The 144,179-nt window shown below is 33.6% G+C and overlaps 1 long non-coding RNA gene across 16 annotated transcripts; it reads right to left on the reverse strand.

Moving 5' to 3' along the window:
- Nucleotides 1-9,622: 9,622 nt before the first annotated feature.
- On the reverse strand, nucleotides 9,623-111,818 carry LOC140686459 (uncharacterized). Of its 16 annotated transcripts, none has more exons than XR_012060317.1 (10): nucleotides 111,664-111,818; nucleotides 59,692-59,755; nucleotides 57,658-57,820; nucleotides 43,284-43,341; nucleotides 42,613-42,654; nucleotides 42,322-42,494; nucleotides 37,053-37,190; nucleotides 30,944-31,133; nucleotides 22,418-22,562; nucleotides 9,623-9,783 (listed from the first exon to the last, which is right to left on the reverse strand). It is a non-coding gene; the product is annotated as an uncharacterized lncRNA (long non-coding RNA). The 16 variants fall into 16 exon arrangements; XR_012060312.1 differs by lacking the exon at nucleotides 9,623-9,783 and adding an exon at nucleotides 16,226-16,792; XR_012060305.1 differs by lacking the exons at nucleotides 9,623-9,783; nucleotides 22,418-22,562; nucleotides 30,944-31,133 and adding exons at nucleotides 33,657-33,831; nucleotides 65,242-65,360; nucleotides 66,973-67,073.
- Between the last annotated feature and the right edge of the window lie 32,361 nt (nucleotides 111,819-144,179).

Here is a 144,179-nt window from a genome sequence, read left to right on the forward strand (position 1 = left end):
AGCAAATGAATGAAAGGTTAAACCCCCTTTAGCTCCCTCACTGGCAGTTTGATTGCTCACCTCTGTAGCTGCCATATATCATTGATTAGGAGGGATCAAACTCATTGCTAACTCTGGAATATCAAAGTGGAGAGATTAGTCAAACTCTACAAACCCACAAAGATTGTCAGAAGACCAATGATTTTTTTCCTGGACTGTTAGGGATAGACTTACTTTGAATGAATTAAATTGATGAGTTTAGAGAGAAGTAGGATGCTATTAAATACATTCCTTGTGATTTTACTGAAGTCTCAATAAGAATCAACAGCTCTGTCAAAGCTGAAACATTTTAGCTTTCAAATGTCTAAGTCGGCTGGCTCATGACCATCCTTACTTATCATAGATCAGTTATTTCAATAGCCTACTCAATTAGCACTGACAATTATGGCAGAGCAAAGCCTGCAGTTATGGATTAGTGTCACACACTATTGCAGCAAAAGGGAAATTATAACTTACACTCTTAAAAAGTAATAGTAATAAATGGTTCTTATGTTACATTTTAAAAGTTTTGCTTTTGCTTTTTGATAAACCTATTAACAAATAATTTAATGAGTGCGTTTAGGACTTGGAACAGCATCAATATTTTTCAGATGCACAAATTTAGTAGCTTTTACATGAGGACATGCTTTTTTATTTCTAGAAATATACTAATAGTTTATAATGTTATTTTAAACAAAAATACTTTATAAATCAACATATGTTCTCACATATATTACATAAACACATGCATTTAGGAAAAAAGTATGTCTGTATATACGTATAGTGGGTACTATTTTTGTGTTTGAATATATGGATATAATTTAGCCATTGGTACTTTTGATAACTCAGTAAATTCTTGGTTTGTCTTCCCATAGCACAAAAACAGCTTTTTATATTTTTTTTAAATTAAAAATTCATTCTTTTATTTTAGAAACTAAGGCTCTTTTACCTGTTATAATTTGTTTATTCTTTTCTAAAGTTATTAGAAATCCTTTTCTCAGATACCACTTTTTACTCCCTGATTAAAAAAAAAATCAAAGAACATAATTTTAATAGGCAAAAGACACATTCTTTATTACATACTTGCATTTTCTCCCATATGTTATTTTCCTCTAAGATTCTTGTAAAGAAATCCTAATGGAAAATGGAAGAGAAATATCAAACGGAATATCTTGATCTCACCTGGCTTTGGCGAACTTTAAAAAACCATAGGTCAAAGTATGTTTTGCTCTCACTTTAGCTTTACACTTGAGTCATTTTATTCCATGTTCGTATAACCTTTTGCTTAACAAATGCTCCGTCAGACCCATAGGCTGCTCTTTATGATAACAATACATATGCTTAGTTCTGAAAAGAATTTAAGTGGATAATGAGGTTACAGATGTAACGCTACTATAATCCAGGCATTTAAAGAAAGTGTTATATTATTTGAGGGAGGACCTAAATGAAAGGAAGAAAATACATCTAGTCAATTTTGAGATTATAGGCTTTCATGGAGTAATGGAAATTTATCATCAGAAGTAGAAACTTATCAAATCATACCTGCAGAAAGTTTTGAAATTCTTAACCCATTCATTCCCTACATAGTTATTGGATATTTACTATTCATTAGACCCTGTTCTAAGCTTGAGAAGTATAATGGTGACTTTACAAGACTGTTGTTTCCCTGGTCGAGTTTATAGTGTGTTTGATGTAGAAAAATAAACAGATGAGTATAATACAGTTTTAGAAAGGCCAGAGCCTTTCTTTATAATAATAATAATAGTCACTGAACCACAATATGAGTGGTCATATGACAAGTTGAAGCAATCAGATTTCTTCACCAAGATATTTCTAATTGGAGTTACTCTGGGGGAAATTCTTTTTTGCTTCTCTGGTCATGCAGCTCAAATGTTTGTCCCAGAACTGTCAGTGACCATGTTCATCACATGAAACAATAAAAAAGGCATCCAGAAAGATCACAAGGTTGCTAGAGCATCTCTGATTCTGTTTTTTTTTTATTTAAAGCCTTTAAATAAATCATTCCTTGCCATCAAGCTTATTTACATCTTTCCAGGGTCAGTATGACTAATGACTATGACTATGATTAGTCAATATGACTAATGTGCCTACATAGTTACTCTCATAGCAGTGTTAGTATTATGCAATGAGATGACTTTTCTCCAGAAACGCTTATATAGATGTTTAGATGACAAAGATTTCGATTAATCTCATATTGGAATTTTGGCAGGTGGGGATGAGAGTGAAAGAAAATAATAAAATCCATTTAAAGCTATTAACAAAACAGTGAGAGACTATGGTAAATCCCACATTTATCAATGATTCTTCTGTACTGAAATATACACCTCCCGCTCTCATATCTCCAACTGAACCACTAGGCTATTCAGAACTTCTGCAATAGGGTTAACAAACTGTCTTTTTTTCCCCACCTCAAGCGTGTTTCTTAATGTTTCCAGTATTTCCTTGCCTCAAGGAAAACCTGGTCTGTCTCCAGGATGCACCTTCCTCTAAAGCCTTTTCATGTAGGTGTTGATCATCCTCTAAAAAGAAAAGAGGGTACTCCATCTATTACTCTTATAACCACGTATAGATTAAAATTAGCATGACTAGAACCATAAATAGGTCATTTTAATGGAGTGTTTCATTCAAACTAGGCACTGTTCTAAATTCATTTCTTGTATCATCTCATTTAATACTAAAAGTATTCCATGAAGTAGGCTGTAGTTTAATTTGCATTTGATAAGTGATGAAAACTGGGCCCTTCGTGGTTATTTAACTTCATCAAAGTGACACACCTAGAACAAATTTTTACAAAGCATTGATTTTTGGGTGTGTGTGTGTGTGGCATCAAGAATTCCTGTGAATATAGTTTAAAATGTTGATTTACGAGAACCCATGCCTGATCTGCCCTCCAAGACTCTAGAGTTGTGTGGGACTTGGCAACCTAAATCAGAAAGGTAAATTGAGGCCAGCTCAAATTACTAGAAATTGAGTTTATTCAAAAGCAGCAGAGAAATTGCAGTTTGAGAAGCACGTGCTGTAACCAGGTACTGGCAAGTTCCTTGAGGGTTTGGGGCAGGCTGTATTTATGGACAAGGAGAACAAAGGGAGGGGAGGTCCCTCCAGCATTCAAGGAATAAGTTCATTACCTTGAGGATGGGGAGAGATTCTTGGCAGATGTTCATTGGTCAGGAGATGTCTTTCCCCCACGCCTCAGTTTTACTGAGATATAATTGGCATATAGCACTGTATAAGTTTAAGGTGTAAAGCATAATGATTTGAATTACATATATCATGAAATGGTTATCACAATAAGTTTAGTGAACATCCATCATCTCATATACATATAAAAATTTTTTAAATGTCCTTGTGATGAGGCTTACTCTCAACAACTGTCATATATAACATACAGCAGTGTTAGTTATATTTATCATATTGTACATTATATCCCTAGTACTTATTTATCTTACTACTGGAATTTGGTACCTTTTGACTGCCTTCATCTAATTTCCCCTCCCCATCCTCCTCTTCTGGTAACCACAAATCTGACTTCTTTTTCTATGAGTTTGTTTTCTAAAATGTATTTGACCTTTTAGTTCCTGTTATACAACATAGTGATTCAACGTTTCTATATATTTCAGTATGATCACCACAATGACTCTGATTACAAATGTCACTATACAAATACATTACATATTTGTTGGCTATATTCCCCACACAGTTTATTTCACTCCTTTATTTTGCAAGTGGAAGTTTGTACCTCTCAATCTCCCTCACCTGTTTCTTTCTTCCACTCCCCCTCCCTCCCCCTGACAACCATCTGTTTCTTTTCTGTATCCATAATGGTTTCTTTTTTGGTATGTTTGTTCATTTGTTTTATTTTTTTAAGTTTACACATATAAATTAAATCATATAGTATTTGTCTTCCTCTGTTTAACTTATTTAGCATAATGTCCTCTAGATTCATCCGTATTGTCCATGTTGCCACAAATGGCAAGATTTCATTCTTTTTATGGCTGAGTAATATTCCATGGTATGTATACACACACACATACACATACCATGGAATATTACTCATACACCACATCTTTGCTATCCATTCATTGATAGTTTGCGTCTATAAATTGGGTGTTGTAAATAATGCTGCAGTGAACTTAGAGGTGCATATATCTTTGCAGATAAATGTTTTTGTTTTCTTTGGATAAATACCCAGGAGTGGAAGTGCTGAATCATATGGTAGATAAATTTTTAATATTTTGGATTATTGTGTTTTCAGGTATATTTTTATTTCTTTCAGCTTATTCAGCAGTTTATTAGTTGTTCAGTAACATATGGTTTAGCCTGTATGTGTTGATGTTTTTTGAAGTTTTTTTTTTTCCTTATAGCTGATTTCTAGTCTTGGGGTGCTGTGGTCGAAAGAGATACTTGATATCATTTCAGTGTTCTTAAATTTACTGAGACTTGTTCTGTGGCCTAGCATATGATCTATCCTGGAGAGTGTTTCATGTGCACTTGAAAATGTTGTGTGTTCTGCTGCTTTTTGTTAGAATGTTCAACATATTATCTGTTGAGGTCATTTGGTCTAATGTGTCACTTAAGTTCATGTTTCTTTATTGATTTCCTGTCTGGATGATCTGTCCATTGATTTAAATGGGTGTTAAAGTCCCCTATTATTGTGTTATTGTCAATTTCTCCCTTTATATCTGTTAATTACCTATGTATCTAGATGCTCCTATATTGGGTACATGTATGTTTACAACTGTTAAATCTTCTTGGATTGATCCCTTAATCATTATCTAATGTTCTTCTTTGTCCTTTGTTAGTTTGTTTTAAAGTCTATTTTGTCTGATACAAATATGGCTACCTCTACCTTTTTAAAATTTCTATTTGCGTGGAATGGATTTTTCCATTCCCTCACTTTCAGTCTATTGTGTGTCTTTAGATCAGACGTAAATATCTTGTATCCAGCATATATATATTATATATAATATATATATATATATATATAAAAGATTTGTTTCTCTCTTTTTTGATTAATTAATTTGTTGGGGGGGTAGTTAGGTTATTATTTATTTTTCATGCAGGTACTGGGGATTGAACCCAGGACCTTGTGCATGGTAGGCACCCACACTACCACTGAGACATACCTCCCCCAGGATTTGTTTCTTTTTATGCATTCAGCCACTCCATCATACTCCATCCTTTTGATTGAGCATTTAGCCCATTTATATAGTTATTGACAGGTATGTACTTATTGCTATTTTGTTCATTGTTTTTGTGTTGTTTTGTCATTCTTTTTTGATCCTTCTTTTGCTTCTTTGTGGTTTGATGACTATCTTTAGTGTTGTTTGATTATTTAAAATTTTTGGTATCTTAAGTTTATACACATTTTAACTACCCTACTTTTTACTCCTTCCCCTTGTTTACTGTTTCTAATGTATTTTACATATTTTTGTTTTTTGTATCTTTTAACTACTTATTTTTGATATAGATAATTTTACTACTTTTGTCTGTCTTTTAACCTTCCCATTAGTTTATACATTGTTGGTCGACTGTGTTTCCTCTATATTTGCCTTTATTAATGAGATTTTTTCCCTTCATAATTTTCATATTTCTAGTTGTGGCCTTTTTTTTTTTTAATTTAGCATTTTGTTTAACATTTCTTGTAAAGCTGGTTTGGTGGTGCTAAACTTTTTTAGGTTTTACTTCTCTGTAAAACTTTTGATCTTTCTGTGAAATCTGAATGAAAGCCTTGCCAGGTAGAGTATTATTGGTTGTAGGTTTTCCCTTTTGTCACTTTAAATATATCATGCCACACCCTCTCACCTGCAGAGTTTCTCCTGAAAAATCAGCTTATAGCCTGTGGGAGTTCCCTTGTATGTAACGTGTTGTTTTTCCTTTGCTGTTTTTAATATTTTCCCTTTATCTTTAATTTTTGCCTTTTTAATTACAATGTATCTTGGTGTGTTCCTCTTGGGGTTGATCCTGTTTGGGACTCTCTGTGCTTCTTGGATGTGGGTGTCTGTAGGCAAAGGAAGTTTTCAGCTATTGTGGCTTCTAATATGTTCTCTGTCCCTTTCTCTCTTCTCCTTTGGGACCTCTATCATGCAAATATTAGTATGCTTGGTATTGTCCTAGAGGTCTCTTAAACTGTCCTCATTTCTTTTTACTTGTTATTTTTTCTGTTCAGCTTCAGTGATTTTCAATATTCTTTCTTCCAGCTCACAGATCTGCTCCTCTGTATCATCTACTCTTTTGTTGATTCCTTGTAGTATACTTTTCATTGTGTTTATTGTATTCTTCACCTATGTTTGGTTGTTCTATTTTCTATTTTTTGTTAAAAACTTCTAATTTGTCAGTCTGTTTATCCAATTTTCTCTTGAATTTTTTGAGCATCTTTATGATCATTATCTTGAACTCTTTATTAGACTGATTGCTTATCTCCACTTTTAGTTCTCCACCTGAGGTTTTACCTTTTTCTGTCGTTTGTTCCATCGTTTGTAACACGATCCTCTGTCACCTAACTTTGCCTGATTTGCTGGTCTTATTTCCATATATTTGGTAGGTAGTTTATGTTTCCTGGCTTTGGAGAAGTGTCCTTTTGTAAGAGACATTGTATGAGTCCAGCAGTGCACCACCCTTTAGAGCTGTGTGCTCTAGGGCTGCCCCCTGTGTGAGCTGCATGAGTCCTTCTGCTGTGGTAATCTGACAACTCTGGGTGGTTTGGTAGGCATGGCTGGACCCCTGTCTGGTTGGTTTCCAGGCTCAGACTTTTTGGGAAACTATGGCCTACTGGTGGTTGGGACAAAGTATTGAGGAGGCTGGCTGCAGAGTCCTGGGAGTCCCAGGGCTGTTGCTGACCCACTGGTGGGTGGTTACAGTAGGTGGATACAGGGCCCAGGGTCCAAGATCTAGTGTCATCTTGCTGGTGGGTGGGGCTGGTTTTACACACTGTTGGCTACAGGGTCTGGGGTCAAAGCTTTAGTCTATTGGTTGAGGGGAGGTCTATGTCCCAGTATCTCTGGCTGCAGGGAACTGGGATCCTAAGTTAGTGTGCCAGCCTGCTGATGGGCAGGCCTGGAGGCCTGGTGGTCCAGAGGCTGGTGCCTGCCCATTGCGCTGTATGACCTGTTCCTATGGGTGGTGCTGGCTCACTGGTGACTGGGGCTCTGTCCTGGAGTCTCTGGCTGCAGGATTCTGGGAGTCTCATAGTTGCTGTTGGGCTGCTGGTTGTCATGGCAGGGTCCCAATAGCTGTCTGTAGGGCCCCAAGCGATCCTGGGGCTAGTGCCAGCACACTGTTGCACAGGGATTAGTCCTGAGCCCTCTGGTGGGCAGACCCAGGTCAAAGGGTGGCCGTGGGCCCGGGGGCCTTAAGGCAGCAGGCCTTCCGTGGTTTGGATCTTTGTCCACCCAGCTAGTTGCTTGGCCTGAGGTGTCCCAGTACTGGTGTGTGGGGCCAGATCTCAGCATTAATAAGCTAGAACAAGGATTCGAGAATGTTATTTGTCAGTATCAGTGACCTCCTGGTAGAACTAACTCCCTAAAATGGCTGCTAATAGTGTCCGTGTCCCCAGGGTGAGCTCCAGTTACCTCCTGCCTCTCTGGGAGGCGCTCTAGAATCAGCAGTGCGTACCCTTTAATAGTGGCGTCTCTACACCCTACGGCCCTCTGGCCCTCCTGAAAATAAGCCCTGCAGGCCTTCAGGGGCAAATGTTGGGGGTCTGTCGTCTTGAAGTAGGACCCCTGGGCAACCAGCTCAAAGTGAGTTTCATACCCCTCCCTCCTTGGGGGAACCTCTCAGACTGTAGTCTTCCTCCTGTTTGTGGCTCACCGACTCAGAGGATGGGTCTTGATTATACCGGGATTCCACACCTCCTACCTGTCTCATTCTGGTTCCTTCTTTCTGTCTTTAGTTACAGAAGATCTTTTCTTCCAGTCTTTCTCATCTATAGCTCTTCTTTAAATAGTTGTAGTCTTGGTGTTCCTTTGTAAACTTAGTCTTTCTACTCTGCCGTCTTGGCCACTCCCTGAGAAGATTAGTCTTAATGTTTTAATAATCAGGCATTTACAGAAAGTCAGTCTCTCAGCTCTAAAGTTCCCTTCTTCTGAGGGAGCATGCATGAGATTCTCAATTTTATAACATTTGGTTCCAACTCAGATTGAAGTCTTCACAGAGCCAATAATATGGGTTTCTGGAAACTTCTCTGGGTGATATTAGTGCATCCTAAAGTCTGAGAACCAGTGAGCTTAGTATGTGCAAAAGATAGACGGTTTTAACCCAGGTACTCAAGAAATCTGAAATCAGGCATCCTTACCACTATTATAGTACAAAATAGTATTTTTAAATTTGAGAGTCATGGGGTTTGAGTGAGTGGGTCTCAAGGGACTTAATTCAACTCTTGTGTGATGTTTGTTGGTCTTTTATATGTTAAAGATAGTCGAACTAGCCAAAAATATTATGATGTGTGTAATTTTTTAATTTGTTTTACTTACAAAATTAGTATTAGATTCCTGGTCTGTATGAAAAATAGTCTCTTAACAATATTTAATGGCAGACTTTCTTGAACATAATTATTATAACATTTTCAGATATTTTACTTAATTTTAATAAGTTGAACATAATATTGACTCTATGCATAGAGGTGACTTCTTATTGAAGTATTTAAATTGATGTATACTTTCAATAGTGTCCTCAGTGTCTCATTTGACCGCACAGTAGATGAATTTTGAATGTTCACAAGATTTTTTAAATGTTAATGCTTACTATTTGGATGTTAAATTAATATTTCACAGTTGTATATGGTTCAGTTTAGTTTATAGAAATCACACTTGGCTATTCTTAATTTTGCCCCAAAATTATTTTTGTGAATTTTTCATATAACGTGAGCTTATAAATTTAAACATAACTTCTTTTCAACCATACTGATAAAAACGTATTTTAAAATGAAGGGTTTTTTTTTATCTTTCTGATTCACATTTTGACAAGCATCAGCAGTTACTTTGAGCTATGTGACATTATAATTTCCTAGAGCTACTGCATTGAGCAGGACTAAAGCAATGTCCCATCTAATTTGTACCTTTTACACTCTCATAGAAACAGTAACCAGAAAACCAATTTTTTTGTGTGTCTAAAATAACAGTTAAAAAAGGAAAAAGATCAGAGCAAGAACTTCTGTAAATTATGTTAATGAATCCAGAATGAACAGTTGCTTAGAGACCGCTAATATATATATATATATATATATATTTTTTTTTTTTTTGATATGTTAGTCTGCTTTTTTTGTTCTCAATTCTTGGCTATATTTAGTAGATGGGATAGTAAATTGGTTAAATGTAAGAATAATAACAAAGCATTTGCAAGTTTAAAAATGAAGCCCTTGCTTTTAAAGATGAGAACATGCTTGGAGAGCGTCATTTATTATAAATTCATGATTCACTCCATTTCTTCTTTAGCCTCCAACCAGCATAGGCATCTGTTTCATCCTTTCTTTAATGCTGAAACAAGAGAATTGAAATATCATACACCAGCCATTCCTCATGGGCTTAAAGTCTTTTATTCCTTATTCTCTAGTGAGTGCTGATGACAAACTATCAAAGCTCTAGGGAAATTATCCCAGGTGGTGGCTGTGGCAAGAGAAAGGAACATTGCTCCTAAATGGTGGATTGCTTCTGAATGAATGCCTTGTGTTAGATGATCCCCGGTCTCAGCAGGATTTTCAAAAGAGATTATTGACTTGCTGCCCTAATGTCTCAGGCCAACAACCTGTAAATCATATGACAGAGACGACAGAAAGTTTATTTCTTTGGACAGAAAGAAAAAGAATTCAGATTCCCTTAAAGAAGATTGAAACTCCAATTATTGATTTTTGAGAGAGACAAAATTAATAGAGGTTTCTTGCCTTCCATCCAGGCAAATCTCAACTTCAGCTGGCTGAAAATTTTTGTACCTTTAACATCTAGACTGTAGCACAAAATCTGTTGCTAGTTTTCACCCTCCCTGCAAAAATGGAACCTGGATTCATTTTTATTAATTTGTTTTTGATCACTGTTACTTGTTATATTTAAAATACAACAGTTTTTACTTGTGGATATAGTGAGGGACATTTTGCTAGTATTTTCCTGAAGTCAATCTTATTAAAACTTATTTTTATTGGATTCAGTACTCTAGGTGTTTTCTGGGATGGTATTTTGCCATTTATAACTGAAAGATTTGTACATATTATGCTGTGTTACTGGGTAATTTCAGATTCTGTTGGCTAATTTTGAATTGTTTGTGGCAGGTAAATACAATTAGAAATATGACAAATGCTCATCTGTTTCACAGCTGCCTGTGTCTCCCAACTTGAGAGTTGACCAGTCACAATCCTCTTATTATTCTATGTACCTTGCTCCCCATTTGCTACCATTAATACCCAAATAGCAATAAGCTGGGACCCATTAACAAACAAGTCTCCTGCTGTCATAGAGTGTAAAGAGATCAGTTACAAACACAGCAAAATATTATGGTAAATCCTTTTGCCATTTGCACATGTGAAAAAGAAAAGGAAATCCCAAAGTAGAATTTGGAAGGTTTCGTGTACTCACAAAGCAAATGACTCCTCGGGCTTCCACAATGTGCATGCCCTATCAGTGGCCTCGCCACAGTATTTTTCTTATTTCCTCCTCTTCCTCCTCCCCACTTCTTAAATCTTCTAATCCTTTACCTGAACTATCAATATAGGGTTTAAATGTATATTTTAATTGATGCTCTTTAATATCATCTGACATACGTAAAAATTGGAAATAGATTTAATTTTATTAAAGTTTATATTGGCCACATCAAACATATATTGTTTGAGTGGTCTTTTACTTATTTTGGCAAAATACAAACAAGAACAATAAGCAACCTTTTCCCTAAACTTTATTATTTTATATACCTCTGTTACTCCTGTATTTCTTTCCTAAAGAAAAAAGTGGTATTGAAACACTGATAATAAACAAAAGCAGTTAAATTTATGATCTACTGAACTCATAATGCCTAATGCATTCCATTTTATAACATGTTTACAAAAAAACCCTATTCATTTTTTCTATTGCTTTATAGAATCCAAAGCAGATTATATCGTTCTGTACCCACACATACACGCTTCATATTCAAATATTGGGTTCAACTGTACAAAATGCTATTATCAGAACTCCCAGTACAATTTTAGACTGAGTTAATTGCTAACATTTAAAACAATTATTTTTACACAAAACTTGTATTTCGTCCTGTCTCAAAACATAAGAAAATCGAGGTCTTCTAGGCTCACATTTTGGCATGGCCTTAGCTTCCTTGTGCTGAATGTCAACTGCTCTCTGGTTTACAACTGTTACTTTCTGATGAAGCAGATTCATTCCTATTACCTTCCTGATCTGTAAGCATTTCCATTTTAGACCCAGGTTTATCTATCTTCTCATTCTTTCAGAATTCCTTCTTAGTCTATCCAAGAAAAATTTCACTGAAAATAATTCATTTTCTAATAAAGCTCTTTCTTTCATTGTTTGATGATTTTTAATTAGAGGTATGACTTTCATTAAACTCACACCCTGTCTGAATAAGAAAAAACTTAGCTGTACGCTAGCAAGTGTCAAACATGTGAAAGAGTATCATGGAATAAAGACTAATTTCTTGTGGGGTTCCAGAATTGAGAACACAGACTGATAGTTACAAAGAATTTCTAAATATAAGAAGGTATTTATTAATCTATTTTAGTTAGGTTTTGCTATATAACAGAGTACCCCCAAATTTAGTGGCTTAAAGCAACCACCCTTCATTCAGCTCATTGTTGGTGAATTGGCTGCATAGTTCATCTGACCTGAGGCCACCCAGGGATCTCTGCTGGGATCAGACATGCAGTCTCAGTCACTTAACAGGTGATTTAGTAGGCTATTGGCAGAGTGTCAGGGCTGACTTTGTTTCTGTCTTTCCTCATTCAACAGGCCTCTCCACATGCTAGTTGCAGGGTTCCAAAAGATGAGAAGCTGCAACATCTCTTCAGGCCTGGGCTTGAAATTTGGTACAGTGTCACAAAACAATTTCTAAGACCAGCCAAGATTCAAGAGATAGGAAAATAAGATCCCATCCCTCAGTGGGAAGTTTATTGAGGAAGTTGAAGATTATTGAGGTTATTTTTTGTAATCTACCAAGTAGCCATGAAATAGTTCCTTATTTACCAAGGAAAGAGTTTCTTGATAATAAATGCAAAGCCTTTTTCTCAGATTCACCTATGCATGTAAGGTTAGCAACTTCTACTTTGCTTGGTAGCAAAAAACTTTCCATTTTCATAACTGTCTCATAGAATTTTAAACAATTCTCCAATCGTTGTTTTTACATTGAAAAGCGTTCTATCAAGTTTACTCTTCCTGGTAATATAATGCAAATACGTAGGATCTATCTGCCTTAGTTGAGCACAGCCAGCCTTTTCTGCCTTTTCTTCTTTTTCTTATTTAACTCAAGTATTTATAACAAAATATTTTTAAAATTTTTTGATACTGTTATCCATTGCATGAAGCATTTCAAGTTGCTTACAAGTTGGCGGGGAAAACACCACACACAAGCCACCCATCCCTCACTAAAATTTGCCAGGGACACATAAACTTAACAAGCTAGGGTGTGCACAGAACAGGAACAGATGATACACGTTAACACGTGTCCTTTTCTTGGCCCCTTAATATTAAAAAGTGTATATAATCTACTGGATACAGTCTAAGTAGGAATCATTCTGACAAATTTGAGAAAATACACTATTGCAAGCTAGTATCTTTATATTCAGGCTTATATCAAATTTCCAGAAACTTTTAAATCTATGCCCTTTCTTTAAAGGAAATGACTCTGAAGCTCTTGCACCTCTATTACTGTAGAACCACATGCCCAAGTCACTGCATAGCGTTTCCACATAACTACCCTATTCATGCAGTATTAACTAATTGATTTTCCCTGCAACTTTCTTCTTGTATTATTTTCCACAAGTTGTTCTTTTACCACCATGTCCCTAATCACCGACGTACGAAACTTGACTTCTCTTTTCCATTATGGTTTCATATCCAAGTAACTTCTGAATTCTTTTATTCCAGCCTTCAGATCTGCCTCTGCATCCTGTGCCTATTTCCTCTCCCAATATGCTACCCGCCTGGTGTCTAAACTCAGCTTCTGGCAGATTCCACCAAGTCCGAATAAAATATGTACACCCTTAACTATACTGATTTTATCAAAGCAAAATTCTGATATGTCTATTCTTCTACTTTAAAAAGGGAAAAATAAGGGCCAGATTTATGAGACAAATGTGAAAAATTCTTATAGCTAAAATTTAATTTGACTTGCCTAATATTTCCCACTATGCAGTTTGACACATGCATGGTGCATCCCCCAATTCCTTTTGTTTGCTTTTTCTGTTTCCTTTCCTAGAATTTCTTCCCCTCACTGTAATAGTCAAATCATAGGCATTCTTCATGGTCCACTTCCAAATGCTGTCTTCTGCGTGAACTTTCCTATTCTTTCCTTCAGTGCACTCATCTGTTTCATCTATGATTCACCATTACTGATCACTTTTAATGTGATAATTCACTTGCGCATAGGACTCATTTCCCACATTACCTGTCTGGTTCAAGTTGCCTTCTACATGATGGGAAGTGTGCCTCGTAGGCAGTCCACTGTAGATTTGTTCAGTGAGTGAGTGTTAGAATTCAGTCCGGATCCCACATTAGCCTGATTACTTTCCCTTATATCCAGTCTGTGGTGTACTCTCTTTAAAGGCAAAAACTGTGTTTTTTATTCATTTATTTTGTGTGTGTGTGACATCTACTATATAGCATATTGTCTGCTTTCTGGTAGATGCTAAGTTCATATTTGTGTAATTACTGAAATATTCCAGTCTCTGAACTGTCATCTTATAATGAAATACAGCAAGCTGAACCCCCCATTTTGATAAGTTTTTGCTAGCATTAGATCATGTAAGATGAGTATTTCTCTATACTGAAAATATATTTCTGTTGATTAGGATAAGATTTTATTAGAATTTTGGTTGCCATATACATTATAATTAAATTACAGACATGTAAAGTAGATGTCTGCGTGTGTGAGCCTGTGTGTGTGTGTGTGTGTGTGTGTGTCTGTGAAAATAGCTTTTAGGGAAGATGGTATCCTTTTTCAAAGCATTACTGTTTTCAAACTAGGAATGGAATTCCACAGGTACCCCAGTTTAATTTTAGTTCTTATCCCATCCCCTTTAGAATTTTGTGATTCAGATTTTTCCACAACTGTTTTAGTTCATTTTATAATTAGATTTAAAAAGCATACTTTTTTGAAAAATTTTCATTCAAGAGAAAAAGAACAGGACATATTCTATGACAGTTACTAGATAAAATAAGCCAGGCTGACGTAGACATATGAATACTATTTGAATGTATTGAGTGTATTAAATGTATTTGAACTCATTAAATCCAGTTTGCTTAATTATACTAAGAGATCTAAAAGTTATCACTCTCTTGACTTACCCAGTGTTACAATAATCACCAAAAAGTCTGGCAAGCCAAACATCAGGCACTTCTTTGAAAATTCCTAACTTGTACCTTTGTATGCTAATATGTCTGTGACTTTATCAATTAAATTAACTACTATAGAAAGCAGATTAGGCATTTCATATACATGGTACCTATACCCAAATATTTTCAGTACCATTATTTAGTATACTTTCTCCTTTTTTAAATCAACATACACATACATTTTATCACAAGATGGCCAAGAAGAGACGATAGAAAAAATATTAATAGTAAATATCTCTTAAACAACTATACACATCTTATAAAATTTATTTAGGTGAATATTGTTTGAAAGAAAGGGAAAAACTGAGTTTAATTTTTCTTGTCTTGACATAAATGACCATGTCTGGATGTTATATTTAACTTAGTATCACTAACATGCAAAGTTATATGGATTTTTTTTTCTGGAATTAAATCAGTGAAGGTTATTTTTAAAAGGAACACAAAAGTGTAGATGAAAAACTACTTTTTAAATGAAATGTATTTCATTTATCATCTCAGCCCTAAAGGAAGATTCTACTTTTTAGATGTTCATTTGTTATTGCAAGGAAATGAGACAGTATAAAGTCGTGAAGATACATTTGTGCTTTAAACAATCTTACACTTTTTTTCTTTGGATGACAATGAAACACTTCAACGTCTTTTAATAGTATAATCTAAACTGCTGAATTAGAAGAACTCTAAGTATTGCTTTCCCACTTGTATGCCTCATTAATGTGCTCACATGCTTTTTTCTTGATATGAGACTCTGCAAAAGAAAGACTGAGCAAAAAATAAGTTCACCATTTTCATACAACTAAATTAATGGAAGGATTTCTAAAACCTTTTAACAAAACATCATCTAGATCATCAATAATAATAGAGTTTCTCTTAGGAAGTGATTTCTTCACAAGAAATGAATACAGACTGTACTTTGAAAATACAGTTTTCTAAAGTTTCTAAAAAGTTTTCTAATGTTCCATATATAATTTGAATTTCAGAGGGAGGGAAGAAGAGGGGGAAAGAACAAAAAACATATTCTAGGACCAGGATTTGCATTTTTAATACAAATGTCAAGAAACCATTGCTTACTAGAAAACTTACACTTTCTGAAATTAACATTTTCATATGAAACTTCAGACAAAACTCCTATATGAAGGGTCAGCAAAAGTGATTTTTTTAAAACTAGATCACCTTTACTTGGAGAAAATAATATTCCAAAACAGCCACATGATTTGTGAATATATTCAATCAAGAATTGATCATATATGCTAAAATCATGCCTTCCAGTGTCTAGTACATTCAATTTTTGAAGCACTGACATAATTTAGGTTTCATTTTTCTCTTTTTCTGCTTGCTTTCTTATTCTTCAATAACTTTCTATTTATCTCTTCATTCACTGTCTTTAGTTATGGTTTGTTTTTGTTTTTCACTTGTAGCATTATGGCTGTCATTTGTGTGTGTGTGTGTTTAGTAAAGGTACAGACGCATAATGTCTTTCTTTTTCTGATATTTTTGGATACACTGATGATAAGTAGAATTTAGTGGTATTCATACAATTTTTGAAAACATCAGATTTCTGAATAATAAAAGTATTATTGCCTGTGTTTACTGAGCAAAGATTTGAAAGGGAAAACGGCATGTTTTTAAATGTCACTCAATGGTAATCAATTAGAAAAATTTTTTTATTAATAATGTCACTTTATGTATTTTGACAATATGTGTTGCAATAACTGTGGTGATTATTATATCTTACCAGGGAATTAAACATTTTTTCTTTAAGCAATGATGAATTTACTTCGTACGATTAGACAATGAAAGATATTTTCTCTTGGAATATTAAGGATATAATTCCATTCATTTTTGTGCTGTGTTGTTCCCATTCTCTTGTAGGTGATCTGTGTCCTTTTTTTCCCTCTTGGTTCGGCTCTATTATGTCCTTTTGTGTTTGGGCATATATATTTCCTCTAGATACATTTAGGTTTTAAACCTCTTAATATAATTTTTGCTTCAGATTTCTTAGAATTCTTGAATCTTAATATTGGGGTCCTGAAAATTTTTCAGTCATTATTTCTTTTATTATTGACACTGATTTTCTCACTTATCTTCTGGATCCCTGATTTGAGTAGTTGATATTCCGACTCCATTTTTCAAATCTCTTCTCTTTTTTCCCTCTATTTTTGCCTCTCTAGACTACATTTTAGATGTTGAAGACAGAAACACCTCTTGAATATCTGAAACAGATAATTAAATTTATTATTTAATTTAGAGAGAGTTACACTGGACAAGCAAATATAATTGAGGAGAATAAAGTGTTTAGGTTTTGGGAAACATTTGGGGGAAGTTATGTTGGTTACAGAGATGGGAATAGATTATTATCAGTTTAGAAGCATGCTCACTGGATTGAGCGCCCCTTGGAGATTTGCTGACCCTTAAAGTATGTGGCTGTCACTGACTGGTTAACTTTCAGAAGCATGATCACTGAAACAAATTGGCATTGATTGAGAGGTTGAAAATCAATTCTGGAATTTACTTGATACTATGACTATAAACAATCAGTCTTTTTCTGGGAGCATGAGGACATGAAAACAATCATAGATAATTGTTTCTGACATATCTCCTATGGTTCACTAATCCTCTCTTCAACTATGTCTAATTGACTGGTTGATTTATATATTGACTTTATAATTACTACAACTATATTTTTCATATCTATAAGTTATATTGGCTTCTTTTTTCACATTTTACCTGCCCATCTTTAACATTTAATTTTGTTCTTTACTCACATTATATGCAGGCATTTCTGTTCTACATGAAAGAATTCTATTATCTGAATCTTTCACAAGTTTTTTTACTTTCTGATTTTTGTTAAGCTTCTTGTTTTCCTTGGAATTTTGTCTTGAGATAATACTTTGAAGCATATTTTGAAGTAAAGTTCTGCCAAGGAGTTTTATGTATCTTTCAGAAGTACCTTGAAGATGACCCTAACTAAAATTATTTTAAATTCAGTTTCTTACCTGAGATTTATTTTTTAACTACGTGAGAAACATCAATTAAGAATGCAAATGTGACAGTGGAAAGTTGTGGCTAGAAATTCTCAGGAGACTTGTGTTCATCGCCTTAATGCAGTTACAGGTTTTAGATAAATTTACTTGTCCTCCTGGGAACAGTGGGGCTTATTTCTTATACCCCCAAGGGTAGCTAGGTAAATTTCTCAATTCTCATCATTATGTGGGGGTCCTATAACATTCCCCAGCTTTAGTAGACCTTAGTTTTATTTAGTGCTTCACTTGTCTAATGCAGCTGCCCAGATTTGAGCAGAAACTCAGTGTTTAGGTTGGTTTTGATACTTTCTACCAGCCAGGAGTCACAGTTTCATTTATTTTAGATTCTTGGTAGATTCTTTTCACTTACAGCAGCCTAACAGAGGGTAAAATTGTATCAGTAACTTTTTCTATATAAATACTTATATTTAAAATTCTACCTTAATTTTAGTTGTTAATATATCTTCCTTGTATTTTAATACTTACTAATACTATAGTACCTGACATTTTAGTAACTGCCTAATATGTTCTAACTTGATGCTAAGCATTTAAAGCATTATCTCATTCAGTACTCAAAGCGATTCTTTGAAAAGGATGCAGTTATAATCTTTATTTTTATACAAAGGAACTAAAGTTTTAGGAGGTTGAAAAATCAAAGATCCCATATCATGTAATTTTCAAAACTAAAAGTTAAACTCAGTGCATTACTTGCCAAAGCTCTAACAATTAGGCATGATATGTTTTAATTTTTAATAATCTTCCATTTTAATAATTAGATCAGTAAAACATTTTCATACAGCTGATATAAGAAATAAGGACCATGTTTTAGTATGTAATTTAGAATGAATCTCCCACAGTGGTTCTAACTGTAAATGAGGAAGCCAATATGTGTACATTCTTCATGGGAAAATTGGAGATTTATTTGTTAATTGGCTTTGAGATCCTAGGATTAAAGGTTTAAGTACTATCTTTATTAAGGATAAAAACTAATTAAAATTTTAATCTCAAATAATCTTAGGATTAAAGGATATCTCTTAAATTTCTAGAATGGTTAATTGAGATAAACTACTCCTTTATAGTCATACACACCTCTTCTCTCACCTTTTCCCATCTATGATTTTAATTCTGATTACTGTCTTTGGTCAGTGGCAAAAACTTCTTTTTCTTTTGCTTGAAAATCACAAAGTTGCCAATATTTAGATCAAGAATGCCTGCAGTCTGGTTTCAATAGTGACTATTCCCCTACGTCATAAGGATTACCCAAGCAAGATTCAAAAATCCTAGTCTATGAGTAGTCAAGTTTTGAAGAAGAAAGCATTTGCACAATTCATTAAAATGATTTCTAAACACATCTAGGAAATTATCATTAATATAAGGAAATTAAAACAGTTTGCAGCATGGTTCCAGTTATTCTCTTGTCTCTCATTACACTGCTGTTTATTCCATATGAGTTTGGATGGTGACACAGGTTTGGGACTGGCCTTGGTTTACATGAAGAAATTAATATTTTCTACAGACTAGGCTTTTCCCTTTTCTCAAAGAAACCCAACCGACCATGGGAAAACACCCATTTTCTACACAGGGACTATTTTACTTAATGTACTCCACTTGCAGAGTCTAAATGATGTATGTTTAATGTACTTTTATTAAATAATTAGTAAAGAATGTATTATAAATATTACCAGAAAAGGAATACCAACTATATATACATGTATGCATATTTATCCTAGTTTCATTATAGCAAAAAAGAGCAATTAAGCAATCAATTTTGTTTCCATGATTCTGATAAAAATATTCTGAAATCAAAACATAATAAACATTTATGAAAGGCTAACGATGACCAAGTATCTGTATTTTATATTGTAGATCCAAAAAAAAAAAAAAGCCCCTGCTTCCAGTGTTTTATCATTTAATTTGGGAAAGTATGAAATAAATATATTATTGACTCTTATACAAAATATTTTTTAAAGTAAATAATAACAAAGCTGGAGGCTTGGAGCTTGAAGAACAGAAACATTTCACTCTGTTCTACAAATACTATCTATAGGAAGAGAGAATTAGAGCTTGAGATTTTAAGAATGGGTAGGATTTGAGATACTGTTGTCATCTAGTTCTGAATGAAAGGCTCTTAGAAATGAATTTCTCCAGTGGGTTGCTAGGACTTCTGTCAGTGTGGCCTGTGTTACAGGCCACTCAGTTCCAGTGGGTGTTCCTCTTCCTATGTTGTGCCTTTAATATGTATGTTTTCTAGATACGTGGTTTTCACCAATCTTTTCATATTTCATTTGCAGGCTTTCTCTGAATGAGCTTTTGTGGTGTTATGTAGTGTAATGTTCTATTCCTGGAAGTCAGTGCCTTCAAATTCTCATTTATACTCTGAATACAAGATGTTTGAGTCTAATTGGCTATTGGATCTACCTACTTGACTATTCAAACAAATCAAATTCAGTATATATAATAACATACACTGGTATAGTTTTGATTCCAAATAATGATTATACTTAAAGACTGGAAAAACACACTGTAAATGAGAAATAATGATGAAGAACGTCTAATTAATATGGAAGGTGAAGAAGGTCTAAGAAAGGATTATTCATGCTGAAACATAAAGATAAATTACCCAGATGAAAGAGCAAGTTTGGGGGAGAGGGATGGCAGTACAAAGAACAGATGGTATTCTGAGATGTTAAAAAAACAAAGTTTAGAATATCTATGGAATTGCCAGAAGTTCAATGAAAGTAGAGTGTTGAAAGATATGGGGTGGGCAGCGTTAGATGTAGCTAGGAGGGTAGGCAGGAGTCAGTGATGCGTGGCCCCAGATCATAAGCCTTGACACAAGCTATACAACTTGCTTCTTCACATACTTTTTTCTCAAAACTACACATCACTGAAACATTCTCTGTTTAGAAATTCTGTGACTCAATATGTTACACATAAGTTATGTGTATAAACTGCTATGACTTCTGGCCAACATGGTAGCAGATGGAGAATGGGGCAGGGATAAGGGAGTAAAGTAAATAAGTGTGAACTACAGTTCCATGATGGATGCGCTACTATAGCCCACAGAAACACAGGGAGAAGGAGGGAGTGGTATCTTGGGTCTTTCAGTCTTCTTAAGCCTTATCCCCAATCAGATATTTAGAAATATGCATATGTAAACATTTGCACATATGTTTTTAATTTTCATCTATTTGAAACGCATTTACTGGAACTGTAGTCTTCCCTTTAAACCTAGGCATTAAACCTAAGGATTCTTTAAGCTCATATTTTTCTAAATCTGGGACAAATCCTCCTCAGTTGGAATAGTGTCTGAACCTTGCCCACATCCCCAAAACAATAAAATTAATTAAAAATTCTTACAATGTTTCTAGACTAATTCACTCAATTCATAGAAGAGGAAATTGATACCTCAAAGTAATCACATCTCTAAGTGCCTTGGAAAACAAATATCAGATTAAATACAGATTTCCAATTTTTACAAAGAATAAAATTTTCTGAGAGTACAAGAAATAAAAATAAAATGAAAAGCAAAGATATACGGTGATAAAACTCTGAAGTCCTAACAGTTGTTTCTTTCCATTCTACGATAAGTTGTAGGATAAAGTCTTGTTTTCTGTTGGGCTAGACTGAAGACTTTATCTTGAGTTTGGAGAGGTTTTTATTCTTTTTGTTTTTTAAGATTTTATTATATACACCTTGATTGAGCTCCTAAGTCATAATCCCTTTTTCCTTCTGATTACCAATAAATTTGATTTTTAAAATTTTTCTGGATTACAGAGATCTTGTTTAATAGTTACATTTATTATGTAGCTGGAATTTACCTAGTGAGTTAAATAGGATGATAATGTGACCACTCATTAAGAGAAACTGTTAATAAACTGACATTTTTACTGCTGATCGCTAGAAACAATTGCTAGAAACTATCAAAAGTTTCTTACATCTCTTAGATGATTTTCTCTGCATCCAGTTATAACTATTTACAATCAAATGCTGAACATCTCAAACTAATGGTGCCGTTTATTACAGAAAGTTATTTAATGAGTAGATGTTAACTGTATCCCTGACACAAAAGACTTCACAAGAAAGAATTCTTCATCTGTTCTTAATCACTGAAATAATTGTTGTTCAAGTAAATAACATGACCCTATCTAAATTAAGGTGCCTAACTGAAATTTATTTTTGCTGATGAGTAAAATTTTTACATTACTTAATATGTAAAACCCTATACATGCATTGCCTTATAGCAATGTTTTGTGGTATTCTATTTCTCTCACTTACACCAATGTGTTTATTACAATGGCTTTTGAATGAATATGCAAAAGCGTTTTACACATGGTGTGCCAAAGAAGGAGTGGTCATTATTTAAAGCACTATGGCAATGAACATTATAATTTTAAATGTTCTAGATTTGTTTGAAAGTGTAGAACTACAGATACACATGCATATAAAGTATGATTTCCTTAAGTAAGCTGCAATGAAGTGTCATTGAGAATTTAAACATCATGGTACAGCAAAAGACTGTATATAAACCCAGCCTCAATGCGTGTACTTTTGACTGTGTTTCAGTGTTTAGTCCACATAGATACCTGTTTTTAGAAGTTGCTGTGATAATACACGTGTTACTGAAACATAATAAATACACTGTATTATATGAATAAATTATGTTTTCCAAAAAAACTCAACACTAATGTTTTGGCTTACATGGTAAAATGTAAAGATAGATAGAATGAGAGAAAGAAAGAGAGAGAGAGAAAAAGTAAGAAAAGAAGAAAGGAAGGAAGGAAGAAAGAATCCTAGACTCCTAGGAAAACTCACCAAGAGATTGCTTTGTTCAGATCTCCAATAGTTAAAATGATCTTCTGGATTCCATATTTGACTGTTTACCATGGTATCTCTATTATTTCTCTGTTATCTGCTGACTTCTGTAAGGGAGCCACATTGCCCCGTATTCCTTGCCTACCTGAATTGGAAGAGACCATCTTATTAACCCAGTTTCTGTAGAGAAAATCTTGTGCTGTAACTTCTCAAAGTCTAGGCTTTAAGTGTAAACTTAATTGTTACATAAAAACCTTTAGCTACATTTTTTTTTATGAGGTACCAAAAATTGGTGTCTGGTTGTGATCATAGGAAGTTCCCCTCTCCTCAGTGTTCACAACACCAAGAGTTACTTCCTTTCTTCTTTGGGGTGAAATCTGTATTGTGATGTTAGTGGAGATGTTTTCATTAGGGAATGACTGTAAGATTCAGTTTCTATAATATGGAATAGATTTCCTAAGGTTGAAGTGACTTCTGACTTCACACTATCCAACATTCTTCTTTTAGATTCCAGACTGGGCGTTTATTTGTTTACTATTGTAGGTGGAAATGAACCAAAAATAGAACATCTGCATCTTTAGTAGATTAAGCCAGATGCCTGAGAGCACTGACTGGTATTCTGCTACTCTTTTTTTCCCCCTTTTATTCCAATTAAGCATAAAGTAGAATATTCAGCCCTCTTTTGTCTTCTCTCCAACAGATTAATTATCTCTATAAATATCTTAGTGAGTGTTTTTCTCTAAGATTTAGGGCCTCGACATTCCAGAATGTTGAACTTCTAGGATGGCTAATGACACCTTCTTTAGAAGATGTACGCAGAAAAGTATTGTTTTCTATAGCTGGACTGTAATAAAATAAATGATAGTAATTTCTGGGCTATGACAGCAGATGCCAAATTGAGTTCCTTGACCATTATAATACCTCTTCTATCAGTTTGAAACTTTAATATACACATTAAAGAGTTACTGCTTCTGTCATAGCTTCATCCTGCTCAGAAGTACTGCAGATCCTCATTGCTTGCCAAGGGTATTTACAAGTCCTTCATTTATCAGCCAAGTTACCTCCAGCAGTGCAAACTTAGTGAATGTTAGATCGTGTCAAAATCATGCTACCTTCACAGAAGCATGTTTGTGTCTAATGATATGAACCAATTGAGTACTACCGGCTGAAACATTGAAAAAGAGAGTTTAATGAGCTTCTGTGACAGAGTCAAGACTTCTAGGGAGGAAATAATTGAAACATAAGTAAACTGGAGTGATAAGAGAGGTCGGGACAAAGAGATTAACTAGAAAGTTAGAATAAAGTCCAAAGACTGAAGCTAAAACTGAGAATGGCCTGAAGTTTCAATAGGAAAGAGAGAGATGCATGAGGATAAAAAGATTCTGTGGTCAGAGAAGACAGTTCAGAAGGTGATGATTTCAACCTGTCATTTCCTAAAGGAGACCGAATACATGGTACAACTCTGAGTGGCTAAATGGAAGTGGAGATAAAGCTTGTCTGAGTTTGAATTGTCAAATAACTGTGAGGTGAAGATGTTGTAATGATCCTCAAAGAAAATATAGATGCTACTAATTTGAAGAGCTGTGGTTCAGATTTAATGTGTTAAGTGAGAATAATGGGAATGAAACCCTAGGTGCTAAATTCATAGAAGGAATGAGGTAGAAGTGACAAATAAGAGCTCTGTACCATCTAATTTTGACTTCTCATCTGAATGTCCCATTTTGTTGGTCATAGGTCAGATCTCAATCAACACTTAAGTTGTACTTAATCAAATATGAAAACATTGGAAATCATACACTTCAATTTTCATCATTTTTTAAATGAAATCACAAAAAGCCAATTGCAGCTTGATTTTAATCTCTCCATGGATCCTTTTTGAAATAAATTGCTGTAGTTGTGACTGTTTCTCTGGGAAGTTATTGAATATATACTAATCTTCAGGTTCCTATCTGAAAAGTGACAAGCATGACTACAATCCCTGAAATTGAAGAGTTAACAAAGGATGTGCTGTATGTTTATATGTATGTCTTAGAAGAGTGAAAACCAGGTTGAATCTAAGTAGAAGATTAGAGTGAGAAAATAGCAATTTAGTAACCTACTCTATGCATTCACACACAATTACAACTTGTTCAAGAAAATTATATTTATAAATTCCAGAACAGGAACAGTAGTATTCCTTCTAAACATTATGGACGGTTGTAGATGAATATTTCTCTATTTTGCCAGAGAAAAAACAAAAAGAAAATAAATTGGCATAAAGAAGTAAAATACAGAAAAAGTCAAGCATCGATTTTTGCAGCATTTCTGTAGGCATTATTTTGTGGCCAACAATTCAGGTAAAAGATGCTTGACATAGGACTGACCATTACTTCTTACCAGTGTTCTAAGCCCCTTGCTTAATGGGGAGTTTCTTTCTCTAGAGTCCTTGAACATCTCTGGGTGATACTAGCATACCTATGAAGTTGGATGAGAAAAATACATCTGAGTTTGTACTGTCCTTGTACTAAAATTTAGCATTTCCATCAATTATGTATGTGAACAATAATATAATATACCTGGAGTATAACATAGCAATGCCTGAAATTTTGCCAACAATAGATTTTAATATCTTTTCCTGAACGTATTATAGTCATTGATGATACTTTGAAATAAATTTAGGCTCATCATTATTTAAAAATTCAAGTAGTTATTAGATACCTTCCTAGATAATTTTTTGAACAAGTTAATAGCACAACAGGTTATTAATTGTTAAAGATGGGTTAATGTGTCAGATTGGGTTTTCCTGGAGGCAGATATCGAAATAGAATTATAAATACAAAAATTATTGAGGGAAATGTCTTTACAGGGTAAGGAGCAGAGGGAGGAAGAATAGGCAGTGTTAGACTGCAGTGCTGATGTGAAACCTGTGAAAAGAGACAAGGAAGGAAGAAGGGATGCAAGGAAGGGCCTCAGACTGCAGGGCACCTCTAAGAAAGAATGGGCCACAGGATCCACGAGAAAGTCATAGTGCAAGGACCGTTGTTAGAGGAATCCCATGTTGGGTGGGATTTTCCCAAACTATTAACTCTGCTGGGCTCGGTCATCGTGTGAGAGGAGCGCAGTGGGTTCTGATGGTCAGGCGAATGGACACTGTGAGCCCGTTGTGCTTCCTGCAGCAGGTTCTCTCCTGAGTGGAGAGGTCTGAGTGGTGCACCATGGTGGCTTCCACAATAAATATATCATTATTTCCCCCATATTTTGATAACAGTATTTACATATGTGTTTCCCTTATGGTCCCTTTGTGTTGCTTTTAGTACATTTAGAAACAGCATTATGAACAGGTACCAAAGGGTCCATGGTTGAAGAAAGGTTATGCATCCTTCACCTAAGAGAGACATAGGGAAGGACAGCAAGCCAGCTTTTGTACTGGGTATCAACTTTCCTGAAACATTAACTCGTGTATCAGTCTGCTAAACAACTCAGCAGAATGAATTGAATGATTTTCTTGAATTGTTTGACTTGAGCTCGCATGAAATTCTGTCTGCTTGTAACTATAGCCTGGATGTCAATGCTTTGTCAATACACAATGCTTTCTGTAAGGTTCCAAGAAATTCTGTATTAGGGCTCCAGAGAAACATATTTGAAATATGGACTTTTGAAAAGCTATTTCCACTCTTTCAACTCTTCTCTCAGTCCGGTAGCAGAAACAAAAAAAAAAAGAAAAGAAAAGAAAAAATAAAGAAAAAAAGATGTTTCAGAACCATAGGAGGAAGGAATCTGATTTATAACTAAATCACATTATTGATTGTATGAGGGAAACATATATTATTTATATATTTTGCTTGCTCTCTGAAGTTTCAGTTTAGCATTTAATTCAATGCATGCTTCACTGAGATGATTAAGATCTTACGTCTAACCAGGAAAACTGGAAAATCAGTTAAATCTGAGATTAAAAAAAACCTTCCTTTCTGTGGCCAGTGAAAAATAAAACTTGTCAGAGTCAGCCCTAGTTTTTTCTTATTTAAAGGTCTTTATCCTTTCCCTCCTATATGTCTAATTTACATTTGTCAAATTTGTCTAATTTGAATAATTTCTGATCCCAATATCCTCATGTTTATATTCCAAATAATTAGTTTACACCAGGATATGCTTTTGTAGAAACCCCGTCTTTGCTGCGTATCTCTATAAATTGTCTATCAACATAAATTATGGCTTATCACATTCAGTAGGTCACTCTGCACAAATCCACTTTTTCAGATCCTTTTTGTGATGATTAGTTTTATGTGTTAACTTGACTGGGCCCCAGGGTCCCCAGGTATGTAGTTAAACATTATGCTGTGTGTGTCTGTGAAGTTGTTTCTGGATGAGATTAACATTTGAATTGGTAGACTGAGTAGAGTAAATTGCCCTCCCCAGTGTGTGTGGGCCTCAACCAATTTGTTGAAATCCTAAATAGAGCAAAAAGGTAGAGGAAGGGAGAATTTGCTCTCTGGCCTACTGTCTTTGAGCTAGGACATCCATCTTCTTGTACATTATTGACTTGGACTTGGACTGGAACTCAACCAGCAGCTCTCCTGCTTCTCAAACTTTCAGACTCAGACTCAAAACCTGTGTGCCATTGGCTCTCCTGGGACTCCTGCTTCCTCATGGCAGATTCAGGGACTGCTCAGCCAACACAATCATGTGAACCAATTTCTTATAATAAATCTCTTCATCTCTCCATGTATAAATGGTTGTAGGAGAATATATATAGCCTTCCTCTATGTATGCATGGGTATCTCTATCTTTATATATACACTGTAGAGAGAGAGATCTGTATCTGTCTATATAGCTAGCTATTTGGGGAGAGAAAGAGTGACTGTTGGTTCTGTTTTTCTGGAGAGCCCTGACTTTCTTTCAGTCAGTGAGTAATAACATTTGGTGGAAAATTCTCCTTTTAGACTTAGTAAAGAGTTCATTAAATGATAGATTTGATAAAAAGCTAAGAGGGGATAATGGTATCAAAAGTGAGGAAAGAAGTCAGATTTCTCATCAACTCTGATTCACACATTTTGGCCTGAGGAGTTAAAAGGACTAAAAGAACTCAAACCTTGATCTTTGTTTAAAACAGATCAGTGTTTTCTGATTTACTGACCCAATTTCCCATAGATTCCAGCAACATTTATTTTGCCACTGTGGAAGAAAAAAGGTTCCAGTGCTGAGAAGTTTAACACCAAGGAAGTGATGAATGGAGTATTCAAAGGCTAGCTCTGTCACCAGCAAAACAGATTTTTCTACAAACTGTGATACTCGGGATTTGGGCTTTCTTAGGGGAAAATTTGATGAGTAGAAATTCTCATTTTCAGCATCTATATGGTTTCAGACAGAACGTACAAAACACTTCACGGAAGTAGGAGAGGAATCATTGACATACTATGAGGTTAAAGTCTGAACCAAAGAAAACACAAAGATAAAACCATAACCTGTAAGTTCTGTTTCATATGAATATCTTTGAGATCTTTCTTTTCTTATGATGTTTAAAGGCATATAAGAAGGAAGGATATTGAATGAGCAAGATTTTGCTAGTGATGCCTGGAAATGCCTGGACAGTCATTAGTCGTTAGAATAAGACCTAGACTCTTGATCTTAGTCACATGACTCTGGAAGCCAGCATGCTTGTTGGTCTATGTCATAACCTTGGAATAGAGTGCATGAGTAATCTGTGTTAGTTTGAAAGAGTCTCAATGCAAGCATTTTTGGAGAGCATTCTGGGGAAGAATATTGCACATGGATATAATCTATTATTATCTGCTTATTAATTTATTCATCACTGTTCTAGTCTCTGGAGATATGGAGAAACAAGTACCTTGCCATTGTAGAACTTACATAGTTTAGGAACACAGACTAAAAATAAATAGTCACATAAAGAAGGAAAATAGAGGCAGAGTTAACTGCTATGAAGGAAATGAACGGGTAATGAAACATAATAAATTAGGTTGTAAATTTGTAGTTTGGGTAGTCAAGAATGGCTTAAATGATAAAATTTTAGAAGAAATGTGAAGGATAAAAAGTGGCCACTGTTGGAAAAAAAAAAAAAGACCTGGGACAAATTATTCCAGGTAAATAAAATATCATGGGTAATTGGCCTGTTTTGAGAAACAGAAAAGGAGGCATTTGATGCTAGAGCACACTGAGTGAAGAGAAGAATAGTAACATGTTGGAGAGATTTGCAGACGTCAGAAAATTTAGGGGGTTATATAAGATTGTGAAAATTTTAGATGTTTCTCTAAAAGGAATGGGTAAACCATGGGAAGCCACTGGGGGGTTTTGGGTTGTGAAGTAACTAGAACCAGTTACTTTTAAAAGATTACTCTGATTCTGCATGGAATCAAGTGGATTAGCACGAAATATGGTATTTAACACTGTTAAGAGGTGCAATATATGTTTATTGAATGAACAAATTTGTTCATAAACAAATGAATTGACATAATGGTAAAGGATTGATAAAAGACATTGAGTTTTCCCAGAAGCAGTGTCCTCACCACATTGTGATCATAGGATTTGGTCAGTAGGCCTCAAGCACTTTCTATTTACCCTACATTGAAAATTCCACAGTAAATTCAAGACAGATGCAGGGGAAGAAGAGAAACAGTCACCTGGTTACAAAATACTTCCAATAAGTTTTATTATTCTGCTGTATTGCTATTGAAAACCATTCCAAAAGTGGGCAAATCAGAACGTTCACCTCTTAACTTTTGAAACAGTAAGAGGAACAGTCTCTATGTTTCTGCCCAACCTGATGTCCATTTTCATCTCCCATCACAGTCTTGTAGTGCACTGATACAACAAACACATGTGTATACAGAAGCATCGAAAATAAGTTGGAAAAACACAAGTGAAGCAGTTGGATTTGGAAAAATAAAAGCAGAATAAAAATGTGGGCTGAGAAGAACAGAATCAATTCTACTTGCAGAAACTCAGGGTTTTCATCATTTTTCCTGTGAGAAAGAATTAAAAAAATATATCAGGCCTTCACTCCTTATATCATGTCAATGTCAACTGTATAGGAAAACTGAGTAATGAGTATTTTTTATCTCATGTCATAATTTGAATTTGTCAATTTCAACAATTATTATAAATTTCCAAATTAAAGAATCCAAACCATTCATGCTCTCATTGCTTCACTCATTTATTAAGCATTATAGAGTGTAAATACATGCCAAGCAGTGCTAGGACATGGGGTAAAGTAGTGAATAATTGTAGATGCTTCTTCTGCCGTCAACAGACTTCACAGTCTAAGGGTTTATACACTGTGCAGTTTCAATATAATATGATCAATACATCATGAAATAGATGTAGAGAGTTGCCCCTTTGTAGGGAAGTGTTTTATGCCAAACATGTAGGATCAAATTATTCCTCCCAGTGGAACTGATAGCTAAGCTAAACCTTAAAATTTGAGGATTTAGTCAAATGAAGTCAGCATTATTAACATAAATAACCTGGAGAAAACCATACTATGAACAAATTACTTGGGAAAAATAGAAAACCAGTGTCTCACAACAATGGATAATTATGTCTGGATGGAAAATAGTATGTAATGTGTGGTGTCTCATGGTGGTAGAGGGGGTTGGGTGGGTAGAACTAAAGGATAATCCAAGTAAAGAGGAAAGAAGCTTGGATAATAAGAAAAGTCCTAGTTTTCCAGGGCTTGTAAACTACATTAGCATGTTTGTCCTTTGCCTTAGTGCTTCGTAAAGCCACGGAAAGGTTTTAATCAGAAGTACCACATAATCAAGTATAATTTTAAAAATACTACTTTGGCTGCAATGTGGAGAATTTATTGAAGAATGATAAATGAGGAAAGAGTATAGATTTTAGGATTCGGTAATCTCTATTTTGACTACTCCAGTGGAAAGTATCCTACTGAGAGGAAACATTCAAATAAATGGTGCAGCACCTATTTTAAAAAACATTACTTGAACAAAGGGTATTTCTGGTGGGGCTTCTTTTTATGTATATGCAACATAAAAAGTTTGCATCAGTTTTGAATCACTAAATGCTATTCGAGACTGGATAATACAAATAATTAAATGAAATGAAGGGCAATTTGAATATTCAGAAAGCATCTTTTCATGCTGAATGTGTAAGTTTATCATATATAATTGCCGTACACAGATACTCTCTTTTCAAAATGTAGGTTCCTTTTGAATTCTTTTCAACAAGCGGAATTATTCTTCTATACAATCAGAAGGGAATTCACATTACAATAGCATTTACCAAGACGCAACAGAAAAGTTTAAAATAATACTTGGGGGGGAAAAAAAAGAAGAAAATCACAGGCACTCAAATCGCTGTAAAGAGCCAAGAAATGACTCCATGCATATTTGTAGTGATGTGTGTAAATGCCAAGGGAAGCTTTATGAAGATGGCTCAAGACCTCAAAATTGTGTCAAATGGAATCATTCTCCTGTCTTTGCTATCCTAATGGCAGTGTCCATGGTTCTCCTGTGCTTATGCACGTGTGAGACGGACTGAAAATAACCACTGACTTTCCCTTTGTGTCATTACCTTTATCTGGCCCCTGAATCTCATCCACAGTATTTTAGAAAACATTGCACTATGCTTTTTCTTTGGAGCTCATATCATTTTGATTTCAAAGTACCATAAATAGCAATGTATTTAGAAAGCAACTTTTCCTTATGTATTGGGTCTTTGTGGTAGCTCTACACTTGATCCAGTATTTCTGTTTCTAGGAGATCTAAAAGAAAGAAAAAAATATTTTATCAGTGTATGAGATGTTTGATGCAAATATATTAATAAAAGACTAGGGAAATGAAATACATATTCCACAGTAAGGAATCATTAAATAAATCAGCATATACCTATATGATTGACTATAAGGAAGTTTTGAAAAGTAAAGATTTAAAATAATTTTAATGAAATTAAATTATGATTATGATATTAAATTATACTTATGATATTAAGTATAAGCGAAACAAAAACTATGTATGTATTTGATCTTATAAATGTGTATGCTATTTTAAAAATCCTGTATACACACATTTGTATATAAAAATAACTCACACATTCAAACACCTACATTCAGTGAATTCGGATCCTAATCTACGAAACATCTTAATGATTTCTGAGCTCTACAGATTAAGCCAGAGCTGCTCTCAGTCTCCTTATGAGTGTTAGTCCCACATATAGTTTAAGATATAATACCTAGAAACTTACTGTAGGCATGTCATGCTTTACTCATGTATTGATTTATTTTGAAAAAGTATAAAGATATCTTTATTCTACTTTCCATGCCTACGTAAGTCAATATTCATTAAAACTTTATATTACTCAGTTTTATATTTTTCCTTTTTGCTCTATGCATGACTTTTCTCTCCCTTTGAATACCTATCCCTTCTTCGGTTTTCTCAAGCCATTTTTTGGTCTACTATTATTCATACTCTCCCAGTATATTCATTTTTAAAATAAACATTATGGACTAGAATTATTGTCAGATCCAGAAATCCCATCTATCCAAGCAATATAAGACAAAAGTATAAGAAGAATCATTATATTACATTATTGTTAGTGACATATAAATTGATAACATTTGAATTGAAACTATTCTACTGATATTATAGGCACGTTATCTCACTCTATGAATTTGTTGTCTTCTTGACTTCTGAGTTCTATTGAATATAGGGAGAAACATTACTCATCTACAAAGAAACATTACGAGAAAGATTTTTTGAAGCAGACTACCAATATTGCTGGAGAATATAGGTTCTTGTCTCACGCAGGAAGGAATTCAAGAGCAAGTAATGTAAAGTGAATGCAAGGTTATTTAGAGAGATACACACTCCATAGACAGAGTGCAGTCTGTCTTAGAAGAGATAGCAACTTAGCAGATACACACCCCATAGGCAGAATGCAGGCCAGAGGGAGAGAAGCCGAGAGGTGCAGTGGTGTTTAGTTTAAAGTATAAGTGGGTACACAGTCCATAGATGGAGTACAGGTTATCTTGGAAGGCAAGAGAGAGCGTGACTACGAGGCGTAGGGGTTGTCAGTTTTTATGGGCTTGGTAATTTCATATGCTAGAGTGGGAAGATATTCCAACTATTTTCGGGAAGGGGCAGGGATTTCCAGGAACTGGGCCCCCACCCACTTTTTGGACCTTTTATGGTCTGCCTAGGAACTGTCCTGGCACCTGTGGGTGTGCCCTGAGGCTCAGGGTCTACTGCAAGTGAGATCTCCCACCATCTAGGTTCTAACCAGTTGGTCCTGTTCTCAGCTGCTGTGTCACTCCTCCAATGCTTGTGCCCTGCCACCTTCCCTCCTATCTCACCAATATCTAACCAAATTTTTCCTATCAACAAATTCTCATCATATGAAACAACTCAGGCACAACATTCTGACATACTTACACCCAAAGTTTATCTTCACTTTTATGTAAGAGACTGGAAAACTAGATAAAACTGGAAGCATGCTCCTGAAACCTAAAACTTTTATTACCTCTGAACTCTTTGACTTAAAAAGACATTTAATTATCTATTCTATAATATAGTTGAATTTCTAAATCACTCTATGAACTTTGTTCTAGGCACTTAAAATATAAAAATATTTGTAAGTTATAGATAATGCAATCAAGAAACCAATGTCTAGTTGGGACAACTTAGTCTCTGTTTTTGTGTGTATTCCCAGTTGTAGTCCATGTCCTAAGTTAATATGAGCTAAATTCGCTAAGTTTTCAAATTGTTGGATAATTTGCATAGATAGGTATACATGAGAACATGTGAGAGAAAGCCTCCATGCATTTTTAAAAAGAACATTGTGCATATTGAAGTTAATTTTATGTATGCAAGCACACACATGAAGTAGTCGTGCCTAATTATCTGCATGCCCCTCATACATCTCTAGAAGTAAAGGTGTTAATACTGCCTTATTGCCTTTTTTACATTTTCTCTAAGTGATAAGAAACTTGGAAATATTTTATGTCTGCTCCATCTTTGAAAACTTAATTGTACCTTGTGTATTTTTTTTCTTCAATGATTTCTCTTTCTTATCCTGGTGTTCTGATTATGTAAAGCTTACAACTTTTGATACTGTCCCAGATTTCCTGGATATGTTGTTCCATATTTTTAAAATGTTTTTTTTCTTCTTTGTGTTTTTATTTGGGACATATGTATTGACCTATATTAAAATTCATTGATTTTTTTTTCCCTCATTTGAGTCAGGTCTACAGATGAGCCTGTCAGATATTCTTAATCTCTCTTACCTTTTTTTTTTTTTTTTTTTTACTACCAGCCGTTCTTTTTGAATGTTTCCTGTAGTTTTCATCTCTATGCTGATGTTACCCATCTGATTTTGCATGTTGTCCATTTTATTCCATTAAAGCCTGTGGCGGGATCCCTAAGATCACCTCAGATTTGATGATTCACTAGAAGGACTCACAGAACCTAGAAAAATTCATATGTGAGTGGTCACTATTTATCCTAGTGAAAGAATACAGATTACTATCAGCAAAGGGAAAGGGAGACGTCCAGGAGGAACCGAGCACAGGATTCCCAGTGGGGCTGCACGGATGTGCTTTGTTCTAACTCAGTGAAAGGTGACACACACACAGCACTGCCAGCCAGAGAGCCCAGTTGGTGGTGTGCAATCACCTAGACGTGTAGCACCTGTGTGGCTGACCTCAGTTACTCAGACTCTAGCCTTTGTGAACAAAAACAGGCATTAACTGTATTAACTATCTGATCAAACTTACACAGCTTGGTCCAAGGCCTCAGCCATCCAAAACTGCTCTTATTGGGCAGAATAGTCCAAGGACTCAGAGCTCATCTCCAAGGAGCCAAAGGCCACTTCCAAACAGGCTTTTCTTGGGACTGTGCAGGTGACAACTGATGAGTTAATATTTTCCTACAGAGTCTTTAACACATTATTTATAGACATTTTAAATTATGTGCCTTATAATTCCAACACCTGGGTCATATCTAACTCTGGTTCTATGGACTGCTTTGTATTTTCAGTCTGTGTTTTTCTTGTCTTTTGCAATGCCTTGTAATTTTTGTATCTCTTTGGTTGGTTATGTCTGTCTATCCAGATTTTGGGGGTATCAGTTTGCCCTAAAACGTCAGTTCTCTGGTGTGTTCAAAAATGTCATTGATATTCAGTTACTATATATTTTTCTTATTTTAAGGACATGAGTAACAATTCCCAAGATCTTTACGTGTCATAAGTAAAACCAGAAGTCTGTTCATTTATTTCTTACAGACTCAATTACAGTATCAGTCCCAGAAACACATGAGGTAGTTTATTTAGTTCTAAGTAGAAAGTAGTGTTGAAAGGAGAATTATAAATGTGGATAGTATCAGCATTGATAGTAGTCATGCAACATCAAAAATAGAATAATTCTTCTTTTATAGTAATTTTTAAAGATTGGCTGATTCTGTTAAAAGAAAGCCCAATCAACAAAATAGATTCAAAATAGAAAACTGCAGCCTACATAATTTCAATGTTTAGAGCAGATTAAGGATTACTACTATTCAGCTTTTAAGTCCTTCAGAAACCCACTGACTATGATATTTGTGTAAAGTATAAACATGTGAACATCTATTTTTAAAAGTTAAATTTTGACCCATTTTATTTTTACTCGTATACATTTTTTTCTTGAAGTATAGTCAGTTTGCCATGTTGTATCAATTTCTGTACACATTCTACATTTTAACATTTTTGTGCTAAATTGACTTAAAAGCATGACTTGAGGAGGAAGGAAAGTTTCATTTACTTATCTGTACCCACCAGTGTTGAGTAACAGAGGTGATGGTATTGTGATGTGGGCGGGAAAAGTGCTGTCATTTTTTTTTAAACTCTTCATAGGACTAGAGAGGTTTTTTTTTTTTTATATATTTTCTATTTGTTTTGTGGTTCCAGAAACATCCATGTGTGTACTGGGAAGTACATTGAGTTTTCTGGCATCTGTGGCTTCCTAGCCAAGATTAAGAATCACTACAAAGCTCTTTCTTTCCTGAGCAACTTTGTTTTGAGCACTCCTGAGAATGGTTAATGCCTGGCTTTTTCATAAAGGAACAGTATTTATTCATATGAAATTAAATGTTAGAATTGAAACTAGTTGAGAGATAACAAATATATCTTCAATTTACCCAGACTGTTATTAATTGGATTGTTTACCATATTGACTGGTGATGGTTGATGATGAGTATAATCATGAATATACTCAGCCCCCTAAATATTTAAAATATGTTCTATTACATTATTACTAATAATTTTATCTACATAAAAAGATTACCAGGAACTTAAATGCAGCTAATAAGCCTCTAATATGCACATATGAGCAAGAAGGACGAAGCAGGGAAACACGTCTTTGTTACTTTGCTGATAGCTTGGTGGAGGGCTGGTAGACACAGTCATTATATAGCTGACCTTCACTTAGGTGAGAGTGAGCATATTCCAGAAGATTGCGGAGCGCACTGCTTTAGCAGTGTGACTGAAGAGAATCTAGGAAGCTTGACAGGTGTGAATGTGTGTATGAGCGTGTGTGTGCAGATGTGCAAAAGGCCTCTGGGGGATTATGTTATTAACAAGTAAGATTTAAAATGAAGTAAGATTTAATTAGTCTTTGCATTTTAAAGAAGGGTGACAGTATGTGATCCCCTATTTAGTGGTGTTCTGTAACTGGTTTTAAATGACTCACTGTATCTGACTGTACATTTTCGGTAATTTTCAGGCAGTTCTTAAATTACTGATAGCTTGGAATTGGCTATGATGGGAGGATCCACCCCACAGAAATCAGCATACACTGTAAATCAGAACTCTCCCAGCTTCCCCTCCCGAGAGATGGCATACCAGTACACTGCTTCCCATTCTCATCCTTTGCTCCTTTGGTTGACCCACAACCGGTGGCTACTGAGAAAGCCTCTGTGCCCCTTACTAAAGCTGAAGAGAAGAGCTCCGTAAGGAATTGTTCAGTGGTCACAGTGCAACTCCCACATAGACCCACGGTACCCTTCAAGTCTCTGGGCAGTATTTTTGGATAAAACATGAGCAAGTGAATTATGCAAAGAATCCAGGCTTTTCACACTTTTCTTTCAAGTATAATTTGTATCCTCCTAACAATGTACAGAATTGGCATTTTAAAAATGTCAGATAACTGGGAACTTTTATATCCACAAGCCACAGTAGTCACTGTGTAACATGTAATATGAAGGGTATTAGCTTAAAAGTAAAATAAAAATATATAAGTGTAGTTAAGCAGATAAATCTCAAAGAACTAATTTATAAGATATCACTAGAAATTAGACAGGAGTAAACTCAATCAATAGCATATCCTTCCTACATATATAGAAAGCATTAGGAAAAAGTTGTCATTTTGCATGTATGAATTTAAAGTCATAACTAAAGGTAAAGCTTAGGCTTCTAGACAATGGCTAGAATTTTAAAATTCTGACATTTGCATGTCAATCTATAAACTTCAGCTTATAAAATTTTTCTCTGTAATTGTAATTTTGAACATGTATAGTGAGTGTCCCAAAACATTTTTATCATGTTCCATGTTGTTAAATGCACATGAACAATTTTAAAATTTCTCCAGAAGGCATTTTTTCAGGAATTGCCAAATTGTTTTGATTCATGGAATCAAATATTGTAAACTGTTAATTACCTATTGGAAACTGCAGTGGCAAAGCCCTTTTTCCTTCTTTTCTTCTTTCTTTGTCTCTCTGTTCATTAAGTTGGACTACAGAATGATCCATTTTAGATAATCAGAAATGAGTGCTGTGTGTCAAAACTTGATTGGGTCCTGCAGGTGAGGGAAAGGAAAAAATCAGTGATAAGCTTCCAAAGTTATTACCTTAGAAAATCAATCATCTACTGTGAGGTAACAACAATGAACAGCTTTCTGGAAAGATGAGAGAAAAAAGCAGTGAGAGAGGATTAATGGAGCAGTTAGCATGTATTGATTAGACCTCAAACTAGCAAATATAAGTCTGGATCTCACCAAGAAGGAGCAAAAGTCAATTTGCCCAAATAATTGTTTAATAAGTATTGATGAGAAAAACTTTGAGACATTGCAGCGTGTTATGTGGTATAGAACCAAATCAGACACACAGGACATACACACACACAACAACAAAGAATATAAATAAGAGACCTTCCAATGGTTTCATAATTTTTATTTTTCAAATTTTTGCAATATGCAAATTATCAGGTAAAACATTAACAAGTCAAATATTTACTTTTAAGAGCTTAAACAAGGCAACAGGGACAAATGGATTCTTGTACAAACTATAAAGTAGTGAGATTTTGAGACCTATGCTAGAAAATATATTTCCATGGGAATAAAGAAAATGATGAACTTAAAAAACAGAAAATTTGATTTAACTGAACATTTTACTCTACTTAAAAAAATTTCCGACAGTCCTCCTACATTTGGGGGAATTACATATACTTAGGGTTTAAATGCGTTCTCATTAATCATATCATCAAGAATGATTCTATTCACTAAATAAAACCCTGATTATTTTGATACTTATGAAAGTCCCTAAAATTCTAAAACTAAAAGCAAATGATTAAAAGAAATTAATGTGCATGTATTTGTCAGTGTGTTTGTAGCAGTGTTATTTGAAATGTATGTGGTAGATAAGAATCACATAAGGAACATAAAATCCTTTGAATAAATAAAATATATACACATACACATTACTCAAGAAACTATCTTGGACAAATTTATCGAGGGGGACAAAGGTTTACGTTTTGATATACTTTTAGGAACAGCTTGAAACTTTTAAATCTTATGTTTCCCATTTTAATTTTTATAAGTTATAAGGATAAAATGTAAATTAGGATTTCAGTCCATTTTGGTTTTCATATGTATACACGTAATGGTTTTCAAAGTTAAAATTTTTTTTGTTTTATTCCACACTTAAAAGAATCTACGAATCCATTTTCTTTTAAAATTTTTTTATTTATTTTTATTCTTTTGTTTGAGGCGCCCTTGATGTTTTACTGATTTTTATTTCTAATGTAGGTACTGGAGATTGAACCCAGGACCTCATGCATGCTAAGCATGTGCCCTGCCACCAAGCTATACCCACCTCCCACCTGTTTTCTTTTTAAACTTAATGTTCCTTTCTTCAAACTTCACTTATAAAATAATACTCCCACGACTTCAGCATAGGAATGAACCAACAAAAAATAATTGTCAAGTCTGACTGAAGGCAAATAGTTGCACTTCACATTACACTAATGCAGTGGCTGAATGGATATAGTATTTATTTAAAAATAATATACTACTACTGATAGTTATGTGTCAGTTTGATAAATGAGTTGTATAGGACATCTCATGCCTTCTGGCCTTCTACTTTGACTTGTTTTATTTTGGGATTTCTTTGCCAATCAATTTTCACTGTAGCATCTTAGTTTACACATAATCAAATAAAACAACTAAAGCCTTCTGGATAGACAGACTGCAAGGAGTTAGTGTTATAGTCACGTTCATGACTGTAGAACTTAGAGGCAAATTCCTCTTTAACAACTGAATGTGACCTCTTCATGGATAAAGTGGTAAAGCTTTACATAAGCTAGGACTCTGATAAATAGTTACATCACAAACTTCAGCTGTTTAGCGGTTGTTCTTCACATAAACCATCTGGCTACATGCTCTACAAGTGTCCTAAGAGAAGAAAATATGTTTATATAGTAACAAATCAAGAAATGAATAAAGAGTTATAAGAATATATTTCATGTGCTTATAAATATCTGCATAATTAGAGTTTTAGCTAGAAATTTTCCATTTTGTCTCAGCATTAAATTGATATGATCAAAGATCATATTTAAAAATTCTTAAATTATTATCGAGAAGGATAAAAATCAAGAAAGTTTATTGGCAGTTTTTATATTAAGCAAATAAATGTGTTCAAATGAATAAGTGAATCAGCTTGTCGCACACTTAATTCAGTTGCTTAATAAATATTGATTTGTACTGTTCTTTGGTCATGTTTGACCACTAATATACAGTAGAATTAATTCCCTGTGCTTGATGTATTTAACTTAAAAGTTTATTTAGTGTCAAGGTGGTTTGAACAGATGAGTGAAGTACAGAATGTAAGAAAAAAATAATGATAAAATAATTTTCAGCATAAGGTGTTGGCCACTCAGTTTTTAAAAGGACTAAAATCAAGAATAGAATAAATGCCTAATGAAATTACAGAGCAACTCAACAGGTGAGAATACTATCAGAATAACACAATTCAGACTTTTTAACTGTCTGCAACCCAGGACCATTATCTTTTCAATGTGATTGCCGAGTTTTAAAAATTATTTTCAGTAATGCTCAAGGTTTCAATGACAAGCTGAATTCTGCTTTGTTTTATCTTGTTTTCCTATTTTATGTGTGTTGATTTATTCAACAACCATGTATTGAGCAGAGCCTGAAATAGAGTCTTAACTTTTTATTGTATGTGTACATTTTTTAGAGAAAAAGAAACGCTGCCTCATCACCAAAGTTTATAATCTCAATACGAATTTTAGGCACCAGAAATGAAACACCATTCTTTTAGTAGTGTTCATTTAGGAGATAACCAAAAGAGAATACAAAAAATAATTTTGAATCATGTCTCCCAGTCTTAAAACATATTAATGTATTAAATAGAAGAATGAATTTAAAAGTAATACATTTGGATAGAGAGGGCGTGATATAAAATAAAATTCAAACATAATGAGTTCAAGGTGATGGTAAAACAATCAAATATGAATAGTATGAAAGAGCTGAAATGAAACTTTTTTTTTAAATGACATATCTCTTAAGGAGCATTTCCTTTTTGAAAACTGAGTGCTATATGTTATCTAAGCAAATATTTGGGGCGGACTGAACATTTACTTTAGAACTGGAAATACCCTTTTCAATTGAATATATCTGTAATTATGTTTCTATCAATCAGATACAGACCAAAACTATTCTTGTTAATGGAGGTTTGGGCCTGTATCCCCATGTACTTAGTTTTATCACTCATTCATGCAGTTGCATCTGGGTATATGTAAAAGAGGGCTAAATGTATTATTTTAAGAAAGATGGCTGGCCAAGATAACCAAATGAGTTTCCTGTATTTGCAGTGATTTCTCCATGTCAGCAACAATATGACTGCATAGAAAAGATTTGCTTCCTATTAGGTTTCTCCTAGTTTTTACTAAGTGCAATGTTTAAGAAAAGAATAAGAGTTAAACCTGATTTACTTCAGTGGAAAATTATATTTTCTTCTCAAAAGAAACAATCTAGAGTAGCAATCAAATTTGACAAATATTCATGTGTTAAATTATACACGGACCCTCTCAGAAGCCTTATCAGTGGAGCATCTATTAACACCATCCTTTCTGCATTTTGAGAGCATGAAAAAAAAATAAACAAATACTATGCATTTAGTGTTTTATAAAGTGTCAAAATGCAGGTTCATAGTTATATGTCATCTGAGAGTACCACAAACTGCTAACTTTCAGGATTTTAATTAGAAATGCAAAGCAGACATACCTTTCGTTATTTCATAGCAACCACTAGTATATCTGGAATTGGGAAAAGTCCCAAGAAGCTATAAATTAAGTTGAATGACAGACAAATATATATTTAAAAAGGTAAGAGTGGATGACAAATAATGCATTTCTATAGCACGTTTATACCTCAAACCCCATCACACAAATGAGTCCCAAGAACAATAATCCCACAAATTAAAAAATAACTTTAGCAACCAAATGCTGATTAGTGCCTTTTAAAATATTGAACAATTTCAATAAACATTAGTAAAATAAAATTGAATTCTTCTCTTTCTGAAATGTTAGAACTTTGTATTCGAAAGCGTAAATTAAAAAAATACTTTAAAATTATTTTTCTTTAAGTATGTTTGTATTCAGCCAAAACAAAGAAAGGGGCTATTAATTATTCATACTATAAACTTTTTAATACTAATGCTCATGATTCACTTTCTCATGGAAGCGCAACATGTCCTCTTAGACGACTCCAGGAACTATTTGATCAAACAAATTCAAAGCTGTATTATTACTTGAGTCTAGATATTTTGTGAATAATTGCTTGGTCACAACATGCATGTGATTTCAGTGACATGAGAAGATAAGTGGATGTTATTAAATTAACAGCTAAGAAATGAAGTAGGCTTTCTCTGATAATTTTTAAATTTGTAAAAATAAAACAGACAAAAATCTGGCACCATGGAAGGGAAGAAAGCATTTGACATGGGACTTTGCCCAAGTAAGTTGACAGCTGGAATATTTAAGTGTTGGTGACGAGAGGTCTACTTGGGAGTAGTACTCCTAAGAGCTGCGTGATGGTATTTTGCCGAGCGTGCTTATGTTCATGTGAAGGGAGATGCCAAGGAGGCAAACGGAAGACTAGGCATGAGGGAACTGGAATTGCAGAGGGCAAAGTATGAACCAAGGGAAAAAGCAAGCTGCTCTCAGGCATGAAGTGAAGTATGCATCAAGAAGGTATAAAGTCAATTATTTCAGGAAGTAACAGAGAAAAGCTCCATTTGAAGGAAAGTGAATCAGTACAGTAAACCACCACATCTCTTGTTAAAATGTCTGCATATCACCCGGTTTTGCCTCAGCAGTCACTTGGCACAGTATCTCCTCGTTGCTTTGCTATACTGTTCGAGGAAACGCCTCATCCCTTTACTTACGTACACATTAGTCATGGGCCACACGCGTACCTGTGGTGGAACTGTGTCTCTCAAAGTCTAAGAGTTCCTTAGGTAGGCCTGTAATTTGGCCAGAGAGCCTCATCCTTAGGAAGTAAAAACATTATTACGTGGTTATAGTTTTTTAAGTGCTGAACATTGAAGTATAAATGGGCGTGTAGTTTTATAATCTCAGTGGAAGAAATCAGTGGTTTATATAATAGTGACCATGTAGACAGTTGGACTCACTTGAAATTGCTGAGTAAGGGATTTGATCCAGTTTATGGTAGGGTTATAGTGGGATTCTTTGGTTTTGTTTTATTATTTCTTTTAATTCCTTCGGAAGGAGAGATTTTGGTGAGTTGGGAATTTGTGCTTCTAAGACAGAACTTCACCCTGCTTGTTCTGAAGCCCAGGATGCACTAGTAACAATAGAAAGGGAAAACAAAGACTGTATTACCTACATTTTTCTAAATGTGTACACTACTGTACACACTCCAGTAGTCTCTCGGGGAGTGGAGTTTAATACCTAGAACATACCGTATTCCTGATGATAACGTTGAAATCATTTGTGATCAATTTCTGTAAGAATAAATACAAAAAAGAGGATGAACAGATTTAGGCTAAGTGGGGATGAGATTCCCCAGTGCTGTCATGAAGTGTATTGGTTTTATGTGCTGGATGTTGGGGTAGACTGTAGATGGCGACAATGACCAAACACTGCTTGGCTTCATGAAAAGTTATTCCCCTGAGGGTAGGGTGTGAGGAATGGACTTTATTTAGTAATGTAAGAAGAGAATAAGCAAGACCTGTTGGAAATGTAAACTCCCGCTGAAATAACACATTTCTGGAATTTTTTTAGGTTGAGTACGTACATTTCTCTTTAAATTTGGGGTAACATGAAATATCACGACACATAAAAAGGAGGCAAGTACCAAATCATCCCTGGCTAGGTTTACATTTTGGAGAAATTTAGACATAAAGTTGTCAGGGGTATGGTAAGAGCAAGTGCATTTAACTTTATATCCTGACCCATGTTCTGGTTTAGATGAAATTACCTACTGTTGTCTCAGATTTTCAATCCTAAATTTTATAGGAAATTAAAAGTCAGATCCCTACACCTTTGAAATATGGTGGGCTACTGTGAGTCTAAAGGAATATGAAAAATACAATGTTTTTATAGCTTCTAAGATATGCAACTTCTCACTTACCTTCTTAACAGCTCAGAAATCCACAGTGTCCACATATAATTTATTACCAGGGAATTCTCTGGAAGATGTAGTACAGATATTAAGTATTAGCATAGTTGACCCTGACAGTAATGAGAGATCTGTTGGTCACTAATGACCTGGCATATTCCATTTATCTATTTGTTTATTCTGTGTGTATACAAATACACATTTATTTTCAAGTTTTCAAAGGCTTTTTTTTTCTCTTCTGTATTGACATATAATTGGCATTCAATATTGTGTTAGTTTCAGTGATATAACTTAGTGATTTGGTATTTGTATATATTTTGAAATGATCACTAAATCTAACATACGTCAAGTTAACATGTCATAATACCTAGTTACAGAGTTTTTTTTTTTACTGCGATAACTTAAGATCTACTTTCATAGCAACTTTCAAATATGCAATACAACATTACTATTTTTAACTGTTAACCATGCTATATGCTACCTCTCCATGATTTATTTTATAACTGGAAGTTTGTATCTACTGACTCTATTTATCCATTTCACCCACAAGCCACTCCCCACCTCTTCTGGCAACCACCAGTCTGTTCTCTGTAACTATGAGCTTGGTTTATTTATTTTTTTAATTCTACATGTAAATCACAGTATATACTATTTCTCTTTCTCTGACTTACTACACATAGCACAGTGTCCTCAAGGTTCATCCATGTTGTAGCAAATGGCAAGATTTCATTTCATTTTATGACTAATATACCTCTGTGTGTGTGTGTATGTGTGTATACATACTATGTTTTCTTTTTTAATATCTTGGCTATTGTAAATAATGCTGCAAAGAACATGAGAGTGCATATATATCCTTTCAAGCTAGCAGTGACATTTTCTTCAGATAAATACCCAGAAGTGAGATTGCTGGATCATATCATAGTTCTGTTTTTCATAGTTTTAGGAAACTGCATACTGTTGTCCAAATTTAGATATAAAATTTGATTGCTCTTTATAGTATTATATATATCAGATATTTCAGGGGCTTTGAGAAGAAATGAAAATGCTGAGAAAACATAGACTCCTAGATTTTGTTTTAAGTTTCCAGTAAAAAGTAAATGTAAATCTTTTTATTTGTATCTCTTAATACTAGGCAAAGGATCAAAAAAAAAAAACTGTCACCACCAAATCTGAGCAAACTGCTGAGGACGAAAACATTTAGCACATCCTTCCCCCTCATTCATCTCATCCATAAATGCCAAATATTCACAAGGAATTCACTGGCCTTTCTGTAGTTTCCGCAGCAGGGCCCCACTCTCAACCACCTTTACTAAAAGCTATGATATATTGTTCCCAGGATCCTCTACCCTGATCGGAAATTACTGTTCTATGCACAAGGTCCTTTTCAGCTAAATGTTACAAGAGAAGGTGTGACTTCTTGATAAGAGCCTAGTTTATTCCTTCTCCAAGAGTATTTGTGTTTTGACCATGAAAAAAAAAACTATCTAGATGAGTGAATAACTAATGGTGAGAATAAAGAAACAGGTAAAATCAGGAAGAAAAATTATTTTCAGCATTTTGCAAGCCATGTCTTGTAAGTTACTATCTATTCCTCCATTTCCTACGTTATTGAAGACAGTAAGAAGGCAAGAAAAAAAATTCCTTTTCTACTGAAATGCTCAACGTACAAAGAATTGACAAATCTTAATTGCTCTGGCCAATAATAGCAATATAAAGCAAAAATAAAATTGAGAAAGAGGGGAAATAAAGGAAATGGGATTATTTATATGAAATACGTAGTGTTTTGCAATGGTGATTTGGTGTTTTGTGGACAAAGTTGGGTTCAGAGGATAAAGAAGGGTCACAGAACTATGAAGGGTCTGGATTACAGTGTGTCTCCAAGTACTTACCGCAGAAAAACAAAGTTATATCTAAAGGTTGTGGAGAAAGATATTTTAAAGTCTTTATAAATGTGCATATATTTGGGGAAAAAAGTGAGTATTCCTGATTTAGAGAAGAAGCTATAAGCTTTTCACCATTGAGTATGATGTCAGCTGCGGGCTTGTCATATATGGCCTTTATTATGTTAAGGTACAGCCCTTCTATAACAACTTTTTATCATAAATCAACTGTTGAATTTCGTCAAATGCGTTTCTATAATCTATTGACATTATTGTATGATTTTTATTCTTCATCTTGTTAACGTGGTATATTTGTGGATGTTGAACCACCTTTGTACCCAGGAATAAATCCCACTTAATCATGGTGTATGATCCTTTGAATGTATGATTGAATTTTGTTTGCTAATATTTTATTGAAGAGTTTTGCATCTATGATCATCAGGAATGTTGGTCTATAATTCCCGTGTGGCATCACTGTCTGGTTTTGGTATCAGGGTAATACTGGCTTCATGAAATGTGTTTGGAAGTGTTCCCTCCTTGTTTGTTTTTGGAACAGTTTGAGAAGGACTGGTTCTCTTGTGTGGTCCTGGACATTTGTTGGGAGGGTTTTGATTACTGCTTCAGTCCCCTTACTGTTAATCAGTTAGGTCAGATATTCTATTTCTTCAAGGTCCTATCTTGTAGATTGTATGTTTCTAGGATTTCACACATTTCTTCTAGATTCTCAAATTTATTGACATATAATTACTCATAGTAGTCTTTTATGTTCTTTGTGACTCTGTGGTAACAGTTGTAATTAATTTCTAATTTTAATTATGTGAGTCCCCTCTCTTTTTTCTCATGGTCTAGTTAAAGTGTTGCCAATTTTATCTTTTCAAAGAACCAGCTCTCATTTCATTTATCTTTCCGTTGTCTTTTTAGCCTCTATTTCATTTATTTCCACTCTGAACATTCTTACCTTCTGCTCACTTTGGGCTCTGTTGTTCTTTTTCTAGTTCCTTGATTTAAAGTTAGGTTGTTTATTTGAAATTTTTCTATTTTTTGATGGAGTCATTTTTCACTGTCACCTGCCCTCTTAGAACCACTTTTGCTGCACCCTATAAGTTTTGGTATATTGTATTTCCATTTTCATTTGTCTCAAGGTATTTCTTTAATTTCTTTTGATTTCTTCATTGATCCATTGATTATTCAGTAGCATAGTATTTAATCTCAAGGTATTTATGAATTTTCTTCTTATAATTGATTTCTAGTTGCATATCATTGTGGTTGGAAAAGATGCTTGATATGTTTTCAATCTTAAGTGTATCAAGACTTGTTCTGTGGCCTGATCTGTCCTGCTCAATGTTCCATGTACACTTTATTCTTCTGCTTTTGAGTGGATGTCCTATATACCATTGAACCTTGGACTACACAAGGTTGAACAGGGCCGGTACATTTGTTTTTCAATAAATACTATAGCACTACATGCTTTACAGTTGGTTGAGTCTGCAGATGTACAACGGCAGAAATGGAGGGATGGCTGTAAACTTTGTACACAGATTTTCTACTGTTGCAGGGGTTGGCATCCCTAACCGCCATGTTGTTTTAGGGTTGACTCTCTTAAGTTCATCTGTTCTAACGTGTTGTTTATGACCGATGTTTCCTTACTGATTTTGTCTGTATGATCTATCCATTGATGTTTGTGAGGTAATGTTCTTGTATTGCTGTCTATTTCTCCCTTTCTGTATGTTAATATTTGATTTATATATTTAGACGCTCCTATGTTGAATGCATAAATATTTATAAATGTTATATCCTCTTGTTAGATTGACCCGTTTATCATTATGTAATGACCTTTGTTTTTTATTAGAGTCATTTTTTAAAGTCTGTTTTGTCTGATATAAATATAGCTACTCCAGCTTTCTTTTGGTTTCCATTTCCATAGAACATCTTTTCTTCATCCCTCACTTTTCAGTCCATCTTTCCTTTTATCTGAGGTAATTCTCTTGAAGGCAGCATAGATGTGACTTGTTATTTTGAAATTCAAAATTGCCTTTTATTTTTTTTTAATTGACTTTTTTTTTTTTAGCAGTTTTAGGTTGAGTGGAAAGTACAGAGTTCCCATATGCCTCTTCAGCCCTCCCCAGATTCTCCTGTTACTAACATCTTGCATTAGTATGGTTAGATGTGCCTTGTTTTTCAATCCATTTGGCCACTCTGTCTTTTGATTGGAAAATTTAATCTATTTACATTTAAAGTAATTACTGCTAGGTATGTACTTATTGCCAATTTAAAAAGTTGATTTCTGGCTATTTTATATTTTAATTTCATCTCCCAGCCTTGAAAGTGGGAGATGAAATTTATTGTTGAATCCTCTCAGTTTCTTTCCTCTTCACTTGCCCTCTTCCTTTGAGGTTTGAAGACTTTTAGTGCTTAGATTCCTTTCTCATTATCTTTTGTGTGTCAACTATAGGTCTTTGTTCTTTGGTTACCATGTGGCTTATATATAACAACCTATATTTATAATAGTCTAATTTAAATTGATAACAACTAATGTTTGAACACAGCCTAGCACTGTATATTTTACTCTATCCCCCATATTTTATGTTCTGATGTCACATTTTATTTCTTTTTATCTTGTGAATCCCTTAATTATTTTTGTCTTTTAACATTCATACTAGCTTTTTAAGTGATTTAACCACTACTTTTGTAATATATTAAACTTTCCTAGTGAGATTTATGTTTTTATGTTTTCTTGATCCCAGTTAGTGACCTTTCTTTTCAGTTTAGAGAAGTCTCTAACATTTCTTAAGAAGCTGGTTTAGTGGTGATGGATATCTTTATCTTTTGCTTGCCTATAAAACTCTATCTCTCATTCAATTCTGAATGATAACTTTGCCAGGTAGAGTATTTTTGGTTAGAAGTTTTTTTTTTCTTTTAATATCTTGTTTGTTTGTTTTTGCTACTTCCTTCTGGCCTGCAGTTTCTGCTGAAGAAAGTCTGCTGATAGCCTTTTTGGGGTTCCCTTGTTCATAACAAGTTGTCCCTTGCTGCTATTAAGGTTATCTCCTTGTCCTTAACTTTTGTGAATTTAATTAAAATGTGTCTTGTTTGGGTCTCTTCGGGTTCATCTTGTTTAGACTCTCTAGAATTCCTGGATCTGGATGTCTGTTTCTTTCCCCAGGTTTGGGAAATTTTTAGCATTATTTCTTCAGATAAGATTTATGTCCCTTTCTCTCTCTTCTCCTTCTGGGAACCCTGTGATGTGAATGTTAGTCTGCTTGATGTTGTCCCATTGTTCCTTAAGCTATCTTTACTTTTTTTCATTTCTTTTTCTTCTTCTGCTCTGATTAGGTGAATTCCAGTGCCCTGTTTTTGAGTTAGTTTTTCTTCTATTTCAACTAGTCTGCCGTTGAACCCCTGGAGTGTTTTTTAATTCAGTTACTGTATTCTTCAGTTTGGTGACTTCTGTCTGGTACTTTCTTGCATTATGAGTCTCTCTATTCTATTGTGTTCATCTATTTTCCCAAATTCAGGGAGAATCTTTATGACCATTACTTAGAACTCTTTATCGTTGAATTACTTTTCTCCATTTCACTAAGGTTTTTATTTTTTTCCTGATACTTTATTTTGGAGATCTGTTGGGAACATATTCCTGTTTCTTCATTTTGCTTGACTTTCTGTGTTGGTTTTTATGCATTAGATAAAAGTCAACTCTCCCAGCCTTGAAAGTGGGAGATGAAATTTATTGTTGAATCCTGTCATAGCTCTTGGTTGTTTCAAACTTGTGTGGCTGTCAACACAGCCCATTTTATTTGTAATGGCTTCCTTAGTTGAGGGTGTGCCAGGACCCATCAATGTCCCAGGGGGGAGGACCTCACTCAGCTCCTAGATTCAGGCTGACTGGAAGCCAGACCCTCAGGCAGCTGCCTTTATAGTATGTAACTATATACAGTCCTATGAGACTGCAAGTATAAGCCCTGCTGGCCACCAGGGCCAGGTGATCTAAAGGTGCACCTGTGTGAAGTAGCAAAAATCAGGGCTCTGGATGAGTATGTAAGCTCCTTTCTAGGCGATACCACTGAGTGCTAGTGAGGAAGAGGGAAGAGCAAAGATGGGGTGTATGGCTTACCTTCCTTTAGGGCACATCTGTAGGCCACTAGATGTGTGCCAGTCCTGAAGTCTGCCCCTCAGGCTGAAGCTCCAAGACAGTCAAAAGGCCTCTTTAATAGAGTTGGAGGTATGTTTCAGTCTTCTGTGCAGTGCCTTAGCGACACAGGCTGCCAAGAACACTCTGTTAGTCTTGCAACCCAGGAAATCAAGCTCCCCTGGCCACAGCCAGGCAATCAAGTGTCATTCCCTGGGTAGCAGTCATAGAGACTGGGATACCAAAAGTAACATCTGTGTGTAAAATTTATAGCCAGCCCTATAACCCTCCATTTCTGCAATTCCACATCTGAGGATTCAACCAACTGCAGATCATGTAATACCACAGTATTTGTTGGAAAAAAACCGGCATATAAGTATACCTGCCCAGTTCAAACTTGTATAATACAAGGGTCAACTGTATATAGAATGTTCATCTGAAAGCAGAGCTCCCTGATACTGGTGCTTTGGAGTGTGGCGGAGGGAGAATGCAAAGACAGCATCTGATGAGGACAAGGAAATAGGGGGAAAAATGGTGTTCACTAGCTTCAGCAATGCAGAAGAGTGCAAAAATGGACGGCACTTCTGTCCCTGGAGAGTATCCCAGCAGTCCCCTGACCCTCCAGTCGATGCTTTAAGATTAGCAAATGAATCTTTCACGTGAAGTCTGGGTGCTTTTTAAACGGCTGCTTCTGTGCTGGGCCTTGGGTTATATCTGCATGTAAGCCCTTTAAGAGAGATTTCCTAGTTTGCTGCAACCCTTTGGGTCTTGGTAATGTGAGTTCCATTGGATTTCAAAGCCCAATGTTTTGGGGGCTCATTTCTCAGGTGCAGTTCTTAAAAGTTGGTGTTTCTGATGTAGAGTACAAACCTTTTGCTCCTCATGGAGAAGTCCCGGGTTTGTGGGTTCCCTCCCAAAGTGGTTTACCACACTAGGGGTTGGGTTGATGGTGAGAGCACATCTCTGCCTCTCCAGTCTGCCTTTATTGTGGCCCTTTTCACATTTCCCAATTTGAAGGAGCTGCTCAGCTAGTTTTCAGGGCTTTTTCAAAGGTAATTTCATGGGAGGAGGTGAATTGCGTATTTATTTGTATTTGATACATTGCCATACCACTAAACTCATGTTCTATATTTAAAACTGTCATATATTTTCTGTTTTTAATGATTTGTTTGTTTAAATATAAAAAATATGACTCCTCTCAAATCTTCTGTTAGACACACAAGGCTATTTTGCAGGCACATAAAGTGATTCAGTAATTGACAATTCATTAACAGGAGATCAAGTCCTATCTATCATGCTGGATACTGTTTCTACTTAAGCGGGATGCAGTTTTCGGCACTCATGAAAAAGGGATGTGTTCTTCAATTCATCTGCTTCTTCAAGCTTCTCTGCATTAGGGATCACATTGAGATCACTAGTGCAGAAATTATTCTTTTTGTGAATTTACCATATAAATACTCATTAATTGTATAAATTATAATATAGACATTAAAAAGTAAGAGATAATGACATGGATATTGTAGCCATATTGATTTGTATAACAATCCTAGCTTGGCTGCCTATTTGTCCAGTGATTAATTTTTCTCATATTTAAAATTAACATAATCTCAATTATTAAGACTTATAAAAAACTGACTATATAATAAAGCATATACAACTTCTAATTTAGTGCCTATTCAATAATATGCAGTCAGTAAATAGTATATATGTATATTTAGCTTCATTAGAATTGGAGTAGTAAGCTGGACTTCTAACATAAGCTTCAGACAACTACTCTAGGAGAGGTAAAATAAAACTTTTTATTCTATACTTGATAATTTATTGGAACTTGATTATTGATTGGTATAGCCAGAGTTGAGCTTCATCCTTGATAGTTACACAAACTCTATCACTCAATGTCAGATTAATTTTGCCCTTTGAAATTCTAAATAGACAAATGTGTATGTCAGTCACATTTATGGAAGTATTTTGTGTGGCCAGTTATGAAGTGATCACGTAAAGTATATCCTATTAATCAGTGTACTCTCAGTACTATGAAGAACATTTTATTAGGATTATAGTAATTATTTTAATATTAAATTTAAAACATTTATATTCCAGATATAACTTGCATTAAAAAAATTCCTTTATATACTTTGCATATTCAAATTATATCATCAGCTTTTATATACATGTATAAATATATATATGTATATATTGGATATAAGTAATTGTTAAAATTCCTCATCTTATACATAATCCAACATAGGAATTTCAAATATTTTAAAAATAGATGATAAAATTATTAAAGCAGTGTTACTAACCACATATATCTATAAAAAAAATGAGTTCATAAATTTTTGGTTTTTAACTATTAATACCAGGCAAGATAACAATGATTATCATATAGTATAACTCTAATTTTGTATAATTGTTTGGGATACTAGCATTCATAACATCAAAATAACTCTTAAAAACAGATTCTTAAATTACATGTTTCCATGTAAGCTATAAGTATTTTGGGAAATATCCTGTTTGGAAACTCTTCACATCTTAAAAAAATGTTAACTTTCCCAACATATTCATGAATTGAAAATATACATCTACAATATCAATCACACAGATATGAAAATTACCATAATGTGTGAGAAGAAAATGTCCTCCAAAACACATTTAATTCTCACTAACTAAACAAAAAACTTTTAAAATGTTTATTTGTAATTTTGAGATCTTAGAAGCTCAAAATTTAAAAAAAAAAAATCAAGTAGTTTGTTAGAAACTGCCAAACATTTTCAACAGCTAAAAAATAAAAACTCAATATTTGCCAATGTTATGTAGCCCCTAAGAAAGTTCCTTTTAAAAAAAACTTGTTACTAGAACATTTCCTTTAATTAGATGTTGCTGTTTCCCAAAGGTTACTGAAATTGTTACATATCTTACTTTTTGCTTTTAAGTTTGACAGCATGTTGAGTCATTTCTTTCATTTTACTTGCTTTTCATGAGATATCTGGGCATAACACAGCACAATTATGGTGTGAATCTGTTCGAATAAATATGTATAGGAAGGGAAACCAGTGAAGATAATGTTCATGCAAGTGTCAACAGCAAAGGAACAACCATGGTAGTAGTTTAAAATGAATTAAGGAATCATAAGAATACTTTTTTGTTAACACACTTCAATGAATATTCAGGATGGAATTAGCACAGGGTAATATAATGGAATTCTTGGCTGTATGCAAAAGTAGTGGGCCACTTTCATCATTTTTCTTCAACTATTTTGGAAGTTCCTTACCAAGCACATTTATAGGTTATTTTTAAAAGATGGAGGAGCAACTAATAAATGTATAAAAAGGATGCTTGAATCAAAGAATGTCTTTATGGTATAAAGTGAGGCAATCAGTACTAAATAGCACTATTTTACCAATAGTTAATTCTCTAAATTATTAATGACTACCAACTTTTTTCAGTAGTTAAAAGAGGGACTTTTAAGATTAAATCAAATAATTTGTCTGCCAGAAACTCTTGAGGTAGTTGAAGTGCTGCGCCTTGAAAGTAAAAATAATTCTTACTTGCTTCCTACTATAAAAAATCCCCTTTCATTCTCCTATTGGAAGTTGATGCAGATAAAAATTGAGAGATTATTATCATTTTCAATATTAATTACACTGCTCCATTGCCACATTTCTGGATCCAAGGTTTAACATCATAATTCTTAAGTGATTATTTAAAGAAAAGAGTATGTGCAAAAATATGGAAATCTTGGTCTGCTTCAGAAAGTCAAATTTGTATTCTTTTTTATAATTCTTCATTTTGTGGATTAAATAAATTTGAATATCATCACCATTGTCCTTATCAAATCTTAAAGTCCAGGGATTTAAAAATAGCCTTATTTTGGCTTTTACTAGAGAAGATAAATATGATAATTTGTTGCCAGAATCCTTTCAACAGTATCTTTTACATGATAAAATGAGCCAAATTATGCCTTGCTCTTTTACCAACAGCAAATGAACACTAACAAATGTTTATAGCATAAATGTGCAATAAAATGACCACTGAATCAAGCAGATTCCTGTGCTGAAAACTACTGTTCATGTACAACTAGTTCAAAGTTTTAAAAACTTGTCTACCCAAGCTTTAGTAATAAAATTATAATTATCTCAAATTAAATTTTAGATTTATTTTAGTATCCTAATTTAATATACATGGTTGATATAAAGACAATGATAGGTAATTGGCTTTAACCCTTAAACATGTAGAATCTTGCCAAAATACATCACCAGTGTGACATTTTATTAAAACCTCTACTCTTCATTTCCTAAAGTACTTAAATCTCACTTCTGTTGATACATAAAATCCATATAATTTTGGCTATCAGGCTGATTTATTCATAAAGGGAAAGTGGAAATGACCAAACATGAAAATATATACAAAAGCCAGGATCCTTTTGTGCTTAGTGAGAAAAGACTACACTATACCCAGAACTCACAAAGGAAAGATAGGAGTGTCCTCTCAAATCTTAAAGGTGAAGCAAAGCATGCACTGGCAACCTGACTGCTTTCAAAGGTGCCAAAGACTTAAGAATATGCATAATTGTTTTACCATTTAGCTAGAAATTATGAGGCTTACACCAGGTGACCTTGAAAAACACCTTGGATTGTTTTGATCAAAGTAATTGTTCATAAATAAAACAGAACAATTCAAGTTAGATGTTTGTTTTAGGTTTTACCTTTCTCACTAATATTCAGAAAGAGTAATTATAAAATTCATTAATAATTAACATTGCTGATCTGCTCTATATACAAATATCTGTATTCAGTGTTGGATAAAAGTTGTCATCTTGAATTTGGTAAGCCCAAAGAATATATAATAGAGGGGTTACTCATACTTTTCATCCATCTGTAAACTGAATGGTACTTATCAGATGTCTTCATATGGAAAAGGTTTTGTGGCTTATTATATAATTCACAGTGATGAATTAAATTATAATAACCTCAATATTTACTAGGAATGAAGAATGTTCTTCCTGGGAAAGAAAAATTTACTATTAAAATAATTTTATCAGCAGAAAAAACACTAATAAAATTAGCAAATATTTTTATTTACAAATAGATTTTACTCAAGCTTATTTCATGTTTAGTATGAGCCTAGTAAAATGATTTTCTGACTTGTCATCTATTTAGACAACCTTTGCTTCTTTGCAGTGTGTTGTTTGCATTGTCTTTAGTGACTTAGTGATCATACACACATACACAATAAGTCTCACCTTCAGAGGATTTTTTAAAAACACAAACCATCCCTTTAAGACATTTTTATTCTTATTATAGCAGTAGATGCATTATTCCAAACAAAGGTAGGAAGAATCAGAAGTTAGAAGGAACTGAAAAGAGAAGAAAGATTGATTTTATGATAGGGGTAGGATATAGTTTTCATTTTATGTATTTTTAATAATGCAACTTTGAATATAGAAGCATATATAAAGAACACCAAGGTCTTGGAATCTCAATCTTATCCTTGCTAACAGCAAAGATTTGAGACTTAGGTGGGAAAAGGAGACAAGTCTTGAAAGATGCATTAAGATCAAAGAAAGGATTTACATATTTGATGTATATAGGTTTTGCTTATGCAGTCCATTGTGTCCTAAAATAGAGTTACTTGGGTGATTCTGGTGATGGAACTGCGCTTCTCTACTATTAATTATCAGGAAAAATATTAATTCTTGTGCATATGTGAAAGTGGAAAGGGTGATTCTAACAGTATCCTACCAATGGAATTAAGTTGTTGATGCTTAGTCTTTAATAGCCACATTATTTTGCATCTATGGAAATAGAACTATATGAATTGGAGATGATAATACTAAAAAAGTCCACCATAGGTTTCAAAAAATTACAAGATTATATGAATATATACCCATACTTCACTTTTGAATTGTTTTCCTTGCAAAGGAGAATAGAGTATTTTAAGTTTGATATTGACATTCTTAATTAGAAATATCCTTCTATTCTCCATTATGAGATATTTCATCTTGTTTTAAATATACTAGTTAAATTTTTACTCCTTAGATGAAAACCTTTTAGTCCACAATCTACATATTAACTGCTTCTTTTCTCTAATTCACTCATCTCAGAAATTTGCACCACTATTTAACCAGTTGGTCAAGTAAAAGAATATATTGAGTCATTTTCTGACTCTCAAATTAAAGTCTCCAAGTCTGACCTTTACTCTGAACTGTAAACCAGTGCTGTTCAATTGAAACTTCTGCAAAGGCAAACATGTTCTATGTCTGTACTATCCAATATGGTAGCTAACTGCTCCTCGTTCCTATTTAGCTCTTGAGATGCAACTAGTGTAAATGAGGAATTGAATTAATTTTATTTAATTAAAGTTAATTTAAATTTAAATATCCACATGTGGCTAATAGTGACCATATTGGATGTTATAGCTTGAGACATATATAACCAATTACCTAATGTATATTTTCTCTTGGATATGCTGTAAGAATCTCAAATTTAATAGCCACTGGATTCAGGGCTCTGATTTCTCTGGCCCACTTACTGCCTTGGGTTTTCTCACTTCCCTATTCATCTTTTTATTTATACTACTAAAATTTGATGACACTATCACTCTATTATTTTATCCTCTATTCAGTGGATTATGTATTTTTCTTCTCTGTTTTCTTGATTATAATGTAAGAAATGTGAAGAAAGGATTTTTACCCATCTTTATCACCAATCTATCCAAGAATCTAGAATAGTGTCATCATATAGTAATCATTCATTATCTCATGAATAAATGAATGAATAACATATTTTTAAAGGAAGAATCACAATATTAGAGTCACAGACCAAGAGTTCCTGAGATTAAAAAGCAAGATGTTTATAGCTAGACATTAATTGTACTAGATCTTCCTTTTATGAATACTCTATCCTCAGAGAAAAGACTGATTTAGCCTAAGTTCCCTCTTATGTATAGGTAGATTGTAAGAATACCTATTTATTTTTTATTTATTTTTTTTACAGTTCTTTGGTAGGGAGGTAATTAGCTTTTATTCATTCGATTTGTTTTTAATGGAGGTAGTGGGGATTGGACCCAGAACCTCGTGCATACTAAGCACACACCCTACCACTGAACTATACCCTCCCTGCTAAGAATACCTAATTTATACAGTTATCTCAGTATCAGAATGATACAAAACTTGTGTATGGAATGTCATCAGTAAGTGTTGGCCATAATGACAACAGTAATAATTGTTCTTTTGGTTTTAACTTTGACATGAAAGCTATCCTTAGCCAAGTTTCTTACATTTTGGGGGATCTATTTATTCATCTGCTCCATGAAGCTGTTGAATGTTTTGATGTTTTTAAAAATAGCAAACCTAAACAATTCTGAATATGAATTCATTCTCTAGTGCATATTTCAAAGGAACTAAAATTGTGCTAAATATGAACATATGATAAAACATATATTTTTCTTCCCTCTATTCAGTATCTTTGATCAGTATTTTAGGAAACTGACATTGGTCTACCTCCTCAGTTTAAAATGCCTCAAGAAATCACAATACTGACTACTTAAAATAACCAATTACTACATATGTTCACTTTGCTGAGTTCAGACTTCAGGCTATTGGCATTATACAGTTTTCCTTAAGACAAATTTTCAAAAGGCAAAATATAATCAAATCTTAATAGATTTAACTTACAAATGAAAAAGACCAGAAGACATAATGATATCTGGGTTCAATTGGAAAGAGATTTTGTCATTTAATGATTCTATTTGGCATCTTTAGAAGTAGCACAATGATGTCAACAGATCAAAAGTAAAATGACTTGAAATTCTGAGGCACAATATGTGTTACGTTCAGAAAGCAATGAGAGAGAAGTGCACTTGGAGGAAAAAGATAGTGGATTCACTTTGGACTGAGCAGTGGAAACCGTAACTGCCGCACCTGTCCATTAATCATCAAGTTACAGTAGCAGGGCCTGGCAGTTGGGTACAATGGACTATTTGCATTAAAAACCTGTCAATTTAAAATGCAATAAAAACAAAAAAATCAATAATACATTTAAATTCAAACAGTCATCACAGCCCTGCAATAGCAATCAGTCATATTTACCAAGGGCTCGTATGTAATAATCCTCCTGATCCCTATATAATTACTAGCTTTGACTCTTGAATTATCAACAGCTCTCATGGTTTATTGCTTCATACTTGCTTAATAAGCATCTGCAATCAATAATCTTGCCACAGAGTAAGAGGCAACCAACCAGCCAGGCCCAGGGTGTAAACACTCCAAGGGTGATCATTACATCGGTGTGAATGACAAGGAGGTGGCTGTGTTAATGGGAGAGGCATACAGTAAAGAGGTAATTTAGAAAATCTGCTTACTGGAATGTGTGAATCTTACCAGGCTGGTGGTGTCTCAACTATGGGGAACAGTCACTTTTGAAAACACATCTTCAAATTCTTCCCAAGAGGTGCTTTCATGGTGATCATCAACTCCAGCAGCTTTTTCTATATCTTGCTATCAATGTAATACATTCAGTTTGCCTGAAATGCTTTTTATCTAGCTGGAAAAGCAAACAGTTATTTTCTTCATTCATATAGCATATGATGGAGAACAGAAATTTATATGCAAATTTGAGTATTAGTGACATTTTGATGACAAGAGTTTAAGGACCAATTGTAGCTGTCAAAAATGTTTGGAAACCCCTATTAATGTCATTCACATGAAAAAATAAAATTGAAGATCCCAATGGAGAAAGTGTTGTAAGGATAACAGCAGCATATTGCTTGTTTTACGCAGTCTGCTGAATTCTAAATATTCCCAAGTTTTTCCAAAAGAAACAACTGACAGCACCATCAGACAATATCATTTAATGTTTAACCTTGTAAATATTAACTATGCTCATTGTTGCTATTATTTACAATTCACCATTTATCCATAACTTAGGAGACTTTACAGAGTACATTAAAAAAAAAAACCCAAAAACTGTGCTTTTGCTCCCATAGCACTTGCATTAAGTAGATAATACAGGAAACTGATTACTTAAAAAATAAGGCTCAGAAGTGCTTAAATTCTTAGTTAGAAGTGGAATTACAGATCCACTCAGTTACATTTTAAATAAACGTTAGCATAGTTCAGTGTTGTTACATGTTGCCTAGTACATTATTAGAAGATGCCCCCAGGTATTGGGTGCGGTTTGTTTCAGGGCTTAGTACCCATCTGAGAGGAATGGTGTCTTACTGGCTTGCTCTAAAGAGCTGCTTGAGATCCTACTGGAGCCTTACCAAGGAAGGGCTGAATGTGATAACCTTTTCAGGTGGCAGGGAATTGGAAGGGTGGAGGAAGTTTGCCATTAGAACATTTCATGAGAACTTTGATTCACTCAGACCCATTGTTTTTCAAACGTATCAGGTACATTTCCTGCCTTTAAGTCTGTACTCACTGATCACTCTCTTGACTCGAATTTTCCTTTGTTTTCAGCTTAACTGACTTTACCTGACTATCTGTCTCAAGAAACAGAGTTTCTCTCCACTCCCGACTTATCCCAATACATACTTTTGGAAAGGTTGTAACTTAACACATTTTAATTTACCTACTCATATATAAACATATCACATATCACTCATGTATAGATAATATATCATATATAATCACATTTCATTGAATATATTTTTTCTGGATTCCCCCCAAATCTCTAAGTTCCTTGATGATGACAGCAGAGCACAATGCCTTGTAAATAGAGGGTACAACATAAATATTTTTAGTGCACATAGAAGAAATCTTATTAGTGGGCTAGTGCATTTCAAATATCTAATTTAGCAATATATTTATGACCATTTAAAGGGGGAGGTACATTTTGGGGCCTGTAAGGGTAAAACTTCAAAGCAAGGCCTCATTTTCTTTATATCCTTACATAACATTACTCAGTCCCTACACAGTGAAGGCTCTATTCTTCATCAAGGATTACTATATATACATGGCCTTTCTTTTACTTAGCATAATGTTTTCAAAGCTCATCCATATTGCAGCATATATTAGTATTTGGTTACTTTTTATGGTTGAATGACAAATATCTCACTGGGTATACTAAATTTCATTTATCCATTTATCATCTGATGGACATTTGGGTTATCTCCACTTTTAGATATTATGAATAATTCTGCTGTGAACATTTGCGCAGAAGTTTTTTGCATGGACATATGTTTTAAATCTCTTGCACGCATAATTTAAGAGCAGAATTGTTGGATTACATAACTGTTTAAATTTCTGAGGAGAGGCTAAAGAGCTCCCAATTGCTGCTCCATCTTCCTTTTCAGTAAGCAATTATGAGTATTCCATTTACCTACATCCTAGCCAATATTATTGCCTATGTTTTTTTTTATTATAGCCATTCTAGCGGGTATAAAGTGGTATCTTTTTATGGCTTTGACTTACATTTCTCTAATAACCATGGTGTTCAGCATCTTTTCACCTGCTTACTGGTCCTCTGTATATCAACCTTGGAGAAATGAAGAAATGCATTATGTATTTTTAATTAGGTTATTTGTCTTTTGATTGCTGAGTTATAAAAATTCTTTAAATATTCTGGATACCAGGCCCTTATTAGATATATAATTTGCAAAATTATCTCCAATTTTGTGGATTGTCTTTTCATTTTCTTGATAGTGTCCTTTGAAGCACAAAAGTCATATTTATCTATTTTTCTTTGTTTGCTTATACCTTTTTTGTAATGTCTGAGAAACCATTGCTTAATCAAAAGTTACAAAGATTTACACCTATTTTTTTCTTCTTCTAAGAATTTTATAATTTTAGCTCTTGTATTTAGGGCTTTCATCTGCATTGAGTTAAATTTGTATATGGTATAAAGCAGGCATTTAAATTACCTCTTTTGAATGTGGACATTGAGTTCTCCCATTATACACAGCTGGATTCATTAATGTGCCCATACCAGCTAGTTTTTGTTAAGTCACTATGGTAAAGTTAGCTTGCTAAAGCAAAATGAAACTGTCGATGCAGGTATTAACCAAACTGATAAACTTTTTTCCTGTAAGATTGCATCTATCATTGAGAATCTAACATAACAATTATTTACTTGAGAATGTATATATGCACACATTCAAATCAATACTCCTATATATTATATTCATATTCTTTGGGTAAATAGCAAATTACCAGAGTGGCATAAAATAGTTATTGTCTCATAGTGCCTGTGGGTCAAGATTCTGAGAATGAATTATCTGTGTCCTCTGCTAAGGGTATGACCAGTCTGAGATCAGAATATTGGCTGAGGGTATAATTTCATCTCAAATTTGAGATCCTTTTCCAAACTTTCTGAGTGTTGGCAGAGTTTTGTTTTTTGTAGTTTTGGTATCAACGGCCCTATTTTCTTGGGAGATGTTAGCAAAGCACCACTCTTTTTGCCACCTACCCCTTCCCATAAGTCCTCTCATATTATAGCTTATATCTTCAAGCCCAGCAAGATGATTCCTTCTAACTCTGCTATAATAATCTTTTAAATGTCTATCCCATTACCTTTGTCAAATAATGTAATCTAATCGAGAGTGAATGTACCTATAATTCACAGGGCCACCCAAACTCAAGGCAAGTGGTTATACAGAGCATATACACCAGGAGACAGGAACCTTGAGGGAGTATCTTAGACTTCCACCTACCACATCTGTATTTTTATCTCTCAGAAGTTGTAATTTTATAGATGAGTTTAGGTCATTCCTTACTATTACCACAGTTGTCATGATGTCTGACAATATGGATGGCCCCCACACTACTCCTCTTGCTTGAGCTAAAGCTATTCTTTATTCCTTGATTTATTCAAAGCTTCTTCATCTGGTTAGAATGACAAACGCAACTAGACCTACATGCTGAAGCCATCATCTAAACTGGTAGAAACTACAAGAGGCTTTCAGTTGTATCTTAACAGGAGCATTTGAAGTACTACCCCAAATATGTACATTCAGACTGTCAGGTTCTCCCAGGGCAAAACAAAGACAGGAGAGTTAGGAGGAATAGTGTGAGAATTTTAATGTTACTTTCTACCTTCTCCCTACTAATGTAAATTTTAAAATTTTAATGAAGTAAAACAAATATGTCTAAGTACATAGACCAAAAGCATGGGACTAAATCAGTCTTCACAAGGTGAAAGCACAAATATAACCACCAACTCCGTCAAGAAATAGAATCCAGAATATGTACCTCAGAAACTTTTGAGACCCATCCTATTACTACATTATCCAGAGAAACAATATGTATTTCCTTCCTCTTTGTATTGCTGTAGAAAGAGGTGATCAGGTTTTTGTAACCACAACCATGCCCAAAAATGGTTCTTAGCAGATACTTCCACTTATTAAATCTAGCAGTCAATGTTCAATCCTAATCTTGCTTGAAATATAAACTGCACTGAACATGGTTTAATACTCTCTTCTGAAAACATACTCTGCACATGGCTTCCAGGACTCTAGTTTTGCATTTCTTCTGGTTGTGTTTTTCTCAGTTTCCTTTGCAGAGTCACTTCCATGTATACATTTTTTTTTTTCACATTGGAGTTCCCTAGCCTTCTACTCTTGACATTTTAATCTTTATATCTATACTAATTCCCTAAAATGTGTGTCATCTAATAGCATGCCCTTACATGCATCTATGTGCTGATTACTTAAATTTATATCTCTAGGCCAGGCATCTGTCTTGGAATTTCTAGAGTTACAAATGCAGCTGACCACTTAAAATTTTCACCTGAGTGTCTAGTAGGCTTCTAAAACTTCCTTTTCCAATATAGTTATCTCATCCATCATCAATCCCCAACAACTCTATCCTCACATTCTTTCTCATGGCAATTTCTTCATTCAGTGCGAAAAAAAAAATATTTGACTTTCCTTTTTCACTTTGACAAATATTATCCTTCAGATAATGCTGTTGGATTTATATTCATAATATACCCACTTTGCACCATCTCTATTGCTGCCTGTTTCAACCCATCAGTATCTCATGATTTTTTCCGTAGGCTCCTAATTGTCTCCCTGCTTTCATCTTCATGCTTCGTTAGTCTGGTGTCGAAACAGCAGTCAAATTGATCTTATTAAAAAGTAAGTTAGATCATATTACTTCCTTGCTTACAGCTCTTTAGTTGCTGACTTTCTTATTCATGGAAAATTCAAATTTCTTTCGTCCTCTAAGGCTCTACTTGACTTGGTTCCATTGTTTCTCCGAGCTTGTCTCCTACTACTCTATCCTTTCACACTATTTCATCCACACTTGCCTCCTCTCAACTTCTAGACGCATGCATGCTTCTTCTTAAGTCTTTGTACTCGCTATTCCAGATATCCATAGGGCATCCCTCACTTCCTTAAATTTAACTCAAAGATCATTTTCTCAAAGAGATCTTCCATAGGTATCCTAGCAAAAATTTAAACCTCTCCTTGGAGACATCACATATCCCCATACAAAACCTCATGTTTTTCTCCTTGCTATTTGCCATTCTCAAGCTATATTTTTTCTACTTATGTAATATACCTTCCCATCATTAAAATGTAGGCTATGAGTATAGAGATTTTTGTCTGCCCAGTTTACTGCTGCTTCTCAAGCACAAAAAACAGTGGCTGCTGTTTTTAATGGGAGCCCCAAAAACATTTTTATATGAATTTATACATTTTACTCAGTGACCCAACATAGCATTTCAATACTTCATAATTAAGGTCTCCCTTACAACTATAATGAATGTCTTTTCAGCATAGTAGTTCACGCATGGTTGAGGGTTTTCTGTCCTCTTTGTATTGCCATTGAAAGTGTGATCGAGTGTGCTTTCGAACACAGTGTAAGCTAACAGTGACACATTCTGCTCCTTGCAAAGAACAGGATTGATGTTTGGAGTGACCATTTTAATTTGGAGTGAGTTATTAGGAAGTTCATGGTGGCCATAAATGTAGGTAAGCAAGCCCTAGACCCTCATTCATCCATACAGCAGTAGTAAAACTCTTACTTTTATGGGTACCAGTGTGACACCTTTGTCTAGCTCTTAACCGATTTTGCATTTAGAATAGGAAGATGGATGGGTGCTTAATAGTGAACCCTAAGAAATAAAACCCATTGAGAAGTAGATATTGACTGGAATTCCTTGTGTAAAGTACCATATACCACATCACCAAGTAGATGGCTTTAATTTTTAGTACTTTTATAAATCTGAATCTTGTAGTTTTATCTCAATGGTTTGTTAGCTATTCATAATGAGACAGGATTTTTAACTACTATACATCAAATGTGTGGGCCTAAAAAGTAAAGTACAGGTAGGCTTCTCTAGCTTAATCTAAATCATTATTTAGGTTTTTTAAATAAGCAGTTATGGTTGAGGCAAAGATTATGTTAAGGGGAAAAAAATAACATTTTATTACTTATAAAAACTCACATCCAAGACTGTCTCGGATGGGCATATGAGGTTTCTAGGAAGTAATGAAATAGGGCTTTTTTTTTTTTTTTTTTGCTTGTTTACACTTAATTCCCAGATCTCCAGTCTGGATTTTAGCCCACAGAGCATTCTGTTGTGTTTTGTGCCAGGCAAAGGTAAGCAGTGTTAGACAAACTGTTTGAATATCTATCTATATGATACTTTAATATGTAATGAGGAAGGAAATGGTGGAAGAATAAATTATGGAGTTATGGGTTTGTCCTTAGCTCACTAAACCCTACTTGTGACCACTACTACATCAGAGAGACTGAGTGGCTTCCCCAGTAGAAAAGACATTAACTTTATTAATTCAAACAAATGATGTATCATATTATAAAGAGAATGTTCTGTCATTAAGGGTCAAGATTGAAAAAAGATACAAATTCTCTAAACCCTGAAATTTATGTCAAGCCCTTTAATGCTCTTTTCTGAAAAATAATTTTTGCTCTGAAAATCAATTACATTGGTTTTTTAATATCAAAATAGCAGTAATGAATATCTCATTTGTTCTTCTCAAAAGAGTATTTTATTGCCTCTCAGATTTTATCACTAATAAATACACCTTCTGTGGAGCCTTGTAGATGGACAGTTATGTGTGTTAAAGGAAAGACACGTTACAGATAATCTTTTATTTCTATACTACCCTGTCTAGCTGAACATTCCCAAGCTTGATCGATTGTAATATAAACAAATCCAAAGGATCCAGGATAGTTAGATTTCTCTTCAGTCTCCAAGTTGGAGGACTTTACCCTTTTCTGATACCTTCTGATAAGATGTAAGTTATCTGCAACCTTAGTCAGCTCTGATATGCTATCCAATGTTTAGAAAAGCAACCACACTGCAGCAGGAAGAAGTTTCATGGCTCACAGATACTGGCTTACTGGAATGTCAGTATCTAATTTTACAAACCTTCAAAACTGTTCCTTAAAAAAAGCTTCAAGTTTGGAAAAAAGTTCATGTTTTCCAACAAACAGATTTGGTTTAAGCTCTTCATCAGGTTATCTGAGATTTGATGAACCAGAACTCATGACAATGCAGTAGTGGCAGATAAGGAAAGTCTGGAAAAAGTTCAGGATAACCAACCAAAAAGCCCTTGATTAATTACATCAGAATTCCTGCTCTACTTACTCTCCAAAGTAATTGCTGAAGCTAGTAAATGTCCTCTCATTTTAGGTACAGTGAGGCTACTTTCTGTTCAAGTAATCTTAATAGTCAAGTAGCTGATGCATCCCTTGGGAAAATAGAATTTAAGAGACTAAGTCACCATCCTGTTGTGAAAATGTCCCAGAAGCATTTGTCACATAAGCTTTCTAAATGTAGACTACATTACTTCATATCTCCTTTCAGCCCTTAAAACTTCTGTTCCAACCACAACCATTATTCCAACCACAACCATTATTCCAACCACAGCAATTCTATCATTAACATACAATTAAGGGGCCACCTTGTGTAAAGTAGCTCAGTCTACAGAATCATTTGACCTCCCCCCTCATTACAAAAAAAAAAAAAAGTTGCATTTTAAAATAACTCACGTGTCTTTCAACTTTCTTTCATTTCCAGGCAGTTCTACATCACAATATCTCTCCTTAGAACTTGGAATTCCTTTCCTGTTACCTCTTCCTGCTTTGACAGTTTCTCATGTATTAGAGCTCTGTGGAGATGCTTCATATTTTATTCTAGCTTCTGTCATTTGCTTGACACAGCATTTCTAAATCAAAAGTATACTGCATATTCATGTTTCTCATAGAGTTTTGGGCATTTTGGTTACAATTCTTCTTTATGTAGGGATGCCCCTTTTATTATTATAAAAGGGTTACTGTCTTGAACCTACCCACAAGATTTTATTGCCTTTACCTACAAGTGCAACATCCAAAAATGCTTCCATTCTTTCTCAGATGTCGTTTACAAGAGTGATGCCCTCCAAGCTTGACAAACACTACATCTAAACATAAACTAAATCACAAGCCAACATCTAGTCTTACAATGAAGCAGTACATCCTCCAAAATTCATATTTTGCTAGTTAACAGGCCCTGGAGACACTGTTTCTACTAACATGTCATAAAAAAAGCCCGTTTGCAACAAATAGATGTAATGTCAAATTGGATTCTGACTCCACTGACTTCCCCAAATTGAAAAATGTTGCTTCACATGTACAACTTAAAATAGTAGCTAAACACTTAAGATTGCTTTCCCTTGAGGATACTGGTTCATGGAAATAATGTCACCAAAATTAAGAGACAACTAAAGGTATATTAACCAGTAAATCTGACAAATTTAACTTTCAGATAGATTTCAATTTTTTAATTTGAACACAAAATCATAAAGGTTGAGGACAGAAAGGCTACTGTGAAATGCAGTTTGGTTGGTTTTATCTATTTAGCAAAAAAAAAAATCTGACAATTTGGATTTCTTCTGCCTTTTCTTTCTTTAAAATTTCTGGGTAATTTGAAAGATTACTGTTTTTTAAGTATATCCTCATTTCACTTTATACTACTAAAGTTTTTGCAAATCAGTTTTGGTCACTGACAAACTGAAGAGGAAATGGAATTACTGATGAAACCAGTTTCTTCAAAAATTCTGAAGAATTTCTCATTATAAATAGAAATCTTACTTGTAAATGTAAAACAGAATACAGAGCAGTAGAGGAACAGGCACCTTGACTGTACCATAAACATGACATTAGCTTGTATCCAAATGTGTTTCTGAGTGAGGAGAAAGACTACAGGCTTAAGTTCAAGAGAATGCTGGGTTTGTATTTTGCTAGCTCTGTGGGGTTATATTTTTATATCTCCAGGAGAATAGCCTTATCATTCTATAAGTATTTACATAAATACTTACGGTGTTAAAATGTTTTAGAAGCTATCTAAATTATCAAAAAGAATATAAAGAGCAACTTCATAATTATGTCTACAATTTGCTGAATACCATTATGTCCCAGGCATTATCTACTTTACTATATATTTATTTCCATTTCTATCACACATCTAAATACTTCTCATTTAATCCTTATTACAACAACTGAAGGTATCTCTTAGGTCTTCATTGAACAAAAGAATCAAGGCTTAGAAAAATTAACTTTTCAAGTATCACTCAAAGAGTAAGCTTCAGAGCCCAATATTTGTTTGTAGATCTGTGCATTTCTAAGTAATTTCTTTTAAACTGTATACTATTAAAGTTAGAAATATAATAAACCCTTAATTGTACCAACAAATTTGAGGAGATACAGGGTTCTAGAAAACAGAGAACAGCATTAGTTACTTGCCTGGCAGTTACGTTGATAATTATGAAAATGTTTGCTTCTAGGCCTGCTTGCTTCTCTGTGGTCTCCTTGTTTAAACATCAGAATTTCCTATATCATTGAAACTGAAGAAAAGAGAGGGCCTATTCTTATGTAAGAAATTAATTTCTAATGTTTTTTATTACAATTTATGTGCTTATTTTGAGTAACATGGAAAAGACAGATTTTAAAAAGTAGATAGATGTAAGGAATAAAAATTTAAGATTAAAATCACATAATGCCATTTAGCTATAATCCCTGTTGCTATGCAGACTTCTGGATAGAGCTAGGTCACAGAATCTGGCACCTTTGACAGAGTATATAGCACTGCCTTTTATTTTTTGATAAAATATTTTCACAGCATTAAAGAATTATGGTGTTTGACATTATATTCACATCACAGTGAACTATACTAAACATCTTGTGGTTTTAAGGCATGTGGGTAAAAAGTTTTGAGGTTGACCTTTTGTAAAAATCTGTACAGCTTTGGATCATTTAAAAGACTCATTAAAACTCATGCTAGGATCTAATTCAACTACAGTGTTTATGTTGTATAGTTTTATTTATTTTCAGACACTCCCAAGTATGTATGATAAATTAAAAATTATGTCTCAATAGCAAACTATAGAGATTCTAAATTAAAGAATGCCTGTATCACTTGTAGTGAAAACCATTTTAAGCACTTTGAAATTTCAACAGATATTATAGAAACTCTTGAATTTTTTAGAGTTAAAAATATTATACAAAAATATCTTGATAAACATTTATTCCAGCTTATATTCCCAATTATGAGTAGCATCTTAAAATTCTTTGTTCCCTTTTTTCTTTACAAGTGTTTAACAACTTTTCTAATAACCTTGTGGTACGCTTAGTGTATTTCATTAGTTCTCACTTAATCTAATGGAAATGAATTTAAGAATAAACAACATAATTATAAAAATTATTTTCTTTTGGAATAAATTTGTACCTACCTTTATTCAATATTAAAGAAGCTTTATAAGTACAAATGTGTATAACTGAATTACTTTAAGCCTGTAACAATTTTGCCTATGTCAACCTCCAAATTAATTATATACATCAAATAACTCTAGGCTATTTGTCATCCAACTTAAATTTTCCTTCTACAAAAGGCATTTTAACATAGTCAAAGGTTACTGAATATAAAGGCTATATTAGAAAAATAAATATCATTGTTTTACTGAAGATAGATTCATTAAAGCCTCCATGGGGAGAGACGGAGAAGATGGCGGAGTAGAAGGACGCTCTTAAGTCACCCTCTCCCACAAATACACCAAGACCCACATCTACAGACCCACTCAGCCAACCAGAGCACCTGCGGAACTCCGACAGAACATCGCCCTCTTCAAAAGATAAAGACGCCAAAAATCTGGTAGGAGAAAAGGAAAAAAGAAAGAACAAAAGGCAAAGCAGCGCGGGACGGGTCCCGCGGGGAGGGAGCGGCAAAGGAGGACTGGCGCTCGCTCGCTGGGTCTCCTCTCTCCAACTGAGGCCAGCGTGACGGAGGGGGAGCCTCCGAGGCTCAGATCTGTGCAGAGCAGCCCTTGTCTGACAGAACTAAGTTAAACGGGCACAGAGGGTCCCCCCGACAGCCAGCCTGAGACGCGGGCCGGCAGCGGCGGGCAGGGCCAGGCTGCACAAGCCGGGCGGAGGACGGGGGCGGCTGCACGGAGGCAGCTCTGGGGGACTGCAAGGGGCTGGGCGCCGTGGCTGTGGGTGTACAGGACAGAACAACCTGGGCCCTCCATAAAACAGCAAGGTTGATGTGCTCTCGGGGGAAGGGTGCATACCCCCATCTCTGAAAACCCGCGGAAACTTTTCGGGGGAACAGAGGCGGGGCTCAGGCACAGCCGCCATATCCTCCAGCACTGAGCACCCAGGCGGGGGCGGGGGCGAAACCTGCATCCACACCGAAGGGCTTAGCAGCCTCAAAGGCCAGACCGAGACGGGCCTACAGCCCTGGGCAGATAGGATCCTTCCATCCTGGTCCCTTAGAGAACTTGCTCCACAAAGACAAACAAGGAGCTGGGTTTTGGCTCGGAGCAGGGACAAGGCTGTCCCTCGGTCTTCCCCGAGCCCACCTGCGGAGCGCCGACCAGGGCGGAGCGCGCAGTGGAGCTACCGGCAGCACAGGTAGAGGGAGAGCGGCCCCCCCGCCTTTCGGGCAGGAACACAGCCCTCCTGCCTGGCCAGTCTGCAACATCTGACTGCAGCATCCGGAGGGGCAGTGACCCGCCCGCCCACAGCAGAGGAGAGCTGCACCTGACCCCCTGTTAGGAGGAGGCGCGATCTGCTTGCGGACAGGTGCTGGGAGTAGCACAGAAGAGGGTGCCAACGGAGGGCCTCTGAAAACAGCAAGCTGAGCTTCCAAAACAGGACGAAGACAGAAGGACTTCACATTAAAAGCACACAGACTCCAGGAGAACACCGACAACCTCCCCCCCCCTTTTTTTTAAATCTGTTTTTACCTGTTCTATTTTCTATTACTCTCTTAATTTTTACTTCTTAATTCATTTCTATTTCTCTTGGGTTTTGATGTCCTGTTACTGATTAGACACAGGTTTCGAATACATCTATTCATCACCCCCCCTTTTTTTTTTTAAAAGGTTTTAAAAGGACGTCTCAACCTGATTAATACTCTGCTTCAACTTGCTCTTCTATTATTCATTATACACTGTTTTCAAACCCTTTCTCCCCTCTTTTAAAATTCTTCCTCTCTCTTATTTTTTTCCCTAAGTTCTATTCCTAAATAGGCATTAGATAGATAAAATCCTTGAGATACAAAATAGACAACTGATACTCCATAAGCCACAGTGCCAGAGAGGTATGAGCAAGATGAAGAAGCAGAGAAACCTTTCCCAATTAAAAGAACAAGAGGAATCCCCTGAAAGATCAATGAAATAGACATCGATAGCCTACTAGATCAAGATTTCAAAAAAGGAGTGATCAAATTGCTGAAGTAATTAAAAGAGATAGTGTTTACAGATATAAAATATGTCAAAAATGAAATTGAAGCTATAAAGAAGAGCCAAGTAGAATGGGTAAACTCATTGACAGAGATGAGGAATGATCTAATAGATGTGCAAAGCCGACTAGACAATGCAGAGGAACGAATTAGTGATCTAGAAGACAGAGCAATAGAAAGCACCCATTCAGAAGAACTACAAGATAAGCAAATAAAAAATAATGAAAATAGCATAAGGGACCTATGGATAATATAAAGCATCCCAATCTTCGCATAATAGGGGTCCCAGAAGGGGAAGAAGGATCAAAGGGGATTGAAAAGGTTTTTGAAGAAATCATGACTGAAAACTTCCCAAACTTAAAGAAGGAATCAGATATCCAAGTACAGGAAGCTCAGAGGGTCCCAAACAGGAAGAACCCAAATAGACCCACACCAAGACATATCATGATCAAGATGGCCAGAGTCAAGGATAAAGAAATGGTTCTAAAGGCAGCAAGAGAAAAGCAAAGAGTGAATTAGAAGGGAACCCCCATAAGGCTCTCAGCTGATTTCTCTACACAAACACTACAGGCCAGAAGGGAGTGGCAAGATATATTCAAAGCCCTGAATGAAAAAAAGATGCAGCCTAGGATACTTTATCCAGCAAGGCTATCCTTTAGGATAGAAGGAGAAATAAAGAGTTTCACAGACAAAAAAAAGCTGCAGGAGTTTAGCAACACTAAACCCATGCTAAAAGAAATATTGAAAGGGCTATTCTAAATAGAAAAGCAGCAGGATGCTACAGAAACGAGAAATGTACAACTGGAAAGGTGATAACTCATGAATTTCAAATAAAGAAAACACGAAATTATAAAAGAAGACATACAAATCACTGAGAGTGGGAGAGGGAGGCAGGGAAATGTAGAATATTTTTTTCTTTCTTTTTAAAATTTTTTTAACAGTAGGATGGGTTTGAGATCATGTTACTATCAGTTTAATAAAAACAGTTATAGTAATGGGTTAATAGATTTACAAAAAAAGGGTAACCACAAGTCAAAAATTTACAAGGGAGTCACAAAAATTAAATAAAATCCATGATAATACAAAGGAAAATTACCAAGCCACAAAAGGAAGAAGAAAGGAACAAAGAGGATATACCAATTCAACTGCAAAAATAAGTTCAAAATGGCAATAAACACACATCTATCATTAATTACTGTAAATGTTAATGGGCTAAATGCTCCAGTCAAAAGACATAGAGTGGCAGACTGGATAATAAAGCAAGAACCTTCAATATGCTGCATACAAGAGACCCACTTTAGGGAGAAGGACACATATAGATTGAGAGTGAAAGGATGGAAAAGGATATTCCATGCAAATGGAAAAGCCAAAAAAGCAGGTGTTGCAGTACTGATTTCAGACAAAATAGACTTTAAAACAAAGGCCATAAAGAAAGATAAAGAAGGACATTTTATAATGATTAAAGGAGTGATACAAGATGAAGATATTACACTCGTTAATATATATGCACCCAATATAGGAGCACCTAAGTACATACAAAAATTACTAACAGAGATAAAGGGGGATATTGATGGGAATACAATCATAGTCGGAGATTTTAACACTGCATTAACATCACTAGACAGATCTTCCAGACAGAAAATAAACAAGGCAACAGAGAATTAAATACTACAATAGAAAAACTAGATTTGGTGGATATTTTCAGAGCATTACACCCCCAATAAATAGGATATAAATTCTTTTCAAGTGCACATGGAACATTTTCCAGGATCGATCATGTACTTGGGCACAAAAGAAACTTCAACAATTTTAAGAAGATAGAAATTATCTCAAGCATCTTTACTGACCACAATGCCATGAAACTGGAAATCAACAACAGTGAAACAAAGAAGAAAAAAAGGAAAGCATGGAGATTAAACAATATTATTGAAAAAACAATGGATCAATGAGGAAATCAAGGCTGAAATTAAAAAATACCTTGAGACAAATGATAATGAAAGCACAACCACTCAAAACCTATGGGACACAGCAAAGGCAGTGCTAAGAGGGAAGTTTATAGCGATACAGGCCTTCCTCAAAAAAGAAGAACAATCTCAAATAAACAAGTTAACCCACCACCTGAATCAATTAGAAAAAGAAGAACAAAAAGCCCCAAAAAGCAGCAGAAGGAAGGAAATAGTAAAGATCAGAGAGGAATTAAATACAATAGAGATTAACAAAACCATAGAAAAAATCAACCAAACCAAAAGCTGGTTTTTTGAAAAAAGTAAATAAAATCGACAAACCTCTGGCCAAACTCACAAAGAAGAAAAAAAAGAGCACAAATTAGCAAAATAAGAAAGGAAAATGGAGAAATTACAACAAACAAAATAGAAATACAGAATATCATACGAGAATATTATGAAAAACTATATGGAACCAAACTGGATAACCTAGAGGACATGGACAAGTTTCTGGAAACATACTGTCCACCAAAACTGAATCAAGAAGAAACTGAACACTTGAACAATCCGATCACTAGAAAGGAAATAGAAATAGCAATTAAAAACCTCCCTACAAATTAAAGTCCAGGACCGGACGGCTTCACCGGGGAATTCTACCAAACATACAAAGAAGAACTCATACCAGTCCTTCTCAAACTCTTCCAGACGATTGAAAAGGAGAGAATACTCCCAAACTCATTCTATGAAGCCACCATCACCCTGATACCAAAACCAGGCAAAGACACTACAAAAAAAAAAGAATTATAGGTCAGTATCACTGATGAACATAGACGCCAAAATCCTCACCAAAATTTTAGCAAATAGAATCTAACAACACATAAAAAAGATTATACATCATGACCAAGTGGGGTTCATCTCAGGGACACAAGGCTGGTTCAACATACGCAAATCAGTCAATGTAATACATCACATCAACAAGAGAAAGGACAAAAAACACATGATCATCTCAATTGATGCAGAAAAAGCATTTGATAAAATTCAACATCCATTTATGATACAAACTCTCGCCAAAGTGGGTATAGAGGGAACATATCTCAACATAATAAAAGCTATATATGACAAACCTACAGCCAGCATAGTACTCAACGGTGAAAAACTCAAAAGCTTCCCACTAAAATCTGGGACAAGACAAGGATGCCCACTATCACCACTCCTATTCAACATAGTCCTGGAAGTCCTAGCCACAGCAGTCAGGCAAGAGAAAGAAATAAAAGGGATCCAAATTGGAAAAGAAGAGTTAAAGTGTCATTATATGCTGATGACATGTTACTATATATAGAAAACCCTAAAAGGTCCACACAAAAGCTACTAGAGCTGATTGAAGAATTCAGCTAGGTAGCAGGTTACAAAATTAACGTTCAAAAATCAGTTGCATTTCTTTACACTAACGATAAATCAACAGAAAAAGAAAGTAAAGAAATAATCCCCTTTAAAATAGCACCCAAAGTAATAAAATATCTAGGAATAAATCTAACCGAGGAGGTGAAAGAATTATACACAGAAAACTATAAACCATTGATGAAGGAAATTAAAGAAGACTTTAAAAAATGGAAAGATATTCCATGCTCTTGGATTGGAAGAATCAATATTGTTAAAATGGTCACACTGCCCAAGGCAATCTACAGATTTAATGCGATCCCTATCCAATTACCCAGGACATATTTCACAGAACTAGAACAAATCACAATAAAATTTATATGGAACCATCAAAGACCTAGAATTGCCAAAGCATTACTGAAGAGAAAGAAAGAGGCTGGAGGAATAACTCTCCCAGACTTCAGACAATACTACAGAGCTACAGTCATCAAGACAGCATGGTGTTGGTACCAAAACAGACATACAGACCAATGGAACAGAATAGAGAGCCCAGAAATGAACCCACAAACTTTTGGTCAACTAATCTTCGACAAAGGAGGTAAGAATATACAATGGAGTAAAGACAGTCTCTTCAGCAAATGGTGTTGGGAAAACTGGACAGCAGCATGTAAAACAATGAAGCTAGAACACACCCTTACACCATATACAAAAATCAACTCAAAATGGATTAAAGACTTAAACATAAGACAAGATACAATAAACCTCCTAGAGGAAAACATAGGCAAAACATTATCTGACATACATTTCAAAAATTTTCTCCTAGAAGAAATAAAAGCAAGAATAAACAAATGGGACCTAGTGAAACTTACAAGCTTCTGCAGAGCAAAGGAAACCAGAAGTAAAACAAGAAGAAAACCTACGGAATGGGAGAAAATTTTTGCAGGTGAAACCGACAGAGGCTTGATCTCCAGACTATATAAGCAGCTCATACGACTCAATAAGAAAAAAATAAACAACCCAATCCAAAAATGGGCAGAAGACCTAAACAAGCAATTCTCCAAGGAAGACATACAAATGATCAAAAAGCACATGAAAAAATGTTCAATATCACTAATTATCAGAGAAATGCAAATCAAAACTACAATGAGGTATCACCTCACACCAGTCAGAATGGCCGTCATTCAAAAATCCAAAAATGACAATTGCTGGAGAGGCTGTGGAGAAAGGGGAACCCTCCTACACTGCTGGTGGGAATGCAGTTTGGTGCAGCCACTGTAGAAAACAGTGTGGAGATTCCTCAAAAGACTAGGAATAGACTTACCATATGACCCAGGAATCCCACTCCTGGGCTTGTATCCAGAAGGAAATCTACTTCAGGATGACACCTGCACCCCAATGTTCATAGCAGCACTATTTACAATAGCCAAAACATGGAAACAGCCTAAATGTCCATCAACAGGTGACTGGATAAAGAAGATGTGGTATATTTATACAATGGAATTCTATTCAGCCATAAAAACTGACAACATAATGCCATTTGCAGCAACATGGATGTTCCTGGAGAATGTCATTCTAAGTGAAGTAAGCCAGAAAGAGAAAGAAAAATACCATATGAGATCGCTCTTATGTGGAATCTAAAAAACAAAAACAAAAACAAACAAAAACAAAGCATAAATACAGGACAGAAATAGACTCACAGACAGAGAATACAGACTTGTGGTTACCAGTGGGGTGGAGGGTGGGAAGGGATAGACTGGGATTTCAAAATTGTAGAATAGATAAACAAGACTACACTGTGTAGCACAGGGAAATATACACAAAATGTTATGATAACTCACAGAGAAAAAAATGTGACAATGAGTGTGTATATGTCCATGAATGACTGAAAAGTTGTGCTGAACACTGGAATTTGACACAACATTGTAAAATGATTATAAATCAATAAAAAATGTTAAAAAAAAATAAAATAAAACAAAGCCTCCATGATGGAATGACATGATAGATCACAATATATATAAATTTTATATACAAAAATTATATACATAGCATGCATGTTATATATAAAACATACGGTACTATTAATATTATAAAATTCTTTACAACATAACAGTTGATCTTTAGTATCTGATTTTTAAGTTTTTTATAGGAATGACGTATTTGCTTATGCATCCAAATATTTTTTTTCAGATTATTTGTGACATACATGGTTGTCAGATTGGTTCTTTAGAATGATGAAAAATAAGAAATTTGTATTTATTAAATTTGAAATAATATGGCATCACTTAGAAAGTTTTACTTAATAAAGCAGATTTTTAAACTACGTCACTTCTCCTAGTTAGTAGGATTTAAATATTAGAGAATAAAATTCTCATCAGAAATATTTGCTGTCATCAGTAAGATTAAATTTAAAAATAGTTTTGCTAACTCTAATTATGAAAGTTTGAAAGCGATTGCTAGTGCCCATACAAATTAACATACAATGCAGTAGTACAGCTTCACATTTTCTTCCTGAAGCTCACAACTCTGTCTATCAAAATCAAACAAAGGGTGGATGGTTGGGGAAGGGGCTGAGGAGCTGCAGGGTACCCATGTCTTCCATGGCTGACCTCAAACTTGGGCTCCCCCCAAAACTTTAAAAAGAAAAAAAAACCCCCAAAAACATATAAAACAGCATTCCCTTTCATTGATTCCTCAAAACTAGATACTTTGGGAAAATAGATTAAATTTGAAAGGAGATAGGATATTTGAAAATTGTATGTTGTCAACAAAAAATTCTGATTTTTACCATTTAACTGTGGTCATAATATTTGTACAAAATAAATGCTCACTGAAATTTAGGATAAATTAACACAGTATTGTAATCTTAATCTCAAATTATTAAAAGGAAGGAGTTTGATGAAGCAAGCAACTGAAAAAATGCAAAGAATTTTTGAATCTGGAAAAAGGGTGTAAAGTAGTTTACTATTGTAGTGTTCTTGCACTTATTCTTTGTTTGAAATACTGACCAAAAAAAAGTTTAAAAAATCTAGTTACAGATGAAGAAAGACACATAGCCTACTAACCTAGGCATACACTGCCTGCAGTTTCAAGTACTCCTTTAGCCATCAAAAATATTTTTATCTTACTTTAACAGTAACAAGGCTCTCTTTCTTTATTGCAGTTTATTGCAGATATAGCAATCACAAATTTATTAGCAAGAAACAGCTGGAGGCTTTTGAAGAAGGGTTAACCAAATAATATTTTAGAGGCCAATTTTAATAGATGATACTATAAAGGTAGGATTATACCACCAACTTTGGTTTACAATACGATGTGCTAAACAGTATATTATAATTTGCTGTCTAAAAACATAAATTGTTGAATTAAACTCCTTATGGTCTAATTCATTTTGGGGCTCTTACAAGCTCTGTGCCTATAGGTAAATGTCTTAAGTCTTCTTTTAGTTCCCAAAGCTAGAAAATGGGTACAATAACAAACAAGTGAAATAAAACTAGCCCTTTGGTTATTATAAGGATTAATTATATGTAAATAAATATGTATGAAATATTTATAAGATAGGTACAGTAGGGGCCATGCATTAGAGCAGTTACTCTTAAACCTGTATAACTTGACTTTGTTTATTTTAGACAGCTCATCTACGGTCTGCACCACATCAAGTGTTTCTCTGCTATTCTGTAGCATTCTCTGCCTAAGAAAATATTTGTACTTCAGTCAGATCATCATTGTTCAATAAATGAATGGGTAGCTGAGTGAATAAATAATCTAGTATTTGGTCTGTCTTGGAGAGAAAATCCACACATAGAAATAAGTAAAACAGAAGATATTATGCAAAAATTCTTGTGTTTCAGCAAAGAAAATTTAAGGATGTTGGGTGAGAGGTTTGGGAAGGGTTGATAGAGAATACCCAACACTGAGGATATTTAAGGTGTGGTTTGATAGGTAGGGGTTTCATACATTGAGATGGGATAGAAAAGCAGTTTAGAAAGAGCTAGCCAGGTGAGAACACGCTGAACCGATTGTCAAAACCACAGCAGCGATAAAACACTTTTAAAACAATTTTATCTTTAAGCTATAGTTGATACCATCTTTATTTCACAGTCTCCTCAAAATGTTCTGCTGCTCTTTAGTTCTGCTTTGGTTTTCATTGAGAGTATTGAACTTAAAAAAAAAAAAAAAGATCTGAGGATTAATTTAGTCAGTCAGTGTGGGAACTCATTCGTGGTGGAGATGGGGGAGACCACAAGATCAGTGAAAAGGTGATGCCAGTTAGGAGATACAATCATCCAGCAGTAAAGATCCCCACAGTAATAGAACAATAGAAAAGAGTTTGGCTACAGGAACCATAAAATGCTATATAATAGATTAAGCAAGGAACATGACCAAGAAACATGACCTCTATAAAGAATGCTATAAAAGTTTAAGTGATGTAAATGAAAATTTGACTAAATGGAGAGAGATCTTTTGGGAGGAAGACTGCATCATGCAAAGATGGCTGACTCCTAGGTTTAGTGGAGTTTAATCCAAATCCCATAGGATTTTCTAAGAGTATCCAAAGTTAAGTTCATCTAAAAAAGAAGATAGAACTATTTAAGTTGAACAAATAAATTTGTTTTTTGAGCATTTCTATCATATATAAATATTTATATTCAACAAAAATTAAAATATGGCATTAAGAAGAATAAACAGATAACCAAGGAAATGAATACTATTATTTCTGTGAATTTAGGAAAGCATAAACAAACTCTAATAATATCAGGACACTAAGGGACTAAGTGTAACAACTTCAAAAATGATTAAGCAGACACCTTCTCACACTATATATACATATTCTTTAGAGAATGGACCATGAACAAAATTAGAAAATAAATTGCCTAATTGTATGTATAGAGGTAGTAGTCTAAGATAAAAAATATAATTGCACAGAAACTATTCATAATTCTAATTACATGATTCTACCTTAGTATATCAAAAGTATACAGGTGACTGAGAAAATATAAATTCATGAAAGTAAACCAACAAATGAGATATATCATTCTATTGCCTGCTAGATTAACCACAGTGAAAATTTGGAATAACCAGTGTTGAAAATTTATCGAAACTTACTTTCACACATGTTGGTGCTGTAAGGTGAAAATATATCATAACCTTTTAGCCTACCCTTCTCACTTTGGGGAACCTATTAAATTAGCAGAACTTATTAAAGATGTACTACTTAAATGTAATACAAACAGTATTTTGATGATAATCATTCTAATATATATAACATCCTCAAATCATAAAGAATATTTATAGTCTCACCATAAAAAATAAGATTTGGTCCTTTGATGAAAATGTATAGTCTGTCAAAAATGAGTTACAAAACCAGTGAGGAAATAGCAATGTTTGTGAAAGTAACTTTGTGTTTATGTATGCATGTGGGAGGGACGGTACTTACAGATAATCTCCAAAAATGTGATAACATTATTTTCTTTCTTTCAACTGTAGTGTCTTTGCCTATTCAAAGACCTAGCAAGATTTCTGTGACCACAAAGAAAAAAAAAAGTTTGACAGTGGAGTACCATCATACGTGTAAAAGCACATATAAAGCACACGGCAAGGAGCCTACACCTGATTTACTTTTACTTTTCTTTACCTGCCCTTTTCCTTAGCAATCTTAGACCCTATACTTTTACACAACACTTTGGATTCAAATAGGAGTAATACTTTAAACATTTTTTATAACTTGAATAAAGCACATACTGGTAAATTTACATATGTATACGTCACTTGAATCAACCAAGAAAGTACAGCTCCTTAACTTTTAGATAACTGATCACAGCTTTCTCATCTGTAGTGTAACAAAAAATTAAACTTGCCAGTAAACAGTCTATCAGTCTTTCCAGGTTGAGCTGCCCCTGTTGCATTTTAAAAAGTGTTTTCAGTAGGTAGACAAAATAGTGTCTCACTGTAATAAACTAGCATTGAACCAGGAAGATAATTATCTAATAAGCTGTGTACATACAGTACTTACTGTATTTATTTTTAAAATAGTAAGAGGTGATCAAATGTGCCTCAGTTCAGGGAAAGAAGTTACAAGACCATCATATATCTTTTTTCTGGATTTCTTGCTCATTAAGCAACCTTCTGACAAAATTTTGATTTTCCAAGTACCTAAATACTGAGAAAGGATTATGATATAGGATGTAAGTGCGTATTTAAAATATTGAAAATTAATGAAATCTTTTCATAAATGTGTTCACTTCCATTTTAAGTTTTTAATCAGAATCATGTAATTCTGAGTAACATGAATCAATTCTTAAAGCATGATAGAGTTGAGTGTTCAAGACTAAAAATTTGAGAACTGCAGCCTGGTCTCAATGTCAGTACCATGTGAGTAAGTGAGGGGGTTGGAGGGAAGGACACTTCAGCCCTCCACCAAACACCAATTATTAGTATAGGCAAAATGATGTTTTCTGACATTTGGGGGGGGAACTATGTAAAGGAGCTTGAAGTTACCTGCCTCCACTTTCCAGTATCTACAAATCTACATTTGAGGAAAACCCTGAATTTTGCAGACCAGTCAGTGTTCCATCTCTCTCACCTTCTAGGCTGAGAGAGGACATATTTTTGACATGTACAAATTTTGCCTAATTCCTGGGAACTGATGGAAAAAGCTAGTTTCTCCACAAACTCTTCCTCAGACTTTGTCTTTAGAACCAAAAAACTCAGATGAAAACAAAGTTATTACGACTGCTCTGGAGAGACTTGTTTCATTACAGAGAGTTATTAACAATTAAAATTCTATCTACTTAATGCATGTACTGATGGCTGCTCTACTTAAGCTATGTTCCAACAATATAAACCAGAAATGGATATAGACAGGCCCACCATCAGTCCCAGGTCTTGGTGTCCACACTGAATTATAGTAAATCAAATGCAAAGATTTGCTTTGTGTGTATCACTTCCTTCCCTGTTAAAATGTTATTACTGTGTAGCAGGATAGTTATTTCCACTTTGCTGACCAACTCTTCTTTCCTTCAACCATTACTATTTGTGGTTAATTTATATACAGGTCTATTCATATTAGATCCCACAGATTGTACAAAGTTATATGTATTTCAAATATATAAAGAGAAATAACCTAAGATTAAGTGTTTCAGAAGCTGAAGCAATTACTACAGTAGATTTCAGGTAAAAGAAAAATAGCTTCAGAAATTCTATTTGGGGAAAATAAAAGAGGAAACTATCTTAAGTTCATGAAAATAAACTAAACTGAATGTTCTCAATAACTGACCAAAATTTTGAGAGATTAGTTCACCGGGTTTATAAAAATACCTGCACTTCTTTTCAATTAATTAAACATTGCTTTATTTAAATGGCACAGTATTATTTTTACATAATTTTGAAGTTATTTATATTTTTAAAAGCATTACTGAAAAGAACTGCAGTATCCAAGATTCTAAAATATTTTAATAAAAATAATAAAATCTAACTATAGCTTATTTTTCATATCATATATTCGGATTTATATTCATAAAACATCTCAAAGAATCTTCAGTTTGCTTCTCAGAATCTTATCTATGCGCATTTGAATTTGTCTTACAAGTGGAGTAGTTCAAGGTCACCAAGTTATTATACTCATAAACTGAAGGAGCATGAAGGTGCATTTCAGAATATTTAAGTCAATTTCAGTAAATGAATGAATTAATAAAGGAACTGACGTATCAATCATAAAGGTAAAGAGAAAGGAAATGCAATAACCTAATTAATAATCCAATCCAAATATTCATTAGAAATGAAATCAAATAATTACTGGCTTTGGGTTGAATCCAGACACTTTTTAAAATCTGACAATTTTATTAGCACATGAAAGCAGTCATTATTTACTGTAAACAAATTTATACATGTCTGTAGTAAGCATTTTAATTCCAATGAAGATATTGTATCTATGCAATTCTGTTGGACAACCTTCAGATCTGCATTAGCTAATTATTTCATAGTGTAGGCTGTCCCTTTGTGGAAAAATCTTCAAGATGTGCAATATTATATATCAACCTATAAGTAACAGATAAAAATTTTTAGAAATGAGGGAGATAGACTGTATGGCGACATAGAAATTGAAATCACCTTGTCCATCCTGAGAGAGCATGGGCATCTGATTTTCTATTAGCTAATTAAATGCATTTTCATAATAAATGAGGAAAGAATGAAGCCAAAAGAAAGATTATGTTTGCAAAGCTGAAATATTACTGTATTATATTTAAACTTGAAATCCAAATTCAGACTTTTTAAAGTTTTGCCTCTTTCCCCCAATATTTATTTGATAATTTCATGAGACACAAGCACACTTCCATAATTTTGTGTCATAACGTATGTGCATATGTATACACGCACATATATGTGTATATATACATACATATTTTTTAGAAAGACAGTTATTTTGTTTTTTCCTTTTTGTTTGAATTCCTTCTACCTCCTTTCTCCTTCCAACACAACCAAACACGGCTCTCCACCCTTGGTCATCAATGTTAACAACTTTTTATAAATATTTCTATATTTTTTCATGCTTGTGTATTTTTACTAAAATAACTTAGAGACATACACACATATGAACTTAAATGCTTTTTGTTTTCTGTATCTTGTTTTCTCCCCACTCAACAATATCTCTGAAAATCATGCAAAACAACAGGTACAATGATAGTATACTTATTTTTGTGCCTAAAATACTTTCTGCTATGGACAGGCATGATATGATATGGTCCACTATTTTCCTTTGCTGGCATTCACTCAAATTACAGGTTTTTAACACCATAAAAACACAAAACTATCCTTGTATACATGTCTTTTTTTTTTTTTCCCTAATACTTAGAGGATAGATTTTCAAGGAGTGCAATTACTGGGTTTACAGAGTACAAGTACCCGTATATTTAGTCTGCTTTCACCAGCAGTGTATGACGAGCTTTTGTTCACTCTTCAAGCCAGTAGTAGGTACTAGAGTTTGTTTTGGCCTTACAGTCTAACATGATGAATTGTTTGTACAATGCATTTCACCAGCTACTGGCAATGTGGGCAGTTTTAAATATGATTTGTTACCTTGATTTGATCTTTAAAAAATATATACTGATATTTATATTAGATATTTTCTTATGATTTTGTTAAAAACTCACTCCATATAATAAATACTTTAAAGTTTTGTGCATTGCTTTTTTTAATCAAAATCTACTGATTGTTTTTTGATGGTATTTATGATGCCTTATACTTCAGAGTAAGTTCAGTGATCATTTAAGGCTAACATATAGCATTTAATGCTAAAGTATAAAACACCAGATATATAAAATATAAGGCACCATATATATATACATATAAGGCATCTATGTTACTAGTTTTGGTTAAAATTGTCTCCTCTGTGCCTTCTTTTTCTTGCAGTATATTTACCCTGCATATTCACATACATATTTTAGACCATCAGGAATATATTTGTGCATATGATAAAAGATAGAAGTTGTATTTTATTTTCTTCCAGATACATAGCTATTTGTGCAGTCACTATTTACTAAATAGGTTACTTAGTAAATACAGGTTATCTTTTCTCAATTTAGGTTTACCTTTTCCATTTAAAAAATTAATCCATCATTTATACTGAGATCTATTTCTAAATTATTTATGCCATTGATCTATTTATCAATTTCTATAACAATACTGTAATTTATAATGGCTTTGTAACATGTTTGTTTTATGGCATGTCTTTCACTATTTTTTAAACTTGTTTTGACAATTCTGAAGCTAAATATAGAAGATGACAGGGATAAAATCAGAGTCAGTCAAATTTTTTCCTCATATAAGATTTGAGATTAATTTAAGTTAAAAATTTCCATATGAATTCAAATTATGAATTCATATTGCATCAATTTTGAAAATTGATTTTTATATTATATATTCCTATTACAATGGAAGCATATCTATTATACATCTCATGTTATTTAGTAAGGTTTTACAAGTGTCTTTATCCAGCTTCATATTTCATTTGTTGGAATTACTTATTTTCCAGTTTTCCCTATCGAGCACGTAATAGCTTATCTAATTTCAGTAAATGGCACTTTTTGCTGGATTAGGAAGAAAAGCTTTTGTTATTTCTCCATTTATTTACAAATGGAGTATACCTTCTACCTAAAGAAATGTCTGCTTGTTTATATAATAGTCTTGTTAGTATCATTTTTTCTTCAAGTTGTTAATTTAATGAATTATGCTGACAATTTTTAAAAAATTTATTTTTCATAATTTGAATGAAGTTGGCTTTATCCAATATCTTAGTTCCTATGATTTTGTTGGATCATCTTAGTATTTTATGTGGAAACATTGTTTAGTTAGGAAAATGCCATTTATACTATACAAGATTTTAGTATGAAAATTGTGTTCATTTACTAGAATGATTTGGATAATTTTGTTATGTCTTTGGTCTTAGGTACTTAAATTTGAAATTATCTGCTCTTTAAAAATACTCTGAAACTCAGATATAATATTCTAGTTTGGGTACTCTTTAAAAATCCTCAAATCTCTTATAGTAATTGGGCTAGTTGCAATTTCTACAAGTTCTTTGGTCAATTTTAGGTACTTAAAATTTTACTAAGAAATGATTTTTTTTAAAGTTTTCAATAATTTGCCACTGTTACACATAGTAATCTCTTGTTAAAAATTTTAACTATTTCCAATTGTTTTCTTTTTTTTTAACTCTTGTAAATTCTGTCTCATTCTTTTTAAATTGAAGTATAGTTGATTTACAATGTTGTGTTAATTTCTGGTGATTTATTTATAAATATATATATATTCCTTTCCTTATTCCTTTTTTATTATAAGCCATTACAAGGTATTGAATATAGTTCCCTGTACTATACAGTAGGACCTTGTTGTTTATTTTACATGTAGCAGTTAGTATCTGCAAATCTGGAACTCCCAATTTATCTCTCCCCATGCACGTTCTCCTGATAACCATAAGTTTGATTTCTATGTCTGTGAGTCTTTCTCTGTTTTATAAATAAGTTTTTTTGTGTGTGGCCTTTTTTTTTTTTTCCAGTTTCTACATATAAGTGATATCATATGGCATTTTTCTTTCTCTTTCTGGCTTACTTCACTTAGTATGATGATCTCCAGGTCCATCGATGTAACTGCAAATAGCATTATTTTTACTCTATATAGATGTGTCATTTCTTACTCCAAACATCCAGAATTAGAGTTGACCCTCTATATTCTCCAGGGGGATCCATCCTAGAACCTGTACAAATACCAAAATCCCTGGATTCTCAAGTCCCACAGTCAGTGCACCATCCATGGGTTCTGCATCCCTGGTTTCCACCAGGGATCCAACCAGCCGTGGATGTAGCATGACCCACCATTGGTTGAATCTGTGGTTGCAGAACTTGTGGATAGGGAGCACCAATTGTATTAATTTCACAATTTGTACCACTACCTAGGTCACATTTCCATTTGGAATCAGACAAGATAGCTTGTAAAATATTTACTTTTTAGAATATTTAGTGACTTTTCTTTTTGCCTTCCAGTACACACTTGAGTTCATGATTTTTTTTGCCATATATATCCAAATAAATGTGACAGAAAATGACAAGAGTATTGGAGAATTAAATTATACCTGTCTTTTTGTTGTTGTTAATTTGGTTCACTTCTGAATGTGAGATATTTTAACTCTTTTATAAGTACATGTTTGCAAGTTATGATTGTATTTCTACTAATTTTATCTTGTATATTTTGATTATATTTTTTGCAAAATGAATGGCTTATTATTTTATGTTACTATATAGCTTCATGATTAACATTAAATTACAACTTAACTGCCATAAACATTGTAATTTTTGCTTCCCTTTCTTGATCAATCTTTAATTTTCTCCTTTATTTTCAGAAGCAAATTGAATCTAGTTGTTTCTATTGTTTGTTATTCTTTTAATAAGCTATTATTATTCTTGTTTCACTTGTCAGATTTTAGTATTGCTTTAAGAACTCAGGTGACAGTCTCATTTTTCTTTTCCTTAGACTTCAGGAATTCTAAAAGAATATGTCCAAGCATTTTCTTTCTTCCAACTCGGTAAACCTTTTCATAGAATCAATTATCTTCCAGTTCATACAAAATGTCTTCTTTATGGCATAGTTAACAATGTTTCTCTCTCATCTGGAACGTCTGTATTTACAAGTAGACCCAATTGGATCTATGTTCCAAGTGGTTTTTTTTTTTTTCGCTTTAGCATTTGCATCTTTTTCTATTGTTGTTTGTGTTATGAAGAGAATTCTTGTGTTTTGTTATCCAGTTCACTTAAAGAGGATGCAAAATAAATGGAAAAATACCCTTGGATGTTTATGAATTTTAGGTCCAGAAAATCTATAAATTGCAGTTAATGTCAATATACACTTTCAAGGACTGAAAAGATAAGAAAACTCTAAAGCATATATTCTTAGAAAAAGGATTAGGAAAGATGGTTGTGCTTTAATTCTTTCAGGTGAGTTCTGCCAAATAAAAGAAGAGAAAAGTAAAACCAATGTAAAAAAGGGAATGTGAAAAGTATCAAACAATCTAATATTCCTATCAATCAGAATTTATTCTTTAAGGTTTCAGACCAAAATTCACTTTTTTCTTCCACTTTGGTTTACTCGTCTCCTAAATGTAGATTATTAATTTAATATAAAAAGTATGAAGGCTATGTTATGTAATTAAAGAAAAGGCAACTATCACACTTTAAATATGTGAATGGAATCCAAAGATTCATGATATAAAGCACAAGATGTTCATTTTAAGCTTGATTTTTATGTTAGTAAAATAATTTGTCAATCTAATTAGAAATTTATATTTTAATATATTACAAAGAGAAGTCTGGAAACTTGTATACTTGAAAACTTAAGTTCTAGGTGGTTCAGTCCACATTTATCTTTTAAAGAGTCAACCAAAACTTTCAATTAATTTAAGATTAAAATAATTATGTTTGACAATAATTTAAGACTAATAATTTAAATTACTAACTCATTTCAATGGAAAGTTTAAAATATATTTTATTTTTTAAAAATATGAATTTTCTATGAGTATGTTAACAATGTGGAATTTTATTCTGCAGTAATCATATTTTGTCAGTTTCACTGAATTCTTTTTTACTCATTCAGAAATATTTGACAGCTTATGACAAAACCAATGTGGAGTCATTTAAATCATCTACCTGACACTGTTGTTTAAGTATGAGTCATTTTTTTTAAACCATGTGATTCTCATTCAGTTTTTAATTATATATTATCCTCAAATCTCCAGGGAATTTTGTAGATTGATTTTTTTTATCAGTACAAAAATTTATCTGAAATTTGATTTTTTTTCTAGTAAGATTTTGTTAGAAAGAGGGGGGAGAAAAAATGCATAGAATTATATTCATATGAATCATATTAATATATTCTTTAGATTTTCCTCAAATTCTTTAATACGTAGTTTTGAAAAAATATATTTACACATATCTTGATATGCTGATAATTGTGAAAGAAATAACATTTAAACAATTCATCTAAAGTTTAAAAAATGATTTTTTTCTTTACTTGAAATGTGAATCATTTATATGGAAACAAAGTTCTTATTAGTGATATAAAACTGAACACAGACGATTGTAAGTAGGATATATATAAAGAAAACAATCCCTACTAATGAAGTAATCATCTACAACACAATAGTGTAAATACATAAAAGATGCTACTTCTATTTACTGATTGTTTATTCTTTTAGTGTATATATTACACATTTAAAAGGAAACCATATGCTTTTAAACACTGAAACCTTTTTTGAAATATGTATTTATTATAAATGTTATGTTTTCTTTCTGAGTTATCCAGCGATTGTTTTAAATCTGTATCTTTCAGGAAGCTCAGTTGGCTATGATACCATACTAGTGGTGAAAATGTTCCAGAAGGATTGTGAATACACTCTGTTAAGCTTGTTTACGAGATCTTGAAATGCTGATTTTAACCCTGGAATGAAGGGCATTTTTGGTTGAACAGTAATAGTTTGGTTGAACAACTGGTACAAGTGGAAAAATTTAATTGCTGTTTGCTAAATTCAGGGCCTTAGTTCTGTGGTGACTATTGTATATTCTCAACAAATACGTGTTTAATAAACAATCAGGACATTAAAACATTAGCAAATTTTGAGGCTGATAGACCTATTTTCAAATCCTAGTTTTGTAATTTTCCAAGTATGTACTTTAATGAGTTATTCAATCTCAATACCTGTTACTCATTTTATGCAGTGGGTATTAGAAACTACAGAGCTTACAAGACTGTTTTAAGAAGTAGATGACTGTGTATAGAAATAGATGCACAACATACTATTCCTTGTATTATGACTGTTTATGTATTTGAAATTGAGGTCAGATTTTAAGCTAGTGGTAGTGACATCTCAGAATAGCTATGCAGATATTCTTCTATTTTAACTTGGAAAATATAGAGCATAACATAATTATGAAATAATAAGAAAAAAAAGATAGGAAAAAGAATACTTCCTCTCCGGCCTCCTCATCATCAGCAAGCATTTGCTCCTTTTCCCACTGTGTATACCACTCATCAGTTTGAAATAGAAGCAAGTCCTTTTCCTCTCAAGGTTTCCTTTCCTCTCATGACCAGGAACTGTGATTTCCTCTGGGTAACTAGAGGAAATCACAGATGTTCTTTAGTTAGCACTGCATTTTTTTTTAACATTAGGATGTATGTTTTACAAAGTCACTACAAGTTTCCTTTAAATGTGTTTTATGATATACCTGTTTACAGTCTCAGCAGCAAGATTATTCTAAAATAATTTTACCTTAGGTAAGTAAACTTTTCTATTCTTTTCATGACAGTTTTCACAGAACTAGAATAATCCAAAAATTTGTATGGAATCATAAAAGACTCAGAATTGCCAAAGCAATACTGAAGAAAAAGAATGAAGCTGGAGGAATAACCCTGTCAGACAATACTACAGAGCTACAGTAATCAAGACATCATGGTATTGGCATAAAAACAGACGTATGTATCAATGGAATAGAATAGAGAGCCCAGAAATAAACCCACAGACCCACAGTCAAGTAATCCTCAACAAAGGAGGCAAGAATATACAATGGAGAAAATATAGTCTCTTCAGCAAGTGGTTGTGATAAAACTGGACAGCTGCATGTGAATTAATGAAGTTAGAACACTCCCTTACACCATACAAAAAAAAAAAAAACCCTCAAAATGGCTTAAAGACCTAAACACAAGACAAGACTATATAATCCTCTTAGAAGAAAACATAGGCAAAACATTATCTGACATAAATCTTAGCAGTGTTCTCCTAGGGCAATCTACCCAAGCAATAGAAAGTAAAAGCAAAAATAAACAGATGGGATCTAATTAAACTTAAGCTTTTGCACAGCAAAGGAAACCATAAAAAAAAACAAAAAGATAACCTATGGAATGGGAGAAAAAATTTGCAAATGATCCAACTGACAAAGGTTTAATTTCTAGAATATATAAACAGCTCATACAACTTAACAGCAAAAAAAAAAAAAAAAAAAAGCAAACAACCCAATCCAAAAATGGGCAGAAGACCTAAACAAGCAATTCTCCAATGAAGACATACAAATGGCCAATAAGCACATGAAAAAATGATCAATATCACTAATTATCAGAGAAATGCAAATCAAAACTACAATGAAGTACCACCTCACATCACTCGGAATGGCCATCTTTCAAAAGTCCACAAACAAATGCTGGAGAGGGTGTGGAGAAAAGGGAACCCTCCCATACTGCTGGTGGGAATGTAGTTTGGTGCAGCCATTATGGAAAAGAGTATGGAGATTCCTCAGAAAACTAAAAATAGATTTACCATATGATCCAGTAATCCTATTCCTGGGCATATGTCCAGAGGGAACTCTAATTCAAAAGGATACATGCACCCCAATTTTCATAGCAGCACTATTTACAATAACCAAGACATGAAAATAACCTAAATGTCCATCGACAGATGACTGGATAAAGATGTGGTATATTTATTTATACAATGGACTACTACTCAGCCATAAAAAATAAAATAACACCATTTGCAGCAACATGGGTGGACCTGGAGATCATCATACTAAGTGAAATAAGCCAGAAAGAGAAAGAAAAATGTCATATGATATCACTCATATGTGGAATCTAAGAAAAAAAAAGACACTAATGAACTAGTCTATGAAACAGACTTGCAGACATAGTAAGTAATTTTATGGTTAGCAAGGGAAAGGGGGTGGGAAGGGATAAATTTGGGAGTTTGAAATTTGCAAATGATAACCACTATATATAAAAGTAGATTTTTAAAAAAAGATTTCTTCTGTATAGCACAGGGAACTATATTCAATATCTTGTAATAACCTTTAATGAAAAGAATATGAAAATGAATATATGTATGGATATACATGACTGGGACATTATGCTGTACACCAAAAATTGACACATTGTAACTGATGGTACTTCAATTAACAATAACAACAACAACAAAAAACAGTTAAACATGCTTGTTAAAGCAAGTAAAAATTTTTAAAAACAAAGGCAAAGCTATAATTTTCTTCATCACTACCTGCCTCCCACAATATGAGGTTGTCAGTTTGGCTAGCCTTCTTTGTATCCTACAATATAGTACTGTATCCTTCTGTGTACTGATACATATTTATACAGAAATTCATACAACATAGAAACACACCCACTTATTTGCTTACTTTGATCAAACTGCATGCATATTTTAAGCCACATTTTTGAAAATTGCTTATACATTATATATTACCATTTATGTATGTAATGCAGCTGTTTTGAGTTGTCCCTATTAATATTTCAGTTTTTGATATATAATTCATAATTTTATGAGTTTTTCCTGGACATTTAAGTGTTATGATTTAACGAAACATTGTCCAGAGGCTTACTGTAACAATCAAAAAAAAAATCTACTGGCATTTTGTATATTTATCTTTTGTTCAGCCATCTTACCAGATTATCTTAATAATTGCCATTTTTTATCTAGAATTTCTTCAATTTTTCAAAAGTCAAATGTCATGAAACAACATATTTTTTCTACTTGTTTCTTGGAGACATTTAAAAGAAATAATAATGGTAATAGACATTTATGTATATTTCTGACCTTAAATGAAATTTTAATTTTCCCTATATTAGAATAAATTTCCTGTTGCATTTCCATCAATGCTTTATCATGTTTAAGAAATTTCCATTTATATATTTTTACATGTTTACAATTATGAATTACTGATTTTCTGCAAATAATTTTCATACTTTCCAATATGATTAAATTTCTTTACACAACAAAAATATTGTTTCAAGAATGCAAAAATTCTACAGAACCAAGAAAGATTAATAAAGGTAGCCTCTCCAGGGAAAACTTCTCTTAGCTCTATGTGTATGTCCTTGTATAATTTAATTTTTTATTTATTACTTTCCTCTTTAAGCCAGAGAATAATGTCATTGGTATTTTTATCAAATACTCTGGCCTAAAAATAAAATGTCTTTCTGAAAAACAAAATTGATCCTTGAACAACATGGGGTTTAGAGGTGCTGATCCCCATATAGTTGAAAATCCATGTATAACTTTACAGTCTGCCCTCAGTATCCATGGTTCCACATCTACAGATTTAAGCAACTGTGGATCATGTAGTACAGCAGTACATATTTACTGAAAAAATGTGTATAAATGGACCCATGCAGTTCAAAGCCATGTTGCTCAAGGTCAAACGTTAACATATTTGACTTAAAACATTTTGTCAAATTTCTAATTGTATTTGTTTTTACAATTCCTTTGGCATTTAAATCATTTAAAAAATATATTCTTATAGTGTGAATAACTTTTTTTTTTCTTTTTACAATGACTTAGTTTATTTGATTTGGGGATGGTGATAATGAAATTACTTGACAGCACACTGTGGTTTTGGAATGAGCGTTGTGTTTTTAAACTATTGATTAAATTGCTAAAACAAATGAAAAAAGCTGGAATAATTTACTTGAGTAGTAAGTTCAGATGTTTACATTGTGTCTTTATTCCTGCCATTACATGACATTATGAGGCACTATAGTTTACCAATTGAAATGCTGGAGATTTTATATATATATCATATAGAAGTGACCTCCTAACACAACTTTCACAATGATTTTGTAGTGGGCATTCTTTGGTTTTATACGTAATGTGAGTTAATCTCTATAGAGTGAAATAACTCTGTTTCAATACTGTTAGACATTACATCATCCTTACATAAATAAAAAATATTTTTACACTTCATCTAGTCCAGAGGAAGTTTATGCATGTTAAAAATAGAATGCTGGAATAATTAAAGATATTTGTTTTTGATAATAAAGTTGAATAAATATATGTAAAGTGGAGAATTTGTGGGTATTTTAAGAGATTATTTGAATAGATTATAAACCAGTTACCTAAGGGAACTTCTGACACATGGAAAATAATCAAACATCATGAAATACATTCTATGAAGGCAGGGGGCTTTGTCTTTAGTCCTGCTGCAGCCCTATTACCTACTACTGTGTCAGGCTTACTGTAAGCTTTTAATAATTGTTGAAAGAATGAATCAATAAATGAATCAATCAATAAATATAAGATAATATCCTCCATATATTAAAAAAAAAGTAATTGGTAAAAAACCAAAATGAGTATCTGGATTCAGAAAGTATTTTTTGATGGACAATTGATGTCAGTATCATAGAAAGTTTGTAGTACCTTTTTGTCCAGTTTTCATTTCCATGTCAGTTATTTAGATTAATAAACTGAACAAAGATAACTTTTAGTGTAGTCCTAATGACTGTACTTTGTTTTTTAATAAGGACTGTTATGAGGACTCTAACATGAAGACTCAGTTATTCAGATTCACTTACTTTAAAAGTTAATATGGTTTATTTTATTACTCTCAAGTTCTAGGCTTCTTCACAATATAAAATCAGTTACTCTTAAATACAATCCTGTTGAATACACGATGTTGTATATTAAATTACAAATTCTCTCCAAGAGAATTTAAATTTTAGAAAAAATAAATTTAGAATCCATGAAATAATAGTTTGACTAAAACATAAAATAGAAAACACCAATAAGCTAGAGGAAACATGGAAAAGAAAACATGGAAACAACAAAACTAAGAAATAAAAACAAAGTTAAAAATAGAAACATACATCCATATCTTTTGTAATATTAAATGCCAGACCACAATGGAAGAATCTCTAAAACATCACGAAGAGAACAATACCATCATCAAAAGTGGATGAAGCCATCATAAATGATAAATATAAAGTAAAAGATTAAAAACTATAGGGTACTAAAATCATTACAGGAAAAATGAACTAACAGTAAAAATTGAATGTAGATGTAATTTCAGAAATAGATCAATATTTATATAAAAGTAAAGCATATGGTCACATAGCATAGTGATTTGATATATGGTTGAGGTCAACTTCCTAGTTAAGAACTGGTTCTGCCACTTATCAACTCTGAAAATTTATAAACTGTTTAATAACCCTTTGACCCATAGTAACCATACCATACAGCTGTTGATATTACTGACATGTCTGGCTTACAACATAGGTTAGCACTAAATAAGAACTTTATATAAGTTAGCCATTATTCCTGGCAACATAATAGGAATTTAGTATTTGCAGTCTTCATAAAAATCTTCCTATGTATACAAGAAGACCAAATGAAGCCCCAAGTTGGTACAAGGAAGGAAATATCAAAGCAGAAATAAATAAAATGGAGGCATAAAAGAAAATAGAAAGGATCAGTGAAAGTAACAGCTTTGGAAAGATACCTTAAAAAGATAAAACTGACAAACCCCTCTTTTTAAGAAACAAGAGAGGACTCCAATAAAATTTAAATGAAAGAGGAGCTATTACAACTGATGCCACAGAAATACAAAGGATCATAAGAGACGCATAAACAATTACATGCCAAAAAAACTGTATAACCTAAAAAATGGATAAATTTCAATCATGAAGAAATAGAAAACAGGAACAATCAAGTGCTAGTGAGGCTGCTGAATCAGTAATCAAAACCTCCCAGGGAAGTCAGCATCACAGCAGTCTGAAACTTTCCTTTTATCTGTCCCCCACTATTCACAACTAATCAGACATCCATAACTGATGAAAGTACTTCTGCACGGGACACCAGAGATCCATCCATCTATGCATCCTAAAGCAGGTAGACTGGACCTCAGAGGACGCTACGATGCCAAGGGAGTTTGAGCAGCAGGCTAAGCACAATGACCTTTCTGACAGAGGAACTGGAAAGTGAAAGTGGTAATGAAAGTCTTCCAGGCCACATGGACTTCAGATAGAGGGGACCTGTTGCTCTTTCTGTGGAGGTACCTCTGTGACTAGGGGGAAGGAAATGAGAGGGCCAAGGAAGGCAAAAAGAACTTAATGAAGCCATTTCCTACTGTGTTCTCTAGGCTTTCAGCAAGAGACAAGCCCCAGGACCTCTGGGAATCCCCCACACGAGGATCTTCCTACTGGGTTGTGGGCACACCCAAAGTGTCAGGTACAAAGCTCTCACTTCTCTCCACTCTGCTGCCAGTTTTTTTTTTTTTCCAACACCAGCATTTTAATGAATGCCCAAACAACCCTGAGAATAAAAACAAAGCCAGGTGCAGCCACTATGGAAAGCAGTATGGAGGTCCCTTAAACTAAAAGTAGAGTTACCATAGGATATAAGCAATCCCACTCTTGGGTATATATTTGGAGAAAACTCTAATTTGAAAAGATACATGTTCAGAGCAGCACTATTCACAATAGCCAAGACATGGAAGTGTCCATCAACAGATGAATGGATTGAGAAGATCTGGTATATATACAATGGAATACTACTCAGGCATAAAAAAGAATGAGATAATGCCATTTGCAGCAACATGGGTGGACCCAGAGATAATCATACTAACTGAAGTAAGTCAGACAGAGAAAGGCAAGTATATGATATCAGTTATATGTGGAAACTAAAATATGATACAAATGAATTTATTTATAAAACAGACTCACAGACAAGAAGACAGACTTATGGTTACCAAAGGGGAAAGCAGGGGGAGGGATAAATTAAGAGTCTGAGACTGGCAGATGGAAGCTGCGTCTAAAATAGATAAACAAAAAGATCCTATGTGCATCACAGGGAACTATATTCATTATCTTGAATATATATACATATATGTATTCAGTTATGTAAATATACACCAGAAACTAACACTTTATGGTAAGTCAACTATACTTCAATTAAAAAAAAGCCAGATACATGCTTCCTGATTTCAAACTATACTATTAAGCCATAGTAATAAAAAAACAACATACTAGTATGAAAATAAACACACAGACTCACAGAACAGAATAGAGAGCCCAAAATGAAAGCCCAGCATAAATGGTAAACTGGTATTCAACAAGGGAGCCAAGAATACCCAATGAGAAAAAGACAGTCTCTTCAATGGATGATGCTGGGGAAACTGAAGAAACAAACGAGGAAAAACGAAACCGGACTTCTATCTTGTAACACTTACAATAATTAACTCAAAATGGATCAAAGATTTGTAAGACTTGCTACCATAAAACTCCTAGAAGAAAACATAGGGAGATGTGCCTCAACACTGATCTTGGCAATGCTGTTTTGGATATGAAAATGAAAACAGGATTTTGAAGAGATATGTGTGCTCCCATGTTTGCTGCAGCGTTATTCACAATACCTAAGATATTGAAATAACCTAAATGCCCATCAACAGATGAATGGATAAAACAAATGATACAGTGTATGTGTATATACATACACACACACACACACATATACACACACAATGGAATGTTATTTAGCTATGAGAAAGGAGGATATCTGGTCATTTGTGACAACCTGCATGGATCCTGAGCACATTAAGGACAAGTACTGTGTGATATCACCAATATTCAGAATCTACAAAAGTCAAACCTGTAAAGAACAAATGGAGTGAGGGGATAAGATTTATATTGTTTAAAGGCACAAAGTTGCAACAAGTAGTAAATAAGCCATGGAGATATATGCACAGTATGATGAATATAGACAACAGATTTATACTATAATCAAACTTAATAAGAAACTACTTATTTATCTCAACCACTAAAGAGAAAAGATAATTATGTTATGTGATAGAGAAGCTAAATATCACTATAATGGCAATCATATTACCATATATAAGTGTATCAAATTAACACATGGTACACCTTTAATTTACAGAAAGTTATATGTCAAGTATATTTAATTAAAAATCAAAACCTATCAACAAACTAAAGACAGAAGTTCATCATCAACTTTACTACTGAATTCTATACAACTTAAAAAAAAAATTCTTCTCAAATTGTTTCAAAAAATGGAAGATCTCCACACTCATTTTACGAAGCCAGGATTACCATAATACCAAAAACAAACAAGAATGCCAAAAGAAAAGAAAAGCCAATCTCCCTGATGAACACAGATACAAAAATTCTTTAAAATATTAGCAAACCAAATTCAACAATACATGAAAATGATCATGCAACATGATAAAGTGGGATTTATTCCCGAGATGCAAAGATGGATTAACATTCACAAATCAATGATCTACCACACTAAATGCAGGTTAAAAGTCATATGGTCATCTCAATAGACGCAAAAAAGCATCTGAAAAAATTCAATATCCAATTATAATAAAAACTCAAAGTGAGTATAGAGGGAACATATCTCAATAAAGGCCATCCAAGACAAGCCCACTGACATCATGCTTGATGGTGAAAAGCTGGAAGATTTTCCTCTTAGATCAGAAAACAAGAAAAGGATGCTCACTCTTGCCACTTCGATTCAAAAACCAACTTCAAAAGATATATGCACCCCTATGTGCATTGCAGCTTTATTACAATAGCCAAGATATGGAAGCAAACTAACTATCTGTTGATAGATGAATGGAAAAAGAAAATGTGGTATATGTTTTCAACAGAATGTTAGTCAGCCATTAAACAAAATAATCAAATCTTGCCATTTGCAACAACATGCATGACCCTTGAGGGCATTATGCTAAGTGACATAAATAATACAGAGGAAGACAAGTACTAAATGATCTCACTTACATGTGGAGTCTACAAACAAACCAAACAAACACCAAAAAAAGTAAACTGATAGATACAAAGAACAGATTGATGGTTATGAGGCAAGAAGAGGGGCAATGGAAGAACTAGGTAAAAGGGGTTATAAAGTACAAACATCCAGCTATAAAATAAATGTCATGAAATTTAATGCTAAGCATGGTGACTATAGTTAATAATACTGTACTGCATATTAGAAAGTTACTAAGAATAAACCTTAAAAGTTTTTAGAAGAAGAAAAAAATTGTAACTGTGATGGATATTAACAAGATTTACTGTAGCCATCATTTCACAATATACACAAATACTGGGACATTATGTTGTACACCTGAAACTAATATAATGTTATATGTCAATTATATCTAAAGAAATATCACCATGTGTATCAATGCATTAGAATAGAAAAGAAAGATGCTCTTAATTTTTGTTTGTTTGTTTATTTTGTTTTTGAGTGGTCTGAACCTTACAGAACTCCTGTTTTATAGTACCAAACTGAAATGGTATGCCATTCACAAGGCCAATAATGGTAAGATTTGATAGTTTTTTTGTTATTGTTTTGGAAGGAAAGAACTTTCATAGATAAATCTGTGAAATATCCTTAACTGATATGAACAGTAAATATAACATAGATATAATTATTGGCTTTAATGATCAAAGCACAGTATTTAATTACTTTTCAATACCATGATGATTCCATTTATTCAGTAATTTCAGAAGTTGTGAATTTTGAAGGCTGAATTGTAGTAATTGAATACAGGAGCTACTATCTCTCATATAAATAAAATGCAAAATACGTATCATACATTTTACATATGTCATTACCAACACTCAAAATATACTAAGACAGTGTATCCCTTATTCATGGATTAAAATACAAACATACACTCATGCAGACCTATACCACCTTGATACACATGGTCATATAGTTAGTGTGACTGTACTACAACTAATGAAAAATAGAGTATCTTGAATCGTTGATATATTTCAGGAATTGTGCTGAGCTTTTCTACTTGTACTTTCTCAACTAACATTAATTTAAAAAATAACAAAACATTATAAACCCATGTGTTTCTGATTCTAGAGTTCATGGCCTCAGCAATGCTGCTGCCATATACCAGAGATGAAATTAGTGCCCTAATTCTGACTCTAGAGCCCACATTTTTTTCAGAATATGCAATGTTTATGAACACACAACCCCTCCTTGATCTCACACTTACGTGTCAAGTATAAAATCCAGAAATTGCAGTTGGGTGAGATATTATGAAAATTCCATATTCTGTGTGCATTTATATCATAATTATTTTAAAAGTACCTATATCAAGAAGGTACTAATATTAACAATGGTTGAGAATTACATGTTATTTCTGATCTAAATAATTTAGATTATTTTAACTCTGTGTTTCTCATTTAAGTTTTACTGTGGGGAAATCATTATGCTTTTTCCATAAATGATTATTTTTGAGGGTTTTTTTCCCCCAGGTTGAATAAAACTAACGAAATAAAAGTGAAATTTGTTAGTGAACGATTCTATTATCTTGTTTTACTTTAAATGCAAATTTCACAAGCATCTCTGTTTAGGATAATGAAATTAATCACTCCTACAATTATCTGGAAATTTTTAGATCTTTACAGGAGTGCAAAAATTTCAGACCTCATGAAAAATGCTTGAAACTTGCTTAAATTTGATTGTTTCTTTTAAAAAATCAATTTATTTTAATAGCTATTCAAGTTAACATTATTGTAGGTTTCCTTGACTCACAATGAGATAGTTATCTTTTGTTCACATTTCTCTGTCTGTATTAACAAAAGCTGGTTTATAATATGACTTTTTTTTAAACACTTTAACAAGAAAACCTGAAAATACTGATCAAGTATACTTGGAATATTTCTTGTGAAACCAGTTCTTTATTTGTATATGAGGGTGTGCTCTTTGTTAGTAACTCTTTTATCTATGCCAATTGGTTCTCAGTTTAGAATTAAGACAGCTTTTTGTGGTGCAAAAATCACCTGGCCAAATACAGATTCACTGTTTAAAACACAAAGGAACAAAATTGCATGTTTTCACTGGAAAATACAATTTTCACAACTGAAATTATAATTTAACTCAGGCTGGCAATGTGTCCAATGGTAAGGTCCAATCAAAGATAGGAGGAAGGAGAATGAACACTTGTACATAAATTTGACAAAGGGCACTAGAAATACCCATACCAACACTGTGCTTCACCACCTTACAGTAAGAATGTCAAACAAAAGGCAGCTGGAAATATGGAGAGAAAATAATATAAGAAAAAAAACAAATGAAGCCTGTTTGTCAACTAGAAAATTAATGTCTCTCTATAAATACCTATTGAAGTCCTACTAAGTGAAATGTACTAAGTAAGCTAGGCATAAAGGCATCACCATATACACCCTGAAATTTAACTCATATAGTTTCACAGTCAAGAATTACAGAGAAAATGCTTAGCTTCTTTGCTGATCCCTATTTCTTTTTTCTTTCTTTTTATTTTTATAAATAGTCCTAATGTGAAATGAGACTTTCTAGTGAAATTGGAGTGTGCGGGCTTAAAATATATTCTGCAAATCTGGAGTGTAATTATATGTATAAATAAAAGATAAATATTAGTCTCTCTGTTTATATTTCCCTATTTCTCTTAAGCCTCCCTTGTTTCAGACTTTAGTAGGGCTAAAACAACAAGAAGAAAATGAATTGGGTATTTTATAAAATGGTATTGGTGTATATAAAAATTTGTTGTAATGAAATAGTTTCAGCCTCGTTCCTACTCTCTGCCTAGCTACTAATGAACATGTTGGGCTTCGACTATGCCACTTTTTAGCTTTAGGCATCTCACAGCTTCCATGTCTAAAATTAGGGATTTGGAATACATTTTGATGCTTAACCAGGAATAAGCAATCACAGAGTTTTTCAAAATTTCATCTTCTGCCTCACCCCTCCATACTTCTAGACGTTATTTTAATTACTTTAAATTGGGTAGGTTTCAGACATATGGGCTTTGAAAAAGTTCCCAGGTGACCGAGTTACATCCACTGGGATATAGACCTGTCAAACCCTGGAAGGTCCATTACAGCTCTCTACAGTCCATAATGCTTTGATATTCAAAAAGATTATATAAAATTCTAACTTAACTGTATCTTATAAAAAAACCTCAAGAATATTTATAGGGACATTATAAATATATATCACACAGCAAGGTAAAATTTACAAAGTTTGTTACTTAAAAAATCATTATCCATGCAAAGAAGTGGTAAAATACTAACTATAATTAGGATAAAAAACAATTGAAACATACCCAGAAATAGCATAAATGATAGAATTAATAGCATAGACAAGGATATCAAATGACATAACTATTTCATATGTTTAAGAAACCAGAAGATGAGCATGCTAAGTAGAAACATCAAAGGTAAATAAAATAACAAAAAATCAATTTCTAGTGCTGTAAACTATAATTTCTATAATGAAAATGCATTGAATTAGATAAACAGAATATTAGATATTGAAAAGGAAAAGATTAATAAACCAGAGGACATAGTAAGATAGGTTAATTGATGGCTTCTAATGTCAACAAGAGTCTTTCTAAATGTGATTAGGCTAAGGATCATTAGGGAAGGAGATGATCATGGATTATTCAGGTGAAGTCAATGTAATAACAAGGGAGATTATAAAAGGATGACAGGAGGGTAAGAGAAAGCATGAAAGAGAGTGAGAAACTGGAATATGCTATACTACTGGTTTGGTAGATACCAATAATCCATGGAATGCAGGAAGTCTCTAGAAGATAGAAAAAAACATGGATACAATTCTGAGCCTCCAGAAGGAATGCAGACTTGTAATTTTAGGAATTCTACAATTTAACAATTTTAGAATTATTTGACCAAAAGTTAAATACTTAGGTATAAATTTACAAAATACATACAAGATTTATGAAGAAAACTATAAAACTCTGATGAATGACATCAAAGAACTAAATAAATAGAGAATTTCATGTTGATGAACAGAAAGACTCAACATTTTCAAGATGTTCTTCCCAACTTGATCTACAGATTCAATGCAATACCAATCAAAATCAAAGCAAGTTATTTCATGGAAATCAAACTGACTCTAAAGTTTATGCAGAGAAACAAAAAAGACCCAGAGTAGCCAACAAAATACTGAAGGAGAAGAATGAAGCTGGAGGACAAATGCTATCCAAATTCAAGAGTTACCCCAAAGTTAACAGTAATAAAGATAGTGCAGTGTTGGCAAAAGATAGAGAAACAGATCAGTGGAACAAAATGAGAGCCAAGAAATACACCCACACAAATATAGTCAACTGATCTTTGACAAAGGAACAAAGGCAATACAATGGAGCAAAGATAGATTTTCAACAAATGGTCTGAAAATCCTGGACACACATATGCAAAAAGATGAACCTAGACACAGACCTTACATCTTTCACAAAAATTAACTCAAAATGGATCAGACCTAAAAGTAAAATTAAAAAGTACAAAGTTCCTTGAAGACATAATAGGAGAAAGCTGAGATGACTATGGGTATGATGGTGATAACTTTTAAAGTACAATACCAAAGACATGATTCATCAAAGAAACAGTAAGCTAGACTTTATTAAAATTAAAATCTTCTGCTCTGCAAAAGATTATGTCAAGGGAATTAGAAGACAAACCAGAGACTAGGAGAAATTATCTGCAAAAGACATCTCATAAAGGACTGTTATCTAAAATGTATAAAGAACTCTTAAAATTTATATATATAGATAAAATCTCCCTTTGAGGACTGTTAGTTCTAGCATCAGACAGAAAACAATAGCCTCAAAGAGACTGACCAGCATTCAAATTAGTTAGCATCAAATCCTAGTGGTTCTGTTTCTCTGAAAGCTGAAAAATATACTGATTTATTGCACATTATTCCTTTAGATAAAAGGTCTGCTCCAGTGCTATCAAGCTATGATACTCTACATTCACCATAAGTTTGCCCTCACAGCCCTACTGCTTACAGGCAGGACTGTTTACAGGGAATCACCTTATCTGCCTTCATGTGAAGAAATCCACTTTGTCTTTCAGAAAATAATTTAACACTTTTCCTTGAAACTATATTATAATGGCAATTGTTTTTTCTATATAATAAACCTGATATTCAGTTTAAATTATTTGAGATGATTTAAAATACTTTATAGAGTTTAGTATTCAAATATGGTTGAAAGATGAGAAAAAAACACCTTTTATAATTATTTTATTTCTGAAACACTACTAGACACATAGTATGTAAATCAAATTCTTTTGAGTATCAGTGCATAAAATATGCCTTTCTTAGAAACCCAGAAAAATTCAATTTCCTAATCCTCTCCCTCAAAGACTATAAAAACAACCTAGAATTATTTATATAGAAAGGGTCACACACCAGAATCTGGGAGGGAAAGAGTGAGGGATGCTCTTGAAATTATTGAGAAAAAATAGCATATGAAGAAAAACATTAAATTTAAAAATTCTTTTGAAAAAAATCTGAGTATGAAGGAATTTGAGTTTTGCTTCTGTTCTGTTTATCACTAGATATATTACTTTTAGAGGCAAAGAAATGTGGAAAAGTACACAACCATATTTAACATAAGATAGAAACCAAACTTATAATGTTTTAAAATATATATCCATAAACAAATTCTAAAGGTTAATGAAGAAAAATTTAGTACTTTCTAATAGTAGATTTCATATTTATTCAACCAGGTCTTTTTTTTTTTTTTGCAAAAAATGATTTAAATAAATTTATACATTCTGGTAGAATCATATATTGAGACACTGAGAATAAGAAACATGTTCTCAGAAAGGTTTACGTATATAATTAATTATACAGTTTCATAAAAATATCTGATGCATTTACCCATTTATCATTAATTTACAAAAAGTAACACAAAGTAATGGCTATGCCTTGAGAGTAAAGAAAAAGGAAGATATAGTCAGATTTCATTAGGGAAAAATAAGAATTTAGAAATTTAGAGATTATAAATGAGCTGAAACATAAAAATAAATGTAATGTCCTGGCATTTATCTCTTTTATGCCTGGAATATCTTAGCTTCCCATACATTTATTTTCCATTTTAGGTGCCCAATTCAGATTTATGTTATTGGATTAAGTGAAGTCAACATTCTCTTTAAAATCACACAGCTGATAGAAATTCACCAACAGTTTATTCATTAATGTCTTTATTTTATTTTAATGTATCCTTCAAAATTACTCACTTCCCTAGACTAGAATTAGAAAATAAATTCTTTTGTCCATAAATTCAAACTGATGGCAACATGAAACTTAAAAAGATTAATAAATGATTGACAAGCTAGTTTTTTATTTTAAGTCAACTTGAGTTAAATATCTAAAAGATTAAATGCCTGAAAGGAGACAGATTAGAAGAATAAAACAAGGGAACAAAAAGAGCTTTTTAAAATATGGTGTAAAAAGACAAAAATAAACAAAAAGAGAATAAGGTGTCATCTTATCTTCCCTAGACAGTGGCCACCACCTCTGAACTGATCCTTTAAAATCTACTCTTGCCTTTATATATTAAAAAAAATTAATTCATGCACTAATTTTTAATACAAATTTAATAGTGCCATCTCCTGCTTAAAACTATTCAATCGCTTGCCTTTGCTCTTGGGATAAATTTTAAAATCCTTAATGTCATTGGTAAGTCCCTAAAGATCTAGGCTTTGTCTTACTCCTCATCACTCTTCCTTCAGTTACAATCTATTCTTAGTATTATTTAACTTTTTCCCATCTCAGGGTCTTCACAAAGGATCTTTCTGCTATAAGACGTTTCCACCATCTTCTCTCCTGGTTATATTGAAAATGTATTCCTCAGCTCCAGCTTAAACCTCACCTCAGGGGAAGCCTCCTCAACTTCCAAGACTTCATTAAGAACCCTGGTTATATGCCCACAAGTCATGCTGTTGTTCATTTTCCTCCAAAGCAATGTTTTCCTTCCCACTATAATCAGTATCTGCAATATTTTTTACTATTACATTTTCCAATATTTAACATAGAGCATGTAACATAGAACATGATCAATAAATATGTAGTGAATTCACAAATAACACCATTTGCTATTTGTTATAAAACTTATGTTCTACTTTAAGTCATGATAAACATTTCAGGGAATATAGGCTGGTGCACACCATCTTTGCATTCTCTCTCTGCCTCAGTATAGCTTTTGACTCTCACAGATAGATGCTTATACACTCGTGTGGGGCTCCATTTTTGCTACTGCACTCAGGGGACACCTATAGATCACCTGGCTCTGGTGTCCAGAGGGGCTTAAGCTCACAGTCCCATAGGATCTAATACATTTACATACTTTTAAAAATTGCTGTGTAAGGGTCTGGCTTCCAAAAAGCCTGAATCTACATGCTGACTGAGATCTTCCACTTTCAGACACTGACAAGTCTTGGCACGGTCTCAACTACATAGAGATATTAAAAGTAAAGTAGACTGCTTGGACAATCACAAAGAATTGAAAGAGAACTAAGAGGTAGGGTTGGGGGAAACAGAAAGTTAGATCACCTGCAGAAGCCTACTCTACTCCTTTGAGACTGGGAGAGGTGGCTGTTTTGTCTACTGCATAGGAACTGACAGGAGAAGAAATAAAATGAAATCAGAAAAATAATCATAATAAAACAGGGTAAGTAATTTACCTGATAAGGAGTTCAAGGTAATAGTCATAAAGATGCTAACTGAACTCAGGAGAAGAATGGATGAACAAAGTGGGAACTTCAATAAAGAGAATATACAAGAAAGGACCAAACAGAGTTACCAAGTTGAAAAATACAATAACTGAACTGAAAAAAAAAATACAGTAGAGGGGTTCAACAGCAGTCTGGAGGAAGCAGAAGGATTGGTGAACTCAGTGAAACTAACTCAATTAGAGAAGCAAAAAAGAAAGAAAAAAAACCTTAAGTGATTATGGCTTAAGGGACTTATAGGATAATGTCCAGTGGAATAATATTCATATCATATGAGTAGCCAGAAAATGTATTTGAAGAAATAACAGCTGATAACTTTCCTAACCTGGGAAGGAAACAGGTATCTAGGTCCAAGAAGCTCCAAGAATTCCAGATAAGATGAACCCAAAGAGATGAACGTAAGCCACAATATAATTAAGATGCTAAAAGTTAAAAGACAAGGAGAGAATCTTAAAAGCAGCAAGAGAAAAACAATTTGTTACTTATAAAAGAACCCTCATAAGACTATAGTAGGCTTTTTAGCAGAAACTGCAGGCCAGAAAGGAGTGGCATAATATGCTCAAAGAGCTGAAAGAAAACAAAACAAAAAACTTCCAACCAAGAATATTCTACCTAGCAAAGTTACTGATCAGAATTGAAAGAGAGATAAAAAGTTTCCCAGACAAGCAAAAGGTAAAGATTTTCCTCATCCCTAAACTGGCCACACAAGAAATTTTAAAAATGACTTTTTTTTCAGTCTGAAAAGAAAGGGAATTTCTTGGAAACAAGAAAGCATATGCAAGTATAATTCTCGCTGGTAAAATTTAGTATATAGTAAAGGTAGCGGGTAACTTACTCATAAAGCTAGTATGAAGGTTAAAGACAAAGTAAATAGCTAAATTACAACAATAGTTAGTTAAAGGATACATAAAAGGATGTAAAATGTGACATCAAAAACAAATTGTAGGGGAGAGTAAAAATGCAGAGCTTTAGAGTGCAGTCAAATTTTAGCTGTTATCAGTTTAAAATAGGCTATTATAAATATATGTTATATGTAAGCCTCATGGTAACCACAAAGGAAAACCTATAATAGATATAAAGAGAAAGAAAGAAATCTAAGCATAGACTACTAAAAAATGTTATCAAACCGCTAAGACATAGAACAAGCAAAGAAGGAAACAGGAGAACTAGAAAACCATAGGAAAACAAATGGAAAATGGCAAGAATTCTATATTTATCAATAATTACTTAAAATGTAAATTGACTAAATTATCAGTAAAAATTGAGTGTCTCAATGGATTAAAAAAACCAAGCCCTATCTATATGCTGCTTATAAGATATTCACTTCAGATGTAAAGACACACAAATTGAAAGTGAAGCATGGAGAAAGATATTACCTGCAACTGGAAAGCAAATAAAGAATTTGGAGTAGCTACACTTATATCACGCAAAATAGAGTTATAAAACAAAGCCTGTAATAAGAGATAATGAAGGTCATTATATAATGATGCAGGGGTCCATCCAAGAAGAGCTATAACTTTTGTAAATATTTATGCACCCAGCATAGAAGCACCTAAATACATAAAACAAATATTGATAGACTTCAACAGAGAAATACACAACAATACGGTAGTAGTAGGGGAGTTTAATACCACACTTACACCTATGAATAGCTCATCCAGACAGAAAATTAACATGGAAAGATACACTTTAACACATCAGACATATATGCTTAACAGATATATACAAAATATTCCATCCAGAAACAAACTGATATGCATCTTCTCAAGTGTGCATGGGATATTCAGCAAGATGTGTTAGGCCACAAAACAAGTCTTGATAAATTTAAGGAAACTGAACTCATATCAAGCATCTTTTCCTACCACAATGGTATGAAACTGGAAATCAACTACAAGAATAAAACTGGAGAATTCACAAATATGTGCAGATTAAACAACATGCTACTAAACAAGAAATGATCAAAGAATTGAAAGAGAAATCAAAAGACAAAAAACGTATCAAATCTTATGAGATGCAGCAAAAGCAGTCTTAAGAGGAAGTTCATAAAAATGTCTACCTCAAGAAACAAGAACAATCTAAAATAAACTGAACTTTACACTTCAAATAATTAGAAAAAGGAAGCCAAATTTTAGTAGAAGCAAGGAAATAAATATCAATGGAAATAATTAAACAGACAAACAATGAAATGAAGAGTTGGCTCTTTGAAAAAATAAAACTGATTAACTTTTAGCTAAATTCACAAAGAACAAAGAGATAGAACTCAAAATCAGAAATGAAAAAGAAGATGTTAAAACAAATGCCACAGAAATACAAAGGATTATGAGAATACTATAAACAATTATATACCAATGAATATGGTGATCTCAAAGGAAAGGATATATTCCTGAAACATACAGCCTACCAAGACTGAATCATAAAGAAATAGAAAATCTGAGCAGACCAATTACTTGTTAAGATACTGATCAGTAATCAAAAACCTCCCAAGAAACAAAAGTCCAAGACCAAGCAGCTTCAGGGTGAATTCTACCATTCAAAAGAATACTAATCCTCAAACTGTTCCCAAAACAGACAAGGAGCACTTTCAAACACATCTTACAAGTTCAGCATTACCCTAAAACCAAAATCAGACAGTTTCAAAAGAAAAAACAACTACAGGCCAATCTTGCTGTTGAATATAGATGTAAATATCCTCAATTTTATATATATATATATATATATATAGAGAGAGAGAGAGAGAGAGAGAGAGAGAGAGACAGCAAAGAATCAACAATACATTAAAAGGATCATACAATATGATCAAGTGGGATTTATTCCATGGATGCAAGAATGAATCAACATCTGCAAAAAATAAATGTGAGATACCATATTAACAAAATAAAGGATAAAAATCATACAATTCTCTCAGTAGATGCAAAAAAAGCATTTGATATAGTTCAACATCATTTATGATAAAAACTCTCAACAAAACTGGTATGGAAGGAATATATCTTGACATAATAAAGGCCATATATGAAACAGGACCAAAGCTAACATTATACTCAATGTTTAATAGCTGAGATCTTGTGTTTTATGTTCTGGAATCAGACACAATCACCATTTTGATTCAATATAATATTAGAAGTCTTATCCAGAGAACTTAAACAAGAAAAAGAAACTTAAAAGCATTCATATTGACAAGGAAGAAGTAAAATTGTTACTCTTTGCAGATGACAAGGCATTATATAGACAAAAACCTAACAACCCCATTTAAAAAAAATGTTAGAACAGATCAATAAATTCAGCAAAGTTGCCAAACACAGAATCAATACCACAATGGCCATCATGAAAAGTATACCATGGTCTCCCCATGCCAGGATGAAACGGAAAGGGAAACCTTGTACACTGTTGGTGGGAATGTAAATTGGAGCAGTCACTTTGGAAAACAGTAAAAACCTAAAAATAGCACCACGACATGATCCAGAAATTCTATTCCTATATATCTGGAAAAGTGAAAACTCTCATTCAAAAAGATACACGTGCTTCAATGTTTATAGCAACACTATTTACTGTAGCCAAGACATGGAAGTAATCCAAGTGCCCATCAACAGACAATGGGATTAAGAAGAATATACACACACATATACATATACATACACACACACATATATACACATACACATACATATATATAATGAAGTATTATATATATAAAGAAATATTACTCAGCCATAAAAAAGAATGAAATACTGCCACCTGCAGCAGTGTGGAAAAACCTGGAGAATATTACACTTAATGAAATAAGTCAGACAAAGACAAGTACTATATGCTATCACTCAGGTATGGAATCTAAAAAATACAAGCAAATGTATATACAAAACAGAAACAGACTCATATAGATAGAAAAACTTGTGGTTACAAAAGGAGAAAGGGAAGGGGGTAGGGACTAATTAGGGATACGGGATTAACAGATACAAATTGTATTTAAAATAGGTAAGTAACAAGGATATACTGAATAGCACAGGGAACTATACTCATTATCTTATAATAACCTATAATGGAATTTAATCTGCAAAAATACTGATTCACTAGGCTGTACACCTCAAACTAACAATATAGTAAAATAACTATACTTCAATTTAAAAAAAAAAAGAGAGAGGGAGAAGTTTAATAGAAACTCCTGTATTTGTACTCCTGTCATTTTGGGTTGATAACTGCAGATTTTCTTCTGCAGCTTAACTAGCAAATACTCCCTAAATATAATACTTAAAGGTATCCAGGTGTCATCGATGATAGGCACTTTTATTTCTTTGCAACTAAGAGAATGGTTAAGCTTGACTTAAATGAAAAAAAAAAGTAACAACTAACAGATTTATAATAAAATGTTTTAATACACAAAAGATTTTTTAAGTAAATAGAGCATATTATTACATAATAAAGGCAAAAATACAGCTTTCCTTAAAATACATTTCTTTTCCCTATCTCTTATTGTCTTAGCACAAGCATCTAGATGTCATAGTTTTCCAATTATTTAAATTAATACAATAAATGTTGAATGAGTCATGTTATCTAAATCTTCATTTCCAATAAGGAGTAGTTCCACCACATAATGTAAACTTATGACTCTATTTATTTAACACAACTTAAATTTGGTTTCTGCTATGACACTTAATATAAATCTTTGCTTCCAGAGCTTAATGATTTTGTCCCTAAAATACAAAGCACCGCCAAATATCCCTCATTTGCCACAACAGCGTAAAACCTTTCTCTTCCCCCTTCAACTCAGCAATGATTATCTCAGGGAAACTATAACACTGTTTTCCCTCTGCCTCTTTTTTAATGTATTCTCCATTTGACCCAAAATATTACTCTTGATACTATTATTTCCTTTTCTTAAGATTATTATTTGATTCACTGAAATCTAAAAACATTACATTGTATAAGATTCAAGTTTTAGTGTTAGATTGTAAGCACAGAGGAAGCACTTAGGAAGCTATGGCAGGAAGGAGTGGTTATTTATTTTCTGCGTGGGACTGGGATCACTTGACTTTTACTCTCAGAAATTTTAGGTAAATTATTTCCTCTGTTAAATAACTTGGGCCTGAGTCTATTTCCTGAGGATGATATAGTCCATTATACATATTTTGGAGAATGTTCTCACTCATAAGACTTTCCTTTCACTGGCTTCAGGCATAGGCTATGCAGTAAGACATATGCCTGTACTAGATCACAGGGTTTTCTTTTGGCCTCAGGTAAATATAGGATGAATTATAGCTGGAAACCCAGAATAAGTGCAAAGAAAGGATTCTCCGCCTTATGTATTTAGGAAAAAAAATATATATACACACACACATTCATATAAACCAACATACACACTTACATTTTATTTTTTCTCATGTGTTTTCATTCTTATTTTTGAAGCTTTCCAGGCATATAGGAATGAAATAGGCAATTGTGATTTGTTGTGTTTTGTTGAAAGCTTGTCACACGATTTTCAATCATACAGACTTTCCTTCAACTTCATCATACTCAGAAAATAAATTCATCTCAGTCACAGTCTTGGTCAAAACTGGTCTAACAGTTTTAAATGTTTCTCTGGTTTTTGAGTGGCTATTGAAAAACTAAAATTGTTCTTGTATATTGCCTTCTATTTTATTGATTATCTTTTTCATCTTCAGAGCACTCAATACATCAGAAATTGGTTTGACTTTTCCATAACTGTTCACTTTGATTGACTTTCTTGGGGACTCATATTCTCCTAAAATTTAACGAATCATGTTTCTCCATTAGTAGGAGAAACCCAAAATATTTTTACTGGTCTATCAGCTTATTGTGGACTCCTCTGTCACTATGGCTTTTCAAAAACTGTATTACAGTTACTCATCCTTATTTGACCTTAAAATCAAATACGCACTATCTCTCAGAAATCTTTCAGTACTCTAGTGAATTAGGTCAAAGCAATTGCAATCAATCTGTTTATTTTTCAGATGATAAAATAGAGTTTGGGCTCCCGGTTAAAAAAATGTGTATGAGATTTTTCAGAGCTGATATAACAGCAGGCCTCGCGGGGGAGGACTGGTCTCCCCATGCCAGACAGCGGCCGGCCAGTGCAGTGCAGGCCTGAGGGGGCTGCAGCCAAGGTCTCAGGTCCGCTGGCCAGTCGCGGTCTCTACACACTTACTTCTCAGCCTGCTTCCTTTCCTCCTAGGTCTCTTTACCTGAGGCCTTTGACCAAGTTCCTCTTCAGCTGCCTCCGCCAAGGATTCCTTTTTGCGAGGAGGCGGGGGAAGCCTTGAGGACGTTTCCCCACTCTGACTCAGTACCCATGTTTTTTCCTCCTCCAAGCCGTACTTCTCCACACTCCCCTGACCCCAGAATTCAGTCCTCCAGATTCCAGAAGAACTACCAGAGCCTCTTGTCAGGGTAGCTCTCAGCAAAACACTTCACATTTGTGCTGAACCACCTGGCCCTCCACCAGAGAGCCCTTCCTTCAGGGAAAATGGGTCTGGGGGAGCCAGCCATTCCTCTGGTTCTGGATTCTTGCTTTTACCATCCCAGTAAGTGATTAAAGGTCTCTTTCTTTTGTGTTTTGTGGCTTTAACTGTCACTCCCACACCTGGGCAGATCGGCTCTCTCCCCCAAATCAGCAGCGCTCCTGACACTGTCCTATAAAGACACGAGCTCCAAATTCCCAGTATAGGCCTCAGACCAGAGGGGTTCAAACAACTCAGATATATCTCAAAGGAATGAATTTTTAACACTTCTTCACCTTCTTAATTGGGCTTAGCTAAGGGAGACCCTCTATAGAGCTTCCACTAACAAATGGGATAATACAATTTTCACCTCTAGTGCCCAACACCTGTGTCAAAGCACAACAGAGTCTGTCTTAGTCCCTTTGTTAGACAGTTAGATAGAAATGAGCACTGGGCCAGGGAGAGGAAGGGGGAAGGAACAACCCAGAAAACAACAGTAAACCTGCACTCAGGATAAGAGGCTCCAAAATTTTTAACTTTCTTTAAATGAGGGCTGGCGAAGAAGCCGACTAGGTTCAAACGCTGCAGCTGTGCAGAAGAGAGAACGATCCAGCTTAACTTGACCCAGTGCTCATTATAATGTAATGAACACTGCAGTTTGAGCCCCTCCCGAACCTTTCTCTGTGTGCACCATGGGTAAGAACACGCACAAAAGGGATGGGAATGCCTGAGCACGAGCAAGGTGAGCCGCGAATCAATCAACCTCCAAAACGCCCCCTACGCCAGGGTATGACACAGGGAAACAAAGGAGCGGCGCCATTTTCCCTCTTGGATCGGCCCGCTCTCAGTTCTCGGGGCTGTTCTGTATTTTACTTCCTTTCTACTTCAATAATAAAGGCTTCTGTTTATATCACACTTTCTGTCTCTCATTAAAACAAAAATTCTTTTTTTTTCGGGTGATTAAGAACCGAGGTAATTTTCATTCCCCTCCTCCCCGTAACACCGGTATTTTTCTGTAACAAAAATACCATAAAAACAACAGAAACTTATTTCTCACAGTTTTGGAGGCTGGGAAGTCCAGAACCAGGGCGCCAGCGCGATGAGATTCTGGTGAGAGCGCGCTTCTGAGTTTCCGGAGCTCAGACGCCTGACTTCTCGAATCCTCACAAGGTGAGAAAGAGGCGGCGAAGGCCCACCTGACTCTTATAAAGCCGTTAAGCCCGTTAGTGAAGGCTCCACCCTCATGACGTAACCCAATCCTATTCACCTGCCTAAGGCCCCACCTCCTAACACCGTCACAGTTGGGAGCCATAGATTTGACTTAACGACTTTTAAGGGGACACACACATGTAGTTCATAACAGAGCCTAGTAAATTCCCTCTAAGGAAATTCACTCAGCCTAATGCTGCTTCCCACCTCATTCCCTCCCCCACACACTCACCTTAGTTCCCCAATTTTAAGGAAGAAAGCAAACCAAATACCTTGAACACCAGTTTGTCTTTCTTAATACTGTACTGCAAAAATTTATATTATGGCTACAAGTGCATTTTATTCCTCTTTCTTAATGTCTAAATCCTACTCTTTTCCTCCAACACAACTTGCCGGTGAGGACTCATTCAAAATTAGAAACTGTAACAACTGACATATAAATCAGTCTTCTTTCCAGTAAGGTCTGCTGACTCCATGACAAATTTTATTATTTAAAATTAAACATCTTTATTGATCTCTGACTCTCAAGAGTCTTAAAAACCTTTGGGACCAAATCAAAGGTCATGTTTTTAGTAGAAAAAGAAAGGTATTCAAACTGTAAAGGCCCAAGTTAGGACTTAATGAATGAAACTGCTTACCTAAAGTTGTAATTTTTTTTTTTTTCCAAATCGGACATTCAGGTAGGAATGCTTTGCTTGTATCCACAGCATTAAAGGGCTTATTTACCTAATGCAGCGTGCAGCTAGAGCTTTCCCATCTTTGGAAGCTCCTATCCTTAATTCCCATGTGTTATCTCTATAAACATTTTGTAAACTTAAATTTTCCTGAAGCTTTGAGGTTGGGGAATGTATCGTATCTCATAACTTCAACCTTCTATCAATCCCACTTTAGTTTCTCCTTTGTTACCATTTTGTTCAATTGTATGAGGAATTAAAAATATTCAGCTTTTGTTCTGTCAAAAGCTGGCCCCACGTGCCCAACCCCAGCCCACACTCCACGCACATGGAATGTTAGAGCTAGACTGGTAGAATGGTGGTGTAAAACTTTCTCTTCTTTGAATTATTAGCTGTTTTTGCAATGTTATAAAGTTCATCTTTGTGGCAACAGAAATATGAGGGAAAAAGAAAATACCTCGTGTGACTATTTAAATCTGGTTACACTCAAGTGATTTAAATGAGAGGGAAAAATAAAGAATGTACCTGATTCCAAACTTAACAAAATCTAACAATACAAATATTTTAACTCTTTAAAGGGGGATTTGAGAGAAGGCAAGAGAGGAGGGGTAGAGATATCAAAAGCATCACATATCCAGATTGCAGTTAAAATTAGTTTCCTTTTATAATCCAATTTATGCTTTAAGGGATACTAGTTTGCTCTAAGGACTGGTCAAGAAAATAAAGTTTATCTTTTGAGTAGAAAATCTGAATACAACTAAATGTGACTTTCAACTTTAAAAAACGCATAGTTCAAAATTTGTGGAATGAAAAATCCTTAAGCTAAAACCCCTGTGTTTCCTGTTGAATCCGGTGTTTTTCACTGGTTGGGTGAGATTACTACTTATCCTAAGATACAGTTCTTCAGCTTCCACAGGTCTCAAGGTGCTTTTCTAAAAATTTTCTTGGATATTATTCTAATTTTACACAGCTATTTCCTCTAGTTTCTTAGCTTAGAAAATCCGGAGGCAGGTGTTTCACTGGATCCACCTTTCAAACATGCATAGCACAGTTCAGCTTTTTCCATGACTTAATTTTGTATTACTTCAAGATACTGATTTTTTTTCCCTTATTCAACTCAGAATCTATGTATTATTTTGTTTATAATTTATACCTCTTATTTTTGTTTCTAATATTCTCTCAGGTCACTTCTTGCATCACTGATCTTTGTGGTTATTTGTATCTAAACACATGTATCTCTTGAGGAGTCAACTCTGTTATTAAGCACTAGAGGAAGTCAGTTTCTATCTCTACTGACCACTACCATGAGCACTACAGTGCTGAGAGATTGTGATTGGTAGCTGCTTATAAAATGGAGGAAAAAAATAAAGCTATTTGGAAACAACTTTTCCAAATAAAGCACTTAATTAATATGATTTTATGATCAACTTTTTTCCAAGTATACTAAAAAATGCTGTGGGTATAATCTCTCTCTCTCTATTATATATATGTCAGACTTAACAAAGCAGTATTTACCTATTTCCCAAATGAAAAATAGAAGTAGTAAGGTTTAGAAAAACAGAATATGATTTCCTTATTTGCACTTGTTATAGATTATTGTCTTTACTTGAGGAGAGGTGGGTAGAAATTGATATAGGAGATACTGTGCCTTTATATAGTATATACATGGTGTGTCAGATTAGATTACAGTGTCTGTCATTCTTTTATCCATTTTATAATGCCCATGTAGAACATCTCCCAGTAACATTCTGGAAACAAATATGGCTTGTGTGAACCCTATTATAAAGTGACATAAAATTAACATTTACTGAATATTACCATGATCCAAAGCATTGCTCAAAGTATCTTACTTGTATGAGCTCATTTGTCATTTTATTTTATTGATCATAAAACACAGGCCTGGAAAGAAACATATTTTAAACCAAGGCAGGCTTAAATACTATGGTATGTTTGATTGTTTCTGTTTGGATTCTGATTTTCAAGATTTGCAAAAATACACACACACACACACACACACACACACACACACACACACACACACACACACAAAGTTATTTAAACTATTACTTTCTCTGGATTTCTGCCATTAATTAATAAGCTATTTTAAGTCATTTAAAAATGCTGAAATGTTAACTTGCTTCTCTCTTCTCCAGGTCATCAGAGCTGATGTTCTACCCCTTAACCCTGGTACTAGACTGACTGTGTGACCCTTTTTTCTTGTCATTCTTCTCTGTCACATACAGGAAAATTTGAAATCCCTGTGACCATAAACACTCAAATCCAATAGAGTAATATAGATATTTGAATGCTTTTTATCACTATGTAAAAATAACATGGGCTGATTATAATTTTGGATGACTTTTCTTATGTGAGCTGCTGGAGAATTAAAAGCTGATCGACTGATGATAAAGGTAGAATGCTTCTTGAATTGCATATTAAAACTCTGGCCCAAACCAATAGTGTTGTGTCTGTCTCTAATTCCTTCTGCTTTAATTATTTAATGTTCTCTTTTCATAATTGAAAAATAAATCTCTGTTCATGTCGACTTTTCATTCTAAATCATCAATAAAAAGAAATTTGAATTAATAAGCTGAATATTCAGGCTTCCATGTTCTGATCCTAGTCTGCTTTTCCGAGTTTTAGTCTTACCTCTCATTTTCACTTAAACTGAACTGCTTAGTCCAGCTTTCTTCCCACTCTTCCTCATTTGGGCTTTGACATACTGGCCCCTTCAATTAAAATATTATATTGCTCCACCACATGATCTCCATGAAGCTTTCTAAAACTTCCAACTGAAAGCAATTTCCTACAAATTTAATGCTACCATTGTGTGTCCTGATTTATACAAATTTATCCACAGCCCCTTCCATCCCCTTAGAAAATAAACTTCTTGAGGGCGGGGGCCACACTAAAACTTTTTTCGTATTTCCAAAATGCCTAATGGTAGATAGTAGTTAATAGGCAGTATTTTTACCTAAATCCATCATTAAATGCGTTCCTTATTCAGAGAGATACTTACTAGATTTAGATTAGTACAGATATTCAAAAATATACATGCAGTGTCCTCAGGCTAAAATTATAATTCAGTCTGAGACTGAACCAAGCTCCATTGTTAAAAACAAACAAAAAATTACAGGTTATTTTGGACGTCATTCAAGTATTATGAGCACTGAGATAAGAAATTTAAATAAGCCCTGGGTCAAGAGTTTTGTATTTTACATTATTTGGGAAGTTTTCTCTTAATTATGTAAGTAAATCATGGTCATTATTTCATAAATGAAATGACTGATGAGAAAAAATATGGAAAGTTACTTTCTGTACATAGAAGATAAATTCAGATATAAAAAATTAAGAGACCAGACTATTACATCATTTATATTTAAATATATTTATTTTATTGAAGAAGCCACGTTTCTATTCTTATAAGTACATGAATATATCATTATCTTAGTGGTTGCACACCACTCCTATATGGATGTATTATAATCAGTGCATTTGTGTTAATATTTAGATTGCTTCCATTGTTTTAACATTATAAATAATGTAGCAACAGATATTCTTACATGTGCATCTTTATCACAGTAACACCAGCCTGGTAACACTGCCTGGCAAGAGTAAGAGTTTCATAAATGAAAGAGAGCATGGTAGTTGTGATTAATGAATTAATTTAGAAAGTGAACTTTTGCATTCTTGGATGATTTTTTTAAGATAAAGTGCTGGGCCAAAATTTATGCATATGCATTACAAATGCATACTAGCATTTGTAACATCTGTATGACAAGAAGTGTTTGACAGTACTCACTTCCCACTGATGTGGATTGTATGTTTGTGTCCTCACAAAATTCATGTCAAAACTTAATACCCACTGTGATCTTATTAGGAGGTGGGGCCATTGGGAAGTTCTAGGTCATGAGGGTGGAGCTCTCATAAATGGGATTAGCGCTCTGAAAAAGAGATCCCAGGGAGCTCTGTAGCCTCTTCTGCCATGTGAGGTTACAGTAAAAAGAAAGGCATCAGTGCAGAAGCAGGCGCTCCTCAGACACAAAGTCTACTGCTGCCATGATCTTGAACTTTCCAGCTTCCAGAACTGTGCGAAACAAATATGAGCTGATTATATGCCACCAGTTTACGGTACTTTTGTTATAGTCACTAGAATGGACTGACACCCACATTTTTAACAAAACTGTACATTGTTATTCATTTTAACCTTTGCCAATCTGAAAAATTAAAAAATTTCATGGCTGTTTAAATTTCATTACTTTTGATTCCAAAGATGTTTGAGGAGTTTTTCATATTTTCACATATTTCTTCTTTTCTGAATTTATGTTCTTTACCCAATTTTCTGTGAGGGAATTGATCTTAATTGATTTATAATAAGCCTTATTTAAGTAAATACAAATATTTTACCTTATAAGAGAAAATTTTCCAAATTGTTCATTTCTTTCTATTTTGTTTATGATTTATTTTGATACACTGTTTATTATTTAATGTTATACTTCAAGGTTTATAGCTTTGGGGTCATGTTTGAAATTTCAGACCTCCATTACAATCTTACTCTTCTCTAAATAAAGTTCACTTCAAATTGCATAGTACATTAACTATCCATTTCATTTTAATTCTTAAATCTCTCGCCAGTTCCTTGGAGTTACGAGTGTAGCTCATCCCTGTGCCTCACCCTGCCTCTTTCAAATTTATATTTTTAATAAATCTGAACCTATTTATAGTCTATACTAATAACTATTTTTCCTATTAGAGAATGCCAATCTTTCCTTTTTTACCCATTCTTCTCTTAGTTCCCTGCCTAATATTTTAAAAGGAACAATTTTATTAATTTTCAATTGTTGAAACAATTTATGGAAAAGTAAAATAGTCATTACATGGATCAGGTGCTGTACTAGGAGCTGAGTACACGGTGAGTAGTATGTCCCAGACGCATTCCTGGGCCATGTAGCCTAGAAACCTCTTTGATACGTTTTCTTCATTTTATCAGTTTCAGAAAATGTATATATGTGTGACATATATATTCCCCAGAGGCTTTCCATATGTTCCATATTGAATTTATTAAAAGAGATAATTTAGTTACCTCAGACTTCTTTTTAATATAACATAAAAATGTAGTCCATAAGAGTGTTTCTTAATATATTTTTAAGTCATTAAGGGCATACAAATCTGAGCTTGCTGGGCATGGCAAAATAAAACATGCTACAAGTAATATCAATGTATATTTGGGAAAATGTAACTCAATATTTATATTGGAAAGTATTGTCTCCTTTTATATTTTAGGATTTAGGATAGAAATAGTATTGTGTGTTTGGATCATTTTATCCTTACTAGATTTTTCTCTACTTATTCTTTCAATCACTGAGAGAAGGGTTTGAAATATCTAATTATAATTTGAATTTACTATTTTCCCCTACAATTTGCCAAGGTTTTTTTTCTTTTTGCTTATTGTATTTTGAGTTTTCATTAATGAGTACATACATATTGAATATTTGTATGTCTTCTTGATGAATGTTTCCTTCATCATCACTAAACTATCTCTCTGTTCGTACTCTTTTTCCTCAGGTCAACTTTGTCTAATATATCCACTTAGACCTTCTCATGATTGGTGTTTACATGGCATAAATTTTCAAATTTTAAAAAAACTCTTTGCTACTTTATATTTTATGTGCATCTTTTGTAAATAGCATATAATTGGGTCTTTCTTTTCAATCCAGTAGGATGTTTACTGCTTTTAAGAAGAGTATATATTCCTTTTGTATTTATAGTCATTATTTATATGGATGGAATTAATTATACCACCAAAGTCTTTGTTTTATTATTTATCTATTCTTTTCTTTCTCCTCTCCTATTTTTGTTCAGATCAATTGTATGTTTTAGTTTTCCACTGTCTTCTCCATTGATTTCTTCACCATGGATTTTTAATAAATGTATATATGGCTCCTCTAGAGTTTATAACATCTTTAGCTTATCATTGTGTACCTTCAGAAAATATTATCACACTTCATATATAATCTAAGAAGCTGACAAAAGAGAGATTAAATGAATTGATGAAGGTCTTTCAAGTAGCTTTCAGAGTAATGAAAAATAAAAGTCAAAATTTATGACCTTCATCTTTATCTTTAACAGAATGCCATTACTTAGCCAACATCTAGTCAAACAGAATAAAACACTCACTGGTGACCAGGTCTCTGTTGTGTAGATGATCAACCTGTCTGGGCTATGAATCATGCAAAACATTTGGGGAAGTCTTTGTTTTAAGACAGGACTGGTTTCAAAACTTGGCTATGACAGTTGCTACTTATTAACTATTAACTCTCTGAATTTCATTTCCCCACCAAGAATCAGAGCCAAGTGAACAAACTTCATGTAAAAATTAATCTAAAAATAAATATTATGAATAATGTGTAGCTGCATAATAAATATTAATTCCCTTCCTGGACTTGGGATTCTTTCTTTTCTGCCAGCGGATTGAAAATGCAAGAGAAAGAAGGAAAAGCAATTGTGTGAGTTTGTTATTTACATGTTGATTTTTTTACCTGTTTTGGGGAAGATTTTATGGAAATAAGGCTTAAACATCCTTTCTGAATGGTGGACTTTAACTTGTCTATGCATTATAATTATCTTTTTCCATGATAAATAATTTAAAACTTACTATTTTTACAAGTAGGTATCTAATTCGGGTTGATTTATATTTAGCATTATAATAGTAAGAGAAACAGGTATTGAATTAGATGGCCTATATTCCATTGAAATGTTTTGATTATTTTAAAATAGCAGAGAAGCCAATCACAAATCCATATTTTCTTTAGTCAGAAACTTTGCAATATCACAGATAACTAACACCAGCTATGTGTTGCTTGGATTTTTTTTGTGTGAGTGATTTTATATTTTCTCTTTAAATTTCATTAGACCAAAGCATTCTGAAAGTAGTTAAGCTCTAGCCAGTCACTTAGCTAATTGTTTATCAAATCCATCAATCTTTTGAACATCCATATTTTTCACCTGAATTAAAAGTAGAGGTTCTTTGAATCATTTTATAGATTTTCTGGCAATGAGCTAACAGAGGATATCCTAACTAATTGACTCTGCTTAATATCACTTTGTGCATTCTGTTGTCTGCTTTTCATTCCAAATGACTAATTTTCTCACCAGACAAGGTGGATCCGAGGTCCAATCCATGGAAATGACCAGTTCTCTTGCACTAAACCTTGCAAGTATGTACATCCATGAGCATCTTATATGGAAAATAAAACTTACTGTAAGATTCTCTCTTCTTAATTTGCCTTAGCTCATTAAGGCTATTGGTCAAGAGTGATGTTCTGCTTTTACTACTCCAGGTACCTGTGACATTTTAGAATGCTTAAACTGATAATTTTGAAAATTATTTTTGGCCTTTCTAAATCCCACAGAGGGTTACAACACCAAAATTTCAAATATGTTTGGCAAAAACTGTTGAAAATGTGTTTGGTACAAAGAGCTGGAAAAACACTTTTCTGGAGGAATGACTGTGGATCCTAAGATTACTTTTATTTTTACAAGAGCCTTAAGAACACTTCTCATTATCTAAATCACCTGTGTGTTGTTTGTGTCCTTTCTTTTGACTTTAAAGAGTAAGGTTTCCCTCTTCAGCTCTAAAAGTGTTTGTGGAGGACTAGACATTTACACAATGAAGACCTTTACAAGAACTTTTTTCTATTTCCACACACAGAGATGTGAGTCACATAGGAGATACTCTCCCATTAGCATGGCCACTGTTTGGCATAAATGCCAACATCTTAGCTGAAATTCTTTTCTCTCTTTAGAAAGCATAGTGTGATACAAATGGCTGATATGTTTGGGGATGAAAGTGGCAGACTGTGACAAGAGGTAGAGCCACAAATAAGTTCTAGGCTCTGAATCTTGGTGTCTCTTTGATTCAAAAATGCTATAGAAGTAAGTTTTCTTTTGGATGAAAAGTGCATATGTAGTGGAATTTAAAGTGCTTTGTGAAATAACAGTAAATAATCAAATACTTCTAATATATAACTCATTACATGTTTACAAAAAGTCTTACAGTTTTTAAAGAGCTCTCATATGTAGCCTCCTATCTGAATAAATGTAGGAAGAATGAGATGGTGAGATGATTTGACATTGTCTTGACATCTACACTGGCATTACGTGTTTTCTTACCTTTTCTCTTTTTTCCTAACATGCTACCAAATAAAGAAAGTTTTACAAAAAAAATTCATTGCATTTCAGTGGACCGAAGTTTTACCCTGGTTTATTCTTAATGAATCTCTACCTGTAGTTAGACCAATTTGGAAAGAATGGCAAAACTACAAGGAGCAGTTTTACTGCACAATACAGTTCGTAGTGAATTGCTACAGTGATATTTCCATTTTTCACCCATAAAACAAATTAAGAAAGTGTTTTGCCCTTAATTATACCCCAAGGATAATGGTAAAAAATGCATTCAACCTAGGCAGTCATTCAATACCATTTATTTCACATAAATAAATCGAGTTCCCCATTTAAAAGGGAAGGTCAAGTGTGATGTGGGGTGAAGAGAATGATTTCTCTAGGGAAAAAGTGAGAAATTAATTTCTCTCAAATATAAGAGGTAGAGACAAAGCAAATGATATCAATTAATATGGAAACAAAATAAAAATAAATCAGTTCAAAAGAAAGCCCAAATCTAAACATTGAGGAAGTAGACCTTTTATGAAATATTTATTGAATATAAAGAGTTAGAGAGAAAACTGTAGAATGAATACTTTGCTTGTATTTTAAAATCTGTTTTGTTTTATTTTCATATTTTTAATATTTAGGCACTCACATTGGTATAAAATCTACATTATTATAAGATGTAAAATGGACAATATGGAAATATACCTACCAAACTTTTTGATACAAAGGCATTTGGTTAAGATGAAGGTTTGGCTAGAGTCTTCTTCAGGGTTAATTAAAGCTGAATCTTTATCTTAAATACTTGTAACTTCTATCTCCTCTATTGGCACATTATGTTATCTTAATATGTGCATTAATACTTTTATCATTTCATCTTTTTATTTGCCAGTACCTAATAAAATTTTAAATGTATTAATTGACTGTATGCTTCTTATATATAAGAACTTCCAAACTTACAAAAATTTCTCTACAAAAATATCCATAATATAGGAATGAGAGGAGCAGGAAACACATGCAAATACACCTTTTGAATTTCTACTTCATGACCAGAGGACTCATAAAGATAATATTTTCTAAGATTTCATACTTGCATTCCTCTAATTTTCCTACCGTCATTACCTGGTTCCAAAAAAACCCTAGACTATTACTTGTAATCATACTGATTACATAAAGACAGTACATGCAAATCTGGATCAATAGAATCAAATCAGTGTCATTTTTCACAAGCCTGCTATAACTATTCTTAGGGTAATTGTTTAAAATAATGTGATTTATTTTATGTGATAGAAGTACATTTTTGCATCATTATGACATTTTCATTTTGGCAGCTATAAAAAATTTAGATGAAATGGATATATATTTTTTATGTAAGTATACAAAGTGCATTAACCTGACAAGTTTTAAAGAAGATCTTAAAAAAAACCAAAACCCGACATTAAATGTGATCATAGATTTAGAGCACAGAAGATGGAAGCATTCCTATTTCAGGGAGTAAATTCAAATTTAAGGTTCAAGCTTAACCATCATTCCCAAATACATGGAGCACCATGCTTCTTTTCTTTGAAACATGAAGCAGATATATTTGAGTTTCTCATTTTTTTATGCTTTGCCACATCAGGTCTCTAAATACACATTAAATCAAAAAAGTACCTATGATGACCTACAGAGATGAAAGTTTCCCATTTGTGAGAATTCTATTTATTGAGCATATGCATATTCTTTTTTCAATATGATAGGAAAAAAACATTACATTGCAAAAATACTAAATTTTTGTAGGTTTATAGACATTTTAGTGGCTAATTCTTCAGGACAAGTCAAATGTTTCATAATATCAGATATCTTTATAAAAAAATAAGGACCTACTGTATAGCACAGGGAACTGTATTCAATATCTTGTAATAACTTGTAATGGAAAAGAATCTGAAAAAGAAAAAATATATATATATATATATATATATAAAAACTGAATCACTTTGCTGTACTCCTGAAACTAACACAATGTTGTAAATCAACTATGCTTCAATTTAATAAAGAACAAAAAAAAAGCAGATATTTTTCCTTTTAGTGGATACTTTCAAAATAATTACCTTGTTTCCATATTTTGGACTCATGTAAGTTTAATATGCACTGGAGTATGACAAATCTTTAATAACTCTTCTTTTGATCTCCTTGATGTGAAAAATAAATATCCTTTCCTATATAACATGAAGTGAATATAATGTTTAGAAGTCTCCCTTCTCTTTTTTGAAGTGATTGACGAATTCTATAGGGAAATAAATTAATTTTATATATCATTCATAATTTAACATTTATTTCATTTTATTATACTTCTATATTGCCTTAATAGACACTGTATGTTGAGGTGAGAATACAAGAATGATCATAAACATCTCTGCCTTAAGGGAAATTTCCTATTTTCACATGGGAGTGATTTTTAAATCATCTTGTGAGCTTAGTTACAGAATCAAATTAATTACATGAAAATATTTATAAAAATTATTGCAATTCAAATATTAAGGTACATTATTATGCATGAATATTGTTTTATCTTTTCTTTTGTCAAGAATCATCTATGTAAGTTCTTTAAGCAGTTTGTTTCTACATATCAATTCATTATTATTTCTATTATTATTTGTTTCTCTGCCAGAATTGTCATTTGAAGTGCACTGACTGAAGTCAGATAACTGAAAAATTAGGATTAAGACGTCATAAGATTCTGCTCAATTTAAGAAAGTGATGAATTTAAGCTATTTTGTTTTTAAGGCTTTGTACAGAGATTCCTTTCATGTTCTTCCATTATCAGTTTGAAAAATGTTACTCTCAGTAGTATATCATAGAAGGTCTAGTTAAAATTTATGCAATTCTGCCAGTTGTGTGTTTATTGAATAACCTGCTTATGATGAACAGTTCATAGTGTTTTAAAATAAAATGTGGTGAAATAGATATAAGATCCAATCATCCCTTTGTACCTCTCCACCCTATTGTTTTGGAGAATTCTGTAGAACTTCTAAAGAGACATCTTTTAGGAAGAGAAAAATGCAGAACTTGATATTATAATAGAAGAAATAAAGGCCATATTAATTAAAATAAATAAATGAATATATACTTCCTCACACACACACATACTTCTACTTTATCAAAAATTCTCATTGATTTAGCTTATTTTGCCAGTAAACTGTGATAAGCTAACATCAGTGTTTTCCTGACATCTTTGGCTTTATTTACATTTTGGAATTATTTCAACATTAACTCAAAATATTGTTTTGAAACAAATTATTTCATGTTATGACTGCCTTGCTAAGTTTGACCTTACGGTTTTTAGCAGATGAACATGTAATCAATATCACTGTGTATCTGTGACTATTTATGCTACTTGGCAAAACTGAATATATATATATAATTTATAATATACTTAGGGATAATATACATCCCTAAAACTACTTGTACACTGATTGGACCATATTTAAGATTGTTGTCATTGTTGCTGTTCCATCCTAATTAGCATACCTCCAGTTGAAAATAACAACCATATCAACAATAACCCTGACTCAACTTGACTCATCATGAAGGACACCTGTTACCTCATATCTCGTACAACAGGACCTCCAGAGCCAGGTCAGATTTGAGGGTTTGCTGTTTTACTGTTTCAGTGATGTTAACATCAATCACAAGTTCCTTGCATCTCTCCTGTCTGGTATCCTCAGTAAGTCATTTTTGCCCTCAGCCTAGATCTTCAGGTCTCATATGATGGCTGAAGCAGAACACAAGTACATTTAGAGGCAGAAAAGGAGTAAGGGAATCATGAACACATGTTCACCTGCCAACATGAAGCCAAATACCCATATATTTAATAAATCAGAATTGGGTCACCTCTTTCTTGATTAGTTATAAGCAAGGGAAACAGAACCACATAAAATTGGAATTTACCTAGTAACCGTGACTTGTTGACCTTGGGAGATGGTCTCGTGCTCTAGAGGTATATAGGACAGAGGTAGACATCACAATGAAATCAGCACTCTATGTCTAAACTAAGGAAGTGGGGGGACATGAATATTGGGTGGAGTGCAATGTTATATCCTTTAACAGTTCATAATATTTCACATTAATGGAATAATCATACCCATATAAATGATCTGGGTATAGGTTTTCTAACAATTCAAAGTACCTTACATTTAGGAAACTTAGTTTAAAGAAAGCCAAAGTAAAGGATTGGGAAACATCACATTTTATTTCTGCTAACCTGATGCAATTCATGATAACTTTAATCACTTTTCTACAAATTAGTGCTACACATTGCTAGAAAGGCTAATCATATGTGTGCCAATCTTGTCTATTTTAGACCAAATATGTCTATTTGAAAAACTTAAGCTCATTGAATTTATAAACCCTCTTGTACTCCTGGTTATTATCTTACTGTTACACTTAAAAATAGACACAGTGCTCCATTTTCCAGCTGAGTATATCCTCCAGTAGAAATACAGTCCTCCTTAACCAAAAAGATAATAACTGGCTGAAGTTTACATAAGCTTTCTTTAGCATTCACGAAACATCCATCTTTTAAATCAAATTTGTAAATAAATTATAATCATTTTATACATGCACAATAAAACAAATTTAAGTAATTTCAGACTATTTTTCTTATATCCTAGTTTTTTAAAAAACATTTTCCTGGGGAAGGCAGTTAGGTTTATTTATTTATTTCTGTTTAGGGGAGGTACTGGGGATTGAACCCAGGACCTTGTGCATGCTAAGCATGCGCTCTACCACTTGAGCTATACCCTACCTCAGCCTAGTTTGTTGATTTATTTTGTTTATTGACCTAAATAAAATTTCTTAGTAAATAATGCATTTAACTAGGTAATTTATTAACACTACATGTGGAGGTACACTTAATTGTAACAATAACTCTCTGAAGAATTATTTTTATATCTAATTTACAGAAGAGAAAAATGAGTTTCAGAGATATTAATTACCTTGTCCAGGTTTACACAGCCAGTAACTGGTGCATCTAGATTTCTAAACCACAGTTATTTGACATCAAAGCCTGTGCTGTCTTTAATAGGAAGGGATATCAGTGGAAGTTCAATAACTACATGAGTGGTGAAACATCACAGATTAAAGCTTATCTTGGAGTATTCCTTGGGATATTAACAGTACTAATATGATGATAAAATGGTTAAGTGATCAAGTTATTTGGGAATAGTGGGATAAAACATGTTAAATTATTTTATATCAGAATTTGTCAAAGACTTTGATATATTTATGTGTATTATAGCTTTTGAACCTTTAAGATAGCAATACAGAATTATAGTTAGCAAGACTATTTCTTCACAGAATCTTTCTATGGTCAGTTCTTTTTGGCTCTTGCATAATTTAACCCCTTAAGAAACAGAATATATATAAAATCACCTGCCAAACTTAAAAAAAACCCTATATATTATATTTCTATATGTTATGAAAAATTTCAAACCTACATAATTGTTGATACAATTGCTTCTTTAACCTCTATCTAGTGTTAAAAATTATTAATTTATGATAGACCCCTAAATTCTCCCTTAAGTTATTTTTTGTAGAGAATGCCAGAATTATATCATTCCATCCATAATCATTTCAATAAGATAACATATTTTTATAAAAACCATAATATAATTATCAAATTAAATAATTAATCCCTAGTCATTAATATCTAGTCAGTATTTAATCAGTTTACAAATTTCTAATTTTCTCATAGATGGTCAAGTTTTAGCCACATCACTTCTAAAACCTATTGAAGAGACATTAAATGTAAAATGTTCCAAAATCTCTTACATGCTATGGAAGAGTTAACATTAGTAGCATAAAAATAACAAGCATTTACTAGATATATTTAATTGCCTCTGTTGTGCTACCTCTTTTTTCACTATTACAATTTTGACATCATTTTACATATTGCCACTCCTTGAAATAACTGGTCATAAAGCAAGGGAGGACTTACAGGGTCATAATGCTAGAAATGACAACCGGCACTGGGAATTAAACGCTACTGGTAAGGTAATACTTTGTATATTTTTTTAATTAAATTTGCTATTTCTTCCTTTATTCCTTCCTCTTTCATCCACTGAATAAACACACATTAATAGTTTACTATGTGCTAGACAACGTGCTGGAAGCTAGAATAAAAGTTTAAATAAGATTGAATGATTATTTGCTTTTTGGGGTTTAGAGTCTAATAAGACAAACACTAAAAAAATATTAAATAAAATATAAACATAATTTTGCTAAGAGACATTAGGGAGAAAATTTTATTACATCAAAAAAGTCAAAGAAGAAGGTAGTAGATCTGGGAGAAAATCTATTTTCAATAAAATAGGAAAAAATCCTTAAAGAACCTGAGAATTAGAATGTAAATACTCACATCTGCTATAATGGTGGTTTTGTTAAGAAAGGACTAATCTTTCCATTTCCAGCCACAACTCCAAACTCTCTGAAAATCTTTCTGAAAGTAGGTAGCAAGACCTTCAATGTGTTGATAACATTTGACACAATTAATTTTTCTAATTACCTATTATAAAGCCAAAGATAAAATCATTGATGAGTGAAGTTGTAAGTGGAAAAATGTTTTTTAAAATAGCATTTATAAAGATGAATAAGATAAGAATTTAATGTCATACAAATATACTTTATTTTATAAATTAAGTGCAATCATTTGCAAAGCGTATTTTTAACTGTTAATTATTTGAGAATATTCACAAGAAAATATTAATTTAAAAGAAAAATTGAAAAATAACCGAAGTAAAATATATATGCAACTACAACTATCTCTCTGTCTCTCATTTCTCTCCCTCTCTATCCCCTTTTTTTCCCTCTGTAGCCTTCTCCCAGCCCCCAGAACACACGCCACACACACACACACACACACACATATGCCATACATACATTTACATAGACTGGAATGAAATGGACCAAAACATTAACTGTTTTTATTTTCAGATGGTGAATTAAGCATGACTTTTATTTTCTGTATTTTTTATATTATCAGAAAAATAGTACTACTTTTAAGAAGACTCATCCTGTAGACAACAATTCACTATTATATTCTTTGATATAGAAAGTGAAAGTGAAAGGAAGTAGGTTGCTGCTGGATTCATAGCCTTCTGGCTGAGGCCTCATAGATCATCAAATACTTTCTGTGATGCCCTCAACCACTTCGCCTTCTCATATTTCTGGCACACATGCTTATATAATGCTGTCTCTAAATTGTTCAACCAACTTACTTATCTCTGTCCTTTGAACCACTGAATGACATTGGGGAAAACCATAGTATTAGGCTATTTGTTAAACTATACATTTTTTTCCTCCAAACTTAAAGTCGACCAGAGTCCATATGCAATAACCATTAAGCACTTTTTCCTACTTAGAGATACTGATACTCCCAGTCTTCACTAGTCTCAGCAATCTATTTAACTCATGGCTTTTCTCCTCAGTTTCAACAAATGTACTCAGGTCTCAGCTGAGAAACTCTAAATTTTCCTTAGGAAAACTGTTGCTTACAGAACCACAGAGAGTGTTTTTTCACTTTGAATTTATTCCTGTTGTCACTGGAGAAAAATGAACTAGTATAAAGGAAAATAAAACTTGTACTAGATTTTTAAAAAAGTTATTGGTGACCTCTTTGGTTCTGTTCTCTGTCTTCTCCTCTTCTCTTACTAGATGTGACTCCACTGAATGACCACCATAGGTTTGACTGTTCTTCAGATATATATTTTTTCAATCTACACAAATTTTTGTTTATTGTTTTGGGGGTCAATGCTTACAAATCTGGATAATTCTCACAAAACTTTTGATTTTCAGCTTTTCTTATCATATATTTCAATGTTCCACCCACATTCCTTCATGGTAAATTGGTTAGAACTAAGTCAGCACATATAAACAGTGCTTGTGTGGTCCAATTCAATCCATGCCAACCCCACTATGGGTGTGCATGTCCGATCCTTCGTTTTCCCTGCATACCCAGATCCTAGTCTCATGAGCTGCTTAATACAGCCTGCTCTCTTATTCTGGGCTATCCAACCAAATTCACAGGTACAAGAACCAGAATTAGTGGACACTGATGGTGTCAAATTTATATCTACAGCTCCGTTCTCTCTGTCTGTTCTCCAGATCCATGTATTCTTCCACTTAATGGAACACTTCCAGTAAGATACTGAAACTGAACATCTAAAACACAAAATTTCCAAACATTTAATTCTTCTGTCTTACTTCTGTCTATCTTATTACCATCTACACATTCGCCATCTACATATTCACTCAAGCCTGTAACTTGGAAGTCCCATTAAATGTTTTCTTTCCATTATCCCTTATATTCAATTAAACAGTCATCTTTGTTGATCATGCCTTTTGAAATTCTTTCATCTTTCTCCTCTACAACAATAAGAGCACCTGTCAAACATTACGAACTGAATATTTCTTCTTATATTTTGCAATACCTTCCCTAATCTGTTAGTTTCCAAACTCTCTCAATACTTCCTCCATTGCCTTAGAATTATTTCAGATTTCTCTGAGACAAAGATTAGGTGTTTAATGTTCCAGATCTGTTAATATTTAGCACATCTCAACTTATGCTGGGGTCAGAGCAAACAGCATAGAGTTCCTTGTAGACCACATGTCCTTCCATCTCTGGGCTTAACTGAAGAATGTGATCATGTACAATGTAATTCCTTACCTTCCTTGTTAGGCAGAAAATGTCTTAATTTAGTTTTCTCTTCTGTAAGATTCTTTCTATAACCTGCCCTCTTCATTCTGTGCAAGGTTATTCCTTTCCATTCCTTTAATAGGCAGTCCTCTATCACTGTGCCCACCAAGCTGAATGGCCTTTTTGTTTTATAACTGTTTCTCCTGCCATGCACTGAACTTAGAAAGGATAGAAACTGTCTTTTCCTCTACTTCAGAAGAGTAATTTGCTCATAACAGGTGCTTAACAAATGATGAGTGAATGAGTTATTGAATATAAAATGTGGTGGAAGAAATAATATTTGATTGTGTTTAATCCATATGACTTTGTAATAAGAAATGATGGTACCAAATGAACTTTCAAAAACCTCCAATATTTCACACTTTGTAACTTTATAATATCAGCACTGCAGAGGATGGGAGGTATACACAATACTAAACAAATAAGCAAATAACAGCAAGCAATGACACAGCCCCCGTGACTCAGAATGGATGGGCAAGTATAAATAACCAGTATGGTCAAAATGATATAGGCTGACTGAACCACAGCTCTGATCATCACAGTAAAGACTCCTATCCCACATTTGATTTGGGCATGTGCTGGTTTGTTTACAAGGGTGTCATCAGAGGAATATGAAGAGAATAAATGAAGGCAATTCAATATGTTATGAAGTATGAGAGAAACTCAGACCTTGGAAAACAGGCAGTGTTGATGCTGCTAACTCTATAAATTAATATTTCCCCACTTTTGCCTTCATAATTTTGAAAATATGTCTACTGTTTTCTGGGTAGAACATCTAACACAACTGAGTTTCTTAAAATTAAATAATATCTGTTATAATTAAAAACTGAGTTCCTCACTCTTGGTACATGTATGAAATAATCTTAAAAGAAAAGAGAATTGTACTGAGAAATAATTCTCTCTTATATTTTCTATAAACATGCTTCATAGAATTTGCCTTTAGTAACTAGAAAGTCTAAATGTTTGTTATGGTGCAATACATTTGTGATTTTAACATCATTATCTGCCTTAATTCACTTTAATGAGCCAGAGTTACTGAAAACCCAATTAAAACATAAGAAATATAGACATTATTCAGTAATTTTCATTCTGCTGGCAATGACAAAAATAAGGTTTATTGTGGATGATCTAATTGGAAAATCTTTCAGCCTATTCCTGTTGGTCTGGCCAGTTATTGTGAGTTCATCTCTGTGTTCCCTGATTTGGGTGTTTTGCCCTCTTCAGTGGTGACTATCTAAATAACAGTTTCTCAGTGGTGAGTTTGCTCTGGATAAGCCTGTCTCTTCCAGGAGTTCAAAAAACTTCAAGGATCAGAAAAGACCAGCCTCTCACCTTGTGGCATGGTTGGAATCATGTGGAGAGCTTTGCACAAGGCTAAGAGAGGCTAATGGATTAGAGTGAAATTAAAACTTTATGACATTTATGCATTTATTTGTTCAGGAAAATGTCTTCTTTTTGCAAGACTCTGAATTGCATTCTGCTAGAAGCTAGCCTGATAGTATACTGATATTTCAAAGTTATTCTGGATCTTAATCGCCTTCCTTCTTTTGTTCTTTTCTCCCTTCCCTTCTTTCTTCCTTCCGTTTCCTCCTCTTCACAATTTGTTTCTCACCACCCCTCATTTTTCCCAAGTACTGTTACTGTGGCAGACAAAGTCTCCCAGAACATCTTTGGAAATAGTGACAGAAAGACATCATTAAAATAGCTGCATAATTTTTTAAAAAAAATATATGGAGTAGAAAGAAAACATGGGCTAAGTAAGGAATATTAATTCAAGGAAGAAGTGAAGAAGTAAGTTGGCTATAAGAAATCTCTTGCGAATAGGCCAGTGGGATTTTGGCAAAATAATTTCTAGTTTTAATTCTAATTGGCTTGTGGTATTTTCATATGATGCTCTTCTACTGCTGTGAATTGTTTTTAAAGCTGTATCTTACCTGGTCTTCTGCAGGTAGTCTTCTAAAAAACTTAAAAAGCATAATATTGTCCAGAAAGTGTTTTCAGCACTTTTTTTTCTCTCTACATTGTTATCCTGTTAAAGAGAAAAAAGAAATTTAATTTAAATATCACAACATAAATTAAATATTAAAGAATAAGATTTTGTCAGGTAGGGTTGAATATTAGAGTGTTATGAACCATTGAATTATCTAAGAAGTTTTTGGCCCCCAGGTTCAATTTTCATCTACTTGGAAGAGCTGTCACCCATATTAAAAATGCATGGTCTATGCAGTAACAACTAAAGTGCAAAACAAATATTGCATAAAAGACAGAGGTGACCCACAAATGGACTGCATTTAGAAAAGTCAAGCATTCAAATATGAAGTCATTAAAAAATTAAGCATTATTCTGATGTTTGGGTCTGATAAACGAAAAGTCCTTACACCTCAGTAATTGTTTCATCTCCAAATCAATTTTATTTCTTTTATCAACTACTTATTGAGTACTTTTTTCATGTTTCAGGCAGCATTCTAGACGTTGGGGAAACAATGGTAGCAGGATAGAAAACGGCTCTCCCATAGGAAGATGGATCCTAGAAAAAGCAAGCAATTAATTTAAAGTGTGTTTACTGCCTTGATAATAAAGAAAATTGTTTGGGTTAATACTTAACTAATTTGGGGTAGGGGAGAAACACTTGTAAAATCCAGGAACAAATATTGTTAATGCTTAAAGGAGATAGACTTGGAAAGTTTGGGAGGAGAAGTAAAAGCTGCTTTGAGGGTGGGGGGCTGATTTAAGTAGAGGCTCAAAAGGAAGTTATTTTAAGATGTGAAAATACTGGTATGAGATGGCGAATATCCAGAGGTACCTTATGGTAAAGGAAAGAAAAGATACAGGAAAGAGAAGGAAATTACATTGTATGTGTATTCATCTGTATGTGTGTGTGCGCACGTGCGTGATTTATACAATATATTTTATTGATCTTAAGATAACAAATTGAGAATTTATTTGAGAATTTGAGAATTATTGTTTTTCCATTTTCTATTTCATTAGGTTTGCTGTTATAATCATCATTTATTTCTTGCCATTTACCCAAGGTTTCTTTGATATTATTAAGTGCCTAGTTTATTCTCTCTTTAAAAATTAATACAGGAAAATAATGTACAAGTCAGAGGGTTCTGTTTCTATAAATGTACATTGCTTTCTTACTTTGAGGCAGGATTATAAAAAAGAAAGGGAGAATTTATTATATTCATAATTTATTATAATATCCTGATAAATGAATTTTTGCAGCCGTACCAATAACTGAGTTTTCCTATAATATCCAATGATTTTCAGATAATTTCAAGATGAAGTCTGCACAAAACTTTATGATTTCCTCTCTAGGATTGGATTCTCCAATATAAAAATAAACATTTGCTATCCAATAAACAACAACTATCTATAAATAAACACATAAATCAAACATTCAGTTTCCCTTTTAATTACAGAATATCAGATGAGTATATTAAACAACTCAAGTAAGTACCTGCAGTATTTATTACTCACAATTGCCAAACCATGGAAACAACCCAAACATTCATCAATTGATGAAAGGATAAACAAATGTGGTATATCTATACAATGAAATATTTTTCAACTGATAAAAAGGAATGAAATAATTTTGTGCACTATACTGTGCAAAGGCTTGAAAACATGTTTAGTATAAGAGGCCAGACACACAGGTTACATATTGAGTGATTCCATTTACATGGAGTGTCCAGAATAGGTGATTCTGGACAGATAAAAAGGAGATTAGCAGTTGTCAGGAGATCAGGGGAGGGGGAGAAGGAAAGGGACTGCTAATAGGTACCAGTTTCTTTTGGGGACAATGAGAATGTTCTGAAATTAGTGGTGATGTTTGCATAACCTTGTAAATACTAAAAAACACTGACATTTACACTTTGAAATGGTGACTTTTATGGTGTGTGAAATATATCTCAAATTTTTAAATTGGAAAACAAAATACCTATTTTTAATAAACATGTACTTGCTTATATAGACCTTTCTAAAAATCTCTTAAAGTGTATGATATTGTATAGTTTTTCACGCATAATTCCCTGAAGTCAAATGTTAGTAAAGGAAATAAAAATTAGAAACATAGAACTGCATCTTGTCTTATCAATCCATCCATCATCTAATCTGTCTGCTTGTCTATCAATATAGCATCTATATATCACCTATCATCCATCTATCTTCTATCTATCTGTCTGTCTGTCTATCTATCCATCCATCATCCATCATGAATAAAATATGAGAAACCACAATCACGCTTTTAGTAACTTTAGGAATCCATGATCTAGCTATTTTCACATTTATACTCCACTTGAGAACTTACTTGTAAATGTGCTTGTGCTTTCTGTTTTGTTCATCTTTAGCTACTCCTTGTTCCAACATTTTAGAATTGTGCAGTCTGCAAAGATGTGATGTCCTATTAACTTGTCAGTTGAAAAAGAAGATTTGTGCAGATGAAAGTTCATGAGATTTGTCTTTAGGGATCCATTCCTGTAAATTATATAAAATATAGACTTCAGGCAGAGTAACATTTAGAAATACTTACGTGTATATCTATTTAAAATAATAAGTCAAGTTTTACTTATGTAATGTATTCCAATCACATGGAAGTCATAAAAGTAAGTGTGATCTCAGAAATGAGTGCAATTACAATAAAATATTGTGCAATAAAACAATACACAGCAAAAATAAAACAGTGTAAAAAAAGGATTGTGCTCTTGATACCTCATTTAGCAACATTTCAGCTCAGCAAAATTTTTGAAGAGTCCTTTCTCTTTTAAGTCTTTTTTTTTTTTTTTAACAAATACTACTTAGAATACATTTGACCAAAGTGATAAACTATTCCCTGCATGGTCATAGGTTTAGTGAAATAGAGGAAAGGATATACTGAAAAATAAATAAATGACCTGCAGCACAGTTTAAAAGGAACTTATACATGCATTTTACTGTACAGTTACTGTAGCACCCATACACATAATCCCTTTCTCAGATAAGTAATCTTGTGGAATGTTCTTTTTAATAATTTTTAATATAATCTGGAAATATAAAAGAGGAAAACAGAGCTGAAATATAGGGCCTGTGATTCATTCATTCCCTGCATCAGGGGAATATTCCCGGCAAACAGAAAGAAGGCAAGATATACGATTTAATTTCCTTGTCTGTGTGGTAACTGGACTTCTGACTAAATAGACTATTTTTGGTGAGAAAGAGGGTACTTGGTACTTACTAATTGAATATTCATAACAGGATGGTCCTTGCCAAGAACTCCTTGTGGAAAATTAAACCCAAAACCTAAGGATATAAGGGCATGGCTCTCTGGGTCAGGTCATGTAAGTTCAAGTATAAATAGACAGTTTTCATAAGCTAAGTGTTCCCTGATATCTTGGGTACTGCCCCTTATGCCTCACACAGAGACCTCTTTCATTTGGGGAAGGGTTTATGTCTAAGGCAGGAAAAAAGTACATGTAAAGCTGTCCTCAATGTCCAGACCTCATCCTCTTTTGTCTGTTCTACTTAATTGCCTGAATCCTTGAAATTATGAATACATTTTTGATACCATCTGAGAACTCTAATAGTATGAGTCTGAACTGACAACCTAATCCTTAGTGTAAACTCAGTATGAAATAAGTATAACTAGTGTTGAATGCAAAAGCTCCCTATTAGTAAGTTCCATAAGGACAGGCTCCAGGTCAGACTTGTTCAAATATTATCACCCTTTATAATAAACCAATTTAAAAAACCCAATAACCATTTAAACTAATGAATACAACATACATAACACATATTGAAAAAGCAACCGAGTATTATTGCCAATTCTGCAAGTATATGTTAAACATAGCAACTGAGTAAATTAGCTAAAAAAATAGTTACAAATATTTTGTAATTTTTTCAATTGCTTTGTTTGATCATTATTCTAAGCTTATTTAAAAAAAGTAGAACAAAATGGCTCTCCAATGTGCAGTTCCCCTTAAGTCAAGTTCAATGATAGATATTTCTAATTGAAGTATAGATGATTTACAATATTATATTAGTTTTTACATAGATTTTTATATATTACACTCCATTTAAAGTTACTATAAAATACCATATTCCCTATGTTGTACAATATATCCTCTGGCTTACTTATTTTATACACAGTAGTTTGTACCTCTTAGTCTCCTACCCCTATTGTGTCCCTTCCCCTTCCTCTTCCCATTGGTAACCACTAGTTTCTTCTCTGTGAGTCTGTTTCTGTTTTGTTATATTCATTCCTTTGTTTTATTTTTTAAATTTCACATGTAAGTTATAACATAGAGCATTTGCCTTTCCCTGACTTAATTAACTAAGTGTAATATAATGTAGGTCCAACTATGTTTATACAAATGGCAGAATTTTACTCTTTTTATGGCTGAGTAATATTCCACTATGTGTGTGCATGCGCAGCTGTGTGTGTGAATACCATGTCTTCTTTATCCACTCATCTCTTCATAGACACTTAGGTTGCTTCCAAATCTTGACTATTGTAAATAATGCTGCAGTGAACAGAGGGAAATATGTATCTTTTTGAATTAATGTCTTCATTTTCTTTGTATATATACCTAGGAGTGGAATTGCTGGATCCCATGATAGTTCTATTTTTAGTTTTTTGAGGAACATCCGTACTGTTTTCCATTCTGGCGGCACCAATTTATGATAGATTGGTTTAGCAAAATTTTTAGTTTTTCGATAGTTTTAGTTATTGAACTTGTAACTTAAAAGGCTATTAAAGGTAATTAGATACAGAGAAACCTGGAAGGGGTGTTAGAGCAGAAGGGAGAAATCGAAGTGTGTCAGATAATAGATTTATTTGATATTGTTATTATTATATTTGTTTAATAAATACTTCAAAAATATAAAGGGGAATAAGGTAAAGGACATCCAACCCACCAGCTAAAACAATTAGAAAAAGAAGAGCAAAAAACTCCAAAAGGCAGCAGAAGGAAAGAAATTATAAAGATCAGGGAGGAAATAAATAAAATAGAGATTAAAAAAACAATAGAAAAAAAATCAATCAAACCAAAAGCTGGTTTTTGAAAAAGTAAATAAAATCGACAAACCTCTGGCCAAACTCACAAAGAAAAAAAAAGAGAGAGCACAAATACACAAAATAAGAAAGGAAAATGGAGAAATTACAACAAATAACATATAAATACAGAATATCATATGAAAATATTATGAAAGACTATATGGAACCAAAATGGATAACCTAAAGGAAATGGACAAGTTTCTGAAAACATACAGTCCACCAAGACTGAACCAAGAAGAAACTGACCATTTGAACAAACCAATCACTAGATATGAAATCAAAACAGCAATAAAATAAACCTCCTACAAATAAAAGTCCAGGACCAGATGGCTTCACCGGGGAATTCTACCAAACATACAAAGAAGAACTCATACCAGTCCTTCTCAAACTCTTCCAGAAGACTGAAAAGGAGGGAATACTCCCAAACTCATTCTATGAAGCCACCATCACCCTGATACCAAAACCAGGCAAAGATACTACCTAAAAAGAGAATTACAGGGCAATGTCACTGATGAACATAGATGCCAAAATCCTCAGCAAAATATTAGCAAATAGAATCCAACATCACATAAAAAAGATTATACATCATGATCAAGTGGGGTTCATCCCAGGTACACAAGGGTGGTTCAACATACACAAATCAATCAATGCAATACATCACATCAACAATAGAAAAGACAAAAACCACATGATCATCTCAATAGATATGCAAAAAGCATTTGATAAAATTCAACACCCGTTTATGATAAAAACTCTCACAAAAGTGGGTATAGAGGGAACATATCTCAACATCATAAAAGCTATACATGACAAACCTACAGCCAGCATAGTACTCAAGGGTCAAAAACTCAAAAGCTTCCCACTAAAATCTGGGACAAGACAAGGATGCCCACTATCACCACTCCTATTCAACATAGTCTTGGAAGTCCTAGCCACAGCAATCAGGCAAGAAAGAGAAATAAAAGGGATCCAAATTGGAAAAGAAGAGATAAAAGTGTCACTATATGCCAATGACATGTTACTATATATAGAAAACCCTAAAAGGTCCACAAGTCCACACAAAAACTGCTAGAGCTGATTGAAGAATTCAGCAAGGTAACAGGTTACAAGATTAACATTCAAAAATCAGTTGTATTTCGTTACACTAACCATGAATCAACAGAAAAAGAAAGTAAAGAAATAATCCCCTTTAAAATAGCACCCAAAGTATAAAATATCTAGGAATAAATCTAACCGAGGAGGTGAAAGAATTATACACAGAAAACTATAAACCATTGATGAAGGAAATTAAAGAAGACTTTAAAAAATGGAAAGATATTCCATGCTCCTGGATTGGAAGAATCAATATTGTTAAAATGGTCACACTGCCCAAGGCAATCTACAGATTTAATGCAATCCCTATCCAATTACCCAGGACATATTTCACAGAACTAGAACAAATCATAATAAAATTTATATGGAACCACAAAAGACCTAGAATTGCTAAAGCATTACTGAAGAGAAAGAAAGAGGCTGGAGGAATAACTCTCCCAGACTTCAGACAATACTACAGAGCTACAGTCATCAACACAGTATGGTATTGGTACCAAAACAGACATATAGACCAATGGAACAGAATAGAGAGCCCAGAAATGAACCCACAAACTTTTGGTCAACTAATCTTCAACAAAGGAGACAAGAATAAACAATGGAGTAAAGACAGTCTCTTCAGCAACTGGTGTTGGGAAAACTGGACAGCAGCATGTCAATCAGTGAAGCTAGAACACTCCCTTACACCATACACAAAAATCAACTCAAAATGGATTAAAGACTTAAACATAAGACAAGATACAATAAACCTCCTAGAAGAAAATATAGGCAAAACATTATCTGACATACATCTCAAAAATGTTCTCCTAGAACAGTCTACCCAAGCAATAGAAATAAAAGCAAGAATAAACAAATGGGACCTAATGAAACTTACAAGCTTCTGCAGAGCAAAGGAAACCAGAAGTAAAACAAGAAGACACCCTACAGAATGGGAGAAAATTTTTGCAAATGAAACTGACAAAGGATTGATCTCCAGAATATATAAGCAGCTTATATGACTTAATAAGAAACAACCAACCAACCAAATCCAAAAATGGGCAAAAGACTTAAACAAGCAATTCTCCAAGGAAGACATACAAATGATCAACAGGCACATGAAAAAATGCTCAATATCACTAATTATCAGAGAAATGCAAATCAAAACTACAATGAGGTATCACCTCACACCAGTCAGAATGGCCATCATTCAAAAATCCATAAATGACAAATGCTGGAGAGGCTGTGGAGAAAAGGGAACCCTCCTACATTGCTGGTGGGAATGCAGTTTGGTGCAGCCACTGTGGAAAACAGTGTGGAGATTCCTCAAAAGACTAGGAATAGACTTATCACAGGACCCAGGAATTCCGCTCCTGGGCATATATCCAGAAGAAACCCTACTTCAAGATGACACCTGCAATGTTCATAGCAGCACTATGTACAATAGCCAAGACATGGAAACAGCCTAAATGTCCAACAACAGATGACTGGATAAAGAAGATGTGTTATATTTATACTATGGCATACTATTCAGCCATAAAAACCGACAACATAATGCCATTTGCAGCAACATGGATGCTCCTAGAGAATGTCATTCTAAGTGAAGTAAGCCAGAAAGAGAAAGAAAAATACCATATGAGATCACTCATATGTGGAATCTCAAAACAAGCAAACAAACAAAGCATAAATACAAAACAGAAACAGACTCATAGACATAGAATACAAACTTGTGGTTGCCAAGGGGGCAGGGGGTGAGAAGGGATAGACTGGGATTTCAAAATGTAGAATAGATAAACAAGATTATACTGTATAGCACAGGGAAATATATACAAGATGTTGTGGTAGCTCACAGCAAAAAAAATTGTGACAATGAATATATGTATGTTCATGTATAACTGAAAAATTGTTCTCTACACTGGAATTTGACACAACATTGTAAAATGACTATTACTCAATAAAAAATGTTTAAAAAAAAGAAATTAGTACTGTACTCTGGAAGCATCTGTAATGGGTAATGTGCTGAGATGTTTGTTAGGTGTACTGAATGTGGCAGTAAAGTAACAAAAGGGATCAAAGAAGCTGTGTATAAGTAAAAGTTCTAACAAGTAACATTATGAGCTGCTTTTCATATTTTAACGCATTTTGTCCTCACACAAATCAATAAGGTAGGTTCTCCTTATCTGCTTTTATAACATGAAAGGATTATGTTAAAATGCAATTGAATTACTTTCTTAAATTCACATAGCCGAGAAGCATTGCACACTTCTAAAACTACTCGATACTGAAATATGACAGACTGAGGCTTATATTAAAATATTGAACATTTGGGTGGAGTATCTATTAATGGAATATAACTAAGAAAATATTTTAAATTTTTGGAAACACATTTATTGATTTAAAAAAATAGATGTAAGTGGAAATTATATGTTGCTGTGACTTTTGATTTACTGTGTAAAATTATGATCATTCTTACATATGCAGTTTATTTCAATGAATGCATAGCTTTCAAACATTCATTATTATCCCATTATGTGTAATGAAATGGGCTTGGCAAACTGTAAATTATAATGTTTTCCAATATTAGGTATTTACTTATTCAAGAGGAGTTAAGTTCCTTTACTTAGAAATTAGAGAGCAATTCATTTGCATAGAAAATTAGGAATAGATGTATAAGGTTAGATTTACTTTAGATAATAATAGTTGAATAAAATATTTGTCATAGTAAGCCAGTATATTCCACCAAAATGGGAAATAATATGGATATTTTAGTGTCATTTATTTCATTAGAAGAATATTACATATATGCTGTATATATAAGATATATATGTAATTTTTATTAATCTATTTATTTACATACCATATAATTCACTCATTTAAAGTTTACAGGTGAGTACATTTTAATATATTCACATAGTCATTTATGCTGCACAACAATATAATTTCAGGATATTTTCAACATCCCTAAAACAAACTGCATGCTCATTAGCAGCCCCTTCCTATCTGCCTCTCCTTCAGGCTTAGCCTACAATTAATCTACTTTCTGTTCCTATAAAATGCCTCAAATCTATATTATACCTAAATAATGATCATATATTTAAAATGTCTATTTAATAAAATTAAATACTTTAAAAATAATAATTATGCAATCATTTTCTGATTAGCTTCTTTAATTTAGTATGGTGTTTTCAAGGTTTATCCATGTTGCAGCAGGCACCAGTACTTCATACCTTTCTATTGCTAAATAGTATGAGTAATACCCATGGTTTGGATAGATCACAATTTGTTTCTCCATTATGAGCTGATGGACACTTTGGCTGTTTCCAGCTTTTGGCTATTATGAATATTGTGGTGCTATGAACACTTGTGTGCAAGTTTTTGACATATAGTTTCAATTTCTTTGTTTATACATGTAAGGATGGCATTGCTGGACTATATTGTAACTCAGTGTTTTACATTTTGAGAAACTGATAAACTGTTATCCAGAGCAATTGCTTCATTTTACATTCCAACTAGTAATGTATGAGGACAAAATATTTTATCTTATTTGATTTTTACAATCATAATGGTGCTAATTGTATATTCAAATGCTTTAAAATATCTATCATCAATATCAAAAGGAGTTGGTATATGGCAAGTCACAACTGAAGCCGAAAGCATCCTCCACATCATCATGGCTAAATCTCTGGTAGGTTGGGTATGAAGTATTCTATCATCTGATATAGTTTCCCCATGTTTCAGAGACTTAAGGGAAATAGCCTATGAATATCCTAAACCAGTAATATTCATTATCTAAAATTATAGCTCCAAGAAACTCAGAAGAGTATGTGAATGACAGAGCAAGTCACTAGCACCACTGAGAAGAGGTGATGGACTAAGTCTCCTGCCTCCCAATGTAGAATCCCACACACTAATTAGATAGAAAACATTCCCTGAAGGAAACGCACAGTGAGTTCTCTGCTGTTACACCTCCCTCATTAAAACACTGTTTTATTTATTTATTTTTTAAGTGAAAAAGCCAGTTGCCTTTAGGAAAGACTGCCTTTCTGAATTTCAAAATATCCTTTCCTGTACTTTTTACTATCGGACATAATATGCTGAGAATAAAAATACATGAACCTCACTTCCTCCTTCATTAGTGTATAGCAATACTGAAGTAAAAGTAATTACACAACTCCTAGCAGGTTCTGGGTAAGATATTTAACCAAATTTTCTCACCATTAGAAAATCATGAATTGTTATGGGATGCTTTCATTATTCTGATGTTTTATCTTTTAACCTCTGATCTTAGACCCTTGAATTGTGAGTCACAAAGCAACATTTTCAAATGTAAGAGAAACAACTGCACATAAAAATAAAGGTTATTTAACTATAATGCAGTAAAAGTTGGGGTTATGTGTGTATCAACAAATCTGTTATACTGAAAGATCATGTGCTGGGTGACATAGCATGACTCCTAAAATATATTCCTGTATCACTAGCAATTGTAACTGTAGCAGCCTTATTCTAATCAAGAGACAGAAATCACTCAGGAGATAAAAATGGTAAAAGTTTAAAATAAGAATTAACTGTAATAAAAGAACCATTGTAAGATATAGGAAACTCTACACAGCACACTTAAGACTAAGGGAGAGGACCCAAGTAAGTTTAAGCTTAGGGGCTCTGACCTTGCTGAAGAAGATGTGATACATTTGGAGCCAAGAAGAAGTAAATATAAATTGATGACTGACACAGTAACTATGCCAATAAATAAATAGCAAATGACAAGATGATCAACCCATAACAGGAGAGTAAAATCTTTTAAATAGGTTAATGACAATCATTTTGTCTATGTAGCCCTCTCTCACATAATATGCAAATCGCTTAATACATTACTCAAAGTTTTTCATATTCTAAATTATTTTCCACCATAGCCCAGTCATTTTCCACAATACTAAATGTTATATGGGTAATTAAATAATGAATAATGAATGACTAATAATGTTAAAGGACATTAAATTCAGATAAGATATTAACAGATATATACACATGAGGACTCAGATGTAGGACACTGACTTGATTCAGGTTATCTGAGCTAAAAGTATGTATTCGTTAAGAGGTTCTGGTATAACACTTTCTAAGTGAAATTTCTATATTTCCACTAATAGCTTTGTGGTTCAGGCGAGTTAACTAAGTTCTCTATTCCTCAGTTTATTAACTTAAAAATGGGGAGAGAAATAATATCAACCTTACAGGGTGGGATGGAACCAATTTAACCAATAGCTATAGGTATACAGAACAAAGCCAGAAAAATAAGAAATACTCAACAAACATGTCTATGATCACAAGTATCAGTACTGTAGACTGATCAGGGGGATCTTTATGAACTTAGAGTGTGGTGAGGAAAAGACTGAGTAAAATAGTCTTGATACAACAAGCAATAAGTGATCTTCAATTTTTTCTTAATATCAGATATTAAAATATAACTGTCCTGAGAAGATAAAGTATTTTAATTAATAATGTGGAATCACACCCTTTTTCTCTAGATGACACTGAGAAGAAAGTAAATGCTATAGAGAGAATCACAAGTGGGGAGATGATCCTGAGAACAAGAGAACATAGTAAGCAGTAAAACCCAGAACCCTTGACGTACGGTGGGCCCTTGCAGCATACATTTATCAAAATCAGATGATGCTTTATCAGACAATTTAGTTACTAAGTTAAACAAAAGACACAGAGACAGAGCACCCAAAAGCAAATTCAAATAATATTCAGTATAATAATACTTGCCACAATGAGACATCACTTCCCATCTATAAGGATGGTTCTTTAAAATAAACAAAATAAAATAAAATAAAATAATTGTTGGCAAGAATGTGGAGAAACTAGAACCCACGTGAATTGCTGATAGGAGTGTAAAATGGTATAACTGCTATTGAAAACAGTATGCTGTTCCCTTAAAAAATTTAAACATAGAATCATCATAAGATCCAGCAATTCCACTTGCTGTTATATACTCAAGAAGAATTCGAAAGTAGGAGCTCGAAAAGTAAGAGTACACCAACAGTCACAGTAGCATTGTTTACAAAGCCAAAAGGTACACAGAAGATGAATGGATAAACAAAGCATAGTGTCTTTGTTCTAATTCAATTGATCTACAATTTACTTTGATCCCGCCTTTGTCATTGCTGTCTGTTGCAAAAGGAATAGGTTCTAAGCCAAATGTAAACGTTTGACATCCATATTAGGAGTAAGAAACAATCCATGAAACACAGATAGAGAAAAGAGGAAAATAAGAGGCATAAGTGACATCTTACTATTTCCACCTGCAAAATTTTCCAAGAATACATTAGGAACAAGATTGTGAACAACCAAAATAGCTGTGTATTTGTCTTTTAAATGAACAGGGTTTATTAGAATTCCATTGTTTCTCATCACAGCTAATATTGTATACCTGAGCTGGAATATTTCCAAAAGGTTTGGAATTTACTAAAAAGCAGTCATGAGAAAATGGTCAGAAGATCCATATGGAAATATAAAGCACTCTTCTGGGTGAGCACACTTTCTCTTCTTAAAGAGTCTGGGCCCTCATGGTATTTTAAGTTGTTCAGAGGAAAAATGAAAATGTTATTCTGTACAGTTTGATATTATGCATAAAAGAAAAGGAATTGCTAAACAGTTCATCAGTATTAAATATATCAAATGGACTAACTTGT

The sequence above is a fragment of the Vicugna pacos genome, chromosome 2, assembly GCF_048564905.1.
Source record: "Vicugna pacos chromosome 2, VicPac4, whole genome shotgun sequence".
Classification (NCBI taxonomy): domain Eukaryota; kingdom Metazoa; phylum Chordata; class Mammalia; order Artiodactyla; family Camelidae; genus Vicugna; species Vicugna pacos.